This window comes from Anomalospiza imberbis, chromosome Z, assembly GCF_031753505.1.
Source record: "Anomalospiza imberbis isolate Cuckoo-Finch-1a 21T00152 chromosome Z, ASM3175350v1, whole genome shotgun sequence".
Taxonomy (NCBI): Eukaryota; Metazoa; Chordata; class Aves; order Passeriformes; family Viduidae; genus Anomalospiza; species Anomalospiza imberbis.
Genome location: NC_089721.1, coordinates 31,859,611 through 31,973,514, shown reverse-complemented (window position 1 = coordinate 31,973,514; position 113,904 = coordinate 31,859,611). Strand labels below are relative to the sequence as shown.

General features: G+C 38.4%; 1 protein-coding gene across 3 annotated transcripts; it reads right to left on the bottom strand.

Annotated features, from left to right (window-relative positions):
- Nucleotides 1–37,448: 37,448 nt before the first annotated feature.
- Nucleotides 37,449–112,868, bottom strand: TTC39B (tetratricopeptide repeat domain 39B). Of its 3 annotated transcripts, XM_068177523.1 has the most exons (19): nt 112,740–112,868; nt 86,827–86,861; nt 58,809–58,913; nt 57,420–57,551; nt 55,540–55,616; nt 54,335–54,402; nt 52,287–52,351; nt 52,021–52,126; nt 50,607–50,672; nt 48,945–49,053; nt 48,044–48,111; nt 47,897–47,956; nt 47,421–47,582; nt 46,251–46,342; nt 45,835–45,955; nt 43,794–43,905; nt 40,384–40,501; nt 39,172–39,288; nt 37,449–38,205 (listed from the first exon to the last, which is right to left on the bottom strand). In XM_068177523.1, the coding sequence occupies exons 1-19, from the start codon at nt 112,791–112,793 to the stop codon at nt 38,109–38,111; spliced, it is 1,764 nt and encodes a 587-aa protein (XP_068033624.1). In that variant the 5' UTR covers nt 112,794–112,868; the 3' UTR covers nt 37,449–38,108. The 3 variants fall into 3 exon arrangements, with proteins under 3 accessions (XP_068033624.1, XP_068033623.1, XP_068033625.1); XM_068177522.1 differs by lacking the exons at nt 86,827–86,861; nt 112,740–112,868 and adding an exon at nt 79,635–79,773; XM_068177524.1 differs by lacking the exons at nt 86,827–86,861; nt 112,740–112,868 and adding an exon at nt 69,393–69,411.
- Nucleotides 112,869–113,904: the final 1,036 nt, after the last annotated feature.

Sequence of the window (113,904 nt, the reverse complement as noted above, 5' to 3'; positions counted from 1 at the left end):
GATTTGCTTTAATGAATACCAGAAAAAGTTTGCAAGAAACAGAAAGAACATACAAAAAATTTTGAGGACAGTTTTAAAGAAAACAAGTAAGAGCTTTCCATGATTTCTAGGAAACAAGATGAATATTATTACAGCAATTAAAATCTAGCCCAGGGCAATGAAAGAATCATGAGCTATTACATTATGGGGTTGTCATTTCAGAATGTGCACTTAACACACGCACCCCTTGGACTGCTTGCTATTTAATTGTTTTGTTCCATGCACTACAAACAAGAATTACAGGTCACCAAGAAGCTAAGTATTTGGCAAGGTATGTGCTGAGTTAAGGAATGGCAGATAACACTCTGTAAGTAGTTACACCTTGGACCCATGCCAACAGCAGAGATGCATTTTGCCTAAAGTGCAATCCTGAGTTAGTGGAGATTATGACTAGTAAAATTCTCTAACTAGAAAATAAGTAACTTGAAAAATCCCCTTTTAATAACCATTTGAAGAAACAGTGTATAATTATCTGCAGAATTTGTTGGAATATCTCAGCAAAACACAGTAAAAGAAACATATTTTTAAAAGGTAAAATTCCAGATAAATACAGAAATCAGCAGGAAATGTAAAACCTTTGTAAGCACACATGTGTTAGGGGATACATGTAAACTTTTATGCATGCAGATGACTAATAAACCTCTGCCTAGTTTAGATGAATCAGCTGTCTGAATGAACATGAAAATGTAAAATGGCTGACAGATCCCTATTGCAAAATAAGTATATAATTTTAAAACATTAATTTAAAAATAAGTTATCCCAACTGACTGAATTATATCCTTTTTAATGACTTACTAGTATCAAACGTTTTTAGCATATGTTTCAGTGCTTTATATCATATTTCTTCTAGTGTGTCTCATTAATAAGACAACTCTAAGCAAATAAATCTTATTTAGCTCTTCCAAGCTTTCAAAGCCATGAAGTTTTATTATATCTGATAAAAAAAAGCCAGCATAATTGAGAAATTTATGTCAACTTGAATATTAGGATAAAGTAAGCTGTTTGGAATCCAAACTTTCAACTTAACATCTACTAAACCACTGGTAAAACCCAGTGCCTGCTTTCCTCAAAGTTAGAACTGAGCTTTCATCCATCTCGAGCTCAAAAATTACTGTCTGGCTGCTCTGCTGCAACATTCAGCAACAAACTGAACTCTGCAAGCTGTTAAGCACTATTACAACCACAAACACCACAGCATTCAGTGAGTACAACAAACTTGAATAAGATACTTACAGGTAGCAGTGTTTCTGCTGGAGGCTGAACATGAGATCATACTAGAAAAAGAGGAAAAATGCATGTCACTGACCCAGTAATTTCTGTTTTAAAAGGCTGGCAGAGAAAGAAATCCAATGAGTGAGCGACAGAGAGAAAGCAGAGAGGGGGAGGGGAGAGAGATAGATGAAATTCCAGTCTTTCTGGTCAGCTTGGCTGTAGTTTTCTCTGTACTGAAAATCCACAATAAACACTCCTTGCTTGCAAGACTGCTCCTGACTGGAGAGTCACAAATTACAAATACTTTCAGGCTCCGTATGATAAAAGCATTCAGAGATGCCTTGTAGTGTTCGCACTCAGCAATGTTTCTCTGCTAGCCAGCCCCAGATCTTCTTTTCCCCTTCTGCTAGTTAAGTCTGTTGGGATCAAAAACTAAGCTGCTGTTATTAATGTTTGCTCTTTTTTTTTTCCTTTTTTTTTTTGTTTTGTTTTTGTTTTCTTTTTTTTTCTGTCCCCACTTTTCTTAGTTTAATTCCTTTGAAATGCACACAAACACACTACCACAGTTCTATTCAAATTATAATTTTCTTTTTTTCCCATTAAGAACAACAAGAAAGATGAAGACTATACGCAAAATCTTACCAGTTATTAAATACCTCATAGGATTCAAGATATCTCTCCGGCTTTCTGTCATGACATTCACATCAGATTTAACCACCTGATGAGATTCTAAGTAAAATTTGCTACCATACAGTGGCTTATGCACCCTGAGGAGTAAACCTGGCAGCCCTAATTTTCAGAGCACAGAGACTGTATTGCAAAGTCACAATACAGGGACAGACTAAACTACATCCACCTCAGCACAGGGACCTAAAGAGATTTTTAAGTATACAGGACAAAAACGTTTTCAGCCCAGTGATAGGGCATTGTGACAAGACAAGAGGGACACCATGGGGAAGAGCTACTGACTTCCAGGTTGCTTGTGTAAACAGGAGTCAAATCCAGCATAACAGTAGTGTTGTAACATTGTCTCCCCTTGTCCTTCTTTGAATAAGCAAGCTGACTTTGACTCTCATATGGAAACAAAACCACAATATAAAAATGCCAAACTGAAGTCAATATGAAGAAAGAAAAGAGCCAGCAGATGTTCCTGTAGCATGACTTATGTATAGATGAAGAAAACAAATGACTGTTAAAAATTAAAACAAACTCAAAGCTACACAATGTGTAATATGATACAATCTGGCCTATATTTCCCTAGGAAAAAAACACCATGCAAAAAAAATTTCTTTGAGGTACATTGCTCATATTAATGTACGGTCCTGGATTTCAGACCACATATTTTATCAGGTTTCAGAAAAGCTTGCAATAAATATTTGCCTCCTCTGAGTTATGTAGATGGCTGTGGGTTAGCCTGTGTGTTTCTGGTTTTGCTTGCTGAAACATAGCTTCTAATTCACTGTGATGAATGGCCTGTCTGTATTGTACAGTGGTCTGATTAGGAGCATCAGCATAACTGTCCTTACAGGCTGATTAAAATAGTGGTAGCTTATTTTAAAGTCTGTGACAATCAATAATATCATTGCAGAAGCTGTCTTCAAACCGGTTTTATTACTGCAGCAATGAATTTAGCATCTCATTTATTATTGTACTCCTTAACTGCAATTAATTTTTGCAATCTATCAAGGTCATGTTATCTAAAGGATAGAACAAAATTACCCAAGCTTTTCTTGATAAATGCCAGAGCACTGAAGAGAAGACAAGCCTTTTGTACAACACTCAGTCTTTCCATTTCAAGGTTTGTCCACACAGGAAATAGAGTAGTTCTGTTTCCCATAGATGAAACTTATGCACAGTATATATATTTTTATCAATTATTAGTAAAATCATGCAGTCCAGATTATTGGTATGAAGGTTATAAGTTAAAACTTTTCTGCAAGCTTTTGTTAACAAGATACAGTCAAAATCAGCCACTTTCTTTACAGGCTTTTATTTGAAAACTAGGAAAAAAAGACCATACTTGAGGCACGAAGCAGGCAAGAGTATACACACCCACACACACCCACACACACAGCCCCACCCCCCGACACCTTGCACACAGCCCCATCTCGGCTCTTTCATTTTGACTTACATTGATAAGCAAAGGCCTAAACTCACATTGTCTGATATCTGCACATTCAGTCAACACTCCTGTAAGGAGGATGAGGTTCTCAAAGGAGCAAAATAATAGTTCTTGTCCTAATCTGAGGGCTGTACAAGAAGGAGATCTGCTGCATTGTGAGGGAAAAAATACAATTATTTTCCAGGTATTTACTACATGACATAAATTTTATTGTGTGAGCAACTATACCTGGTAGCAGCAGTACATTCTTCATACAACTTTTAAAGAAAATGTTCTAATGCATCAATGTCTTACATGGAGCACAGCTGTCAGAAGAGCAAATGCACTGGGTTATTGCCAGCTGCTTCACTGGCAAATACATGCAGAGAATATATAATGGCAAAGTTCTTGAACAAAGACAAATTATTCAAATTGTTGACTGCAGAAGGGGCATTAGGCATACAGAATGGCATTATGGAAAATACAACAAGGCAGCACAAAAATATTCAATTTGTGTCAAGCAGATCCAAAGATCAGAGTGTTGCCTGAATGCCTGAGACAAATATGAGTGGCATTTCCAGTAAAATGAGTAGCTTCTTTGAGAAATCCATATTTAGTTCTTTTATCTCTAATTTTAAAGACTTTGATATTTTCCCAGAAGACATTGTATCTTGGGCTAGACCCTCAGACATTGCAGAGGACAGTGAAGGGACATCTTCAAAAACTTTGGCATCTTGGCAACCCCTCTAGTCCTTTGCCTGAATGTATCCAGAGCACATCACCACTAGTAAGGTTTATTCACATTATACATCCATAGGGATTAGCATACATACTGTAAATCATAAAAACACCTCTTCATGGCCACGGTGTTCTTTATGGAGAAGTAAGAGGGACTAGGCATAGCTGGATAGAAAGCAGCAAAGTCTTCCCTCCATTCCCTCCAGGCCAGCCTCACTGCAGCATGCATGGCCACTGTGGTTGTGGGACTATGTGATGAGAGAGGCTTGTCCCGCACTGGACCAGGATAGTAGAGACACATAACAATTTTGTAGGAAGAGAAACTCAGCTACCACGATTCTTCAGGACACTTTCTGCAGCATTAAAAGACATGTTTGTGTGTGTAAGCTTCATCACAGAATTTCAATTCTAGAAATAATGAGTATTTGTACTTGTGCTCCCAGCACCTATAAAGGTATTAATTCTTTGTCTTCAAAGCTGCTGCCGTACCCTTCTCATCTGCAGTAAAAAGTTAAACTTTAGGCTTTTCAAACCTTCAGATGACATGGTATGAAATAGGTGGCAGCAGTTAAGATGACCATCAGCATTTCTAACTTTTGAGGGTGGCTGGGGTCTGGTCTGTCACACAAATGTTACACATGAGGTCACAATAAACCCTTTCCTACCTCTTCCTGGTCACAGAGATCCTAGACAGGTTGAGCACCAAGAAAATAATCAATTTGGCACCACTGGAGAGCAGCACTTAGTAAAGACCTTGGAGGAATGGCAATGTCCCTGTGGTAGAGGAAATAACTATATTCCCACTTGCAAAGAGCTTGCCTGTTCTTTAAGGTACCTAACAAGGGATAGAAAAAGCAAATTTTCACACATCAAGAAGCATGGGAGAGAAAGGGTAAACACTATGTGTTCAAAATATAGGCTAAAAAAGGCAAAAAATAATCCCAAAACACAGGAAGGATTGGCTTATGCTGGCAGTCTGCCAATTTCTTGTAACAGACAATTGTTACAATTTCTTGTAACACAACTGGGCTTGAAAATGCATGTTCAAAATGCCCATGTTTTCCCTCTTTTTTTTTTTAAAGTCTGTTGTTACCTGTCCAATCATTCCACCAAAACCCACAGATCTTGTGTCTTCATTAATGCAAAGGGGGAATCGTTTCAATTGCAATTTACTTCAAACTGGAAGATTTTTAGGAATATTACCTTATTGCCATTAAAGTAATTTGTGCTCAGGAAAGGTTCCTTAGTTGTTTTAATTGAGATCAATCAAAGTGAATTTAATGAGACTCTGGAGATTTTTATCCAGTCTTTGAAAATTGAGCCTTTTGTGGGGCAGGCTTTTATTTTGGCTTTAGACCACATATGGATTTGGACTACAGCTGGTACAAATGGATTTTCATCTCAGTTCATGTTTCTAAAGTTTCACTGACTTTCCTTATTTAGGTCACTATGGCACTGACTATGAAAGATCTGCAAAAAAAAATTTCCAAACAATGTCGCAGATTTTATTTTTGTATTCTACAGAAGGGTGTAAGTTATGCAAAGGCAGAATATAACTCAGAAGCATAATATGGTAGGTCTAACACATAGCAGATACTGCTCCTGACCTTAAACAGTAATTCAGAAAACCCATACTTTTTAGAATATTGAAATCATCCTATGCTTATCCTTGTACATCCTATGTAGAGCATGGAGGCTGGAAAACAGGAACGCTGATCCTCATAAAGAACTTTCCTTGCCTCTGAAGTCTACGTTTTTACTTAGAGCAGTGCTTTAAGTGTGATGGCATATTCCCAAAACCACTGCAATCCCTAACTGCTCAGAAGGTATGCAGAAGTCTTTAAGCACAGAATAGTGCTTTAATCTGCTAAAAATATTACTTCTGAAGAATTTTCATATCTTGGCATTCAGCTAAGGTATTATTAAGATAAGAGGTTAATTAAAGAAAATTGACGGAGCCTTCTGAGATAGAAGAAGTAAAGAAACTGCACTAGTTGGCACTTGCTAAGGACAGCTTAGGGAATTCTTGGAAGATGTGTTATTTTAATTCTAACAGCACCAGATATAATTCTTGCTTGTAATGAATGAAACATAGCAATGGGAAAAATGGTGACTTGTCCAGAATATCCCCACTTTATATGTGGTTATTTATGTCATCTTTCTGCTTTAATATCAAAGCCCGGCTGTGGCACAAGCAGTACCCATTGTTATCTGGGCAGATGCAGACCTAAGGAAGGTAAAACAGAATGGGCAACATGAGAGGTTTGAGAGACAGAGCTAAAAAGAAAAGAAGAGGAGGGCAGAACAAAGACTGGCTTGGAAAGGAGAGCCTGAAACCCAGACGCCAGCTATGGCCAACAGCTTCATCTCACACACACCAAGACACCCCTTTGTTTCAACATTCTCACTGAGCAGCATATTAGTGTTAAGATATGACATTATGAGACCAAAGAAATGCTTCCCCAGCCTGACACAGATCTGTATCTTTCTGTGTACAAACAGATACAACTCAGCAAGAATTTTATAAGAAATTATGCAAGTAATGCAATTAAGTTTGGTCACTGGAAGCAAGGAATTATATTTTCCTTTTCAAGAACTTAGGAATACAGTAGATAATACAAAGAGACAGAGAAAAGTTTTAAGTAACAACCTCTAAATGTCTGAGAAAAAATCTTGAATAGGTGTTTTGAGTTATGGTAACTTCATGAGCTTCCATATCTAAAAAGGGAAATGGCAAAAGACATCACAAAACACCTAGACATGCTATGAAAAACAGAGACTTTCTATAAATTCAGCACCTAGTCACTGTAAATTGTAGATTCTTCTTTAATAAAAAAAAAAAGCCAGTTCTACCTTCTCTTCCTCTTTCACTATTTGCACTATTTTTTGCAGTCTTTCTGTTCTAAGTCTTCAAATGACCAAATGTAGCTCCATTTCAGTTTCACCTGGAAGTGCCTTGTTTTTATTCACAGTTATCTGTTTCTTGCTTGAACCATCCTTCTTGCACTGGCAAGGGGATGAGCCCAATAAAAAAACTAAAGGAAGTAAATATGCTTCATTTAAAACCACTTTCCAGAGGAGGTCCTTTACAGAGTAACAGTGAATGTGAGGTGTCTTTTCTCTTGGCAGTTTGTCCAAACAGAATTTTAAATTAGCCAGCCTAGGTCTGGGTGAAAAAGTCTCTTGAGGAGTGTAGGGTGTTGGCCAGAAAAACAGCTGCTTGCAGAAAGAGCTGAGATATTATGAAAGAACAGAAATATATATGAGGAACAAATAAATTTGTCCCATTTTCTGACTTTCCCAAGCCAAAGGTACCCAAGGTTAAATCCCAACTGTGAAAGCACTAAATCACATATATTGAACCAGCTGCGGTATTTCCAGGCCACAAACAAGCCTCACAGAATTATAGAATGACACAGTGTTCTGGTTTGGAAGGGACCTTAAAGATCATCTATCCTAAGCCCCCTGCCATGGACAGAAGTGTCTTTTACAAGATCAGATTGCTCAGTCTCATTAAACCTCATCTCATAGGATGGATTGGGGCATATCTCAAGTGTTGTTAGACTGAAATATACAATAACTTTATTAGTGCAGACAGAAGAGAAAGCCAAAGAGAGCCTGGGCAAAGAGATTAGTAAACTACTCAGCCTTAACAGCATTACAGTGTACATGGCTGTAATTAGGAAAATAAGAGATGCATGCATCTAAATTTGTATTGCAAGTCTCAGTTGCTCACAACTTTGAAAAATGGCATTTTCCAGATTGAATTAAATGTCACGTTGAATGATCTGAAAAAAATAATCTACCTTAAATTCAAAATGCTAAGTTTTTTGAAAACATGTGTGACTGCAAGCCCAAAAGAAATTTTTCCTGTGGGACACCACCATGCTGAGCAAATGCTGCCTGGCTGGTGCGCAAGGGGCTCACTTTACACCCACTGATGTGTAGCCATGTCAACATGGACCTTTGTCCTGGAGGATATAGCAGTACTGAGCTAAGGCACTATACTAACACTCAGGAGAGCTTCAGGGGCATCTGTTTGACCCCAGCTCCAGTAGACTGCAATTATGTTTGTTCAGAGCTCACTGGCCCTGAAGCAGTGTCACCAGAGGAGATGGCCTCAGAGCTCCTCAGCAGCTTCAGCAAAAGAACTGAGATAGCCACCAGACCGTATTCAGCCACCAGCTGAAACAGCTGAGGGTTTAGAACTGGAAACCAACATGAATTAAGCTTTTATTCAAAGCAGGTAACTCTACTTGAATCTACAAAAACGGGGTTTTGATCTGACTCTGATTTAATCTCTAGCCAAAAAAAAAAAAAAACTGGTATTTTGAGTATATACAGAGTTTTTCAGTGGGTGAATCTTGGTTCATTTTCCAGTGAGATAGAACTTCAGAACTGAATTTTTTATAGCTTTTGAGGAGAGATAATCCTTTCCTCTGCAGATTTAAGAACTGACAGGACATACTTCCTAGCAGTTTAGCCCATCACTACCTGCAGCAGCATTACTGGATACTTAAGGAGACTTCAAAACCTGAAAAAGACATTTTTTAAAATACAACTTGGTTAAAAAAAAAGTTTTAATTTCACAAATGTATAGACTGCACTTCAAATTTTCTGGGAACAGACAATTTTATATTGTAAACAGACATATTTAATGTGCAACATAGGGTCACCATTAAAAAATGTACCAAACATTGTACTCCTCTTCACTGATGTTCAAAGTTTCTACCAGGGCAAGCCAAAAGACTCACCAGTGGCACTTACTAAGATATTCAATCTTGCAGCAAATAGCTTTATTATAACAAGCCATTGCACACATCAACAAAAACCCTGTTAAGAACACAGGCATAAACTGTAGCTTGAACTTTTTAAGTCATGTATTCAGGTCACATTTGTAATCACACAGAAGGGAATTATACAGGCAGTATCAAAGACGTCTTATCTGTGGTGATAGGTATGATCCTGACTCATGATCTTTACAATATAAGGAATTTCACTATGTTGAGGCTATTGTATTATGCTAATTGCTCTTTCATCCTAAGAAAAGGTAGAAAGAATGGTTTCAAAAAGAGTTATTGATGTAAAAGAGTTTGAAAGCATAATCCCAGAGAAGTTTGCCCTATTTTTAAAATAAACAAACAAACTTTGATCTCTCTTTCCATGCATGCAACATGAGAAATTTGAGCCTGACTGCTATGTTGAGGAGAGGGGAAGTATGTTCTTAAGTGAGGGGATTCCTCAGTTGAAAGCCACTTGCAGGGCCATAAAGTTTACAGGAAAAGCCATGCAGCCATGCACTGTTAAGGATCCTTCTCTTACTGACTGTTTAGACCACTTGTGTGCGTCTATAGTGTATATCCTCCAACACTGACTTCAGAGGGAAGTAGCACTGTTGGGTCCCACTGTTGGAAGACACTTTGTGCATTGCTTATATCCTGGGAAAGCCCAGAACATGGCTACAAGGGCAATACTTCAAAGAAATCAGACAGAACTACTCTTCCCACATGTGGTGCATTGGCTCCAGAACAAAGTGGGAAATTCACTACCTCTGTGTTCACCAGCTTGGGCACAGAGAGAGCTGGAGGCTCTTGATAAATATGGACATGGTGCCAGCTGGGTAGGACCCGGGGAGCTCAATGTGGAGGAGCAGGATGCTAGCAGATATCCCAGCTATGGCAGACTTAGCTCCTGTGAATGACTGTAAACAGTATCCCTTCCTCAAGCACAGCTTGGGCTTCTCTGTCTCCCCAGTATGACAAGGAAACCATTCTCTTGTGAACTGGCAGGTGTAACTGGGATGAGAGTGGAGTATGAGGAAACAACTAACAGTGCACATTTCTTTCCTTTCACCAGGCCTATTCCCTCCATTCACAATACTGCCACAGCACTTCTACAGAAAATTGAGGTGTCAGCAAAACCTCATCCTACAAACATTTAGCTCAGATGTACAAGCCATGAAATGATATTTTGCATGTGGCCAAAGAAGGCAATGACTTACATATGCTGTTAGCTAGCTTGTGCTATGGTCTGAAAAAAATAGTGCAAGCTAGCGTGGTATTTAGAACCAAATACCAAAACTACTGGATGGAGAGGAGGGTCATTAGTACAACTGAGGGATGCATTGATAAACTGGTAATTACTGTACATTAGCAAATTTTGAGAGTTTACATATTTTTAACAAAAATTTATTCTTTACATCTTTGATCTCTCTCTACTACTGCATCTTCCTAATATAGTCAACTTCTTCCCCAAAAGAGAGACTCGCAGAAGCAGGGAATTGCTTAGGCAAGCTTTTCTAGTCTTCAGGGAAGTGTAGCAAATTACATTTATAAGCAATGTTTAAGGGCAGTTCTTGAAGTTTAAGAGCAAGTCTTTGACCAGACCTCAGTGTTTAATGTAAACTATATGTTGACTTCATAGTCAAGGTAAGTTAGTGCTGGCCAGCAGATACCACTTCCTTCCCTCACATGCCTTTCCCTTTTTCCTGCCTTTTACCTTTTTTCTCCAGCACTGTGCAGGATACCGACCCACAAAACGACCCAGAAAAGAAATCATTTGTCTGAGAGAAAACATTATCTTACCTTTAATACTGTGCCTTTAGTAGCAAAGCTGACCTTATCAGGACTGTTATAAACAGGGATGCAGGAAAGCTACAAAACAACAGAATTCTGATCAGCTTTAAGATGGAAAACCATCTCTGCTAAAATCAGCAAGACCTGACAATTACATGAATTATTTTTTCCTTTAGGACCAGGCTTTACTCCTTAGGATCCATCAATTCTTTTTGAGCATTGAGAAGATAATCATGCAAATAGAAAAAAGACCTTTTAGCCTTAACCAATATTTTTAAAGTCTCTATATAAGTCAACAGTCTCAGCCAAAACACATTTTAGACCTCTATTTTTAAAGTATTTATTTGAGTAGGCCAAACATGTTGTACCAAAACCAGAAAGTCACTGTGTATCAAACCAAAAAGAGAAGGGGAAGGTCTAAGTGAGGTTATAATTAAAAAAAAAAAAAAAATCTTAATCCAAATTGATGACCTGTTTCTTCTGTATTAATGTGTTCAGCCCATGTTTTCTCCTTCCCAATCTTTATTTAAGTCACAGATGAAACCCTTTGGAGCCTCATTCCCCTCAGTCCTGAACCTGTGTCCTGACAATTTTTAACAACTTCCTCTTTGCAGGAGTCTGTCATAGTGAATCCCGCTCAGTTGTGTCAGTACCAGACAGGGCCAGGAAATTCCCATGTATATGGCAATTGGCTGCCCTTTGTTTGGATGTCCTCCTGCAATACACTGATCTGCAGAGGTGCTGAGCATCTAGCATTCCCCCCTTGCTGGTACCAGGTGTTAAGGATTTCAGGTGGCAACAGCACACCATCAGAGGCCTGACAGTAAGATCAGATATAGTATTTTTAACAGTATATTCATTTCAACCACAGTCTATTAATGTGCTTCAAAACCAGGAAACTTCAGTTATCTTGATTTTAAACACTAGTCAAAAAGCTACTTACCCTGGAGGCCAAGTATCCAACCTGTAATCCTGCAATGAATCATCATTGTCTGGGTGGATCTTTATGGTCCCATGGAGCTTCATTGAAATAAATCTTGTTCTCCCTATTCAGAGTTTATCAGGGGATCCAAAATACATCATTTATCAACAATTCAATAGAAGTACTATTAGCAAACAAAGCAGAAATCCTGCCAGCGTCAAAAACCCTGCCAAAAGATTGCATTTAAAAATTGGACACAACCACACAGCACTGTAAAACAGAAATGTCTACTTTCATTTTCACAGAGTGTTGAAGGATTCCCTCTATCCTACCTAGCAGTCAGACAGGTCCCAGCAATGCAACAATGTATTCACTGTTCTCTCATTTTGCTGGGCTGAGCTGAGGCAGGCAAGAAACTGGAAAGGTCATCCCTTTCTGAGTTTGTTTTACAACAGATGGTTACAATCAGCTTTTCCTGGTAAGCACAAATGAAGAATGATGTTTAAATTTTTAGCATCCTCTAGATAACATCTCATGTAAACAGAAGTAAATTGCATATAAGAAATGTCTTTAAATGTATTTAAAGGGACTACTACTATTTCAGCATTCCTCTCTGAAGCCAAGACCATGGCTTCTTGAATATCCACAGTCCAAGGGGCCCCAAGTGTGTTCTACTGTATTAGCCAAACCAGTTCTTGCTAAGAACACTGCCAAATACTGGAGACAACAGGATATGGAGCAAGTATATCACCCTTCATAAACAAAGTAAATGCCAGAGTTACTATTCATACTGGCTTTACACTATATAATTTTATTCTGTAATGAGAGCTCTCTCTCTTCACTACCCATACCAAATATTCTTAAAATCAGGAGGCCTGTGTTCCATATGACTACTTAGCATGCCATTCTCAGCCCTGCTAAAACAGGATACTAGGATAATGAAAAGCATATTTCTGGAAGATGGAAGGTGGGAGGAGCTGAACAGGAATGTTCCCAAAAGTAACAGACTGTTAATAATGGCAAGAGTTAATATAGTTGACACCTGTTACATCATTTAGTTTAACAGCAAAAGGAACTGTTTGTTTAGGAAATTAAACATAATGCTACTCACTGTGAACACATTTCTTTGCTAATGTTGCTTTATAACCTCCTGCTGGCTACATTGCTGAAGCATTTGCTTACTTTGGAAGAAACTTGCTCCTTCCCCGTGAGAAACATGTTTCCTATAATTTTTGCCAGGAGCAGAGGGAGCTCAGGGGTCAGGGGCCCATCCAGAGTATTTTTGTAAGAAAAGCCAAGTAGTATTTTGCCTGCTAACTTACAGTCTTATTTTCCCTGTCTCTTTGTTCTCATCTTTTCACTCAAATTTCCTTTAGGAGAATGTGGGAAAAAAAACAGGAAGTTAAAAAAATTTTGGATATCCTTTAACTAATATTGCAAAGATGCAAGTATACAAGAGAGAGAAGTAAGTCTGTTGCATCAGAAACTCTTTTCTAGTAAGGTCAGAACATTAAATTTTGATCACTTCAAATATAAGATATAGGGGAAACTGGAAAATTTGTTTTCTTGCTGGAGTCAAGAAATGGAAGGAAAAGATATGGTAAAAAGAGCCTATTTCTGATGCTTATCAGGAAAGAAAATAAGCAAGAGACTACTCTTAAAACCAGAGATTTTAAGGTTGAGTAGAAAGGGTCAGCTCATTCTAACAGCCGGGAAAGTCAAAAAAGCAGATTTAAAAGCTCTTTTATGGGTTATATTTTGGTCCACCACAAAATAATATAATAATTGTAGTGTTAAGTCTTTTGTTTCCTGTTCAAAACAATTAAATATTTACTAGTCAGATTTCACTGCATAGACTCATTTTGGTGCATTTTGTGTTTAAACACACAAAAATTCACTTGACTGGAAGATGCTAGTTTTGCAGCAAGAATGTAGGTTGATAAAGTGACATGTTGATAACAAGGCATGATAAAGTAAACATATCTCCTTTGTGTTCCTGAACAGTGGATAGATCTCTTCTGCCATAGAACAGGAGGAGTGGTTGCATTAATTCAACACAAATGTGTAGTGTACCCTCTTGAAAAGAAAAGAAAAAATAAAAAAACAAAAACCCACACCAAAAAACCCACCAAAACACTTGCTCATAAGATATCCAGTTTAAGTGTTGAACCTGCATGGTACATATATTTCTTTTTTCAAAACCATTAGTAGGATGAAGGAGTCTTCATGTTCAATTCATTATTTCTACAGTAGCTCTGGAAGTTTGAGCAAAATAAACATGAAGACAAACCTAAATGTAGGTGGAAAAAACACTTGTATTTCACTTCCAGCAATGCCATTAATTGTTTCATTTTGATTCATTTTCCTGTGACTGGAAATTCCAGGTCCTGCTGAAGAAAAACACTCCTTCCATTTTTTCAAATCATGCCCAGTTTGTGTGATGGATGTAGCTAGTCCTCCACAGGACTATGGTCTGTCTCTCTGGACATTGTACTGGTTGCAATTGCCACATCTAGATAAATATCTTCCTAGAAAGTCTTAGCAAGTTTTAGAAGTCTAAACGTACACCATTACTTACCTTGCCCAAAGATGAAACTGTGGAAAGTCACCCTATGGTACCCCTGCCACTAAAACTTTTCTGTGATTAGCATAGCCAGAGACAGCTGGAGTTGAACAAACTGCACTGAGACCTGCTCTCACAATAGGCAGGCAGTCAAGCATAATTTTCGTATTTCCCAGAAAATTCAATGAAATACAAGTAACAATGAAACATCAAGTATACCTCCCTTTTATCATACATTAATCTACTTTAATTGTTTTAGTCAAAACTGACAGTTTTCTCAGTGTGACTGAACACATATGATTTCCCTCCATTGTTATTAACACACAGCTCATTCACCATTTTCTCCACAGGCAGAAGCAAAGATGTGTGTTTGGTGAGAGTGACAAAGAAACAGTGTTACACTTCTGCGGTAACTCAGCATACTGATTCTGAAGGGAGTGAAAAAAGTTCACATCCTTTGTTTCTTCTGACAGATATTAAAACTCCCAAGATGGTCAGACAACATAACAAAGCTCATTTAAGCATTTTCAGTGCATTGCATTTTATTAATAAACTTTTGTCCCAGGCACGCATTTAAGTGCTGAAAAAAAATTTCCACATTCTCTAAGACTTAACAATATTTGTTCAGAGCTTTGTGCATATATTAAAAAAAAGCTAAAATAAGGCCCAACACGAATTGAAATAAACCACAAACTGTATTCTCATCTAGACATTAATCTGGTATAATTAGTTTGAACCTTAAACCTATATAAATGAAGTACTGAAAGAAAGAAAAAGCCAACAGTGAATAAAATAATTACGAATTAACATTTGGCAAACTTACAGAAGACAATTAGGGACACATGTATGCTAATATAGAAAACACATATCTGTGTAAACAATTATGTATTAAAAGTAATTCACAGGTAACACAGAGATAATGCTGCCACCTTAAAGTTGCCAGAAGCTGCCAATACAAGTACTCTTCAATACATGGTGTGGTCATATCAGTGCTTCGACATGCTCAGCAAGAGGATCCTTAATGATTCTTCATTAGCCTACATGAGCAATTGTCTCTCTTCCCAAACCTCTCTTGTGGTTAAACAAGTATGGCACAATGGTTGGTGGATGTTCTACAAAATCATTGCTGTTTTCTTTCTAAAACATTAGAAATTTTTGTATGTTGGATTATTTTTGTGCTCTTAGGACTTTGCTTCTATGGAAGTGGCAAAGGCTACTGGAAATCACAGGTCCAAGTCATGGAGTTTGGATCTCAGTCTAGTCTTGGAGAAATGCAAAGCTCGTGGAGAAAACGTTCCTGTGGTCTCCAGCAGCCTTTGGCTTACAGGGCCGAACTTCAGACAGGAGGCTGAACAGGGAAGTAGTTGTCTACTCTTCTGTCCTTGGGAGCTTCATATCAGTTCCAGAAGAGACATCTGCTTTCCCTGCCAACAGAGAAATCTAGTCAAGCGCAAAGATTTTCTATTTACCTCCACGCATGATGTTTTTAGTCCATTAAAGCTTTAAAGGGGAGGAAAGAAATACAACACTTACTTATCCTTGGGGAATGTATTTGTAAAATATGGCTACACCAGTACCTAAGCTGTGTTTTTAAGGAGCTGATATGTTCCTGCCCTGAGGAGATCACCACACAGGGGCAAGCACAAGGGCTATATTCTGCCATCAAAAGCTGCTAATCTACTTTGCTCATGTGGAATATCAGCGTCTTCATTAGATCTCCTATTCAAGTGTTTTGTGTAGTACTACATAGATTTCTTACAGAGTTTATGCTTACAGAAATTCAACTTTTCTTTAAAGAAATTAGATGGAATGTTGCCAGTTTTAGTAGTCCAGTTCATTCTGACCCGAAATTATTTTATTCAGCAAAGGATGATAAGAAATACTATCCATTGTAATATTAAAATGCATCACTGCTTTAAAAAAAAAAAAAAAAAAAAAAAAAGTTGACACAGGCTTCTCAGGCTTCTCATTAATAACAAAACTCATTAATAACAAATAATCCTGAGTAAGCACTCTACCACATTCTATGTTAAATGATCCTGAAAGCCACTAAATAAATACTGTGAACTGATGCATTTGCTTATCTTTTGCTCTAACTTATAATTAAAAAAACTGTTAGGAATACCAGAGTGAACAAAACCTAATAGTAGTAAATTGTTTAAGGAAGTTGTCTTTTCATTCCCTTTCACGTGAATCTACATACATACATGAGATATTTCAAGCATGGACTGTACAAAAGCATATCAGGTTGACATCTCTGCCCATAACTTGCCTGGTGCAGTGGTAAAGCAATTTGTTCTGTGTCAGTAACAGCATTTATGGCTGATAAGGGAGCCTAGGATGTAATTTATTCCTAGAGCAGTTGAAGATGAAATTCCAGCTGTGTTACATTCTCTTAGTTAAACCAGCTGTAAATTACAGCCAGATCCCTGCAAAAGGCAGAGACATACTGAAAAGATGAAAAAGGAAAGCATCACCAGAAACACAGTACCTCATAGGCTCCAGGACACTTGGCAAAAGGTTTGGCTTGGTTAATGGTCTTATGTGTGACAAGGAACATATGGCTTTCACACTTAAAAAAAAAGTTTTTGAAAAAGCACCTCAGAGAAGGGAATATTAAACCTCAAGCAGCTACATTTGGTGAAAGGCAAAGTGGGGCAAGTGCAGTATCTTAGCTGGCAAGAGCTAAAACAACACCAAAAATTCTTACTGGATCTGAAAACTGAAAATTACAGATAATGTAAATAAAATATAGGCCATGCATTCCCACCTGGAGAAAAATTCTTCCAAGAGTCATAGATCTGGCAACAAAAAACCTCTAACCCTGTGGTGGGTTTTCACACCTTCCCAACCTGGTGAACCCAGGTATAAAATGATCGTGTGTTTAGCAAAAGTATATGGCCACATTACCCTTAGGAGCTGCTAAATATAAGACAGAATTTGCAGTTGTCAATTGTCCATGGAAAGTTTGGACAGAACAGAGGGCAGGAAGAGGAACAAAAAAGGCTGAAATATATGGCTGTCTCTCTTTTCTACCCTTTTTCCTCAGCACCTGCTTTTGGCACTGTTGGAAGTGCACTGAGGATGAAGCCCTTCACAGATCCAATGCAGATTCATTATTTTTTTACAATCTTTTGGAAAATACACATTTAAGATTAGAATGAGAATAAAAATAGCTCCCAATAATGACATTAATAACAACAGTTCAATTCCTTTTCTATTAGGGTCAGAGTTTGTTCTGTTGTAGAAAGAGGAACTTCAGCCTGTGTCTTTCTGAATAAGTCTTCCAGTTTTTATGGAGATATCTGGAGATGTAGCTTCAAAGTCACATAAACAATCTCCAGTTGCAGTAGTTACCCAATACAGAACTTAGGAATTTTTTACTATCTGAAACAAAATATTTAAAACAAACAAACAATGAAATAAATGAAAGTAATGAAATTAAACACAAACCCAACAAACAAACAAACCCAAACTAAGAATCAAACTATTAAAAAACCCCAAAATAACCCCCAAAAAAAGAACATCACCAAAAAAAAAACCTCACAACTCAAGTAAATTGCAACTGAATTATTTAAAACATTGCTCTTGGCAGTGTTTTACTGATCATGCCTATTTTCAAGATTCTTTTAGAAAAAAAACCCAATTTTTTTCTCAATTTCTTTTTAATCTACTCATCTCTATTCTCCAAGCCCTGTTTAGTTTCAAAAGTTATCTACTGAGGGTAATCAAAAGCAGGAAATCAAACTGACAGAAAATCGCTAAATTGGAACTGCAGAAAGATACACTTTTTCACACCAACCTGAGTATCATTTCTTGTCTCTCAACATTATTTGACCACTATGAGGACATGTACATTTGCCAGAGCTGGCTACATTTGACTAAAACTGCTCCTAAACCTGAATGATGCAGGAATAAATGCAAGAAAAGATTCTTGGAATCTCAACCCCACACCACCATTCTTGTTCTCTGTTTTGTGGACACACCCAGACTCAATGGTAAATAGACTCCAGTACTCATTAAGGTTAATATTTTTACTGTAATAGGTTCAAATAACCCCAATGTATGTAATAAGATTCAACGTTACTGCCTTAAGTACTTCTGAGCTTTTCCAGATGGGTATCATTGGACAGGCTCTGAATAACAGGTACTATGCAAATACCTTGAAAACTCCAATCTCAAGCTTGCTCAGAGACAACTAAGAAATTGCCACTGAAAAATGTTGTTCTGAAATGGCATGAAAACTCAAGTTGTCACTTTATCTTCTGAAGTGAACAGTAAAATAAGTGAACAGTGAAATATCTGCTCTAAAAAAGCAACCATCTGTGACAGACCTTGGAATGAATGTGTTTTACTTGATACCATAAATTTTGGTAGGCCCAATAACAACTTCTGTAAAAGCACCTCACTGGAGGGTTAAGCTCACTATCTAGCACAGATTTCATCAACTGATGAACGAATCCAAACAAAATTATGGTGCAGTTGCAGCACTTCCTAGAGGCATGCAGTGAAAAAAGCACAAACTCCCACAGAGTGGGCAGTGATTCCCACGTTACCCTGGAATTGGGAAAATGTGTGAGAGAATAACACCTCCAGGTTGTAATGAAAGAACAATGCCAACAAGACTTCCTCCTCCTTCACTCTGCAGACCAGAAAGCACTTTATTAGCTAATCAGCAAGACCTCCAGCCAGTGGGAGCTGAAGGAGTAAAAGTTGCAAAATTACATTGCCAGTCTTCCTGGATGACTAAGCTTGACTGCTTAATAGCAAATGGAATTCTGATTAAAAGGAATGAAAGACCTATGCGTAAACAGGTTGAACTCTGGCAAACACAAAGCTTGTTGGCTATAAATTTTGTCTTCATACCAGATCCCAGGAAGTGTTAAGGTATACACAATGGCAGGAGGTCAGAAAACCATAAGGTGTCAAATTTTACAAAGTCATTATCCTGCATTTTACTATGGCAAACTGGGTGCATGTTTTTTCTTCACAGCAAATTTCAAGTAAAATATACTGGTCAAAACCAGAAAGATGAATAACACTGAAACATTTTGTCTCACCAAGGTACACAGGTTAAAAGCTCCAAAAAAGTGCTCATATATTGAGTGGTAATTTATGAAACTATGATTGTGAAGTTATTTCTTGCAGTAATTTCCCAAACTGAAAATGCAGCTAGGCCAATAAAATTAATACCATTGTGCACTGACACTAGTTTTGCATTTTCTCCGTAAAAAGCACCGGTACAAGTCTGCCTTTTGAGTAGTGATCCCTAATATACTTCACCCCTGATACACCTCTAGTTATAAGTGCAATATTGACTCTATTCCCTGGGTCTTTCCGTTCAAACCTGCATATATTTTGAATAATTAGTAATTTGAATAATTACTAGTTATAAAATATTTTTTCAAATTATCTAAATTATCGTAGGGAGGGTCACAAGAATTGATGCAGAGAATTCACACAAAGTTTAACAGCAAAGAGTGCAACAGAGTTGAAAACTGTAGCTTTTTACCAAATGTGTGCTGAACAAAACCATTCCAGAGAAATTATAAACAGTTGCTAGAACACCTCTTCCCAGTGAAGAAATTACTGGTATTCATGGAAAGACATTTCATTATGCTCTTTCTGAATTTATATGTAATTCCTAATTCCTCTACAGATTTTCTGCAAAGTGACTTTTTCTGGTCTTTGTATGAGCAAATGAACTAATGAAATCCCACAGGCAGCTAAAAATGTTGCTTACAAGCTTTCTATCTTATAAATGACCAGCCAGGTGCCTTGTGAATAGTTTCATTACTTGAATGATGCATCTTTATCACTAATGGATGAAAAGCAGTCAGTTGAGCCATGGATAATAACTACAACTCAAAAGAGAAATTATGACCAGACTAGCAATGTTACTTGCATTTGTGCTTTCATGCTTTAAATTCCAACAATGTAGCCAGATCAGATTTCCAACTGGGAGAGGAAACAGGATCATGAAACCCCAAGAATGCCACAGCAAGGGAAAGGAGGCGTGCTTGATATTAACAAGGAAAATTGGCAATCAGTTACTTGCTATTCTGAATTTGCAGAGACTGCACAGCTAATAGATTAACTGAAGGGTGAGGATTAGCTATTAAAAACAAACAAATAACACTAAACACAATAAACCAGACAAAATATATCAGAGCTTCTGAAAGTCATATAAATTAAAAATACTACTTTGAAATATATTTGAACAAACACCACAGATGGTAAAAGGCAGTCACAGGTCATAGGTATATGAACATATTAATTTCCACTGTTTCTCTCATACAGTAACACACAGAGTGGAAAAGAAGACTTAAATACCTGGGATACCACTGAGACATACATGAAAAAACTGTTTGCATCAGAGTCAACATTCATTCACCTGTGTGTGACATTGCACACTGCCAGTCACATAGCCACAATAAGGCAGAAAAAGTCCTCTCTGTGCTGCTAGTTGCATTTTCTGTGTTCAACCCTCATGGAGCCAGGACTAAGCATTCCCTTTCTTCTGCATGGACCCTGTCAGATTGCCCAGGATGTCAGTAAACACCCATCAGCATTTCTCAAACATTCATTCCTTCAGTAAGCACACTGGCTGCACCAGGACAGCATGCAGAGGAAGGAGATCCTGGCCTGTGAGATCAGTGTATACTGCTTCAATTTCTTCCATCAACAGGCACAGGTTGCATGGGCAGGAAGCACACTGTTGACGTCAGCTGTAAAAATCAGCCCAAAGCCTGTGCCAGTAAAGGGAGGCCCAGTCAAGCCAGCCCTTTGTGAAGCTCTGGTCTTGACCAGTAGAGCAGATTATGGTCAGTGTGACAGGAGACATATCTAGACCCTTGAAGCCTGATATGGCCTCTCATACAGCAGGGAACGTGGGACTTCAACTCTGGTGCAGTCTGGGTGGGCTGATGGCTCCTGTAGCCACAGGACTATGCCATGAGGAGCTGGAGCTGCAGACTTGGCACTGTGCACCTCCCCTTGTTCCCATTACTGCCCCACAGCTGGCTTGTGTGCAGCCCAGTGTAGGCACATGTGGTGATGGTGGTAGAGGTTGGGTAAACATCTAATCAGTACAGTCCTCAGCCCAGCCCTCTGAGGGACCTTGGGTTGTGCCTGAAAGGACCAGAGAGGGAAAGAAACCAATTACATTTGGCTGGATATCAATGGGCAGGTGAGTATACTTCAGCTAAATCTTCAGGAAAATGTTCTCTGCCTCCCATGGTCCCCACCATCTCCTTCCACCCTATAAATCATATTGTATTTCCCAAGACACTCACAGCTGGGTTTCCAATGAGACAAGGTGCTCTTCAACATGAGCTCCACAACAGATGTGCCTCCTCAACATCACCTTTCTTAGCATTCAGTTTGACACATGTACCTCAATCTTCTTCCACCCTTCCCTGAAATTTACCCCAAATATCTTTCCAACTTTTTGGCTTTGATGCCCATTTTCCGCATGCCTCTAAGCATCCGCTTTGTCTTGCTTGACAAACTGACTGCATGTGCTAAGTCAGAGACAGATGGCCCTCCTTCTTTCTTTTTCTACTGCTGGCTGCAAGGGATTGCCCTGAAAGGACACAGTCTCCCTTCTGGCTTGGTGTCCCAGAAGCCTGTGGACATGTCAAGCCTTGATATCCAGGCATCATCTCTGCATTCCACTTTTTCCGCAGGTGGTGAGTTATAAAGTTCAAGCTTTCTCATTCTTCTTATAACAACAGTCAGAGGCAGACTTTAAGGACCATGATTGCAGAACCTTTCCCCATTTCTGTGCTTTGAGTCTCTCTTATTGATTAGGAGAGGAACATTTTCCTTGCAGTAGTATCCTGCACTTGTATTTCACATACAATACTGTTTATTCCTTACTGAAATGCATCTTAGTCTTCCATTTCAGCCCCAGCAGAGCTAGTGTGCTAGCACAGATCCCTGTGCCTCCTCTGGAAAGCTATGAGCTCCAATTATTTTGCTTTGCTTTATCAGGGGCCAGTTTTCCCCCAGGACATGTAACTGTCACATCCTAAACTGAGGGCATAGGTGAAAAAATGAGGAGTTAGTTGCATGCAGAAAGAACATTGGGAAAAAGAGAAGGAAACAATAGGGCCAGAATACAGAGAGGAAATCTCACCTTAAACCTTGGGAGATAACATGATTAAGAACACAAATTCGGACAGGATCAAGAGGTTATATGGGGAATATGCAGCATATAGAGAGAGCACAAATGACAAGATAGGAAACAGGGTATTGTATTGTGAATATGCTCACCCCAGGTGATTATGTTAATAGATCTACTGAGCCTGCTGGTTAAAGATTAAGAAATACATGGTGGGGGAGAAGGAGGGGGCAGGCAAGGGCTGCAAAGGAGAGTGAAGACTTGATCCAAGAATGAGAAAATATTAACAGAGTTCTCCCACAGCAAGCCAATATGCTTTCCTCAGTTTAAATGGATGCTGTAAATTTGGGTCCTCCAGTTCAAAAAGTAGATGCTAGGTTTTAAAACAACTCCCATCATTGCTTCAGGATCTCATGGTTGGAAATGCAAATAAACATGCACAGAGTAATGAAATTATCTGCCACTGGATGTATGGCTTGTCAATACTACCACTCAGAAGAGCAAATTCCAGTTCAGACCACATTTCCTTTCCAACCTGACTGTTTTCAGCTTTTCCCCCACAACATACTTGATTCTTGCTAATGAGAAAGAAATCTCTTTTCACAGACCCAGAAACATTCCCACAGAGGACTTGCTTGCAGTGGAATAGAGGGCCTTTGTTCTTTGTCTAAATTCAATGTCATTAAAAACAAGCTGAACAGCTGCAACAACATTTTCAACCAAACAGTCATCCCAGGGACTGAACCTCCCTGTTTCTTTTCAGATCTTCATTAAAATCCCTCTATTGCTTCTGGTTTCTTTTCATAGTTTTCTTCACTACCTCTTCCTAGTGAAGAAACACCAGACAAAAAATATCCACAGAAAAAATATGCACATTACATGCACAATGTCTTATACTGTGGATGTGATCACAAATATTTCCAGGGTGTTTGAAGAGAGCCAGGTCACAGCCCCTTATGCTTTCAGCTCTTTTCTGTGGATATCAGCATCAGATATCCACTTTTTTCCTTCCAAATGCTCCTGAGACATAAGTTCCTCTGGAAAGCCCATGGATGGTTAGCAGAAATGTCACTGGTCCATCCCAAGGCATATCCTGCTCTCTATTTCACCTGCCTACTTACTCTGTGTCACTGCTGGAATTGGATTCTACAGTTCCTGAAACACAGGAGTCATTTTTGTTACGGGCCAGAGGGACCTCTTAAGTTTCTTAAAGATGATCCTTGTTTCTGTAATATGAAGAATTTAATGTACTCCCTCACACGTAATGATACTAAAAAAATGGTAGCAACAGAGGATACTTATTATTAAAAATAAGGGAGTGTTTTTTTCTTATTTTAACTAATGCTTGATCTGTCATATCAACAAACCAACAAACCAGGCCTGTGTTTCATGGATACATAGTTTTTCCTTTAAAATAGCAAAAAGGGGACATTTTCCCAGTTGTTTATTCACTAATCTCAAAGAGCAGTACACACAGAGAGTAAATACTTTATTGCAGCAGCTATATGCTTTTTCACAGATCAGTTCATTAAAGAAAATGTTTGAATTAGAAGCAATAATGGCTCCTTTTTGGCCAGTGAAAGAAGGCAAATATTATTTGGATGAGGTCCAAGCAAAGCTTTCCCAGCACATGTTATTTTATCTGAGGTCAAAGGCCTGCAAAAAAAATCCACCCAGCTACAGCTTGTGAAGTTTGCCACCTACTGAGGAAAGGACAACACAGCAATACCAGAAAAAAATAAGGTGAAAAAAAAAAATTTAATTGTGCTGAAGCCATTAGATGTTATAGACATATTTGCTCTCACAAACTATTCACAAAGGCTTCTCAATACCTCTATGCAGCTTCCAAAGGACGAAATAAACAACATAAATACTTCTCCTCTTTCTCCTCCTTGATACATAAAGCTTTAAAGGCAGTGTTTTACCTTGAATCAGTCCTAGATTTTGCCTTACAAACCTAGAAATTACTGAAAAAATTACTCCCAGCTTCAGCAAGGAACATAATTTCTCAGCGATCTGAGATGTTGAGATGTCCTAAGTCACAAACTGCTAGGTAATAAAACGTCATGCTGTAGCCATTTCTAGAATTCTATTGGTAATTTATATTTATCTCACAGGCCCATTAGAAGTACTGTTAAGAAACTAAAAGTCTGCCTTTACAGCAGGAGCATTGAGAAATACTACCTGTTAACAAGTTCAGAAAGATCTGTTGAGGTTTGGAAAGATTGCTCAGCATGCTTTAGCGTGAAATGCATAGAATATAACATGGCCCTGGAGAAAAGCAGGGGGTGCTCATACAGGATGTTGAGACATCACTGAGCATGACAGGGTTGCTTTCATTTCACATTCACTTAGGTAAAATATGTATAAACACAAAAATGCTATTAATAACCTTAACGGAGCCATGGAAAAGAAAAAAATCAGAACGTAAAAGGTAGAGAAGACTCAGAGTCCATCTTGGTTTTCCTTAGCATGTGGTCATGAGGGTACAAATAAAGCCTCATCAGAATATTACCTCCCTGTTAACAGATGAGTTTGCTGCCTGGCACAGCAGAGAGCAACAGCTCAACAGCAGATTTCATATGCCTCCTGTTGGAGCAAAAATCATCAGCTCTGGCTGCTCACAGGTGGGTGTTGTGGGTGAAGTGGGAGCTTTAGACAAAGGCTGTTAAGGAAGCCCTGTCACTGAGTCACAAGTTTCCAAGAAAGCCCCCTTGCTTTCTTAACTCCACCTCAGATAGGAGTCTTGGGACAGCTAGATCTCAGTGTAGCCTCAGACTATCAAGAGGGTTTTTTTCATAACTATGTCCCAAAGTTTTAAATAAAGCAAATCAGATATATTTATAAAAGATGAGTTATTTATTAAGAGATATTAACAGACAGAAGACCTGTATCAGAATTACTAACAGTACAAAAGCTAAAAAAACCTAGTCATCTATGACATAAAATGGAAAAATGCACTATAATAAAGTGCATTTATTTATTAAATATTTATTATTTATTCATTAAAGCTAGCAAAATAGACTTTTGGTAGAAATTTTGATGTATCTCATCACAGTTGTCTTTGTGGAATACTTCTTCCTCTTTATATCAATCCCTGGGAAGCAACCATGAAGAGGCATCCCAATCCATGGGAGAAACTCCATATATTTCACATGGAAAAAGTGAGTGAAAGTATGCTGGACTTTTATAACATAAAAGTGTTGGCTATGAGACATATGCCTTCAAGTCAGTTTAGCATCTTATCTGTCAAATCTTAGTTCAAAGGGTTTGAAGATAGTAAGCCAAGTAGGGCTTTTAGGATATCCAACACAAAAAATTACTGGCACCTCCAGTAGCTCACTGCAAATAGTTTGCATTGTTTGTATCTTCTGACTGGATTCCAGGCCAAGCAGATAAGCTTTGTCAGGGTGAAGTACTCTGCCCCAAATGGGCACCTGTGTGAATCTAGAAATCAGAGCTACCAGGGTCATCCTGCACCAGAAGCAATCACACCTCATCTATAGCAAATAAGTATCTCTGCCTGAGCATGTGACAGTGACCCCAATACCCTCTGAATGGAGGGAGTAAGCTGGGCTCACCTCCTGCAATAAACCTCTCTGTGCAATTGCCTGTGCTGCAGCTGCAGAGCAAGCATTAACACAGGAGTATTGTTCTCCCAGCATACAGAAATTCATAATGCTAAAGTTGACACTGCTATGTGAAATTATGCTTAAGTGGAATAATTATTAATTTATTTTAAATTCATTTTAAAATAACACACACACACACACACACATATATATATATATATATGCACGCATTTTCATATGTATGTCTGTATCTGCAAGAATGTGTATTATACACAATGGCTACTAATGTCAAACGAATACATTTTAATAGAGATGTACTTGAAATACACGTAAAATACAACAAAGATGCTGAACAAAGTCCCAGGGTCTGGTAAATGGGTAACATCTTTCCAAGTCTTCACCTCTGACAGAAATGATTCTGCAGAATAATATCCACATGCATAAATATGGATATATATTTCATCTTACACAAATAGAAAATCTGTGTTTGGCTGGTACAACCTAAAACTCAGAAATACTTCTTGACAAAAAATGTTACTACTGCAAGGCTCTGGGAATGGCATATGCAACTCTGCCAACTACTGCACACTCAGTGTGCTTTTAGGCTTAATTCACTACACACTGGGCTGGTGTCCACTGCTGTCAACTTCTGTGTCAGCACTTTCAGAGCCCCACAGTCATCAGGGCACTCATTAGGGCTGCACAGAGCCCATGGGGCTCTGACACATACCATGCAAGAGTACTCTGCCTGCCAGAGCACCACCAGAAAAAGGTAATTGCTGGTCTTCCAGCATATAGGTTGAGAAAGTTACTGGTTGAGTGAATGCCTTATTTTTTTGGGAGGCAAGTTGAATCGCCTGCAGAGATGTTCCTAGTCAATTAAATTTTAATGCCAGAACAAAGCTGACATGTTCAGTTCATGCAGTGATGAAGAGAGCAGTGGCTTCTGGAAAACTTGCTCTAAGAAAATCTTATAATATTGGCCCCTAATATGAAAGTAATTAATTTAAAAATTATTGTAGTCAATGCAAGATTATTATATAGATTTGTACACACTACATTTCTTTGGGTTTCTTTCTGGTTTTCTGGTTTTCTAACTGGATAATTAAGTTAGGAGAGAATGTTTTGGTTTTTAAGTGCATTAAAATCTTTAGGTACAATTGGAAGTAATTTGCCACAGAATGTCCTATAAAATCAGCTGTATGGCCATCTGGCTCTGGTGCTTTTTTATCTAATATTTCTTGCAAGTCTTCTTTATTTCTTCCAAGGCACACAGTTTGGTTCTCATAGCAAGAGCAGCAAGGAGTTGTCAGGAGATACCACCTCTCTGGTTACTGCTATGCTGCCCTCCATGCTCACAGCACGCATAGCTTTTTTCTCAGCAGCCCCTGTTTTACATTCCTTTCTAATTTTCAACATCTATCTGCAACCCCCTAGCAGGAAAGTTGCAGATTTGAAGCTTTGCAATGCTTCTTTTCTCTTCTGTGGGTGGAGCAAGACATCCGTGCATCAGGAACCCTAAGCCCAGTGACAGCGCCAGGCTCAGTCTCTATGTGTCCACCACAGTTGTGCTCTTGCTCTTCTCCAAAATGGGAACAGGCCCCAAGTGTGAATTGCATGAGATCCAAACAGGCAATGCACAAGACTCAGAGCAGTCTGACAACAATTAACATCCATCTGTCTCAACCACCCCCTCCAATGTTATTTCAGATACTTTACCCTTCCCACCCTAAATGTCTGAAGAAGGCGGTCCAGCCCCCCATAACAGCTCCATGCTTTGGATCTGTCATGTACTGTACCTATGGGCCTCCATTCCAGAGTGTCCTCTCAGCTGGTATTTTGGCTGTCTGCCCTGTCATGTACTCATGCACCTGCAGGCAATGCAGCCAAAAAGGCAATGACTGGTCTACCAGTTTCTGGAACACCAAAGCCATGACACCAGTTTTTAAAGAGGTTTTACTTTGGTGATACCAATAGCAGTTTTTCAGTCTCCAAATCATGCTTTCTGCCTATACTGCTTTCTGACTACTGTTTCCTTTCTGTATAACCTTCAGATGCCTGTATTCAGTCCTCCAACTGATTCTCCAGCAATTAGATTGTCCTTAGTAACATTGCACACATTTCTCAGCTTCTGCTAATCTTATTACAGCTACAGCTATTTCTTTCACATCCTCCCACAGCATTTTGTATTCCAAATTTCAATTAGCTCCTGTAAAGAGCAAACTCTCTTTTTTTTTTTTTTTTTTTTTTTTTTTGGTGTAATTTCAGAATCCTTTGTTGTTTGTATTGTCAAGGGTGAGGTTAGCTTTTGGCAGCCAATGCCCTCTCTGAGGAATAGAGCCTTTCACTTCCAAGAAGTGCTGATCTGGTCATTTAAGTTATTTTCTTGGAACAATATAGTAGAGGGGAAGAAAAATCAAGAGGTTGCAAGTTCCCATGGCAGGTGTTATTCCAGAATCCCTATCCAGTCACTGCAATTCTGGGGCAGCACAATAAGCCTGCAGTTTCTGCATTGAGCAGCATGTTAAGCAATCTGGAACATCTCAAGCTCAAGGCTCTGTTCTTACACCAATGAATGTGCTTATTACTTTTACCATCGGCTAACATTCTGATTACAACCAGCTCCACCTGCCAATTGTGAGCAGTGATCAGCAAGGATGAACATTTTGTCATTGAGGACTCTGAAACTGGGACATTCCAGGCTCTGCTGCTGCGTCTCACTATCCTGGACACAGAGGTGGAGGACTGTGACTAGGATATTCTCACCAATGTTGGCTTGTCTCACATTCAGCAGAAAAGCTGGTTTTCTCTGCTGACCTATGGTTCTGGCCACCCTGTATCTTGTGCTCTGCAGTTAAGCAAGCTCACAGTGTCATTTTTTGCTACTGCATTCTCACTTTAAATGCTCTGAGTGCAAGAAATGTCTTATGTGATGCACCTCACCTCCATGCACATGCCAAAACAGCAGTTCAGGACTGGAGAGACTGCTAGTCTGGGGTGTTCTGCTCAAAGAAACCACTTAGCCCAGTCCCCAGTGTGCACCTTCTGGCCAGCAGAAGTGAATGTGATCCCCCAGCTGCTAGAAGGCTCACTCCGTACTAAGGTTTGCAGATCAGCCCAAGGCCTTGTGAGTGTCCAGTCTCTTGCATGTGTGTTGCTGCCAAAAACAGGTCTGTGATGGAGAACACAGGGCTGTTGTTTGCTGTTTTTGGTGTGTTTTTTTTTGTTTGTTTGTTTTTTGTTTGTTTTTTTCTTTAACAAGAGCACCTTGCAGGGTTTGGCATATTCATCTTCTCACTTGTCCTTGCTCATGTTGACCATGTACAGCTGCCATTAACCAGGGTCACTTCCACACATAGAGGCAATGTGAGCCAATTGCAGGCAAAGCCAGGTGCCCAGGATATGGGCTGCTCCCCAGGCTCTACATGGTATCCCTGGTGCGTCTATCTTCAATGGACAGCAACATTTCCCTGCTCTGCGAGCGGCTGGACTGTGCCACTCTGTCTGCTCTCCCCATTCACCTGGCAAAGAGGGAGAGCTGGGCAGAAACCAGCTGATGCAAGCTTGAGTTTTCATGGAGTTGGGAGAAGAGAGAGAAAATAAACTAGGTCCTGCTAAGGGTGGGCAAAGACAGTGGAGCAGGGTAGCAGGAAATTTTCTTTGAGCAAGACCACCACCCCTCCCAGTTTCTCTTTTCCAGATCTGAACCCTGGAAGATCCTTAAAAGGCACCAGTCACAAAAGGAGGGTGAAATCTACAAGTGATGAAGGGCCTGTTGTCTGCTACAGAATATGGACAAGATGCCTACAAAATAAGATTGAGTAAAAAAATTTTGTTCTATAACAATTATTTTCCTGCCAAATACTTCTATCCTCTGTGCAATCTGGTTGGATTGAATTGCATAATGCTCAAACTTGTGCCTCAAGTCTCAAAAAGAAGGGACTTTATGTGGCATGTGTTTATGGTCATGTACCACTAAGGTAACTTCACGTTGTAAATAAATAAGAAGCAATGAACACTATTTCCACTGCTGTTTTATCTCACTTTGTTTAGAACATACATGCCTTTCTCGCATCTATGAGAGCCAATTTTAGTGGTTTTGAAGGAATCGAAATGCAAGTCTGAGACTTGAATTTGGTCCTTAAACAGTTCTAATTTGGCCCCTAAAAAGCTCAGACACAGTATCATGATTGTTAATAAACACCTGTTTCCACAAACACTGTTGGAGTTAATCCAATATAAGCAAGCTTTTGCTGATGGTATATTGTTTCCTAGGGCCTGACAACCATCAGGGTCCTAGGGAGGAGAAAAAAATCCTACACCAAGAAACTGCTAAATGGCACAGCAGGGCACACTGGAACTACATAGGATGCCACCACTGCAATGGAAGCTCCTAGTTTCTTCACAAGACATTGCAAGGTACTTCCTCTTCAGTAACCAAAACCACTGTGACACAGTACAGCAGGTCACAGAAGACCAAGTAACAGGATCAGATAGCCAGGTTGCACCAAGCACACTGAAATCCATATGGACACACTGGGTAGATAATGGTGTATTGTTTGGCACATACAGACTAGAGTTACAATGCAGAGTCTTTTCTGTGAGATCCAGCAGGGCTACTGACCCAGCTTTCTACCACACAATTTGGGGAGCAGCTGCCCATATTTAGTTAGGACAGTTTAAGTGTTCCTTAAATGTTCCCTAAGAAATAGCTAGGAGACAGAACCTACAGCTAAATTGATCTATTTTCTGACAAGCAATGCTTTTGATTATAATAGTTAACAATACAATTGCTATATTTTTTTATTTATTGTCAGAGCCATGCTACAAAAACAACATTGTTACTTAAGAATTTCCAGATGGAGGAGCTATTTCTGAAATTGTGTAACACCCCTGCAGGTTCCCCCTGTTGCAAAATGAGCAGTCTGGGGTTTTTTGGTTGGTTGGTTTGGTTTTCTTTTTGGTTTTTGTTTGTGTTTTTTTTTTGATTTTTGTTTGTTTAGGACACCACCACCTCTGGATTACATTGCCTCCATTTAGTTAGCAAGTGAGTACTCTGCACTATAATTTCTCTTTCTAGACACCCTTCTGTCAATCCTTGTGATAGAAGTCTTTATCATTTCATATTATTCTATTTGGTCCCACAGTCTAAGATGACATCAATTGTTCATGTGCCACAGAAACTCCTACCCAGCAAATTCTCACTTATCCTTCACACATTAATTTCTCTTGCATTTTCTCCCTTTCCTCGTGGGTATCCTCTTTCCCATCTGAGTGGGGGCCAACAATGACAAGCCAACAAAGAAAAGCAGGTACCTCAGTTACACATTGTTCCAGGGAAGCATGGAGCTAGACACTTGAGAAAAACAAAATATTTTTATTTGAAGACTCCTACCAATTTCGGACAGTCTAGAAAAGAGGTGAGAATAGGAATCCAACTTTGCTGTCCTAGGAAAGCAGTAAAATATTCAAGGAAAAAAAAATTAAAGGAAAGCTCCTTTTTCAGCTGCAGAATTCTCCAGAAGGAAAACAGATACTGACAAATTCTCACTGGGGTTTCATACAACAGAAACACTGGGCATGTAACAGTTTCCGAAGTCTATCAAGATAACATTTCCAGATGACACATTACAGGATATTCAGATTGGTAAACTTAATCTCATTTAGCTGCATAGGTAAGATTCCTGAAGTAAAGGAAACTTGCATGTTTCAGAAACCAGAATTCCGTTTTTTGTCCTGCCAATGTCAATCAGCAAAATTTGAATTCAATTTTGCAGTGAACCCAGTACCAAAACAGGTATCTTTATTGCAATATGTTCTTTGGGCAACATATCAAATAAACAGAGAAGCTTTAATAAAAATTAACAACAAGGAAAAAAGATAGAAAACAGAACATTCATAATGTAAGACCCACCAATTTACCAAGTAGCACTGAAAACCAGAAGTGTTTAGACAAAAAAATATTTAACTTGATTTTAAATAGATTGCTTGACTCCAAACTCCCAAAGGTATCAATGGAGAGAGAGATCTCCTAGGGAGAAAGACATGAGGGGATGGTTGACGAATAACTTAGCATGAATTGGCAATGTGTACTTGTAGCCCAGAAAGCAAACCAACCATGGGCTACACCAAAAAAAGCCACCTGGCCAGCAGGGCAAGAGAGGGGATTCAGGACCTGTAGAGACAGAACAAGGAAGAATGAGTACAAATGGAAGGAGGGGAAATTTAGGTTAGAGATTAGGAAGAAATTCTTTACTATGACGGTGGCGAGGCACTGGAAAAGGTTACTGAGAGAAGCTGTGGATGCCCATCCCTGGTAGTGCTGAAAGCCTGGCTGGACAAAGCCTTGAGCAACCTGGTTTAAAGTGAGGTGCCCCTGCCCATGGCGGGGGGTGGGTTGGGATCAGATGATCTTTAAGGTCCCTTCCAACATGTAATATTCTATAAGTAACTTTTCACATACAAGCACATATCCAACATCTTAATTTAGCCTATCTGGATCTTTCACAGATTTCCGTAAAAGACTGACTTGTTCAGTAAGAAGAACTGTTACTACTCAACAGCATACAGTATTTTGGGTTGCAGGTTTTATTTTTCAGGCAAGGTTTATTTTTTTTTTCTGCCTAAACTATTAAAATCTTAGGTTGTAGAAAAATAGCCTGCAATTTGATATTCATTAGATGTATTCTCATAGGCGTCCAGAGTACATTGCATTTAAAGTAACATCCTGATGTAACTGTTCATCTTCTATGGCCATTCTGAACTCCCCACAATGCATTTCATTTTCACCTTTTTTCCTTTTTTTTTCAACTCACAAAAATCTGATTTAAAGCAGATTCCACTCCAAAAATTCATTATGAAGCAGACACAATGCTTCATAATGCTTCATAATATTATTGCTTGCAGTAAATGAAATAAGTTGCTTCCACAGCACATGAACAGTCTAATAAAATTAACGTAAACTACAGGAGGAGTACCTTCCATTTGAGTTGTGAAAAGAAACAGATCTTTAATTTTATGCATATTATAGAAAAAAAAAGTCTATACTTTCTTCAAAGTGTAAAACCAATTAATAGTAGGTGAAGGAACATCTGATATTCTTTCATTGTCAACAAGTTTTCAATGCTCCTATGTAAAAACTAATACAGATGGATTTGAAGCAACTTTACTGGTATGACTAGAATTTGGAGATTTGAGCCATGCATCTTTTCCAAGTAAAGCTGGAGCATGCATATTCTACACCATATGAAAATTTTAACTACAGCTAGATTCCTTTGTAGAATACTGCTTACTTAAGTTCATCAATGCATGCAATACAGAACCTCTCTTAAAAGAGAAGCAATCTAATCAAGGTGGGTGGGGTGTTACAAATGAAAGTTTTATATCTGCACCTGAGTATATGTAGGCAATGTGTTTTGCCTGGATGTAACTTCCATGACCTTGAGCAAAACTGTAATGAAAATAAAATCATACTGCCCTCTTTTCTACAATGAAGTCTAATGCTCTGGAACAAGTTATGCCTAACATAAGCTATATAAGTAGCATTAACCTGATTTTACATATCACTCCACCCTGACTGTAAATACTGACATGTCATTTAAGCATGTCAATAAAATTATCCTTATATACTCTTATATCCACTGTACAGTAAGAATATTGAGTTTTGAGGTCCACATTTACTCAAGCAGGTAAGACCATTAACCTCTCCAGCAGGATTTTAGTAAAACCTTAACTTTTCCCAGAGTCACATGACATGAACACGAAGTATTTTCCTTGCTTCAATGAGACAGATATTGAATCTTGACCTCTGTAATTTTTATGGAACAGAAGACCTGACTCAGAAAACAGAAACATCTCCTATTGCTTATGTGTTTGAAGAAGTTCTCTCTTTAGGTAAGTGACTAAATCTATGAAGATGTTCCTACCCAGGCAGGATTACTAGTTGATATGTGGTCCTCTAGAGACTGGAAGTACATGCTTACCCTACTACAAAAAAAAAAGTATTTAATCTTGCAATCACTAAGCATTAAATTTGTTATGCTAATCATGAACTCCTAACTTATTTTCCAGAAGGTACTCTTCTACCGATTGCAAAGTTAAGAGCCACACTGTTTCTTTATGAAGCCGTTCCATAGCATTTATTACCAGATTAAGGAAAAAAAAAAAAAAACAAAACCAAAACCACAATTAAAAAAAAAAATCCCGAATCACGAGTAGCACCACAAATCCTCCCCCAAAAAACCAAGCAACCTCGCAGCTTATTTTATATTTGCTATATACATTCAAAAGATCCTTTATTCACTCAACAGACCTTGACAGCTTTGTACAACCTCTCAGTCTGAACAAATTGTATAAGAGCTCTACACTTAAGGTAGCATTTATAAACAAAAGATCAGGCCTTTTTTGATGATAACGCCTTGGTAAATCTTAGCTGGAGGTTCTTGATGTACAACTAGAATACAGTGCCAAATTCAGCACTCCATAGCACAAGTATATGTGATTTATTCCTCTGAAGTGTAAATCCACTCCAGTCCATCATAATGAACATTTCTACATGCTTTTTAAACCAGAACATACTTCATTCCTCATTTTCTGTTTTTCTGCCCTCATCATGTACTCATCAAGTACCAGATAAGAACATGTGCAAACCTCAGTAGATTAGAAGAGACTGCAGCACCAGGGCAAATATAAACATTCTTTGTTGCACTAGGCAGTGTAAGAATATACAGAAACAAAAGACATGAAACATTAGGATTAGTAATAAAATAACTGCAAAGTCTAAGTTGAATTTGTTATAAGAAATTACTTGATTTACACATTGCTTTGCAAGATGTTTTAGAAATGTAACAAGATCTTATTATTATACATTTCTCTGGCCATAAAGTGCTACATACACTGCTACCCCATGTCTGTGTATTAGAATAGATATATAACAATCTCGCATCAGTTTCCTCTAACATATATTTGCTTTCACTTTCTGTTAAAAACAGAAATTTATTCTTTATTCTGATGAATAAAGACTTACAAACCATAGTACAATGATCTTTCAACAGATTAAACATTTGATTGATATGCACAGACATGAAGTTTTTTGTAATAGTTTCTAAGTAGGCAATTCTTAATCAAAGAGAAGCTTTGTCCTATAACCAGGCTAATTTATTATTGCTTACCTTAAAAAAATACATCTATTATCAGAAAGAACTAAATGACCTTTTGTCATAATGTAACTGTAAGCTCAGCCTTTTTTGCTTAAATTAACAAGTTAAATTTGCTCTTGTATACATTAAAATTCCTACTATTATCAAGAGAGGCTATAGCATCATAGGTAAATTATCAGCTTTGCTTAATTAAGTCTCAGCACAATATTCAAAATTCCTGTTGAGGATGAGCATGTGCGGTGAATACTATAAACAGCAGTTAAGATTAAATCAGAGCTGTATTAAAGGCCCAGTACGGAATACACCAGATTAAAAAAAAAATTTTAAAAAGCCACAGACCCTTTGTCTCAACTCCTAGACAGAAATCACTTAACTCAGGTGTAATGTCCTAAATAATACTGCATCACAGGTGCATTGTGTCAAGGATTAATGCACTTTTCTGCAGCATTTGGAAAACTAAGCATCTCTTGCAGCTCTGTGGAGACCTACCTTAACTGAAGGGTTACAAATCACTCACACATTTGTATGTCCACTGTTAACAACTTGGAAAAAAAATGTTCAGAATAAAGCTTAAAGTAAGAATTCTGATCAATCTTTCTAGCAAAGTCTGGAACAGCAGCAAAAAAAGAAGCAAGCTCTAAATAGCACTTTAATACTGCGTCCTCAAAACACTACAGCAGGTACTGCAAATTTGTGTGGATGAGCATCTTCTCTGCAGGAGTGCAAAAAAGGCTGATCACAAAAGAAATACAGTATAACATGCACAGGGAACTGATATTACCTTTGGAAGGCTGAACTGAAGAAAATATTTCTTTTTACTCTCTCTTCAGTCAGTAACATCACCCACAGAAAAAAAAGTACACTGCTTCTTGAAGCTTTCTACTAAACTTTGAAAAAATCAGTTTCTAAGGAAGATCATTGTTCATTTTTTGTGAATTTTGATTTCTATCTCAAATCACCCCTAAAATATTAGCTGTAAGACACTCCTCACAAAAATAAGAGATCAGACACTACATCATGCTCCGCCCTGAGAATCTGTAGTCCCAGTTATAACTCTTCCTAAACTGAACAAATAATGCCCACAGATGCATTAAAAGTATTTTCTGAAAATATATGAGTTTATGCTCACTACAGTTTACAATCAGATATATATAAATGGGCAAATCTTTAGAGAAGTCATTTGACAGCATATGCTAATCTCTGTTTTGAGGTTTAGCTACAGTCAATTGAATATATTTGAAAATAAACATGCATATTTTATCAGTAATTCAATTTCTTGGGTATTTATACTTCCAACTTACATGTGTATATTTTACACAATAACTTAAATTACACATTTACAATAGGCACAAATTCAAACCAACAAAGAAAGTCTTTGGATCAGGTTTCCATTTTGAAAGACCCATTATGTTTTTTTAGCTAATATTTTTAAACTCTTACTTCTCCTGTAAATATACCACTCTATTACAGATTTATAAGCAATTAAATGACCCCATTATTTATAAGTCATAGAAGAAAGCTGTGTTCTCAGTAACCTGAGAAGAACTGTAATAGCATTTAGATCATATTGACTGTTTAACTTCAGTTACTCATTTACTGAGGACACATTTTCACCTATTTCTTTCATCCTGATTTTGATTTGATGGTAGTATTAAGGGCAGCGAATCACACATATGAGTATAGATACTATGAATTTACTGTGCAGAAGTAAACATACTGGACATGGATAAAATATGGAAATGGCAAGTTTTGCAATAGCTACTGAAAGAAGAGTTACTGGGTGTATACTTAAATAAAAATAACATGTATGGGTTTTTTTTAAGAACAGACAGCTAGGATCTGTGTATCTAAATAAATGGGAAATTCAATTTGATAGTACTGATTGCATAATAAGCATGAAAAAAAATGCACTTATAAGTATCTCAATTTTACTGCACATTTTTGGAAGAAATTAGACTAGAATATGCACATTTTCTTGATGGCAAGTTTAAAACTGGATTCACTTTTTGACACACAATCAACTTCTGTTAATATGAATTCTAACTCATTATTAGCAAAATACATAAATCCACCGATATTTTATTTACTTTGGTTGGGATCCAAGGACAGAGAATACCAACTAGGGTGCTAGTCTACAAATACTAAATGATCACTTAAAAAAGGGAAAGAACAATCCTTTCTCCAAGTCCACGACAGAGAAGACGGGAAACAATCAGATTCAGTTGTATCAAGAACTATTTCTGATAGTTCTGATATTTAGACATCAGGCAAAATTTCCCAGTCTTTTCTCACTGGGAAAGACCATCCTGTGTAACTTCCAAAATGACTGTTCTCAGTGCTTTTTTTTTTACTTTTGTTAAACAGGTGAAATGAATCTGTCAGGATCAACTTAAGACTGCTGATTCTACTTTAGAACAAGGACATAATGTCCTTTGTAGCTCTGCTTTTCTACAAGTGAAAAATATCCCCTGTATGCACTTCTTTTGACTGAAACAGACCTGCAAAGACATTAAAACTGTAGTCCTGCTTAGCTTCATGTGAAGCCCTCCTTAGCTTCATCTGACAGAGTAAAAATATTGCACTTCAGACAGGTTAATTTTGTTCCCAAATGAAATTAAGTCAAAAATGACTAATTCTTTCCTCTGAAACACAAATTTCAGAATATGGTATGCCAAAAAATGTGGGTAAGGTTATATGCAGACATTTTTGTTCCAGAGGGAAAAAAGTCTCAAGTGCACTGCAGAAAATAAAACTTTCAAAAAATGCAGAAATTATCACCAGTTCCACTGCATAACCTGCATCTGTTCTTATATTAAAAAAAATAAAGTATTTTCATTAAACTTTATTGCACCATCACCTTTTTTTTAAAAATATCCCCCATTCAAGTCAAAAATTAAATTACTTTTATCAACAAAATATAAGGTCTTCTTTAAAACATCACGTAGATACAGTATAGGCGCTATACAGAAAAGTCGAAAAGAATGACATACATCAAATCAGAAGTGACAGAAAACAATTATTATGTTCTTCTCTATGATTAAAAAAGATTGAAAAAAGATTGTGTAGGCTATTTATTGTATGCATGAAAAGCATCCGTCCTCATTCAAGGTGTTGAAGCAGGTGACACCTTCAAGCTGTCAAGTGCTGCATGAATTCTGAAGTGCAACCTGGACTCCATAGAGTATTCCTTGTAATTGTTTCTGCAAAATAGACAATTTATATTAAGAAAAAGATGTTTGGAATGAATTGTTATATATGTTTGTAAGTTAACAGTCTTTATTCCTTTAACACGAAGCAGAAACTGACACACGGATGAGTTATGAGACATTTAAAACTACATCCACAAATTGAGCAAAGAAAACTTAAACCAGTGCTAAAATTGAATGTCCTGATAAACTGAACCCGTGTCTTAGCACCTCTTTCATTTATTTATATCCTTCTAACAGCCCTTCCAATTACTGAAATTTGCTGTGAAGAGACAAGCCAAAATACTACAGAAAATACTACAGGTGTTAGTAGAAAATGTATGCTTCAACTCAGAACACAATTCAGCCAGAGTAATAAACATCATATGTACAGAAATCGTATTCTGTAAATCCCATCCCCCAAAACAAACAAACAAAACCCCATGAGGGGACACTATTACAAGACCTGGCTACTTCTCTGTAAAGACAAGGCACATTCTATGTTATACTACAATCTACAGATGATGCAAATATGCTCCTCTACAGTAAATTAAGCACTCATCTGGTCTGCTGCAACACAATGTGAAAGGAAAAAGGAGTGTGGTCAGACTGGCGTACTGGCTTTTGACCTTCTCTTATGAACACCTTTAGTGCAACTGATCTAATTCTCAGAGCTGCCCTCTGGGACAGAATGGTACATATCCCTTCCCTGGACTCTCCAGCTTCATCCCGTGCATGCAGTGGACCCTCAGCATCTCTTAAGTCCATATAAGAAGGAAACATTTTCCCTTCATACTGTGTCTTATTTGAATCTGTCTACTCCACTGTAGGACAGTTTCATGAAACTGCAAAATCAAGAACAGAGATTTATAATTACTTGGATTTTGCAAAGAAGCTGTCAGGAAGAAAAAAACAAGTGTCCTCACTGCTACAAATATACAGTTATTCTTAATTTAATAGGTGATACAAAAATCCACTTACTTTGCGGTTTCTATGTATCTTATTGCTTTTTCTCTCTCATCCCGCTGCTTGTACAGAAGACCCAATTCATACAGTGTGAATGGCACCAAGTAATTGTCATATTTTATTTGCTTCTCACTAGAAAACCACAAAAATACAGAAATTGTTCCTTACAATCCCGTCTTGAGTGACCAGTTAACTTTAAAACCAATCACTGCCTGTAACAGCAAGTAGCCAGAAAAAACATTCTGAAGCCTTTTTTACTGGTTAATTCTGTACATATTGATAAACAGTGTTAAAGCACCAAAGCAGCCCTAAACATGTAGAAAATACAGTTGAACAAAATGTAGGTACTCTGTGCACCAGAAAACTTTTACTCTCACCCATGCAAAACATACACTTTATGAAGAACTGTTATCTTTAGAATTTTTAAAATCTCTCAGCTATAAAAGCGTGCTTGTTGCCAACTACCTTTGGAAAAAGATGTTTCAGAAATAGTGTTCCTTTAACTTGCAATCAGTCAAACCCCTCTGCCTTGTAACTTGCAATGTGCTTGACTAAACTCACATGGGATCTTAGAAATTATAAGAGAAAACAAGATGGCAAGAGAACTAAAACACACATAATTCTCAATAACAAATTCTATTATTAATTATTAATTTTTCTAAATCACTTGTTAGAAACATTGCACATGTAAAAATGCTTCTTCAGCCCAAATACCTACAATCTTATAAGAAGTTTTCAACTACAACCAGTACCTGACTCATGTTTTATATAGAAAAGCTATTGCAGCTGGTATGGAGCTGACACCTGAAAATTCTTAACACAGGAGAAACCAGTCTTCAACTGAAACATATAACAACAACTTCTCATCTATGTGAGGAAGCATTAACTACTGAAGTACTAAATACTGAGTAAAAAAAAAATCAACCAACCAAACAGGATACCTATCTGAATTGTCCTTACTTACAGGTAGCTCTGTAAAAACATTTACAAATGTATTTGGGTATGTTACCTGCCAGTTTGATTTATTTAGCCTCAAATACCACATATAGAAAGCTATAGTAAGTGTTAAATTGCTACAGAAGAATACAAGCAGTTTTCTGGTTTTCTAATTACTTTCAGAAGTATTTTAATTCCAGGTCCTTAACACGATGTTTAATTAGTCAAAATTCTAACATGACAGTATCAAAAATGTCACCAAGATCTGTAAAATCTATTTCTTTGAATTACCTTTGAATTACTTTACTGAAACATAATTCAGCTTGCATGAGTCTTCCCAAGTGTTTCAGACAGAGGCCTTTCAGTAGCTGCAACATGCACACATCATCCACATAGTATTCATTGTGATCTAACAGTAAAAGTGAGATATGTCAAACAAATTGAAGATATCATGAAAAGGAAAATTCGATTTTCAACAGGGAATATATATTCAGATGCAGGATGTTGTTTCTCATGTTCTATATTTCAAAATGTACATAACCTTCAGGCATGACTTAAAATACTTTCTACCAAAGATGTGTCCATGACAGCTATATCTTTCTCTTAAAAGACAGGCAAAGAAGAAATAAGAAGAAATTGAAACATCCAACAAATAGGCATAAACCTCATTAACGGATGATTGAACTGTAATTAAATACATTACATTAACAGTAATTAATTAAAGATTTCTTACTTGCAATAGTTAAAACTACAGTGAAACCATCATATTATCTTAACAGCTTCCCCTGCTACAGAGCACTGGCAGATCTCCAGAAGCATAAGTAGCATAAAAAAACCTGCTAAACCACACCATGACTGTCTTACAGAACACTTCAGAAGCATAATTTTGCAGTACAAATTCAAGAAACCATGTTTCCTAGTGTTTTTATCATCTCTAATGTTTGAGAAACCTCAAACATTAGTGTATAGTGTATAATATAAAAGTAGTGTGTAATGTTTGAAAATATTTGAAAATAAGTAGTAGTGTATAATATTTAAAAACTTTATTGAAAGTTTTATGTTCAGTAGGACTAAAAATACCAGATGAAAGAGGGTATTTGAATCAATTCAAAATTTACTTAACAAGTGAGATCCTTTTTAGTTCCTTTAGTTTGTAGCATTTGCTGGGTACAAGGAAGGAAAAGAAAGGAAAGAAAACACATATGGATAGACAGATGGCACCACATATATGAACAATTCAGGAAGCAAAACACTCTCCCTTTCAGATCATGTTTACAACTAATTACCAGCTCTCTGATGTCACATTAATTTTTTCCTTAATAGTCTGCCAAAGAAATCCAACGTAAATAGTTCTAAAACATGCAAGACTAACGCATTTCAGGATTCAGCAAAGTCCTTTGCCACCATGTTCAGCCTTGTTTCTGTCTGTGTTTAAACCCAGAACGTCTTAATAGATTGCAACTGACAGACTGTGCTTTTAGTGATAGTAGAAGTGCAGCACATGAGTACTTTGCATTCTCTCTGGCCTGTTCTTGCTAGGCTAAGGTATTGGATTTTGTGACTGTCTCCTGAAGGACTCAATCATTTAAATTACTGGAGGCATGCACTGATGTCAGTAAAGGCTTGCCAGTCTTTAACAACTTCAACTAGTACTTTTATTTCCCAAAAGAATAAAGGCTATTATGCCAAAATATTAACATGCACATTAAAGTGCACAAACTACAAATGCACAGGCCAATTTAATACAGATAACTTTGCAATAAATGTGGGACAACCATCTTTGCACCTGCAGTGGTCTACACCAAAGGAAATATCATTACCAGGACAAAAAAAAACAAACAAAAAATTATTTTTTCTTGAAGTTAAGTATTTTTTTTTATATATTGGAAATGAAATAAAAAAAGATTCCCAGAAATCCTGTGGGGAAAAAAATAAAAACCCCATTTCTAATGTCTTCCATTTGTTTCTTCTACCATCTCTTTCAGTTCTTGAGAGATTCCATACTGTGCCTATTCATATGAAGCAAATGAAGTAAAAACAGTTCTATGAAGTCTCAATCCCCAAGTGACCTTTATGTATAATCAACACCCTTTTTTCACAGCACTTTTGTGATCCTTTGACATTACTACCACTAAAAACTGTCACTTAAAATTATATTGTAACCTTCTCATACTCTGCTGGCAGTCTTAATCTCGTTTTTTGTTAGGGATTCAGCAGCAGCTCTTGCAATCAGTCTTTATTTTTACCGATTCTGTATCTTCAAAAGCAGATCAAGATCACACATGTGAAGTCCAGAATTAAATTATATTTGACTGAAGTTATTACTAAAAAAAAAAAACCCACAAAGTATATACACTTCCAGACTATATTCTATTTGTAAACAGTGAATTTCCATAAGAAAAACACAGTGGTTTTATCTCCATTGCTTTAATTTTGGTACATTGTACGTCTTTACTCCGGGATTCAATAGGAAATTTACTTCACTGTTACAACTGATGAGCACTTCTAGTACAAATCTTTGCACAACACAGCACTGAATTTACAACAGCTTCTGCCAGAACCCTTCATGTGGAGCTCATGGGAGTTACTTTATTTGCAAGTATCTTGCATATCGCTACACTTTTGTTTTAATATTACAACAAAAAAAAAGGAAAACACTTGAGATTTAAGAGGCATGCTACTGTTTCTGCAGAAAAGTGAAGGGCAACAAAGAAAATAAAGGAACTCAATTCAAACATGGCCATGCAGGTTACTCTCATTTGGTTTATTATATCATCAAGATTTGACCATTATATATTTCTTGCAAGTCCCTGTATAATTTCTTATGTATCACCTCAATTTACACTGTAAATCATACTTAGATATATATTACATTTCAGAATTGCTGTTTTAACCACTGCTAAATTGTTCGTAAGTGTAACTAGAATCTGGGTTCAATGAAAATTATTTTAGGGAATTATCATTTAAAAAGTTTCACATGCAAAATGGAAATATTTATTCTAGAAAAACTCCAAAGAGAATTCTCCCCAAAAATTCACATGACAGGTGAAAGAACCACCCTGATAAAATCTGATAAAAATCAAGTACTTGTGCAGTAAACCAGTTGTAATAAATGAATTTAAATTATTTTAGGAGTAAATTATGGGCTGATTCTCTAAAAATTACTCCAAGATGTAAAACCATGGTCAAAGTATATTTGTTAAGTATGTTTAATTTTACAACTAGCAAATGTGTTTTATTTTGCCAGAAAGTAAACCAAAAAACCAGACTCATTCATGCCTAACACTTCATCATATCTTTTACACTTTGTCATATTCTATGCAGCATGTGTCCTACGTAATAAAGTATGATATAAATTGGTTTAGAGAAAGTTTTTTTCAGACATTTAAGACATTAGCAGATTATGGTCCAAGAACACTCTCAGAGACAAGAAAAACTAAGCTAGACCAGTCATGTTCTGTAACTAATAACCTCATGTCCCTGAGTTTTCTGTATTCATCTGCAGCATCAATCACACTGCATAAAGAACATATTGAAGAACCACTCCTAACTTTCATAAGGCTCCAAAATATCCACACTTGGACCTAATTAGAACATTGTCAAAGCCAACACTCGCTTCGCAGAATATCAGAAGACAAAAGCACAGAAAAATATCAGCACTTCTTATGAGATTATTCATTCCATCTTAATTGATCACTTACTAGTTTCATTTTGTAGAGCAGTTTCTTCTTTTTCAATTGTTACCAGTAAGTTTTCAGTGAGGTCTGCTCTTTTGCCCACAATTGCAAATCCATTCCAGACATACATCATTTCCTGATTAAAAAAAAAAAAACCAAAACCAACTAACCAAAACTAAAAGGTGAGAAAAACTCATAGAATTGCATAAATATTTAACTAAAGAGTACCTCTGAAAAGACTGTTGTGGAACATTTTTGAGTACATAAAAATAATACCAAAGCTTGTTTTGGTACAACACATCTATGAATAGGAAAGGAAAAATTACACTGAAGGTGTGTTGACAAAGTTAACCTAGGTTTGTAAGATTTGAGTGTTTGGATGCCTTTTTAATGGGTTCTACTATGATGTATTTTCACAGATCTTCAGAAATTAAACTGAACAGATTTTATCAGGACAGTTTACCATCACTGCATAACACATCACCAAAACTGGATACTTTATGTTCAACTTGTGGCCCCTGCTGCCTAAACTAAAGAAGGAGCTAAAAGTAGCATCCTTCTAAAGGATGATAGGTAAATTTGAAGTGCATTTGAGTGTGTACTTGTATATACAGTATACTTATGTAAGTATGCATCCAAAAACATGCTCTTGTGTTTATATATATATATATATATATATATATATATATATATATATGCTCTAATCAATAGACAATTACCAGAGCAAAACTGGAAGTAGATACAACTTTCTGGATAAAAATGTGATTCCAGTAGGCACATCCAACATATGATTTTGCTGTAATTTCTACAAAATTTTGCTGGGAAAAAACCAAGGCAAATCCTGGAAACATACCTTCCCAGATGCCTCAGTACAACAGTAAGCAAAAAGCTTGTTTTGGTACAGTATCACATTGTAAAATTTGAGGAGAATGAGGGTTAATGCTAACCAACAAGGAGCTTTGCAAAGATCTTTACTCAGTCATTACAAACTAGAGTACCATTTGTTCTACTGTAATTGAAATGACACCTCTGAAATATGAAGCCTAATGTCATTCTGAAGCTGATACAAAACATTGGTGAAATAGTTTCACTTGCATTTGTACTGTAAATATGTACGTTTTCAGACAGAGAAAAAAATCTGATTGTATCAAAGTCTGAAACAGTGTTATTAACATCATCAACTACATCATGCTAGATTTGTTTCAATTCTGTAGTTTTGTCTAACTTATACATACTGAAATAAACCATACACTATATTTGGTTATGCTTAGTCCATGATGAAAAAATTCCTAAATTAAAACAGAAGATACTGGATTTGACAGCAAGACTAAATATATATACTCACAACTTACAAGCACTCTGATGTGTAAGCCCAAGACAAATTTTACTTATTCCTCTACATGCAATTTAATATAGGATTAATTTTAGAACTGGTGGATTAATTTTCTTTGGACTCCTCTTTCTACATCAATGAGCTTCAACATAAGAAATTTCTTCTTGAATTAGGTTTTTCACGTTGTTGGTAAATTATGCATGTACAAAGATTTTAGCATACACATATGGAAAGTGCACATAGAAATAGACTGCAATACTAATGACTCTGACGTTAAAATATGGGAAATTAGAACAGCATCCATAAAGTTACTTTAACTTCTGTATGTTTTAATCAGACTCAGTGCAAGGGGAATAAAAAAATCACAACAAAAACCAACCACCACTCTTCATTTTCATCAGAAAAACAAAGTACCAAAGTACTCTTTAACTTCCTAATGAGTCTAAAAGACAAGGACTAAAATCCTGCCAACCTAAAGAATGTAGTTTTCTGTATGCTGAACTTTTCACATGAAAAATATGTTGCTTGTTTCAGACTGCAGCTTAGTTGGTAGTATGATATTTTTCACCCTAATATTTTTCACCAAAATCACATTGCATTAATGCAGTACATCCTTAAGAAATTTAAAATGCAGACATATAATACCTGACAATATTACTCCTTCCCTGTACAATGAGCTATTCTGATTTCTTTTCTCCTTGAAAAGGATGAAAACAAAGCAAGAACAAATACCAAGGCAGGTAAGATCAGCTTCACTGGTTGAGGACATGCATAGCGTCGAGCTTTCCTTACTGCAAACTTCTCAGTTGGGATAGATTTTCCTGCAATTCTCTGTTTTAGACCATCCACTTGTCTACAAGAAGGGAAAATGGAAAAATAAAAGTTGTTTATTGGTATTTTTTTAATTTCATTTCAGTTAGAAAGATTTACTGTTTTCCTCTGAAACAGAACATCTTAAAATTGTTTTACACCATGGAGACCAGAGCTGTAAGGATATATCTTTGCTGATAAAAACAATTCTAATACTAAAGGCAAAGAGAAACAATGGAAAGTTTATGGTTGTAAGCAAGAAGTAAGTCATGCTTATAAACAAGATAAAGACATAGGGGAAGAAAGAGTGCACATTCAGCTGCTTTATAAAAGTTTACCTGAATAAAGACACTATGTCCTCACCAGTCCCCTTCAAATCATCCTCTGGAAGCATACAAAGAATTGCTGCCTTCTGGAATACATATATTGCCTATTTCAAAAAGAAACAGCAATAGATTACCACATCTGATTTTCTGTGTTTAATCAATACATTAAAGACTGAAATCTCTCACCCCAATTGCTGCAGCAAAGTATTTCCATAATTCTCAGGCAGATATAGGTATAAAAGTTTAGTATTCCCTTTGTCACATAGTTTATGCTGTAATTTTATTTTTAATGTATTTATATAAACATTTTATATTAGTCGGAAAGTTAAAGGTATCTCCTGCAAGAACAGGAGAATTGATTATGCAAACCACTGTCAAAGAGATGAGTTTAAATGACTTAACTTTTCTAAAGTACATTACTGTTATCATATGATCTATTACATGTAGAGACACGCTTGAAAAAAACAGAAGGAAATATCTGGGTACTGGTTCAAGGAAAGTTTAATAATTGGGTTTTGCAGGAAAAAAAATCTGTAATTTTATTAAAGACACTTGCACTTCATGTTGAATACACTATTCTCTTCCTCTTTTGCCAAGAATTAGATGTATACCCTTTTCCATTGAGATAATAAAACAGTAATCTATAGAGGAACAGATAATAATACTGCATTGCATAATAATGCAAAAAGTTATTAGCACATTGTGCTTGTTTCATACTCTGAAAAACGTTTTTACAAGGAAAAGGTTATCTGATAGCCCAGCTTTTCTTGTGAGATCCTGTCCCCAGCAGCCTTTCTCATTTTGTGCCACAAAGCATCTGCTGAGTAGGTGTGTGTGTTTATAAACACCAAACACAGTTTCTTCAGCCAAATTTTACTAGTGAATGTTAGAACTTGACTTGAGAGACAAGTTTACAGTTTTCCTGTCCCTCTTCTTTCTCCCAACCCAGGTAAGTACCTCCATTTCTGGAGGGGCCAAAGCATTGCTGCTTATGCTTCTGCTGCTTCAAAACATGAAACAAAAAGTCATTCTTAACCACCCAGTTAAAATATTTTGGTCCCATTGTGTCTTTGTTTATGAGTTTCTCAGGAAGGCAAACATTACACTTACTGTGCTAATGAAAAGTAACTTTAACCACAGAGACCACTGGTATATCACAACAATGTCCACCTGCCTATTTACCTTAGACCACCTGCTCTCTTTGCTGAGCAGGTCTGCATACTGATATGCTTGAAGCCAGTCCTGCTGGAAGGTGTAGCACCACATCAGTTCCCAGTAACAGAGATGATGAATCTGTTTCCACTCTTGCTGGGCTGCTATGCAGTCTTGGAACCTCAATTGTGCCTATGAGAGAATAATTAAGGAAGAATGATGAAAACTGGCTCAATTACAGCTCCATGTGAGAACAGTGTCTAATTACAGGACAAGTTCTTTCCTAGCACCCAGGTGGAAAATACCTGACAAGTAAAGTGAGATGAACTTCCCTTTCAGTCTTGCTTAGAGAGAGGGCTGGAATCAACATTGACAGTGAATGTGAACAGGGATAACAGTGTACTTATCAGTCCAACTGATATATAGATGAATTAATTATTTTTCCTCCTAAATTAGTGTTTAGGCTGAACACTAAACAAAAATCTTAGAAAGAAAACATTATTTACCTTTTCAAAATTTCCTTTCAGTATATCCATTCTGGCAGTATAAAATAGAATAATGGAACCCTTGAAAAGACATGAGAAAAATAACCAGTTAGGACTTTGAGCATAGGGAAATACATTTCTGCTATAAAATTTTTTAGAAATACGCACATTTGGAAATTTCTGGAGGTAGGGTTCTAGGAGACTGTCTGCTTCCTGAAGGTTGGCTTCCCCTGTACCTAGAAAACATAATAAACCAACCTCAATGTACTTAAAAGAATCCAAGTTTCATAGACTAAGATTTTGTTTTCACATCATATTCGATAGATCAATGGATGACTGCTTTATGTGAATGCAGAATTATTTGGTCATAATGCGTTTCTATAAAACTAAATTCTTGTCCCAAATATACTAAGTGATTTAAAAATACTAGATGTCTGTAAGTAGAAACAAATTGGAATTATAGGAATATTTGTTAAACTGTTCCATTACTGATCCTAGTTATATTTTTAAATCCCTTTCATTGCTTTAGCAAGATAGGAAAACATTCCTCAGCTGCCTCTTCTCCTAATTTTGAACTCAGTAATGAAATACAAGTGATACTGGAAGAAATGAAACTCTCCTTAATTTCCTGATGAGCCTGAGGGACAAATACTAAAATACTCCAATATTAAATGTGAAAATATATGGTAAAGAAGCATATAGAATTAATTATGACTTCCAGCTCTAAATGGCAAAAGCAGCAATTAATTCTGGTTGTATAGCTTTTTTATGGAGATAGTTTTCACAACATCTGATGTTAATTTATGGATAATGACTTTTCTGAACTTAATACTGTTTCGCAATATTTTGGTGTTGAGACAGCCCTGCAAATGGAGCAAGATGCTGGTATAATGCTATCTACCCTCACTGTTTCTGCAGACACAATTTGTCACGGATATTAATTGTAAATCATAATTAAGTATACAGCAAACTCCTATTTGGCCACAATTTTGAAATACAGTTATTAAAATAAATCACAATATCTATCATAAGGTGTAGCATGACTGAAAAGCTACACAGTGGGTCTCACCAAGGATTAAGGAGATGTAAGTATGATAAACCAACAGGGTGAAAGTACACAGAATGGCCCTCAAACTGCTGCCAGATGCGCCTTCCCGTAGTTGGCAGAGGCCCAACTCCTAAGAAATATCACAAACACATGCAGAATTAACTATGAGTATACAGAGTTACCATCATTTTTTTCTGACTAACCAAAATTCAGTTTTCCTTTCAGATTTAAGTATTTCATAATTCTGTACTTATCTCAAATCCAACACAACCCTCTACCAAAACGTTTCTGTCACAGCTAACAGCACTCAGGAAGGAGAAGACTAATCTAACTCTTAATAAAATCATGCATTTCAGTGCTCTGGTGAAATGGGAACACCACATGAACCATGCAGACACACAGGTCTACAACCCTTCCCCATTATGTTCTGACTATAAGCCTTTCAGAATAACATCCTTCAACCTATGTTCAGTGGGAAACTCTCCCAACTGTTCCAGTGCTACTTATTGGTGTGAGTCTTCCTTCACAGAAAACCCTGGTTATCCTCAATTCTCTTCCATCAAGTCAGCTACTACTTTGAGGCTCTGACCAATATATTACCTCTGCTGATACATCAATGTCTAAGGACAGATCCAGATTCATGGAGCCTTAAACAGACCTTAATACATGAGACTTTTGATTCTGTTTAGACCCATTACATAACAGCTTGCCTGTTTGAGGGGCATTGGAGCTTACAGCTTCCCTGAACAAAAGCAGTGACTCCCCAGAAACATAATTTTGCCTCAAAACAAGTATTAAAAGATCACTTTTATTGCATAGCAACTTGATGAATTATAGGACAATTCAAGCACCACACAAAAAAAAATGTGATGATATTTCAAAATCGTTCTTATTCTTTCAGCCATTACTGCCTTTTTAGTCAGAGAAAAATGTGTATTCTGGAAGAGCTTCAGCAAGAACCAGGTTTTTCAGAGGAAGAAACTGAATGAACCGGTCTCTACTGAAGTTTAATTTTACAGCAGGAGAGCCATATTGTGGACAATCTAACAGTAATAAGACCATATGGTGACTGTAGCAGTAATAACTTGAAGTTAAATTGTGTACAGTTCTGTGGGTTACTTTATTACAGTTTTTTGCTTGAGTTTTGTTTGGATTTTTCATTTTTTATGGGCATCAAAAAAAGTTTTAAAGAGCTGTAAAATACTTAAAAAACAAGTTACAAATATTTTTCTCATCCATGAGAGAAAGATGTACCTAGATTCCAGGGTGACACATGATAATCAGATTTTTCTTTTTCTAAAGAAATGGGCTCAGATTTTGGGTAGAAAAATGTAGAAATAGGATTCTCCCCTCAGTTACTGGTGAGAAATGTCAATTTCTGACCATGTCAACTAGAAAAGAAAGCTGATATCATCTACTTAAGGATCAGCAAAAGGAAAAGAAATTGCACTGGCAAAATCTCATCTTAAATAAACTGGTAATTTCCCATGGATGATAAGAGTGGGATATCACCATATGTGCTTTTATCCCTGTATCATCTAACCCATTTATCTTTGTAACAACTATAAAATACTAATAAACAGTCGATATTATACTTCTAGTGTGGAATATATGGCATTAAATCTATCCATTTTTTTATCTGAGAAAAAATTAATTTGAAAAAGCAAGTATCAAATCAAATACCCTATTGCCAGAAAATCCAATAAATTCTAAAAGTCGGAGGATCCTTCCTGGTAAAAGTGACAGCATCTGAAATACATTTAAAAATAAAAAGATAATTAAAAACATGGACACTTCAAAAAAAAAAGTTACATTGCTATAAACATGAACCAAAAAGGCCAGCTACTATGTTAAATGCACATAAGTAAACTTATTACACATAAGTAAAAAATTAAAACAAGAAAGAACATGAAAGTAAAACATGCATGATCAGAATTCTGATGACCATCCAGCATGAAAATAGACAGAGTCCAGCTGTGCTTCTTTAGATAATGACAGATGTTTCTATCTTCAGCTGGTCAGAACTGCTTGAAAACTGTGGGTCTTTTGGAATTACAGTCTTATCTATTTTACTATTACTTACAACCTACAACTGCCATCTTCCTATACCATTATTCCATTTTATTGGGAGTCTCACAGAAGCTCTACTTGTTCCTCCTGTGGGAGCACTGAATCAGCAGATCAGTGAGCATAATGGCTGTAGAAATACTAGCTGTTGCTATCGTCCTTTAGCCCTCTATTTATAGGCATTTTTGTTCCCTCTGTAACTGCATCCTCCATATCCTACACAACAGAAAATGTACGAACACCATAACCAACTTTGCAATGAGCATTAAGAAGCAAGCCAACTTGAGGGTCAGTTTTTTATAGAGCTCCATTCACCCTAATATATTTTGCCCATCGGCAAAAAATGTTAAGCCTCCTAATGAGAAGACTCCATGAAGAATAGGAGAGGTAAGAGCACTTATGAGCACAGTTGCTTGAATTTTCAAGTCTGGTACAGATAGACCTGAGTTCTTCTGACAGTATTTAAAATTGGTCATCTCCAATCTAGAATGATACAGAAATTAACCTACTGGCAGAAATCAACTTTCACCATTGCCATGACAGATGTGAAAAGGTAACTGCAGCGAACTGTAAAGAAAAGGCCATTTTCTTTAGCACAAACACAGTAAACTACTGTTCATTCTTCTAACTGCAATTATCCATGTGAATCTAGAGTATGTCACTGAAGCAAAAGAATGGGATACATGGGGGAGTTAGAATTAAACAGTCACTCCAGGCATTCTGTAACCACAGTGTAAGCATCTTTAAAAATCCTGCTACACACAGGTAGATGCAGCTACTTTTTCACTTCAGAAATACATATAATAGTTATTCCCAGAGAATGAAACAGTTCAGAATAAACTAGTAGAAACATCCCAGAAAGCATGCATCCCAGAAGTTGCTGCTGGTTTCATATTGCATAAAACCTCCAAACCCTATATCTCTATTTTACAAATGTGTAAATGTTAAATCAGTTACAGTACCATATATACAAAGAAAGACAGTCCTACAGAACAACCCAATGGCTTTTCTGTAGTGGAAGAAGTCATACCAAGTTGAATGCTCCAATTCCAAGTTTTACTCCTCCTTCAAACTGGTAGTACGTTTCATTTTTGCTTTTGTTCCCCTGAGTTGCCTGTAGCACCTGATGACATTCCCTTGTGAAGGATAAAAAGAGGGAAGGGGAAACACAACATAGAATTTACTATGATTGATGACTCTGATTGATACAAAAATATTCATTTGTATTTTGGGGGCATTAATGCCACTCCAACTGTTTATATTAATGATGAAGTCAAGTGTTTTCTAATAACTTACTTGTATATTTGGTAACTTGTCCTAATTTTCAGGCCACCTTTGATAAAGTTGATCATATTTTCATCCTGGAAGAAAAAGATCTAACTGTTAAGTACTGTGCATTCATATCACACAACACATACATAAAAATCCTCCAGGTACATTTACATTTATTTATGTAAACACATTTATTTATGTTAACACTAAGGAAACACTAAAAAGTTTTTCAGTCACTAGATGTTTCTCTAAGACTGACGTTAACACCTGCTCTAAGTTGCCAGGGAAACATTTCTTTGGTGCACATTACAAATTTTAAAACTGAAGGGAGAGGTGAAAAAGAGAGTCAAAGTGTTATAGCAGAATTTGTGATGTATATAAAATGAACCAAGAAAGCTCTCCACCAGATAGCGCTGCAGGAACTGTTTCAAATATTTGGAAATGGCGATTCTGACATACACACGAAAGCGTACAGAAACTGGCAGAAGATGAACTGAAGAATCCCCTGAACAGATGAAATTCCATTGCTGATCAAAAGTAACTACCTGTATTACTCAATTTATGTGCTTACCAACCTCTAGAAAACCCAAAACAAAGCCACAATTTACTTGCCATCAAAACTAAATTCCTGAAAAGCAAGACATCAGTTCAGCAGGATGAAATTTTTTCTCCTAGAATTCACATAAAAGGGCAGCATGTGCTGGCATTTCAGAAATACAAATTTAAATACTTAGGAATAGTATATACAACGTGGAAATGAAAAAGCAACAAAAAAAGGCCCCAGAATGATCAACCAAAGGAAATTCTTGCTTCCATAAGAAGATTACCATTTCAAAAAACTTCATCTCTCTTGTTTGCAAGTTTGAATACCCAAATGCAAGTGTTTCAGTACAAGAATTCTATTTCCCTCTGAGCATTTACATTTTTGTTATCATCATCATCCTAACTTGAATCACAGTCAGTCAAAGATGAAAAATATGGGGCAGCACAGCAATCAGTAGAGTGGGGTATTACAGTCAAAAGCAATACAGATGTGGTGTTTCAGAGAAAATATACATCTAAGGGATTTTTTATTATTTTATACAGTCCTAACTCACCTCCTTTAACAACTGTTTCAAAATTCTTTTCATGGTTAAAACAGACCCCACACACCCAATAAAAATAAAGAGGGTTGCTTCCACTTGATTAGGAAAGGAGCAAGCCAGCTACAGGAAAGACTAGCATTCCATTAATAGTATTTCCTGACACTTCTGGCCAAGTCAAGTAGTTCACAAGTATTTGCCAAAGGAACTTAATCTGACCTTAGTATCTATGTGCCTCACTTATTTCCCATAATTTATACTGGAAAATATTATCTGAAATATATTAAATAAACTTTATACGTTCACATACCTTAAAAAAACTATGACTAACAACTCCTGTTTTCAGGAATCAAATTTCAAATTGAATTTGAAAACTCCACAGCATGAAGTCCCTGAAGCACAACCTAAATCGCTAGCACCACACAGTATAGAATACCAGATCTTTCTGTGAGCTGAATTGTTACCTCAGCAATGCTAAGCATACCCATTTTATAAGCATTCATTACTGTATTATTCCTGACACCATGTGCATAGAGAGCAAGACTGATCGGAAATTACATGTATGTATCAGCTGAAGTTTTGTTAGTTGGAAAACATTCTACCCATTCATTAAAAAATCACTTGCACTTTCAAACACATTTCCTCATACTTGAAAATATTTTTATACAGGCACTGGACACTGTCCAGTGTGATGCAAATCATTTAAACATACCATTTGGTATAACACAAGAGGTATGTTTAAAAGGTGGTATGTTTATACCTTAGGGTAATACCTTGGTATCTGAATATCATCTTTGGTTATTCATACAAACAAAGAGAGAACTTTGCTAAGCAGCATAAGGTTTACCATACTTTCAATCACTGCCATGAAAATAACATTCACTAGCAAAAGGTTTTGCTTTAAGTATCACATCTATTGTTGGAATGATGTTTTATAAGTACTAATCTCTTTCCATTACACTGTCACACAAAATGAGAAATTGACTTTACCTGTACGAAGGTGAGAGCTGCTTTCTGTAATAAGCATTCAGCATAGCAGATTTCAGCATGCATTTCCTCTATATAAGAAAGAAAAGTTATTTACTATCAGCAAAGTCATTGTCAATACTGTCTTCTTGGGGTCAATGGAACAAACAAAATGCTGCCAAGACAAGAAAGAAAAAGAGAAAGGAAAAAGAAAAAAAAAAAGCAAAATTCTGCTGTTGCCATTTCAATAACTGCTGAGTAATAGCTGTAACACACAAATCCCAACAGAATTCTTCTATCTCCCTTCTTCTCAGACAAAACATTGTCAGAGCTGACCTCAGTCTATGGCAAAAGCTACTTGACAGTCTGGTAGGTGGTCTCCTGTACTCTTCATTGATTCTAACCTTAACAGCCCACAGCAACTTATTCTTTCAGGCCTCCTTCCATATCTTACAAGAAATTTCTGTAAATGAATAGTAACCCTCACAGAGGTTCAGGCCTTTCCTACATCACTGAGACATTAAGAACAGGTTTTCACCAAGTCATGCTTAACAAACTGATAGCCCCAGGCAGACTTTCTGTCTTCATGCAGCACTAAAGTACATTTGATTTAACACACATGACACAAGTTGCTCTGCACCCATGCTGCAAGACCAGCCACATGCACAAGGCTGCTGTATGTACAGTGCATACGTGGTGAGTTTGATGTGTCCAAGTATTAAAGAGGATTCTTGTGCCAGGTTAGAAAAAAATGCATACTTGACTCTGCCTGAATCAGAAATAGGAGATCAGCATTTTCAGAGCCATGAACAATGTATTGATACCATTTCCCAAAACACCTTAAGGCAAAACAGACAAGCACAAAACTTATTAATATATTCAGATTCCAATACAACTAATGACAAGGATGTACTCCTCCTCATCAATGGTTCTTAAACTTTTGGGAGCTCTCTTAAACCAAAAAAAGGAAATTTCCCTTCAATCCTATAATGTGCTGTGAAAGGCATTCCTTTCTTAATTCATGCATGCTCAGAGACAAAAAAAAAATCGGCTGAATTCTCCACTGAAGCTTTGCATTCAAATTAGAAAAGATTATATACATCGTTTGTATGTTTATTACTATAAGACATTAGTCAAGTCACAGAGTTAAGCATATTTGTACACATTAATAGGGGTAGTTTTGAGCTTTTTTCACTTTTTTATTTTAACTGTATTATTTAATTACTTACCTTCACTCAATTGATCCACTGTCTGTTTAGAAACTAGACTGGACAAGGATTCCACCACTGTGCTTCTTTTCCTGAATCTACATAGGTTGTGCATGGAAGAAAAGAAAGCCATATATTTCAACACAAACCTTAATCACTGTAATTCTTAATAGTTTCCAACCAAAATTTTCAGAGATTCTTAGCAAAATTATCATTTTTAACTGTTTCAATTCTTTCAGTAGTCTAAAGGCTTGTATGCCTCTAGGCTAAAGAATCTATCCAACATTAAATGCATGTTTGCAACTTCAGTTCTTCTACGTTAAATGTATGACAGCTTCAACCCCACTGCCACTCACCAGCTGCAGAGGTGTCTCTGATGCTGGGCAGGACACTTCAAAAGGACTTTGAAGATTTATTAATTGCTTTTTTCTGTTTCTTAAACTTGCACTCAGAATCAGAATGAAAAAATGAAAAGGAGTAGTTTTCAACAAAACTACTTCAGTATTTTATGGTGGTTTATGCCAGATAAAATGCCAAAACAATCACACACTTTACTTCCAAGAGATCTCAACTTTACATGTTTTAATTCCAAAAATTATTTTTTGACAAAAAAATTACAAACAACTCAGCTTTATGAAGAAGCTAAAGAAACAATTCTACATTCAGAAAACGAGTGCACTCTGTAAGCCAGGGAGTCACTGGCTTATAAATACTAAGCATTAGCTTATCATTTGTTTACACTACACAGTTGTGGGATTCTGAGAACAAGATTATGACACTACACATTAACATAATGCAAACAAGAAAAGAGTCAATTAAGGTACATGCAACTATGGTAATTCTTCAATTTTGAACATTTAATTGCCTTTCTGTTGCATTTTTATGAGTTTTGCAACAGACTAGTCCAGAGTACTCATGAATTAAGGTTTATATCCTGCTGAGATGAAATGTTGTACTACAGCTGTCTAGAGGGACATCTAATCTTCAGACACACTAAACAACATAGTTCAGATGAAACTGCAAATTGATCACACACCCAAAAAAGATGCAGAAACTGCCGACCCCTTCTCTTCAGATAGCATCTGATAACGTTTTCTCATTTCTTTTCTTTTTTGCCATGGCTAAGAGGATGATGTTAAATGTCTAAACTAATATCTGGCAGTCATTTCTTGGGAGATCACTGTGATAAAATATAGACTAACCAGTATGATGAACCACCCGCAAAGCAGAAATAATTTCTATGTTTGTCAGAGATTTGTTAAAACTTCAGCTTTCACAACCCATTTTCTAAGGACTTTTTTTGCTGTTCAAAGAAAGACCAGAATCAAAATGTTCAGTTCATATAATTTCTGATGTAAGCAACAGAAATTGCTCTTAAAATCTTTAATTTTAAGGTAAGCTAAACACAATTGTAAAAACAATAAAAAAACTTATTTGGCTTTCAGAAGACACCTTAGTAGAAGCTTAATTGTATTAGACTATTGGTTCAACCTCTAGAAACAACTTTTTAAAGAAGACCGTTTTCATGCTGAGAGGGGAAAATTCAAAATATAGGCCTTTAAACTTTTCGAAAAACAAGAAGTCACAGCTGTCAATGGCTCAGAGAGTTCAATCATGTAATGTCAATTTATGTGTAGGTATACACAGTGAAACAACCATTTAACTAACTGCAGTGGCTATTAATACTCACATAGGACAAGTCTGTTGTTGCCACAATACCATGTAGAAAAATATCCTCACCAGTCATAACTGTGTAGTGGGATTTACTCCACCTTTACAAATTTAGACCACTCTCACACAGACAAGAGTCTGCTTTAAAAGCATATAGAGAACTGGGGTGTTCCACAAAGAATGCTTTTTGGATTTAGTATCTCATAACAGTTGGGCTTGCTTGGGCTTACCTTTGGCAAGTTTGCAAAGCATCCTTCATTGTAGAAATTCCCACTTGTATATCCTGCTGTTCAAAGGTCATGGCAGCTTGCATAACTAAAATAGTGCTGTATCCAAGTGCATGGTACATACTATCTTTGGACCTAGGGAAAACATGAATCTTGTGCATTTAAGCAACACTTTACATTGCAATACAAAATTAAATGCATAGGCACTTGTATTAATTTGTGAAAAGACAGAAGAATTAAGCAGGAAAGAACAGATCTGAGAATATAACTTATAACAGTTTGTTGGATAACTGGGACTTAAATAGCCTTGAATAGACACCATTTTAGCTCACTTTCTCAACTTGTTAGAGAGCACTCACATCTTGTGAGTTTGTAATAGATAAGGATAATAAACTTCAGAATGAGACTTCAAAAACAATGTCTCCTGAGTTTTATTTGCCCTGACCTTGGAGCAAGAAAGAGTCTGGTATTCCAACAGTAATATCATCTTCCAATGAGTTTAACTACAACTAATTCTAAGAGAATATCTCTGGCCCACCGCCTTCCTCACTTAAGCTCTCCAGAGCACTAAAAGCAAACACTCGATAGCTGTGGCATCCTTCTGATGTTTCATTTAAAGCTGTCCTTGAACTTGCTCATACAACATCAACCAACACATCACTCTTAATCCATTCTTACTAGCACCAAACTGCAGAACAAGAACATTACTCCACTCCATTAATATGGGCTACATATCCCTCTTGCCAACACATCCCTCAATACCACGTGCTCCTTTCAGACACAGACAAGAGAAGAATGGTGGATGGGATTCAGATCCCAGTCCTAAAGATCAGCCACTCAGACTGCCTCCCCATGAAGGTACAGATAAGACAGGTTTCACCTGTGAACTTCTCCATATTCTTTAAGTCCTTATATCTGCACTGCCATAGTTTTCTTCTCAGTGGAGGAAAGGCAACAGGGGAACAAGGAAAATAGTCAGAACTATAAAGATGAGCTTAAAGATAAACACCATACTCAAACATAATATAAAACATAATGAAAATGCTATTCTGAAGCTTTGTTCCAGCTTTTCCATATTGTCAAAAGCAGTTTCATTATACAAATTATTTGATCAAAGATGCATTGAATAAGGTATTGCTCTCCAGCCTCTCCCCTCTGCGTGAGGAAAGACAGTTTGAGTGATCAACTCTAACACAACAATTCAGTGCTTCATCAACAGTTTTTGAGAATGTTGTAATGAACCAAAAAATAAATTTAAAAAAACAAATATGAAGAAATGCTTCTGGACAAAAGAGAATAAATTAAAACTACAATCTTCAGAGGCTTTAAATTTATCTTCAGGTACTAAATACTGTCTGTTTACAACAACTTCAGGAAATAGCAGAATCTCACCATGGACGAAGTAGTTCCAGCGCTTCAGAGAATTTATTGTTTAGAAATAAGTTCAGTGCCATTGAACATTCTTCCAGAGCACACTTGAGATCCATCTTGGATGCCCTGAAAAACAGATTCTTAGTTTACTCAAATTGTAAATATAAACAAAAAAATTAAAAATGTCTTTTCCTTATGTAACACAGAAGGTCTTTTGCAGTGATTTTGTTTTCAAAATTTAACTTTTCAAAACCAAAGTATATACTTAACACTTTATCTATGTTGCAAAGGTGCACCCTCTGCTTATTTAAGTGATGTTTATAGCTTTGTCCTCCTAATCTTAGCAGAAAAATTCTCAAAATTTATCATTGTATCCAAGCTCTCCATCTTCCCCATCAGTATAAATGCTGTTTCAGACTTTGTGTTCATATCAGAATCTCAAAAGAGGTCACTAGTTAATATTTTCATCAAAAAAAGCAGTAAACAGACAATCATTCAGCAAACAGGTATACTACAAATAGTTCTGTCAGAAACCTGTAGCTATGCCAATAACTTTTGTTTGTCTTAATTCACTTCAAGTAAAAGCACTTGCACTTGCTTAAGCAGAAGCCATCTCAACAAACCCATTCTTTGGCTAGTTTTGCCAGAAATACTCAGGAGCACTCACAAATTATTCTGAGAGCCCAACTGGGGACAAAATGACAATCATGGTAGTGACATACAGCTAGAGGCTACACAGCCATCAATGTGCACAGATGGATCTGGAAAAGATAATCTCTCTACAGCTTTAAAACAACAGGTTTAAACTAGATAATGGGCTTTCTCCAAGTACAGTTAAGCAGTCGTAAGCAACAGATCATGTCAATGAGGAAATATTTAAGTATTGACCAGAAGTGAAGAACTCTAAAGGAAGAATTTAAGAAGAAAACAACTGAGTACAGCTGCTCTAAATCTAACAGTAACATACACACAAAACAAAGAAAGAGTGGGGGGGACATGAAAATATGACAGGACAGGGAGCTTTTTTGCCCTCCAAAGAAGAGTGCTAAAACGGGTTATAAAGACCAACATTTTTCCTCATAAAGACCAACATTTTTTAAACCATTTAATTTTATTAATTAATTCCAGGAATACCATCTGCTAGCAAAAACATTCCAAATAAGTATTTTTTTAGCTAGATTTAAAGGCTGATTTTTTTTCCTAGTACACAAGCAAGGACCCATGTTAGTCCCTTAATAACACATCATCCCTACCCCCTGTGTGTTCTCATGCTTTTGTATCTTCTTTTCACATTTGTGTCTAATTGAAATCTTTCACTTGGTCCATGCCTAGTTAGATTACTCATTCCATTTGTTCTGCCTTTCCTGCTAGGAAGAATGGGTTAGTTGCTTTCAAAAGGTTTTCAAGAAGGTAAAAAAAAAAAAAAAAAAAACAGGTGGGAGGAGAGTGGGGGAGGGAATTTTTCCTTCCTTTAAATACCAAATTGGCACTAGTTGTCTTTAGTGGCAAAATAAAAAATACACCACCACCACATCAGTAACTGAAGTTCATATCTACTAAACACCAAGAATGAGTTTTTATTTTTTCATGCTTACACACTACAATTATTTTGTGACTAGCAGTGGCCTGTTCCAGGTCTCTTCTCAAAAAAATGCCAGGGTCAGTACTAAGGTGTGTGGAATCTTCAAAATTACAGAGGACAAATTGACCTTTTGGTCCTCTCCCCATTGCAGGCATGGTTACTAACTTTGTGATGGGCCAAAAGCTCTGTCAGCTGTGGGAACAGAAAAATCCCATATGAGGCAATTTTCTGCTTCACAGACTATGGAGAATATTAACAGTGATCTGAAGTCAAGAGCTGGAAGAGAGTGGCAAGCAAGACATGTATAACCACACAGTTCATAAAACAATCTGAGGAAAGGCAGACCACTGGTAACAACTGATGACTGCCTGAAACACTTAGTTTCAAAGTATTGGTGTTCAGCCTCAAAAGAGTATTTGCCTCATGAGAGAAGCAACAGCAGAGAAATAGCATTACGGTACTCCACCACTGTAGCACTTCTCTGAAAGCAAGGATCAAGGTGTAAGAGCAATGTTTTCTTTTCAACTGCTTTACTAAGCCTCATCTTAGTGAACAGAAATACATTTTCTGTACTTGAATGCTGTAAATCTGCACACTTCCTACTCCGCAATCAGAAACTGCTGGAACTTCCCCAGGACAGAAAAGCTAATCTTTATTTCATTTAACACACCCATGGACATGACAGCATTTTAGCTGCAGATGTGGAGAGTTTGCCATCAGGCTCCCAAATCGCATCACACCACCAGCTCGAGCATTACCACAGTACATATCAGTACTTGCAAACTGATCCCATAAATCAGAGTCCTTACACAACCTGGCATCATGACAAAACTGTATTTTCACAGTTAAATGGGTAAGCAGCATGTCTTTCCAGCACCTGGCTATCATGTTTTTTCCCTCTATTACAGACTAGTTCCCCTGATGTTGCCTATATGTGACCAAAGTCTGCAGACAATGCAAGCAGTATTCCTTAAGTTAATGTATTTACTGTTTCCTGCATCAAGCATGCTTATGAAGTTAACTCTGCCACTTCAGAAATAAATTTTAGGTAGCTAGTTTTCTCAAATTTATTTCTGGTAAGTGAATCATATTCTCTACCAGAGAATTCCTCATTCCTGTTTCATTACTCTTTGTTGCATCCCAGGTTTGGGTTCACATTATGGGTTTTTTCTTTGTTAGTTTTCCAGTTCTCTGTACCCTCGTGCATCCCCCAGGTTTTTCCCTACTCCTGTTGTTTCCGTGCCCATCTCCCTGTTCTCGCGGTCCCACTCACCCCAAAGTCTCGTGTCCGCCCCTGCCGTGTTCCCATTGTAGTACACATCATCACCGCGATGTCTGTACCCATTGGGCGGGAGGGCTCCCCATCCGCCCTGTCCCTTCCCTATTTCATCCCACTCCTCAGCATGCTCGAGGCCATTTGCGTCTGTGCGAAGCTGGGATCGGCTGCAGCTTTTCCATCGCAGCTCTCGCAGCCAATAAAGCATCCAGCCGCCACGCGGACGGATTTGGACCAATTCCCCGCCTCTTTGTTTCTTCCCTCACGCCGACGGCAAAGCGCGGCCATCAGCCCACCCCGGAGTGCGGCAGCAAAAGCGCCCGGAGACTGCGGCGAGCCCCGGCCCCGACGAAAAGCTGAGACGCCCAAGCCGGGCATTCGGGAGCTGACCGGGGTAGACAAAAGTAAAGAGCAGCCATGACTCTTCATGTATATTTTCTACTGTTTTCCTACATCCTGCAGCAGAACATAACCAGAAAGATTTGTTTCAACTCAGATGCATAACTTGATAGCAGAATAGTCAGAAGAAAGTCACTGACTTAGAAGCAACTTTGTTATCTTTGCTGGCATTTCTATGCAGAGGGTCAGAATGAGCACATTTCCTCTTCTACTCCCAAAACACCACAAACCAATTTCTACAGCAAGTTACCAGTCTGACAAACAGTTCAGTCAGTAATGCTGATTCACATTCTCCTTCCAATTCATGCTTTTTTCCTTCCATCTTATTTTTTCCCTACCTCCACACAGTTTTCCTGGAATGGACAGGAACTTTATAAATTTTAGCACATTAGATGAGCATGTTCTTTACCGCAGAGCAGATTAAGTTAACACTACTTCAGTGATATTATTATGGATTTTACACCTAGTGATATTACTATGGATTTTACACCTGGTGTTACACCTGGTTAAACCCCAGCTGACAATCAAGGCCCATGCAGCAGCTCACTCACTCCCCTAGCAGTGGGTTCACACAGAGAAGTGGAAGGGTAAAAGCTAGAAAACTCATGGGCTGAAATAGTTTAATAGTGAAAGCAAAAGCCACACACACAAGCAAAGCAAAACAAGGAACTAATTTCACTGCTTTCCACAGGCAGGCAGGTGTTCAGCCATCTCCAGGATAGCAGGGGGCCCTATCACAGGTAACAGTGACTTGAGAAGACAAACACCATCACTACAAATGTCCACCCTTCCTCCTTCTTCCCCAACTTTATATACTGAGCATGATGTTATATGGTATAGACATATACCATATGACATCATGGGGCTCAGTTTGGGTCACCAGCCCCTGCTGTGTCTCTTTCCAATCTCCCACATACATGCAGTCTCCTTGCCAGTGTGACTAGAAAAAAGAAAACGAGAGAAGGCCTTGGCTGCGGGTAAGCCTGATCAGCAGTAACAGAAACATCTCCATATTATCAACCCTATGTTCAGCACAAATCCAAAACACAGCCCCATACCAGCCACTGTGAAGAAGGTTAACTTTACCCTAGCCAAAACTCACACTTAACCACCCCTTATTCCATACCCTTCATGTCACACCAAGTGTCATGCTTCCTAATATCCCATCACCTTCCCTACTTATCTGTTTTGATAGTTATAACAGACATCATTTCCCTAGTCTATGGAACACCTTCCTCAAATGTTCATAAAACTTCCACAATAAAATTTTGTTGAATCCATGCAGTCTATGACTTTGTCCTTCACCCTTGGTAATAGCCTTTTGTCTTAGGTTGCAAATGCAAGATGTAGCTGGCGTGTGTATTCTATCACCATCTGTTAAAAGTGGGGCAGTTATCTTCTGTTAATTGGGCCACTTGTTAAAACCAGGTGGGGCAGTTTTCTGTATCTCTTCCACAACCCATCTTCCCTCCAGGAAGATATCTTAGGCCATTGAGTTTCATTGCATGACTGATAAAATTACATAATCCCATTGTGACATGCTCTGCCCAGGGGGAGGAGCCAAGCATTCCCACCTAGATATAATCTGAGACTTGGAACACCACAGGCAGCCTTTTCCCACTGGATTCCCAGAGGAAGACTAGGCCCATCTACACCACCACTGGACCTTCAGAGGAAACCTACACCCTTCTACAGCATCACTGCTTCAACAGAAATACATCTGTCACTCCAGGAGGACTGCAGCCACCATTTAATTGGACTGCTACCAACACCCTGACCAACAGGGTGTTAAGTCATATTCTGACTCTGTCAGTGTTGTTTTATATTACTGCCCTTTTATTTTTGTGGTTTTTTATTTTTCCTAGTAAAGAACTGTTATTCCTACTCCTATATCTTTGCCTGAGAGCCCCTTAATTTCAAAATTATAATAATTCAGAAGGAGGGGGTTTACATTTTCTATTTCAAGAGAGGCACCTGCCTCCCTTAGCAGACCTGTCTTTTCAAATCAAGACACCTTTCCAAGCAGGCAGTGATGTTTTGCCATAACTTCACAGCCCAGATGGATTTACCCCTAGGTTGCCCGTTATTCTGCTTCCATTGTTTCCACCACCCCCACAGGGCCACCACCCACAAATCAGGACAGAGGTTAAAAAAAAAAAAAAGCATTGGCCATTTCTGTCCTTCAGCAATGTCTAAAGCCAATTGGATGGCTTTCATCTCTGCATATTGACTCAATTCATGTTCTCCTCCAGCAATTTCTGTGACTTGTCATAGGGGACTCCATATAGCTGCTTTCCCACAAGACAGAAGGATTCATCAATAAACAAGGCATATTTCTTCTCAGTTTCTGGGAATTTATTATATAGTGGGGCTTATTCAGCACAAGCCTGATGAAATTCCAAAAATCTTTGCCTTCCGGACAGCCCATGATTAATCCTAAGTTTATTGCATTACATGGGTTTCTTATCCAAACTCTTTATGTGATCAATGCAACTCCTTTACTCCATACTGCATCTACTGCATAATGTGTAGAGGAGACTGTCCCCTTGAGCATCCAATGCAATGCAGGTAACTGTGGTGTCAGAAGCTGTGTGTCAGTACCAATCATCTTTGAAAGCTGCCAGGATCTCCTTTTCAGTTAGAATATAGTGGACTTCAGATCTTCTGTATGCTCAGCTCCAAAAACCTAGAGGTCAGCCTCAAAAATCCCCTGGTGCTTTCTGCCAGAGGCTCCAGGTAAGCCCCTTCTCTCTAGCTGCAATAAAAAGCATATTTTTTCCATCTTCCCCTGTTCAGGCTGGCCTGAGGGCTACAGCATTAACTGTTTCCTACTTGATTTGTTCAATGGCTTGTTGCTCCTCAGAGGGCTATTTGAAATCATTCTTCTTCCAGGTCACTTGATAGAGAGGGCTCACAATCAGACTGCAAGTTGGAATGCGCATTCTCCAAAATCCCACAACACCTAAAAAGTCTTGTGTCTTTTTCTTGTCAGTTGGTGGAGGCATCACTGTTATCTTAATAAAAACCACTGGGACCTGACAATGTCCATCTTGACATTTGATTCCTAAAAGCTGGATGTCTGTGTCGGTCCCTTTACCTTATTCTGTTTTTTGGCAAAACCAGCTTATAAAAGGACTGGATTGCTTGCTTCCCTTTCTCAGAAACTTCTTTTGCTGTATTCTCTCACAAAATGGTATGACTAACACACTGCAGGTGTACCAGAGCTTCACCTTGTTCCAGTCTTCATCAGTTTGTGGCAGATGATACAGCTGTGTTTTCTTCTGACTGGCAGTCAATTCCAGGTAGTGTGGACACAGCTCCAAACAAAAGCAAACTGTGGCCTTGTCATGATCTGCTTGTGCAGGGTGTCGTGATGGTTCGTTAACCAATCCCAAAAGTGCAAAAAGGCAAACAGCAGGGGACCATCAGTTTAATCACAACAAAATGCACCTTTATTTAGGTACCAACAGCAAATGCGATAGAGGGGACAGAAAAGGGAAATAAATAATGAGAGAAAAGAGAGGAAGGGGAATATAATTACCACCGTCGAGATGAGAGCCTCAATGGTCCAGCCACATAGATTCACCATCATCTGTGGGGGTGCACCAAAGCCTTCCCCAAAAATTACAGCTTATACAGTCTTTAGCCAAAGCGAGTGTCATCTGGCCAGTAGGTGGGCAAGATGGATAGGCCATTGTGAAGAGCCCGTTGGTCTGTGCAGCAGGTGCTGGCATGCAGGGACAAGCCACCGCTTGTCACAACCTCTTTGAAAGCAATATTCTGTTGAAGCACAGCGAGTGCACCTCCGTGTCCACCTTGGCCAGGCCAGAACTCCTGTCAGGGGTCTTCAGGGTCCTTACGACAGTCGTGAGGCAAATGAAGGAAACTTCAGACTGTCTCTTACAGGCCTGCACTCTACTCCCAAATGGATTGATAAAAACACAATAGCATTATCAATTGAGGCACTACGTGGCTTCCTTTGCCTCCAGCTTGTATGAAGTTCCAATATGTCCAGTACATCAGGACTCAGAGGTGCGACTTCATTCAGCCTCCCCTCTCCACTGGACTTTCATACTGGCCATACAGGGCTGTTAAAGGGTAAGCAGGTCTTGCTGATCACTCCTTGGCTCTCTAGGTGACAAATTAATTTATAAATGGGAATTAGTCTAGAGTCTAGATTGTGAGACACTGCTTCTGGTGCACTTTTGTGGTGGCAACCAGCACCTGTTGTTCTTCAGCCCCAGAACAAAAGGGATGTCTGAAATTTCCTCCATCTACAGGGCAGGTATACCAAAAGCCCATCAACAGCCTTTTGAATACTTGAGATATCCTCTCCTGAGATAGTCTCTGCCAAGGATGAAAGGAGCCTCTGCTCCTGTCAAGATAGGGTACTTCTGCCACTCATGCTAGTCAGGTTAGTCTCAGCTTCCAATATAGTCAGCTGTTTGGATCCCTCTGTCACCCCAGAAATCCAAATGGATTCCATCCCTATGCAGCTTGATGATATTAGGGTACACTGTGCACCAGTGTCTACTGAAGCCTTGTTACTCCTGTGGGGCTCCTGTGCAAGGCCATCAAACCCATGCAGTCCAATAACTTGGTTATTTCTCTCCCCCCGGCTCCCCAGGTGGAGGCAGGCCCCTCCAACACTGGTCACAATGTTCCCCACTAATACCTTGCAGAAATGGACTTCTACTTCTCTCCATAGAGTTAGTAGCATGATTGGACCTTTCAGTCTGCCTGAAAAACTTTTCACTGAAGACTGGAGCAGCAACTTCCTGTTATGGTTGTTTTTCCCTGCGATTCCCGCACCAGTGCATCTACAACTGAGGTACTTCAAACCATCCCACTTCCTTGTATCATCTCCATGGTCCTGCAGGTAAAACCGTAGGTACCCCGCGGTGTGTATTTTCTATATCCTCTCTTTCGAAGGAAGAAGATACCTGCTGTCAGTTACTGAAATACAGGCCCACACAGATGGGGAGTATGACATATTCCCTGTGAATTGCTGGAGCTCCTGAGTCAGTTCATCAGTTAGCTTCTCCACAGATGCTGTGATGGAGGAGGTAATATTGTCTTCATATTACCTGAGTTGCCAAATTGCATCAACTGCTGTTGGTTGTGCATCATCTCTCCAAATTACTGTTGTCAAGGGGTTTCTTGTACCCTTGCTGCACTCTGTAGAAATTTTGCAACATGGGTAATTGACACAAGACGTGGTCTGGATTCGCGGGGACCTGGGCATTGTCCACATCAAAATACTTAATTTCTTGAACAGCTAATTCCCTTAGGAAGTGAGTCACTTTCTCTACTGCAGTCCATCTGCCTAAATTACATGGAATTTCATCTTTATAGGGATACCTTTCCTCCTCACGCTTGATAAGAATCGCCTCCAGAGACTAAAGACTTGTCTTTTTCCCATTGCTTTGTCAGTGTCTGGGTCCTTAGCAAGTGATCTCAGCCTGGCTACTTACCCTCTCATTCCACACTGCTGGCTCAATTGTCCCACCAGCAGACTAGCCAGGCAGCAATACACTCATGGATGACTGCTGAAATCTTTTTCTGTCTCCCATAGCTCACTCAGGGATAGGGATCAAGTCATGTCTATTCTGTCTCCTCTTCTGGTTCCTGTGATGGCCTTGATAATGACTCTGAAAAATAACCCTTCTGATGGTTCTGCTTCATCATCTTCACTCTCCTTGACCTTGACTGTTTTTGCTAAAACATTTTGACTGGGTGATTTTCATGTACATTTCTTCTACTTCTGTGCAGGGTTCACTGACACCAGCCCATGCTGCTTTAGTGATTTCAGTGGCAGTGCCACAGTCAGTGGGAGTGGAGCAGTCACAGTGTCTTCAGGTGGCTGGAGCAGCTGCAGGGCCTGTTGACGTCTCACTGTCATATTTAGAGACCTTTTCCTCCTGCAGGTGCTAAGCAGTGTTGAACATATTGACAGAACAACCTTTTTCAATATTTTACTAGTTTTTCTGGATTCTGCACTTGTTTAGGAGTAAGGTGAAAGCACACTGAAGGTGCTCACTGCCCTAGGTACTGGCCCATACAACCCCAAACACCCTGCCATTCTGAATTATCCAGCTTTTGGGCAGATCTCATGTTATTAGTCTGACCTTAAACAAGACTCGAACCATATGCAACAACATGCTGTCTCCTAGCAAAAAAAAACAGGCTGGTTTCAAGGGCAGTCAAAGGATATTCAAAAATCTTTAAAATCTTGACTACCAGCCTGGAAGACAAGGAAGGAAAAATAAAGAGGAGAAAAAGATATAGGAAGGTGTCTCCCTCCTTAGGCTGTTCCTCTGAGGAACCAAAAAAAACAAAGATGTGATTAATAATTGCTCCCAGTAGGTGACTCCCAAAGCACAATGGTGCCTGCAATCTTGAATATAGACACACCAGACTGGTGACAAGCAACACTATCATGTGATAAGCCCATTCTGTAAAATACACTACACAGAATATGTACTTTGAGTAAGGAATTATTTCTATAATACAGAAAAAATACCACCAGTATGAGAGCAAATAAATCCACATTGTAACCAGCAACTATTAAACCAATATAATGAATGTTTATAACAATTTTAACACACTCTGGTCAGATATCTCCTGATCTCAACCCTTTGTGCACCACATTGGGCACGAAAAGAGATTCTTGTGGTTTAACCCCAGCTAACAGCCAAGCCCCATGCAGCTGTTCACTCACTCTCACACTCATGGGATCAGGGAGGGGATTGGAATGGTAAAAGCTAGAAAATTTGTGGGTTGAGATAAAGGGAATTCAATTGGGAAAACAAAAGCTGTACAAACAAGCAAAGTAAAACAAGGAATCAACTCACTGCTTCCCATGGGCAGGCAGGTGTTCAGTCATCTCCAGGAAAGCAGGGCTCCATCACATATAATGGTGACATGGAAAGACAAATGCTGTCACTCTGAATGTCCTTCCCTTCTTCCTTCTTCCCCCCACTTTATATACTGAGAATGATGTCATATGGTCTGGAATATCCCTTTGGTCAGTTTGCATCACCTGAACCGCAGAATCACATAGAATGAACTAGGTTGAAAAAGGCCTTTGAGATTATCAAGTCCAATCTATGACCAAACACCACGGTGTCAGCTAGGCCATTGCACTAAATGCCACATCCAGTCTTGATTCTTAAATACCTCCAGGGGTGGTGACTCCACCACCTTCCTGGGCAGCCCACTCCAATGCCAAGTCACTCCTTCAATGAAGAAATTCTTCCTAATGTCCACTGGACCTCCCCTGGTGCAGATTAAGACTATGTCCTCTTGTCATGTCAGTGGTGGCCTGCAAAAAGAGACTGATCCCCACCTGGCTACACCCTCCTTTCAGGCAGTTGTAGAGAATGATAAAATCATCCCTGAGCCTCCTCTTTTTCAGGCTAAACAACCCTAGCTCCCTCAGCCATGCCTCATTGCATTTGTGCTCCAGACCTTTCATCAACTCCACTGCCCTTCTCTTAACACACTCCAGCATCTCAACACTCTTCCTAAATTGAGGACACCAGCACAGGACACAGCACTCGAATGGGTCCTCACCAGTGCCGAGTACCGGGAGACAATCCCTGCCCTGGTCCTGCTGGCCACACTATTGCTGGTACAGTCCAGGATGCCATTGGCCTTCTTGGCCACCTGGGCACAGCTGGCTCATGTTCAGCTGCTGTCAGTCACTTCCCTGAGGTCCATTTCTGCCTAGCCACTGTCCAGCCACTCTGCCCCAGCCTGCAGTGCTGCATGGAGCACTGGCTGTTGAGGCCAAAGCGCAGGACCTGGCATTTGACCTTGTTAAACCTCATTTTGTTGCATTCGGCCCACTGATCCAGCCTGTCCAGGTCCCTCTGCAGAGCCCCCCTACCCTCCCTACAGCTCCTACCTACCCACCCTACTTGCACCCAATTTGGTGACATCTGTGAATTTGCTGATAGTAGCCTCAATCTCCCCATCCAGATCATCAATCAAGATATAAAATGGGACTGGGGTCAACACAGATCCCTGGGGGACACCACTAGTGAGCAGCCACCAGCTGGATGCAGCACCATTTACCACTCTCTGGGCCTGGCCATCCAGCTAGTTCTGAACTCTGCAAAGAGTGCTCCTGGCCAAGCTGTGGGATGCCAGCTTTTCCAGGAGTGTGCTGTGGGAGACAGTGTCAAAAGCCTTGCTGAAGTCCAAATAGACAACATCCACAGCCTTTACTGCATCTACCAGTCGGGTCACTAGGTCATAAAAAGGTCCAGGTTGGTCAGGCAGCACCTACACCTCTGAAATTCATGCTGACTGTCCCTCTTGTGTGCCCTCCTAACCTCCTATGCACTGCCAGCCTCCTCACCAATGTGGCATTACGGAAAGCAGAAAAGGCCTTGGCTGTGTGTAAGCCCTGCTCACCAGTTACAAAAGCATCTCTGTATTATTGATCCTGTGTTCAGCACAAACTCAAAACACAGCCCCATACCAGCCATTGTGAAGAAAGTTAACGCTACCCCAGCCAAAACCAGTAAAATCATGTTCACTTCAAAATGAAATAAAAAGGAACAGAAAAATGTGCTATATTGAATGTTACACAAAGATAGCAACATCACATTACAAGGAGAATAAAATACTACTGTGTTACAGTCCTGTTATTTTAGGGCTTTTTTTACCTAACACATAGCATGTTTTAAGTTTTTCTCTCACTACTATTTACAACTTCTTTTAGGAAAAAAGAGGAAGTGTTGTGAATTCCAGCAATAGTTTGTGTACCTTGAGCTTGGTGCTAAACTAATGAAATTATTCCAATTCAGTGGGGATATACTGTTCATAAACAAGTTAATTATTAGCAACGTTAAGTAGGTTCTTCTAACAAACTAGTTGGAACCACAACAGAAACAAAGAATAAGAGTACAACCTGAAAACTCTCAGATATATCGGAATATTCACTTATTAGGATGACAATCCTCAAGATGTACATTGAACAAGATTATTAATTTAAAATGTCAAAACAGTTTACAGCTTAAGTTCCTTTCCTTTTCCCCCTCTCTATACATTAATATAAAAAGGGAGCATAACTACTGGCCTGAAACAAAGGAAAAGTCATTGCATTAGTATTTAAAAATTATGTAAACATGAGTAATGACTTTGGCAATGACATCTATCTCTCTACATCAGGGCTTAGTGTAAGAGTATTCCTGAAAAGCCATTATAATAGCTAAAGTTAAACATTAACTTGGTATATGTGGCTGTCGTTGCATTTGCAGAAGATTTAGCAAGCTTTTAACAATCACCCCAGGTGCAGTGATTTACCAACTCTTCTCTTCGAAGGGGATTCAGAAGCTAGAAATGGGAGAACTGCAGAAAAAAAAAATTACCTGTATTCTACTAATGCTTTCCACCTTTTATATTAAATATTTAGGACTAAGTCCCACATCCCTTTATTAATATCAGCTAGACTCAAATGTTCAAACAACATTTAGCATTAATAGGGATTGAAGAATTTTGTTCTTAAACTTCTAAAACATTTTGTTGGCTCTTTTTACAACACAGCTAAAATAATCAGCCTTATATGAATTGAACTGCAAACAAATTGGTTTTGTTCTTATCAACATCCAATTGTTCTTATCAATGGAAGTCTCACCACAGTTACCAAAAATATTTGTAATTATTAGTTAGAATAAAGCAAAATTTTAAGTAATTAAGACCACAAAAAAGTGAAACTAGCAATAACAGTTTTAAGATAATCATATTAAGATGCAAATCTGACACAAACTAAAGGAGGAGAAATAAGATCTTCTAAAAAATGCAGGGGATATGGAGAAAATGCTATTTTAAGTATCAAGAAAACAAGATGCATTACAATTAAGAGAACATCTTCTCAGAATATAAATACTTTAGCAAACAAGTGACCCTTAACATTTACAGAGGCTTAATCAGAAGGAAAGTATTTTAAAGGCATTTACTTCCATAAACTTAAATACAAATTACCTAGTGTGTGATCTACAGTATTGACAGGTAAGGCAGCAAGAAGCTACCATATGCAGTACTGTTCTTGAACATTTATGCAAGTGTCTGCTGGAGTATTTACTGCCAAACTAGCAATGATAAAACAGCTTTAAAAAAACAGCTCTCAGTTGGTTCTTGTCTTCTGCAGGAAGATTGTTAAGTCAAATAGTTGCAATATGTTGTCAAAATCTGATACTGTCACTATACAGAATGCTTCCTGAAGTAGATGTTTCCCGTTGCAGCAATGAATTGGCTCAAGAAAACTCAGTCTTGAACTGTTTATGTTCTACCATATCAAAAAGAGTAACTATCTTGTTGTCAGTCTTAAGCAGCCACAACATGACTTCTTAATGGGAAGTAACAGTTGATCCTCAGTAGAATCTATCCCATAGTTCCATTTTCTTAGCTGCAAGGCTCTGACTGTATACTGCTCTCCCTCAACTTTACTGATCCCTTGGAATGTCCAAGAACAGTGGTCATTCTGTCACTTTTTACTTTACAGGATCCCTCTTCCCTTCCCTCCACATATCAAGGGGATTATGTGCAGACCACACTATGCTTTTTCCACACATCTGACCCTGTGCTGTGTACTTCCATGCCTACTTGGCATAAAATAAACTCAAATCCAACCCCTCCCACATAGAGGTCCAAGGGCCTGCCACTAGGGCTATAATGCCCCAGCCCTCAAGAGGCCAAAGCAGGCAAGGAGAAACACCCCGCTAATATTAGGGTGAGAAGTGCCTCCCTCCCATAGGCCTTTGCAGGCACGTGCTAACATCTTAAGTTCTACTGGTTTGTACAGTTGTTCCACCCCAGTTCAGCCCTTGTTCACCATATTTATACATTCCCTGGAATGTTCTCCCCTCTCCTGATCCCCATTGGTCCCAGTTTGCCACAGTGATCCACTCCTGTTACCCTATTCGTTCCCCTAGTTGGCTGTCCTGCCTCTGCACCACTTTTACCTGTTCCCATTGGTCCTTGACCTTCAGATCTACCCATTTTCCCCATGTAAAACTCTGTGCCCTCAGCCCAAGTTCATCTTTGTCCCTGGACCCCCTTTGAAGCAATAATCAGCTTTTGGATCTCTAAAGAAAGACCTGTCCTTTGCCTCTTTTGTCAGCCATCATAGCAAGCGTGCTCTGGGCCACGAAAGCACTGGTCGCTCTCAGAACAACCTGTTGAACCCACTTCACTCCAAGTCTCCTTGGAAGACTTTCTCCCACCCAACATCAAAAGCTGTCCTAAAACCACAGTATCAAAGGTCATAGTTTACAGGTCACAGATTAAATAATCACTTCCTGTTCATGTCTTGCATAACTTTACATTGCCAAAATGCACTTGATGTCCTCTTGCCTGATTTTACTATAAAGCAAAGATCCAAAACGTTTGAAAAAACTGTCATCACCATATTACTACTCTTTTTTTAGACTGAAATGACCCAGACACCTTGTATTAGTGCAGCTAAAATGTGTTCCTGGCATAATTTTTTTTTGCTGTGTTTTAATTTTAAACTATGCTTCAGATTAGAAGGATGACACTAGGACAAGAATACTAACATCCTTAATTCTGCAATATTTAAAAATCATATATTAAGAAAAAGGAAATTGTTAAGGAATGGGATCTTTGTTATTGATTTCTGTCAGTCCTCAAACATGAAACATTGGAAGTCCTGTCACAGTGTGCTGTTACTTCAGTCTCAGTGAAGTGGAGTCATCCTTTACTGTGGCAGAGACACATTCTTTCTGCCTAGCTCTGTAAAATACCCCTACAAACCCCAAATCTCTTATTTTCTTCTATTATTTTACCTTCCACCAACATGTGTCAATTCCTCCTTTCCACTGTAAGGTTTCATATTCTTTTAATAAACTTTAAGTAGAAAACGCAAACTGTGTGTCTGTGGGTAATAGGAAACATCTCTACCATGTTTATTTAAGGAAATACCAGTGAAGTTTGGTTCTTAGTACCTATTTAATGTTCATCCAAATAGAGAGCAGTCTCCTATGTCTGCAAAGCTTGCAGGATAGCTTATCTCTTCATGAACTTTTTTTTTTTTTTGATGTTTTGTACTTGAAATACCTGTTTTAAGACTGCATTTGATGTTTTTATATGAACGGCTAGCAACAGCAAAGATTTGAAATGTCCAACAGGAACTACTTTCTTATAAAGACTAGCATAAATCCCTGTGTATTCACTGTACCTGAGCAATCATACAGACAACTCAGATATTACTTCTGCTATCTGGAAATATTTCTTCAAATAACTTTCTTCATGTTTTAAAAGCATTGGACTTCTCACTGCTAAGTTTGTGATTTGAAAAGAAAAATGGCTTTTGCATCTTATCCCTCTTATGCATTACTCGTATACAAGACAACAGTAATACTCCAGTTTTTCTGTCTACTGCTGTGCTAAAATTTAGTTTCAATCCCTTCTTAAGGAACAGTATTATCTGCTATCATTTTTATTAGTCATTTGCACAGACAAAGATGCAACACAAGCCATCAAACAGAAGGTGAGATATTGTAGGAGTACTGCCTACCTACCACAGAGCAGCGGGTTGCACTAGTTTTCATGGCAAATGCCCAACAAGAGCATCATGAAATGAAGCAAAATAGCTTTTTGCAAAATCCTACTGAGATACTCTGTTAGGTCTACATGTTAAGTTCTAGATTGTTTAGTGAAGGATGGCTGAAGGTAATACAATCTACGGACACATTCAGGAAATGCTCAAAAAAGCAAATGGAAATAGCTTTTTAGTTGTGTTGGATTTTCTTATACAAGGGATTACTCTTATATGTCACAAATAAGAGATTTCTGTATGATTTGGTTTTAAACAAATACAAACAGAAATGTACAACCTTTATGAACAATTCCTGTATCAAGCCTGAAACTAAGGAATTCTCATGAACGTGCATTATTCTGAGGGACTACTGTCATATGCAAGAAACTGCACACACACCTCAATCCCACACTATGCTAGAGCTGGCATATATCTTTCCGTATCTTGTTGGACAGGTACAGGACTCAGCCTCTGAAGGGCCATCAGGCTAGCCTCATGAAGCTGAAATTTTATTATTTCGCCTGCAGGCATGCTATACATACCTTTCACCCTGAGAATAATTCAGAAATGCAGAATCATTGAGTAACCTGTCTCACAGTTGAACATTTCTTGCTGCAAAATTATTAAAGCATACATCATCCTTGACATTAAAGGGATCAAAATATTTTTAAGTAGCCAATCACATCCAGTTTATGAATAAAAGGATTCTTAAAACTTTTGTGTTAGTTTAAAATAATTCTGAAGAAATATAAGATCATGTGATCAATATTTTTTTAAATGAAGACAGAAACATTGTTGCAAACTCTTTTACCATTTAATCTAAAACTCAGTGTTCAACACCACTTATAATCACACAACAGAAAAATGGCTAAATGCCATAAGAAAAATGCCTTAAGGCATACAGCTAGGCATTTGAAATTATTTGCAATTTATATAAAGCATTTCCTATCCTAGGCTATTGCCATTAATACAGAAAGTCTGAAAACTTCAGTAAACTGGTCAGTAAACAGTAACTTATTTTACCCATGTATTATATCCACTTGTCATATCACCACAGCAAATTCTGCACTCATGATGTAAACACCCCATTTTATGAAAAGCATGAATTTTAGGTAAATAAAATATTTATGGTAAGCAGTGAAAAAAAATTTCTTGCCAATTCAAGGCAGACTTTATTCCTTTGAAAGCTCACTGTCTTAACTGTTCCAGAACTTTACCAATGCATGCAATATTCTGTATGCTGAACATTCATTTAAAAAAATTCAACTGGCAGCAAAACTATGCAGTACTGTGCTAGCCAAATTTGCAAACGGGCAGAAATTACTTCAAAAGCTCACTAAGTAAAATGTATCCAACATCAGGCAAATTTGAAAAGAAAGAAACAAAACAAAAATAATAAAAAACTCCACCAGAAAACACACAACTGACAAACAAAGCACCCCCTAAATGGTCATTTAGTTTAAATTACATTAGGTTATGTAGCTTGGTATTCAGGCAAAGCCATCAAGCTAACACACTTATTTTCTCTTATTCCTCCCTTAGGACTTCATTGCATTGTATTTGAAATCTTATTCTATAGCAGAAAGAGACAAACAGCATGGTTATTACCCAAGCCCCTCCTTGATACTACTTTCCATTTGAATTTTGGAGACAACTATCCATCCACAGAGCTGGCAATTATGTACATGATATAAACACCATGGTAGAAAACAATTCAGATCAGTGTTGCTGCACCTCTCCCCTCAACACTACCTGACTATGAGATGGCAGCATTAAGCCAGCTAGTTGTATCTGTTATCAGTGAATTTCTGGATCATTGCCGCAATACCAATGGACCTGCCTATACAATCCTTTGAATGATCAAGCCAACTCACCACTAGGGCATTTTCCTTTCCTTTAACAGCACTGGGGGTTTTGTTTCATTGTTTTGGGGTTTTGTTTATTGTTGGGTTAGGATTTTTCAAATTATTTCTTCTCCCTCATCTTACAGCTGTGGCAGACTATATGATTCCGAGCAAAATGAAACAGCAGCTAGCTGACATTACACATTTGTATACATAAAGAAAGCACTGAAAACTCTTTTTCAAAATGAACAGCTGTAGAAAAGGAGTTGGAGCTCTCAGAAAAACAGTGAGAAGGGAAGAAGTAACTGAGGGAGAAAAAAGGAGAGAGCTGCTCCGATTGCAAACCAACTATTATTAAAGTAATATGCACCAAAATGAGCTGAGAATGACTTCAAAGTTTTTATCTCTACCTTAGCATTGTCAAAAAGGTGAGGCTGATAGCTTTCCATAGACTACTGGAACTTCACTAAGAGAGGATTTTAGTTGATCCCTTGCTATACATTAACAGGTATAATCTTACATGTAATGTAACAACAAGGCAAGGGCAAGGATGGCAGATACAGCTCTGTCTTACAGAGAGGAAACCTGCTAGGACTTTAGGAAAAGTGTTTTCCCTCTCTTTCTTTTTAGAACTAGAAGTCTGAGTCTTAGCTCTTCTAAACTAAACAGATTTACCTACAAGTGACAATGTTCTATTTTAGGAGTTAGTACTGCTCACAGCAGCAGTAATGCTGCTGCACTTGTAATGCTGTCTTACAAATGAAATGCAATAAAAGACTACCAAACAAACAAAATCTATACAAACAAAACCTTTCTATTTAAAAAAGTTCCTTCTCAGAAGTCTCATCTGATCTTGGAAATTTAAATTCAGATCACCATATGTCAAGAGACGAATGTTTATTTGCTTTATATTCTACATGTAAGTTTTGTTTGCGATCTCCAACTTAAGAGAGTATGCACTGGATTGCCTTCCAGTCAGAAAGCAGCCCAGTAACCACAGTGCTGCCTCATGGGAATCTAACAATTGATTTCAAGAAAGATCAAGAAGTTTAGCTTCCAAATATTTCAATGACTGAGGGGGCGGGGATGGATGATGAGACAGGGAATTTTCCTGGTCATCTATCTTATTTAAAACATGGATTTTGCTTATCTACATATTTCTACCAATGCAGCATCTGAACAACGCAAGAAAATACTGATCGGTGTATCCTCACATACTACTCTACAGGTACAACAAAGCAATAGAATAAGCACAAAGGAAGAAAATCTAGGCAAAGTTGACCATCTGCTTGAATCTCAGGTGCCACAGGATATAGTGCCAAGATGAAGCTCATCTTGCTGGCTCACCATCAACCCACCATTGCCAAAAGAGTCTACTTCTCTGAAAATAACATAGGCTACATATCTAGCCACTTTATTATCTTATTTGTATTTTTAAAAAGAAACATGAGCAGAGCCAAGTGTTCCAGTTTTTGACTGATCATTATTCAGATTCAGTAAGCTTTAATTACTTAATGGATTAAGAATGAATTTACTTCAAGTCAGGTGTTTTTTAACATCTGAGAAACATCAGCAGCTTTATATGACAACAAGTTCTTAAGTTCAACAGCAGATTGCACTGCACATGGACAGAAAGGGAGACCCAAATTTCCAATAAGGACTCAGCCATATTGTGAAAGCAAGACATCCCAACTCCTCAGGTTGCTATTTACCCACCTGAATAGGCATACATTGTTCATCTGATCACTAAAATGATTACAAAATAATCCTACTTAAGTCTATCAAGCCACTCCAGCATGAATTTGACACTAAATATATGTAAACTTAAAACAAAAACAATCAGATCACAGGCATTTAGAACTGACAACAGAACAATCAGATCACAGGCATTTAAAATTGACTACAGTCTGACTGCAAAGGCAGAAAAATCAAGTAAGTGTCAATACTGGTTTGCAAGTAGAAGAAAAATCCAATTTACACTATTCTGTTCAACACTAATGGGAATACACAGGACTATAAAAGATTATCAGATTTATTTAATGGAACTCAGTGGTTAGACAGTATTTTTAGATGTAAGTTTTAACATGCGATCTTTGCAGGTAAACTGAGAATTTACTATGCTTGCATCCTCCTTATCATTCTAATAGTTTGTATCAAATAATCAATGCATGCAATACAGTGTACAAAAATGATCACCTGAATATGGCAGAGAGCGATACTGCCAAAACTTAATATATTAGCATGCAGATACAGACAAATAGATGTTCACCTTAAAAATTACATAATTTTGATCTGTTCAACATTTCTGCTTGAAAGTAAGTCCAAATAAGGCATGCTGACAAGAAAATAGGTTGAGAAGGAACCTCCTTGAAAAGCTAGCATATATGAATAATAATGACAGTTCACTGGCAGTTTTACATTAAATGAATAAAAATTTCACTATCTTGCTATAGGGAAAAAAAAAATCATGCTGCAAGTAGGACACCAGATGTTTTTGGGACTAACACTGCGTCACACAAATATTGGCCCAGATCCAAAGAGACAATTAGGACACCACGATCCTAGCAAGACACTCTTCCTAAACGTCAAACCAATTTACTTTAATTTATTACATAGGGAATTTACAGCCTATGCTGTAGGTATATTCTGAAATAACTAAAGTCTTTAAAAGCACACTGCATTATACTTAACATTTAATACTTTGAAAGCACTGCACTGCATCCCATGACATAAATTATTTATGTTAAAGTAAAAAATTATATAACCTCAAATGGTTAAACCAGCACAGCTACCAGGAGGAGAAGACCTAATGGAAAAAGTAGTCTAAGTCTGATACTGTCCTTAAATTACCACATTTTAAAGAATGGCATCCCAAAATACACACCTTGCAGTGTTCTACAACCTACAGTATCCGAGCTGATTAAGCACTGACATCAGCAGAGAAGCTTCGGCTCTCTAAACGCATTGTTCACCACTGCAAAGTGCAGAGGAGAAGCAATTATTTCAGAACCCCATTGTGAATATATAGTTTTTCCTTTATCTTCAAGAAAATCTATATAAAAAACCAATGTTGTATTTTGACATACATTCCAAAGCAAATTTTCACAGAAAAAATCCCATAAATCTTACTACCACATTCATGATTTCAAGGATTATTAGGCAGAGATAATATACTTACAGGATTAATTCAGTTAACTTCAGGTATGTAAATACAGTCGTTGTGTAAAAATAAGTGCTGCTTCTTTCACTGTTTTCCACTGTGTGCACACATACACCAAAAAAAAAAAGAAAAAGCAAAAAGACAAAGAAAAGCATAAAGAGAAAAGTGATTCTGTTTTATTTCTCAATATCCATGAGGTTTCATTAATGAGTTATCAAGCAAAAAGAATAAAAGTTTCCATGCCAGCAGCTGGCAACAGAGGCACTCTCCATAGCCGAATTCAAAAGAAATGTCAGTGAAGTGGCAGCAGCTACAGTTAATGCTGGAAGCTGATGCCTCTGCAGGAAGAGGATGCTGGGAGATTCTACCAATCTGTGCTGCAGCCTAATTCTAATCCATCACTCCTAACTGCAATGGGAAAATGGAGACATGGGCAACACAAAGTAATTTATATTTCAAGACAAAAAAGGAGTCACCTTAGTATTGCCTGGAAAAAAAAAATTCCACAATTAAAGTCAGACAGAAAAGGAAAATAAATATGCTAAGGAAACTGCAGTAAAGTATGTTAAAGAACTGCAGGAACACTAGATCAAGTACATGAGAGTTCATAGCAAGGAAGACTGAAGAAAAATAACTAACTCATTTTTGGTTTTCTTTATTTGACAGTACTCAACATCACTTTTTTTTTAAATTAACCATTCAACATTCTTTCCCTCAGAAATCCAAATTTTTAGCTAGAGTTCTATGACCAAAACAAATCACTGACACAGAGAGCTGCTAATAAACAGTTTTGTTCATGAATATCAGCTGCAACAGAAGAAAGCAGGAGTCAAAAGCAAAACAGCTACAACACAGATAGTTTTATCACCTTGGTGTAATCTCTCTAGATGAGTTATGATGAAAGCTCAGCTGCTTACATGGGAGCTAAGCAGCAGAAAATTAAACTATGTCTTCCACTATTACCTTCAAAAGGTATTCTTTAGAATTGTACCAACTGGACTAATAGTACCTAGTTCTAGCTATGTTTACTGTTATGAACTGGCTCAAACAAATCTTTTAAAGCAAAATGCAGGAAACCATGGGTTTGCATTTACTTATTTCAGGTACATGCAAAGTAGCATCAGCAGTAATACTTCAAACCAATTTACTTAAACAATTTACTTTTGTTAAAACTTTCTTATTTGTAATATACTGGGAAACAATTGCACAGTATTTTTTACAACACCTGTGGGAACTAAGGGCTATGATCAGGTGAAAAAGGTTTCATAAATCGTGTAAAACGCTCAAAGAGATGAGATTGACACCTGTAATTTATCGACAACAGTACCTTTAAAATCGGGGCATTCTACCTTTTCCATAAAACTTGACCCAGTAGTGTTAAAGACCAAGGAGTTCAGAGAAATATATCCAAGTTCTCCACCATGTCATTTGAAGCAGTGCTTATGAATATTGTCAGTTAATATACTAACAATATTAGGGGCAGGGAAAGTAGAAGTGCCAGGATTTCTGTGACCTTGCCTACACATGAAGAATAGACACGTTTCAATCAAGGTTGCCCAGCCACAAAGAAGTCAACTCAATTTCCCCACAAAATATACAGTGTTCAGTTTTTAATGCAGTGTAAATTTCAGACAGTCCACATTTCAGACAAGCTGACATTCCAGGTTCAGAAACTACTTTCTAGAAAAAGCTGAGTGAGTCAGGAGAACATTTCCACAAAACTGACAAAAACAAGCTTTCTGTCTGCAAATATCTACACATGCTCAAAAATTTTCCCCTGGACTGACTTAAAGGAAAATGTACTAATACACATATACTAAACCTTCCACACAGATTGATCCCCAAAACACTCTTCGACAGCATTTACTCAGGGAAGGGGAAGGGAAGGAAGAGGTGGACATGCCATAACCAAATCAAACAACCAAAGCAACACTATTAAAAACCAGGACTCTTTTTTTTTTTTGTTCGATAGCATAAAATAAATAAACAGGTAAATCTGGGTTCAATCTGTTTTCCTTAAAAACAATCCTACTTCTCAACAAATTCTGACCCATTTATTCTTTTTCTTCATTGATGAGTTAAAACTCATCTTTCCATTTTCTTATCTAAAGCACTTACATTTTAATAGTTGTACCATAAATCCAAAAGTCTACATCACTTTCCAAGTCTTAGAAGTTATACAGAGAAAGCAATTCCTGAGCTGCAGGGCTACAGATAGTGTTATGCAGTCTTTATTAAAGCATAGAACAAACATTATTTTCCTGAAAGACCTTTAAAGAAAGAAAACACAGATATGATCATGTATTCTAGCATAATATCAAGATTCCAACATCATACTTAAATAAATTCCAGAAGTCTCCAGAAAGTCCCACCCTAAAAATACAATGTGAATTTAAAGCCACAGTGTTAATTGATTTATAATGAAAGAACAAGCCACAGAACAGCAAAGAAATATTTACACTCAATTAAGACAGATTTTTTATCCCAGTGAACATGGGATAAAAGAAAAACATGCTGTGGTATTATTTTTGTGCTCTAGCCTTTCAGCAAAGGCTTGCAAAAAGAATAACAGGTTGGGGAAAACATGCAGACTTTTGGGCTCTTCTATGTACAATGTCTCTGAAACGGTTTGACTTTGGATTTTTGTTTACCTCCTCTCCTCACTTTCTAAGGAGTTACAAAGACAAGTGGAAATGCACATTTCAAAGTGAATAGAAGATACCAGTACAAACAATAGCACAATGTGGCCTGAAGTCTTCTACTGAAATACAAGCACAAAGAAATCTTACAGCACAGGTAAAAGGTGTAGTGGCAATAAACAGGTGTTTACACATGAAAATGTGTAACCGTGAAAATGTGCAAAAAATGGAAATCGCTCCAAGTTTAATCTATCTTAGAACTGTTCGGGGTGGGGAAAGATTAGAGAGGTAAAGTTGATGTAACATTACTGCTGTTTCAAATCATGAAACTCACAATATAAAGTAGCTAGTGTGTCATATTTTTATATTTATGCACCTATGAAAATATTATCTTCTAGACAAAAACTACCTTTACTGGAACTTTTTTCCCCTAACCTTGAGGGTCAAACATAAGAAAATATAATTTTGATCATTTAAATTGTCACAGCTGCTTCTCACCATCTCAAGACTGTCAAAAAAAAGTTATGAAGACAGGAACTGTTCCTAAAAGTTTTTGGCTTCTTGAATTAAAATTTGAATTTAGAGCCATTTCCTTAACTGTTCTATTTCATTCACTGACAAAACACTCACATGTTCAGGTGTAACTGAAATCTTAACTACACATCTAAGATTACAAGGATAACCTGCTCTAACTTCCTTAAACACTTCTGGCCCTTAATCTATCACCCCAGTAATACCACACAGAGCTGCTTTGGCAGGATCAAGGATTAACAGTACGCAGCTTCGGGTAGGGAAAGAAAATGCCAAAGAGAAACAACGATGTCTCTTTTTGCTCACACTGATAAAGACAAAAAAATTCCAGGAGTTCCATTCTTGATCAAAAATCATCTGTCTGCTTTGCTTACAGAACGCAAACTCCCACTTTTCAAATACTTAATGTTTTTATTGTGTTTAAATGAGATCTCACTATCTTTCCACTGATGACATAACACAGGGTCTGGTGTCTGAAATTTCTATTAAAATAGCACAACGTGAAGACTTCCTCTGCATATGACCACTTGCAGCAGTTAGGCAGACTAGCATGTTTCTTCCCAAAACCAACCACAGAGCATCTTCATACAGAGCGTCTACATACCCACACAGCTATCATAATACAGTTGCTCTAATGCTGCTATTCATGTACATAAACCTCTTATATTGGGTTCGTAAATAAAGGCACTATCTTTGCCTTTATCTCAAAGAGAAAGACTGCATGGCAATCTAAGAAGACTGCACAGATAAACAGGACTTGATGGCTACTTATTCCTTTCACATAGAGATGACATTTTAAGGAACATTTTAAGTTAGTAAAATGAGATGGACAGAAATACCAACAGAATTAATATTTCATATACGTTCTAAACAAATAGAGAACTTCAGAAATCAAAATAGCAGTGGCAAGGTCAGTGCATGCTGAGCATAATACAGTGATGGTTAAAAACTGTTGAGAACTCAAACCACTTTCAATCTAGTTGCAATGCCAAAGTCAATATAATTTAGAAAATTACACTCTGGCAACAGAAAACATGAATATCTACATTCTACAAAGAGATTTTCAGTATTATTTGAGTAAAAATTAAGATAGAAGAAATATTTTGAAAAAATCAAAGTAGAGAATTATCTTTCTCAGTAAGACTAAAAGTTGTAGTTTTTCCACAGTAAGATTTAGGTATTGATGAGGCATTTTTAGTGAGCATTAAATAAAAGAATAAACTACACACAAATCTGGTCCATCTATGTATGTTTTTGTACCTGTAGATGCTTGGCAGCCAGTAGGTAACTTAGTCAAACGCATCCACCCAGGCCAAAACTTGGAAGCAGACACTCCAGTGGAAAAATGCTAAAAAAGCATCCTACCACCACAAAACTTCTTGTCAGAGGCTTCAGTTTCCACAACAGAAATCACGGTTTGCCTCTAGATACTCAGTTCCTTTTACAACAGAATATGCCAATTAAAGTAGCTTGAGTTAACACAAACAGGTAATGGTGAATTTACTTTGATAATTATTCCACCTATTATCTTTGGAAGGTTGAAGATGGTCTATCAATTGTTACTGTCAAACCAGTACTTTGAAAACTCAGTTTTGTTGGCAGGGAAGATATTAAATGCTAGTGCTTGCTTTAAGTAAAACAGCAGAGTGACCTACTGTAATAGTCTTTCTTCAGCTTTAGTACCAGTAAACAAAATTTACAGTAAATAACTCTATTTAAAGGTTTCTTCATGTTTTACAAAGCAAGTATTTTGTGATCATTACATGTTTTGGAGTTGCTGTTTATATCTACAGTAATTACCATGAGTAGAAGATAAGAAAAGAGTCTAGGCAGAGAATCTAATACATTTAAACCACTGGAGCAAAGACTGATTTCCTCCTGGGCCTGTCGTCAGACATGAAAGCCAGCACATGAGATTTAAGGAAGGATTTTACCATATTAAGGTAACTCATTGCCCTTTCAACATCTAACCTGCACAATCTGGTATCTATCAGTAAGCAATAATATTTAAAGAATAAAGCCAGTTGAAGTAAAGTTGGATTAGCAAAACCATTCACTAGCATCTCCTGATGTAAAATACAGAGCTGTGTTACTCTATACATATTTTACACTAAGAATTGAAGAGTGGTGTGTGAAATAATTTGAAGAACTGGTCGTTACACATTCTTTCCCAATTCTCTAAACCAACATGATGATCTGACAGAATCTGAACCAAAACTGATCTCAAAAGTAAACATGAGTCTTTGTTGACCCAACTCACTATAAAAAAAAGTCCATTTTAGTTAAATTCAATAGGATATAACTAACTGCAACAAAGCACTCAAACCAATGCCAGGCATATCATCACAGAGCTCTAACAATGCCACCTTTCTATCCAAAATAAGGGAGAATGAAACACTGACAGAGAAAAATTATGAAAGTGAGTATTAACAAAAGCAAAATTAAAAAAACAGACACAGCTTCCCAGAAGCTTAAACCTCTGGCCATTCATTGTTTCAATATAACAATGAAAAAATTACAATTAAAGCTCTGTTCATAGATAAAGAAATATCAGGAACAACCAGTAGGACATTAAATTTACAAAAGGCTTTCCCTTGGGCAAACTACTAGCATAATCTGAAAAGTACAATCAAAGCATTTCAAGAAAGATAAGATGGAAGATTTTCACAAAACATTCCAAGATTTTTTTTTCAGTTCCTCAGGCACATTTTTTAAAGTAGCCATATCTTTGAAAGAATTTGAGAAAGGGGAGTCTAATCCAGTGAAGAGTCCTGCCCAAATACAAAAGAATATACACATTCACTATGTTCAATGTGATATCAAGTAACAACAATTTTTTGTCCCATTAATATTCTCTCTATCATCTTTCATTTACTCTTCTATACAATGCCTATTGCAGATAGAAGCAATACCAGCCAGAATAAAATGACATTCTAACTTCTGTTATAAAAAGTTTATCTATTAGACAGCTATGAACACAGAAGAGACACTCAGAAAGAACAAATCAAAGCTCTGCATGCCAAAAATAAACAACCATGCCCAGTTCAGACGTCAATAGAAAACAAAAAAAAAAAAAAAAAAACCACTTTCTCATAGAACAAATGAATATTGGATAAAAATTCTCATACAGTATTTCAAGTTACTCTCGTCCCTGTCCCAGGGAAAACAGAGGCCGAAGAGACAAGTTACCCAATCATAGACAAACTGCTAGGCAGTCAAGGAAGAATAAGCAATCATTAACAAGAAGAATTCTTAACTTGAACATATCAGGGTCTTGTTTCCTTCTGAGTGTCAAGAAACAATGTTTAATTTTTCTCAGTTCTACACAGATCAGACCTTTCTATTCTAGGAAAGATACAGAGGGTCTGGCAATCTGTAAAATACAACTTGCCAAGACCATGGATGTTTTGGCCATGAAGTTCAGTCCAAACCTACAGCTGGGTCTAGAAGTGTTTTAGCAATCTGAGGATATCATCAGAAGTCCACTCATCATGTGTTTCATGACGTAAAAATGCAATAAAATCCTGGAGAAAAACGAAAACCACTTACAAACAGCATAATGTGTTTTCATCACAGTGTAAGAAAGGTGTTGCTTCAGCATGAGATCTTACACCAGAGAAGTGATTATCTCACTTCATTAGGGGAAAACATCTGTGCAGCAGTATATAATAAAGATATAGCAACTTCCATTTGAAAATCTTGCTTAGATGGTCTTGTATAATGATCCAGAATTTTCCTCATAATGTTAAGCGACTATATTTTCACCATACAAAAATGTCTAGAGCTGTCAGTATGTAACTCAGTTACTAGATTTCCTGGTTTAATTCCTTACAATGTTCACATTTGTTGACAAATATTTCATCACATACACCAACCTAATTATACTTTGTTTCTCAACTCTTGAGGACTTTAACTGTTCTGAAAAATGTGAATGTAGTCAGTGCATATAAAATTATGCTTCCCTGGAATGGTGTGCACACAGTACTCCATTTCTGTATAAGGAGTTTCAACAAACGCACATTTTTAAAAATTCTACTTACACAGGGATGTTTTCATAGGCATCTTCAAAGTTTTCCTGCAGAAGAAAGAAAGAAGTTTCAATCTAATGTGTAAATGTTTCATAAAACAGCAGAAATTTACCATTACCTGATAGCACTTACTTCTGCAATAGACAGTAATCATCAGGATAGTCACAGTCTACTGATTGTTTGCTAAGCTTTCACTGCAAATCATTATACAGAGAGATTTCCTATGGGCCTACTACATCAGACTACAGCTGAATGAAACCAAAGATCTTTTCCTTTTTAGATCCTAAGCTTCTAGCATGTAAATCACAGAAGGCAATACAGGCTTATACCTCAGGAGTTCATGCAGCACATGTGACATATTCAGGATGCACTAGCTGAACAGTATAATCTACACATGAAACAAAAGATGTTCTGTGCATACACCTGATATGCAGGCTGGCCAGAGTATATACAAAGGGTCTGGAATGCATGACAGATAGCAGGCACGTACAGCCAGCTCCCACATTAAAAGCTGTTATGTGAACAGATTAGTCCAGAAATCTAGAAGTTGTTTCTTTCCACCTAGACTCAAAGCTCTTTCAACCTAGGTTCAAATTTCAAAATGAAATAAAGGAAGAAATGCACAAATGTAAAAATGAGCAGAACAGCTTAGCTCAAAGATAATTTATTTATGTATCCAGTTTCCAAAACTGGGCTCTAGAAGCATGTGGCAAGGACGAATGGGCTACAGCACTCCCCCACATATCCCTCCCCAGCTCACACTTTCCAGCCTCTGGCAACTCTGGGTGTTCACAGCCCAAATACAGTCTGACCATCTTGTGATTTTCAGTAGATTTCTCTTCCAAATATCAGTCCAATTTCCTCAGTCCCATGTAGACTTTGTTTTATTCACGAGTTATAACATTAGTAAGGAATTCCATAAGCCTGATACCCATTTTGTGCAAAATAAGAATTTCTACTTGAACCTGGCTCCAGCTACCTTTGTTTAACAATTCCTAGTTTTATTTATTCAAAAACAGTAAAGAATCAATTAGTACTTGCTCTTTCCTTGACACTTAAAATTTTGAAAGCTTTTGTTACATCATCCAATTCACCTCTCTTCTGAGCCAAAGACTGCTTCTTTACTCAGTCACTCTTCAATCAGAAACCATTTCCTACTTGTAACTGTGCTTTCTGCTCTTTCCTTATAAAACTGGAAGCATGAGAACAGATTTTTAACATATCCCAGGAAGATACCTGGAGGAGACTAATCCCCATTTCTGTACAGCCCTTTTCAGTGAGCTGCACAGAGTCCTAAGATCTCTCTGGAGTCTTCTTTTCTCCAGCCTAAACTTCCTTAGCCCCTCCTCACAGGATTTGTGCTCCAGACCCTTCACCAGTTCCATGTCCTTCTTTATACATGCCATAGTACCTCACTGTCTGTCTTGGAATGAGGGGACTAAACCAGAACACAGAATTTCAAGAGTTGCTTCACCAGTGCCAAGTACAGGTGGAACTTAAAAGCACTCAGAAAAAGCCAATTAAAAGAACTCCGAAAAGGCCAGTTAAATGATCCTCCTGACCTGTGGAGAACCAGAGTTTCAAAAAGCTGAATAGAAACTAAGAGGAACACCCTGAACAGAAATTCTGCTGCCCATGTCTCACCTCAGACACTGATACAAGTCACCAGTCTTCTAATAAACTTCTTCACTAAAGACTAGTTGCCTCCTTGAGACACTTCTGGAGACAAGAAAAGAAATTCAGCAGAATAAACAAGAAAAACACACTCATAGCTTTTAGAGCACAATTCCATTTCTCCTAAGTGAACAAACTTGAAAAGCAAAAGTCAATGTACTTTTCACTGTCAAGTACTTAATAAAGAATAGTAATGACCAGAAGTTCACATGAAAAAATATCTGTGATGTGAACCTTTCACAGGGTCTTTCAAACCTTCATACAAGGGCAGCACTTACAGGAAGAAACAGAGAGAGAATTTGCATTCTGTCTAGCTAAATGCCTCCTTTGCCTAGTGGCTTCTGAGTTTTGATTCTGGCCATTCACACTGCTCAAATGGCTGTCCACACATTTAAAAGGATGAAGTACAACCTTAGTGTTTTTCCCCAAACATCAAGGCATAGGGAATAGTCACAGCCTTTCAAGGGACTCCTCAAAGGTGCTAAAAACATCAGTGAAGGGAGCTTGTATGTTAAAAAAAAAAAAAAAACAACAACAAAACAACAAAAAACCAAAAACCCAATCCATAGGTTTTTTCTGAAGTTTCCCATGTCTTCCTATTCCCACTGCATGCAAAATGGGTATTCAAAAGTATTTAAATGATATCTTGGTCCCATTTCCACAGACTTAGACAAATTTGCTGTACAGACTCTCAGAAAAAAAGCTGGGGGCAGTAGAAAAGAAGCCCAGCCATTTTCTACTCCATTCCATGTCCATTACAACAAAAAAGTGACTTCATCTTAAGGTGTAAAGAAAAGGACTGGCACAGAGGTAACCAGAATAGCTCCCCCCTGATCAAGTTATAGGAGTGATCACATTTAAAAAGTACTCAGGACATATTCGCTCTTTTTCCAGTAGTCTGCTAAAATCTACTTGTAAATTAAGCCGGTTCAACAAAAAAATTGAGTGAAGTGCTACATAAAATACACAGCATCTTAAAGGCCTAAGGCTGTATTTACATTCCAGCACTGCAAGTTACAGCTGACACAGGTGAGAAGCCACAACAGTTTCCAGGAGTGCTCATTCATTTCAGTCTACAGCAAAGCAGGCTATTTAATACAAGGGAAGTGTTTCTACTTAGCACAAACAAAGGGCATTGTCAGGCATTGTTCACAGCAAAGACTGAATGTGACCTCCACACTTTAGCACAGAACACCATTTCCATTATTTACATGGCTGAAGAGACTGAGATGGATGCAGTCCTTCATCCATTTCCTTTGCCTGGTTCAGGTTTTTCCTGCAGCAGGTCCCAAAAACTCCTGCTCCAGTATGTCCTTGCTATAATGGTGTCCTGGCCACAGGACATACATACAGCAGAAATCTCCAGGAAATATGAACTGTTAAATCCAAAAAAAGGACAATAAAGTCTTTTTTCAGACATTCTACTCAGAAAAAGAAATACATGAACACAAACTAGTACCAAGAGAAACAGTTTGACAACTATCTTGCTCAATACAATGCTGATTAATGCTGCAATTCACAGATTTTTAGTGCACTTTTTCCAGAGTACACATCCATCCAAGAATTGAAAACACATAAATATATGTAAAACTGCCACTAGATGGCATGACTCAGACTTTTCCACAGATATCCGAAAATCATTAGCACAAGATTTAGCAAAATAAAGCTGTCTCAAAATTATGCAAAATTATGTTTCTTGAATTGCAGTCTTTTGTTTGTTTGATAATTGCATTATTTCTTTAAATCTTTATGATCTATCCTTTTCAAGAAGCAAACAGGCTTAAAAACAACTAAGTTTACATAACTTAGAGATGCTAATATGTTTTGTGAAGCAAAGAAAGTGAAAATCAGACAGAGATATAAATGGACACAGTGTACTAATAAGAAAAATGGAAGAGTTCCTGCACTCTAGCAATGAGATCAGAAACCACACACAGCAGACACTTACCTCTCAAGCTTCACAAAAGCAGCATGTTAAGAGAGGTTCTTCAACTAATATAAGGACATCTATTAGTACCTACACTTTTGTTCTAATGCACTGGAAGAAAGAAGAAACAACTTCTTGCCTTGCCTATTAGAGATCCTAGCATCAAATGTGAACTCTATCTTCTTCCACATTCATCATAAATCAACTCTAAGGAAATTTCAGACTACATCCCATGACTCTTATAATGTTGCTTTAAGTTCACTAAATGTTTTATCAAGCTAAGTGTTTAAACACTGCTCTTCTCCAAGTGAAGCAGGCCAATTTGATCCATCTAAACTATTCCTTTAAAATTCAGATTTATGACAAGATGTGACTACCAAATAAGGTATGAAACATCTAGGTTCTCCCCACTGAAAACAACATTACTTCAAAAAACTAAATCCAATAGTATCTAGATACACCAGGCACAGTTTGGAATCCATACTGATTGGGCAAAGGAAACAAAGCCCAACCAAAAGCATTAACTCAAAAACATAAACATAACATGAATAAGGGTCCTTATTAATTCAACAGATAAATAAGACCACATAAAATAATAATGAATTCCTACCCAGCATTTAATACTATTGCTTTACCACATTATTTGTCCCGGTCACGGCTTTATTTTGTTAGTATTAAATAAACAATAGTTTTAAGGTGACTTGAAAAACCATAAACTTATCTGTAACACCCTCTTTGGGAAACACACATACTAAGATATTGCAAAGCATGGTCTACATGCAAAGCTATGTAGACAAAGATATTGCAAAGCATGGTCTACATGCAAAGCTATGTAGACAGCTGCATATTTAGCAAGCACATGCACTTCAAGATGCTTTTGTCAAAACTTCTGTTCAAGTATGGGTACATCTAACTACTATTTTATCCTTTTGTCTTTTGTAACTCAGTCTCACACCATCCTTCTCAAAAAAGCAAGCAATGCTAGGTGAAAGTAATGCACAGGAAACCCAGTCTCTGGCCTCAGGCATGCTGCCCTGCCTACTCACTGCCTGCAGCTGCCCATGGAAAGCTCAGTTACCAGTTTGGAAGTTGGTGACTGAATTCTACATGAAGAGAAAAAGGCTCCACTGAGGTCTAAATTTTCTCAACTGAAAAGAAAGGTTAACACACCTTTCACTGCATTCATGTTAAAATTATCATTCTGTCTGTGGATTCATCTCACAGGATTTAAGGGATTTTAAATAAAACTTAGCTGACAAGCTCAGAAGCAGTTTTCTAAAATTACAGGAGGCTTCCTATTGACTCTGGCTAAAAAGTTGGCAGACTCAGCTGAAATAGCACTAGCATATACATTGCATGTGGGAGTATGCATTAAACCTCTTTTCCCTTGGTAGTACTGAACACAGGAAAAACATGCAACCACGAGAAGACAATGGGTGAGGTATAAGAAAAAACTGATCGACAATGCTTATAATATGAACAGAGGCTACAGAAGACCTTCCATATGGTCTTCATTTTGTTATAGATGAGTAATGTAATAGTTGGTTCTCAAAATTAAGAGATAGATATTATGTGGATGTTAAAATGTATAGTGATGTTACTGTAATATGTCCTCCCATAGTCCTCTTTCCCCTCCCCCTTGTAACAGTCTTAGTAGTCAGGGCATTTGGAGAAGGCCAGCTTATTACCAGGAGGTGTGGTGTAACAACACCTGACCTCCAATGTAAGATGTAAGAAAGTAATCTCCACCCATGGATGGCAGAGAAGGAGTTGACTAACAGAACTTTGGGAGGGGCCAAGGATATAAAAGGCAGAGCATCCATTTTGTAGAGGAGCATGTGGCTGATAGTCATGGGGAGTCCCAGTGCTGTGATTTTTACTTATTCAGTCCTTTGTTGTGATTTTTTTTTAAGGTTTAATAAACTTTGTAAAATTTTAAAAATGAGGGTCGTTTCTCACAATTTCAACAAGGAAATCAGTTTCCAAACAGCTTCTCTAAGCCAGCAGTCCCCACACACTCTTATTATCAAATGGAACAGAATATAAATAGGTATACTTTTTTTCCCCCTTTTTCTGTTATGAAATTTTGTGATTTTTTTTTCTCCTTTGCCTTAGCCAGGACTACATTAAAAATTATTCAAAAAAACTCATAGCTAAGAATTTTACATTTCAGGCCCACAGAAGCAATAACTTAAAATCACTGTGCATTAAAAAGTTACCAAACATTATAGCAATATGAAAGCTCCTTAGAATATTACTCCAGAATACCAAACAACAGCATGTAATCTCTCCATTTAGCTGACTTGACTGAACTGAGAACTGCTAATAGAAGCTGGAAAATAACAAAGAACAGCAACACAACTGGCAAAACTCCCCAATACACAAGTCAAGAAGATCCTTGCTCAGGTGAAGACCCATCCCTGTGATTATGTAACTTGTATGGAAATCACTAACTAAATAGAGGGGGCTGTACTTGGGAGGTTGCTAACACTGAACTCTGTGTCTAAATAATGGCATGGGAAGCCTGGAAGGGGATGCTTGACTTGTGGAATGCCTCTGAGCACCCAGGCTTGTGCAACTTTAAATAAATAAATAATCAATTGTTGCACATCAGTTAACAAATATGATTTTTGTGGACAACATTCGGAAGCATCAAATATCAGAAATTACTACTTCACAAAAAAGAATGGCGGAGGTGAACAACAGAGCAACTCATCAATCTTAAATTACAAAAGTTTAGTTTGTAAGACTGCTAAGTCCAAAATAAATACATTCATCTATGAAAATTGGGTTTGATTCATCTGCAGTCAAGAGATGTAGAGTAACACAGCTACACACATCTACAAACTGCAGATAGTACCTGCATGAACTGAAAAAAAGAAAAGTAGTTCTGAGAACCTGACTTATGAAATAATCTGTTAATATGCAGGAAAGGTCTCCATAACAATTGGATGGCACTGGACAGAACAACCATTGCTTAAATAGCCAGTTGCATCAGAAAACCCAACTCAGGACTGCATATTTTCCCATATGTTAGGAAACAAAATCCCCAGCATTACAGCAGGACCCAAAAGCTAATTTGTCACATATCTTCAGCTAATTTATAAAGTATTGATATAAAGAATAAGTATTTTGATGAGCAAAACAAAATTTAGGTTTCATCTCAAAAATTTAAGATGCTTTTCACTTCTTAATACTTCTCTAGAACTGACAATACTTTGCATTATAAAGTGCTTTAAAATCCTAACTTTTTAGCTACTGCTTCATTAGACTTCATAGCAATTTCGTACAGAAAAGAGCAGTCTACTCTACAAACCAGCAGAAAATAAAATGGAAGTTAAAATACATCTTAATGTTTACAGGCAAAAAAACCCCAAACACAGGAGAGAAACATCATTTCAATGTTGTCTTGGCAGAGAAACAACGTGGGGGAGCAGAGGAAGGAAAAGATCTCTCCAGCTCTTCATCTCTGTCACCTACACATGCTTTGACACTTCAGCACCAGATCCTGGTATTAACAATTAATAGCCTAGAAACAGAAACAAATGAATAACAGTTCAAAGGGGAAGGAGATGATGAAGCTGTTACAAAACAGGAAAATTATTTCCCCTTACCAGAGACAGAAATAGCCTTGAGGCAGCAAGAATGGTATGAAAATGCACAAGTTCTGGTCTACACGGTACAACCAATTTTCACATGAAAAGTAAAAAATGAAATTAATTTCTCTAAAAGAAAAAATGCACATATTTTTGTGGTTACATATTATTTCAGATTTTTTGGTTTGAACTATAAACATAACTCACATGCTTTTTAAAACCTCTCAAGATTATTTGCCTAAAATAAGAGTGTTTTTCCAGTGAGCTGAGTGGACAGACAATGGTGGTGGTTTTGGAGAAGCTGTGTTTTCCACTGCAGATGAAGAACTTCAGTAATCAGAAGCCAAAGATCAGACTTGTAGTTCAGACTTACTTATTCACTCTCATCTAAATAGAACATGCCACATTCAAGAGGTGATTGGGAGTCATGCTTTAAGAAAAAAAAAAAAAAAAACTAACACAAAAAAAAACCCCAAAAAAACCCCAAAAACAAACAAAAAAAAAAACCCCACACACCAACAACCTAAAACCAAACCACAAAAACAAAACAAGACACCAAATATCACAAAAAACACACTCACACACCAAGAAGAAATGAGGAACTGGTATGGTAAAACTCACTTTTGCTAGAAGTTAGGTTAACTGAAGAGCTGATGAACAATTAGAAATTAAAACAAATTTCAGTGTCACTTAAATTAGGTGTCAAAAATTAGATGTCAGTAACCACAAGAACAAAGGTTTCTCCATTACAGTCTGGAAAGCAGTGGCCTTTTGATGCTGCTGGTCACCCAAAAATTTCCAGACGATACAAGAAAACTGAGTCTTAAAAAAAAAAAAATCTACCCTCCATTTTTTACAGAGAATGGACATTTGCAATGGAAACAACTGTTATAATTAAAAGCAGCTAATCAACATGTTACAGAAAGTGGACAGTTCCTACTCTGCCTTCAGCTGCATGCAGCCAGATGATTCTTAGACAGCCATACTGTATAAACCAGGGCAGGACCAAGAACAAACCTCAGCCAAATGAACTGCAGTCAGACGTGGCTGGCTGCATAACAGAGGCAGCCTCAAGATGGCAGTTTTTCTGAACCTACTTGTAAAGATGGGGCACCAGGCAGTCACATTTTAATAAACTGATACCATTCTCACCTGCTGTGAACAACTGGATGAGCTTCTACTGTTTTAAACAGCAGAAGCTAATGACTGAAAAGTGGAAATTAGCAGATTCAGTTACACGCTCAACACAAGTAAAGCATTATGACTACTTTACTTTGGTTGACATACAACTGGCTGCTGTCAACAGTTATCCATGATCAGATTCATCTCCAACATGCTGCACAAGAAAGCAGAATAGAGTTTCAGTTTAAAGTTGGCTAAACACCAAGACAACTTTACTTACTGTTTACAGTGGCACCTTCTTGCTATTCAACCTGCAGTTGTTTCTACACAGAAAGCACTTGTAAGAGGCAGAAGAATAGGGTAGTACCACAGAACTTCACTGCTGCAATAAAGCTTTGATCTTCCTAGCTGATCACCTTTCCAGTTTGTCTCACACAAACCTCCTTGGTCACCCCCCAAGACCAAAGGAGTGTAATGTAGCTTCTATTTGTTTGAAAGAGTTACCAAAAGAAAAAAAAAAAAGAAAAAAAAACAACAACAAACAAACAAACCACATACTCAATCAGGAGTTCAACATTCAGTACATCTGCACCAAAGTGCACTCCTTGTAGAAAATCTCTGCAAATATTGCATATGATTCTATTCTTGGTCAACTTCATTACACAAAACTGATTGCCAAGCAATCCTAAACTGAAAGGCAACTAAGGAGCCTGAGAAGACAGAAAGAATACACAAGCGTTCTTCTCAAAACAGATACTACACAAGGGAAAACACTAAGTTTGTCCATCTCAGCCATAGGAATGATTATTCAATCACAATAATTCTTCTTGCAGCAGACAAGCCTCTAAGTATTGCAAGAACTTAGTGTCAAGCTCAGTTTTTGTAAAATTTTGTACCATCATTCAATCACTCCACAGACATTGTATAAAACCCCACTGAAATAAAAAATAATTTTAGGATGCTATTTATTATGTTTATAAAGTTAGCAGGAGTTCTACTACATCTTTCTCGTCCTAATAATTCCAACATCATAACCAATAAGTACTAGTCACAACTGTATTTTCCAGGACACTGGACACAAACATGGATGAGATACCACTGCTGAAAGACCAATCTGATAAAGATTTTCTACTTTCAGCCACACGGCTGAACAATAAACTTTTAGTAAACTGCTGGCTTCCAAATAAGACAATTCAGTTGTTATTTTTCATTCGATGAAAGAGGTAAACACAATGTAATTTTGGAGACACAAACAGAGGGTACTTTCAGACACTAACTGAAAGTAGTGTCTGAGCTGAAGGCAGAGCAGCAGAAAACAAAGCGTTTACTCTCTTAACATAGGCAGTCAAGACATGAGCAACTTGAAAGCCACTAGCCACACTGCAACTAAAACCAAAAAGCTTGGTCTTTCCCAGTCTGGCAAGGTTAGTATTTTGCAGCCAGTGACTTATCATCTAGTCTAGTTCAGAACTGGCTCTCTCTCATCAAGTTTAACTTTCCATGACTTGGTAACATTCACAGAAACTTCAGCTCAGTTTAGTCAAAGGATCACTAGACAGTTTGCTGATAACAAAATGCTATCACTTAAAGAGGTACGGTGTCAATAGATAAGAAGCCAAGATACTTTTTGCCGTCATTTGGGTCAGCACAACCTACCAAATAAAATAAAAGTTATGTGGAGAGGAAAGAAAAACATGACTGGAAGATCCATTGAACAAACACCAGAACAAACACCAGAACAAACACCGTAGCTCTTCTTGGAAGTGGAATATCATGCTTCCTGTCTCACAAGGGTAGGTCTATTTAGTGGTCTCGTCTAACCTTCCCACCTTCATTCCTGTACTTCAGCATTTGTGATGTGACCAATGAAGCAGAACCTGACAGTTTTTGCTTACACATAACTCATACATACCAGGATGGATTAAACACACAGACATAATTAAATTTAAGCTGCGATTACAATTAAGAGACAGTCTTGACTCAACGTAAGAAACAGACACAGTGGAGTCTACCTCCCACTGAAGTAGATAGCTAGAGGAAGAGCACATTGTGTTGTCCTAGACTGTAAGCAATTTCATATAAAGATGCTTGATACTTCCCGCTTCCAATAGATATCTAAAGCTACCTGGAAAAATCTTAATTATGGTTCACCATGCACTTAATATAGACTATGCAGACAAAATCAAATTACAGCTTCCCTAGAGGGATATTTTGGCAGTGTTCCAGAATGCTTATCAACTACAATGTAATCAACAATCCTATATTAAGTCTCATTAAAGACACATTACCTTGTCACTGGTAATATTAATACATTCCAGAGATGACCCCAAGCTAGGGAATAGAACAGGTATACCTCATATTAAAAACAATTTCCCTATAACTAATAAAGCCTAGCTTTGCCTATAACTAATAAAAGAGGATGAAAGGGGCATTAAAATTAGTATCTTAGGTTTTAACCTTCTCCTGTCTTCCTCGGGTTAAGTATCTGCTTGACTATACAGCTGATCACTCATTTGTAAAGAATGCAAGTTGTAACAGCAGTTGCTGCATATTTAGCATCACAAGGTTCTATTTTATAGTGAAAAGTAATTTAAGTTATTTTTCTTAACTGGTTCATTTCCTTTAAAATAAGACCTTGCTGCAGTAATGGTAATTCCAACAACCCTATTTTTGATAAAGTTGTTCTTACTTCAGAACTTCAAAGTCTCTATATTTTCTGATCCACTAGCAATACTAATTGCAGTAACAGAAGAGACCTTTAGAAATCAACATTATCTATATTTAAAAGTGGCTGTAATACAAGATGAAAGCAGTGACTTTGTCCAGAGCACAGCTTGTTCTCTCTGTGCAAGATCAGCTTCCATCTCTTCTGAAAACTACTTTATATATTTTCATTAACAGAAAAGCATTGTCTCAAGGTTGTGGCAATTTAACTTCATTACTAGTATAAAATTAACTAATTATTAACTGCTTTATACATGCATTCTAAGGAGTTCATCCTTTCCACCAGAAAAAAAAAAGCCAGACAAACACCTAACACAGAAATACAGTGTCACATTCAGACCAAATGTCACATGAAATTACACTAAGCAGAATCAGATCTTGACTTAACCACCTAGTAAGCTAAAGTGTTACTTCTTCCTGGGCTGCTTACAGGCAAACAGAAAAAGAACACATTCTCATTTGAAGTTACAATAATTCTTACAAAAAAAAAAAAAAAAACAGGAAACCCTAAAGTAAAACAGGAAAACCCTACAAGTAATATAAAAAATTCATTAACATAAAGTACTAGTTAGCCTATTAATGCCCCCCTAAATTTTGGTAATGTGCCAAGTGTCCATGTAAGTCTACAGCTTTCCTTCTTCTGTCATGACTCCCCCAATGTCAATTCTTCATCCAGTCCACCCCCAAGCAGAGCATGGTATTTCTTCAGGTATTGCAGGACAGCTGCAGGATCCAGAACAGAGACCTACCAAATGGACTACACAGGTGCACTGGAAGCAGCACACCTTTCCCAGTCAAAGTTGTAACATTTGACAGACAGTTGTAGTTTCAGCCCCTAGGATGCACACCCCCCATTACAGCTTACTGACACCATGAGGAATTTATAGGTTTTGAAAAGTCTAGCTGGCATGTAATAACAAGGACAGGATTAATGCACAGTTGTTAGCAGATTTGTCACTCCTTCTACCCAAAGGGTCACTTTACCACAAATGTAAGTTTACAGTATGTCAGTGCCTCTAGGCAGCTGTTCATACACACACACTCCCTCCTCCTCCTCCTACTCCTGAGTACTCATGAGCAATCAGAGCACTGGTTCCTCTACAGCAAGCCCACACCACAGCAAGTGTCTCTGGCTCTTGTGACTCATACATTGCCAAAGGAAATCCTGCACGATGGTTCAACTCAAAGCACTCATACTCCCTTTGCACAGTTCTTCCTTCTGCCAGCACCCAGAGACACAGAACAGGAAAAAGCCAAAAATGTTACATGAGGTGTAGAGAACGTCTTTTAAATTATGGAAAGGGAAGTATCAGATAGACAGTTTTTCCAGGCTGCCAGGAAACTACTTATGTCATAGCTGATCTCTACCTGTTGCTAGTATCCTTATCCATTTTCATTTTAGCCCACAGTCATTATATACTAGAAAGTTTTTGTCAATTTGTGAACGCTGTTGCAAAAGTTTTTGAAATTTCACATGGATTTTTAAATTACTTTTTCAGACCACACAAACATTTACCAAAGGGTAAGTATTTTTTCATGTTAGAAAGATACCATTTAGGCCAAATTCTGCAACTATTAAAATCTAAGATCAGTAGCTACCAGACCTCACATACATAAACTGAAGAGACCAAGTGCTATAGTATGATCTACCACAAAACTGATACAGATTTTACCTTCCCAGCATAAAACTGCTTTATCTCATCTACAGCAAAGACCAGACCTAAAACAAAGAAAACATACCAGACACAAAACTTTCAGTCAAGGACAAGAGGAGCATGCTTCAGAGACAACTGCAAAGGCAAGCCCTATGTCCTTCGTTGCCATCCCAAGATGTAACCTCAGCTTCCCCTTCTTGCACTCCACCTGTCCTCCTAACACCAGAGGTCTTCCACAAACATCAAACACAAAGCAACATGTTACGTGGGTTTAAAAAATAAAAAGAAACCAAGCCAAAATATTAACCACACTGGACGTCAGCTCTTTCAATAATGTAAGGTGACTTCCTTTCTCTACTCCAACAGAACAACACACAGACACACAAACACTGACAGGAATTCAAGGCAACTGTACAAATCCCATTGGCCAAGACAAGCTGTTTTTTGTAGAGAAACTAGCTAACACCGGACCACAAACTGTGTTCCATAGTGCAACTCAAACTATTCAGAGAAAGCACATAAGCCACTTCTACTATGCAATCTCTAGTCTTTGTCGCCATGATGTTTTCTTTACAATTCCTTCAGTTGTGCCCATGCACAGCTACCTGTGATGACACACCTGTAAGATGATGAATCCTGGCTGATTCAGCATGAAACCCCCAATGCAGGGCACCATGAACACACAGCTGTATAGTCTATCAAGTAACTTCTTGCCTACTTTTCCCTTACAGACCTGAACAACCTCCTCTTCACTCACACACATTACTATCTAAAGTTACAAGCACTTTTTCAGTTCTCCAGTGTACAAATTCACAACAAGCACTAACTGAAAAAGCAGTTAGGAGGAGTCTTTCACAGTGGAACTCTGAACTGCAGAAGATAATAAATACAGAGCATGATTTCCAGGAAGACCTTCCTACATGGGACCTGATTTGTGACACTGACATGACCCTATATTTCTGTTTCCAGTTCACAAAAAAGAACAAAGCTGGGGAAACCTGCATTTAGTTTGCACTTCCAGTCCAAATAGAACTTAATGAACTCAGCAGCTAAAAATCCCACCATTCAAAAAAGTAAAACGGACTTTTAAACAACCTACTTTTTTTTTAACTTTGATTTTAAGACTTCTTTGATGTTACTTGCTGAGAAATATGTTCACTCTGAAGCTTAACTATACAGTTTTGGCCATCCCTTCATCTCAGCGTGACTTGAAATTACATAGTTCACATGTAGCAGAAGATACAGCAATTTGGCAAAGCATCAAACCAAGTGTGCCATCTTCTAGAAGTGAATGGCCATGAGCTACCCCATATTTTCCAGAGCTATAACCATGTGTGGCACTTTAATCCAAATGACATTAAAAAACAGACACTGAGAGGCTACTGAATGTCTCTTTCCCAAGGTTTTAAGAAAACTTTGCTTAAGCTCAGTAGACCACCCCTTAACAGAGCTAGCTACTTCAGTGGTGTCAAGTAGGACTATACGGGCAGGTATATTTAACTGGATTTCTCAGAGCTGCACATGTTTTTCTGCCTAAGATTCTCCATCTGGACATGGCACAGATTTAAATATTCTTTAGCAATACGCTTACCCCACCAAGTCTTACCTTAAAATTCTTTCTCTGGTCCAAACCACACACTTAAATTTAGGCAGACTGTCTTCAAAGTTTAGTTCCTAAGCTTTTCACACTTCTCTTGAAAAGGAACGTAACAATTAACATCTTCATCATCTATTAATATTAATATAATATTAGACTAAAATGGCTCAAACACCACTCTTCTCCCTCAATGCAGTTAACAGAATTACTTTTCAAAATACTCTTCTTACTGGAAAGAGGTAAAAAGCTGTACTTCATGAAGTATTCAGTTATGCTACAGTTTATCAAAAAAGTCAAAAAATACTTAAGTTTCACATCCCATATTATATATTACTTTTCTCAGCATCATTATTTTAAATTGTTTTTGTAACAAATTACTGATTCCCAAATTAAGTTGGGAGGGTTTGTCAAAAATGAACTTCAGTTTTTGCATGTTTCTTCAGCTCTTTCTAGCCAGCTGGGCTAGAAGAGCTTGAACATCTGTGTAAGATGCCTCACTCTGCTGGTTTTGGCTGGGGTAGAGTTTATTTTCTTCACAGTGGCTCGTATAGGGCTGTGTTTTGGATTTGTGCTGAACACAAGAGTTGATACTATAGACAAGTTTCCATTATTGCTGAGAGGGGCTTACCCACAGGCTTTTTGTTTTCTGCTTTTTGTATTCCAGTTTGGGGTGCATGGGAGGTTGGGAGGGGACACAGCAGGAGCAGATGACCCAAACTGACCAAAGGGATATTCCAGACCATGTGGCATCGTGCTCAGTATGTAAAGGGGAGGAAAAAGAAGAAAGCAGGGGAGTCTGTGGAGTGGTGGCATTTGTTTTCCCAAGTCATTGTCACCTGTGATGGAGCCCTGCTCTCCTGGCGATGGCTGAACACCTGCCTGCCCATGGGAAGCAGTGAATTAACTCCTTGGTTTGCTTTGCTTTTGTTTTCCCTATTAAACTGCCTTTATCTCAACCCATGAGTTCTCTACCTTTTACCCTTCTGATTCTTTCCCCAATCTCACTGGTGGGGTAGTGAGTAAACGGCTGTGTGAGCTGTCAGCTGGGCTTAAACCATAATATCTACCTAAAAAGAGATGGATTTGCCTAATCCACAACTGGTAATTGTACCACTCCACCATATTTTCAGTGGCAAGCTCAGGTTTTGCCACAAGAACCTTACAGTAGCTGTTTAACCATAAATTACTATACATACTAAAGAGAGGAAAAAAGAAAAAAAAGAAAAATATTAAATATTCTCCAGCCCTGGAAACCTAGTAAGTTTGCAGAAAAGGGGAAAAAAACAAAAAACAAAACAAAACAAAAATAACAACAGAAAAATCCCCCAAAACAACAACAAAAATCCCCACCACCAAACCAAAACACAAACACCAAAACCACAAAACAAAACCCAAAATGACACAGCCACAAAGCCATTAAGTTTTACTAACTGCCCCACTGGATTTGATAACAACAGTCCTAAGGGAGAGAATCCAGATAAAACATCTTCATCTTAGTCCATTATTTCTTGGTGAAAATAGAAGTCAGTGCGATACACTCTATCATAACTATAATCCCACTTTGCTCAACTAAAATTAATAGAAACATTTTTTCTTTCCTCTGGCCTACTACTAGTTACAGCCAAGTATTCCTACTCACCTATCCAACACTACACATTTTAGAAGAACCAGTGCTGCCGAGAATTGCCAGACACACAATTATTTTCAGAAACAGGTTTTCCACTAACCTCCTCTCTGTTTGGATGACAGACTGTCCTCATACACCCTCCAATAAGAGGATTTCTGGAGAACAAAAGTGCGTGTGAGGTTGACTTCTGGGGATGACAAGAAATCAAAGGAGTGCTGCACATCCAAACACTGGCTTGCAAGAGTTTATATACCACCCTATTGCAAAGTGAATGCATAAGAGGACTGCAATAAAAGAATGATACATTCACTGCATCACAACAAAAAATACCACTGCTACTAAGATATTAGATTATCTTGATTTAGTATGTGGTAACAGCATCACACTTCCTTACTCCAGAATAAGATGACAAACAAGTCTTTACTTGCTTGATAAGAAACATTAGCACTTGATGTTAGGGCCTAAGTCCACATGTCTGTGATATTTACTTACTGTTGACTTAGCAGAAACATTTCTTTTGAACCTGAGAGGGCTTAGAAAAGCAGAAGGAATTTTCAGGTCTCACAAATTCTCCCATTTCTGACTATTTAAGCAGATACTTGACTAACTGTGGCACACAGGTCTTGGCCATGTCCAGGCTCTAATCAGAACACATACTAACAGCAACATGTATCCAATTCTCAGACTGCTTCTTGAGTCTTTAGCTGCACAGTTTTGCTCCTTTTTTCAAAATGAGAGCAGTGATCTATCATTTCTGTTCCCTTGAATATAATACTGTTTCTATTAATCCAGAAGAAACAGTATTTGTTGAAATTACTGCCCACTAGATGGACATGGTGTGCTGGACAGTGTTCCTGCCAGCCTGTCACCAACAACTGTGATCTTATCTCTACCTCGTGTGCTGGTGTCACACAGGAAAAGAAAGCCATACTAGTTGCAATAGCAAGGAAAGTTCCAAGTATGTCCTTATGGTCAGGCAAGCTATGAGAGATTTACTTAATACAGGAGGCACAAGATCAGACATGTCTATGAACTACTCCTATGTTGAGTCATCCTGGTCCATGCTGTGAAAGTAATGTATGGTCTGCCAAGAAGGAACCAAGTTCCTTTTCTTTCAACATACAACCACTTTGCCAAGAGAGGGGCCCAGCAAGAACCTTTATCCAAGCCAAGGCATCAACTTCTGGCAGTTTCAACAAGCTCATCCAGTCCAGAGGTTTTTCCAAGCATACTGGCACCAATATGTCAGCAAAAGAAGAACAAACATTTGCGGAACCAAACCTGTTTCCACAAAGTCATAACTCTCACATGGATTGACTGGAACTACAAGAAGAAAACCATCCCCCTTTAAGCTTACATATGAAACAGAACTGTCTTTCCATGTAGGTTGTGGAAGAAACAGAACTGTCTTTCTTGAGTTGTGGATGGCTCAACCCTGGCAGCGTTCAAGGCTAGGATGGACAAGGCCTTGAGCAAGCTGGTCTTGTGGGAGGTGTCCCTGCCTTGGGTGGGAGGGTTGGGTCCAGATGATGCTTCATGTCAATTCAATCTCTTAACATTCTGTGATTCTACAGTGGCTGGCAAGTTTTTAGCTACAATTACCAGGCAATTGTACAATTTAGAGCTGTAATGACAGTAACTTCCACTGCTCCAAGAAAAGGCTACATTAAAAGATATTGGATGCTACTTCCCACACCAGAATAGCAGCAGTTCAATATACAAAGTATCCAAAACCTTAAGAAAAAAGCTAACTCTTCCTTTTGGTTATACTGTTTTCCATTCATATACAAGTAAGCATTTAAGTATCACCACCTCACACCCCTCCTCCAAGGAAAAAAAAAAAAACCACCCCAAACAAACAAAAACAACTCAAAAACCAAATCGAACCTCAGAAAAGAAGTAAAAGCAAAATTTACTTCCCTTCTAAAAAGGAAGGTACATAGCTTTCCCAGTTTACATCAGCTCTGCCTCCCTAAGAGGCACATGGTGCTTTCTACAGTGATCCCACCTTTTCCCATATCTTCTGTACTTTTTATCTCTTGCTCTGAGGAGAAACAGCTCACAGGTTAATAACAGTGAATATTAAGTAAGAAAATTTAATTGGAATACTGCATATTCCTTTTTCCCTCCAGTAAATCAGTAAAGACTCTGTTTGTTTTTTTACCTAATCAGCTTTCAAATTTGGCTGCAGTCAACCAAGGAACACAAATGCATGACTCTAGGAAGCAAGTAAGAAATGGAAAAACGCAAAAAATAAAAGTAAGCCATCTCAGAACAACGTCGGTAATATAAAACTGGAGTACATGTCCTTATTTTTGAATAGTAGTCACAAGGAAACACAGACCTCTCAACAGGTACACCTATAAGTAAAGTTAAGTTTTGTTTGAATTTAAGAACTTCAGGATCTTAGAAGGACAGACAGCAACCTAATTTTGTTTAATAAAAAAGAAACTAGTAGTCATGTTTAGTTTTCCCTTTGTGCTCCTGAAATAGAATGGTCCTTATCTTAGATGCAGATGTGCCCTGACACTAAGAAAGACCAAGACAGAACCAGGAAAAACAGATGAGCCATGTGCCAAAGCACAACACTTTGGAAAAAGCAGACAAGAGGAGTACAAATTTTACATTCTTCAGCTGACTAAAGTGTATTTCTCAAGGAAACAAAACCATACAAGTCAGGTGAGAATGTTTAAAAAAATATATATATACTTCAAGAGAGAAAGCACCCCCACTACTGCTTCCCAATTCCATATTTCCAACACATTCTAGTTTTTAAGGTGAAAAAGGCTCCACAATAGCTTGCTTCTAGTTTCTCAAAGTCTCTGTGGAAATGCAGCTCTTACCACCATCTCTTACCACTGAGACTGCTGAAGAATCCTCAGCATAAACAGGAGCAAGAGAATAGCCAGTGCAGCACATTCTATAATTTATTCTAAAGTGCATTATTAAGCTACTGATGTAAAGAAGCATACCACTAGGAGGTTCTTTCATCATAAGTGCAGCAGCTGCTGCAGCAGTGGATGAAATTCTTGAGTACTTAAACCAAGTACTAACCGGCTTTTGAATTAAAGAAGATGCTGGTTTCATTTGAAATTAGCTCTGAAGATAAACTGTCCAGGCTGGTAAAGCCAGCCTATACAGTGTTTATCCCTGCTTGGGCAGTTCAAGAGAGTACAACATGCATCATAAGACCTTCATTACCTAAATTTTCCTTAATAGCTTAGTTTAGAGATGAGGCACAGATTAGCTGAATTGGCCAAGCTGTCCATAATGCAAGCCTGTCATGGCGTGTACCTACAACTAAGTTAGCAACTAAATACCACACAGATGTTCTCTCACCCCATCACACCTCTCATTCCCCACCCCATTCCCCCCAGCAGGGCTGTGTTTCAACCCTGAGGCAGTCAGTTCCAGGTGTACTTGACAGCTCTCCAAGCAAAAGCGAACTGTGGCCTACACTCTGCTGCCAAAGGGATTGAGAAAAATACACTAAAGATATCAGCTGTGGCACCACTTGGCTGCCTTTGACTCCAGCTGTCATTGAAGTCCCAACATGTCCAGTACAGCAGCTCTCAGAGGTGGCATGACTTCAATCAGGCCACAAGAGTCTACTGTCAGATTCCACTCTCCCTTAAACTTGACTGCTTATATGGTGCTATCAGAGGATAAGTGGGTCCTGCTGATCACTCCTTGGCTCTGGAGTCGACTGAACAGCTTCTGGGTGAGAATCATGGTGTCTCTACTGGTGCTAGGCAGAGACACCAAAAGCCCACTGGTACCCTTTAAGCCCTTGAAATGTACTCTCCTGAAGTAGCCTGTGCCAAGGATGCACAGGGCCTCTGGGGCCATCATAGTAAGGTGTTTTTGCCATTCATTCCCAGTCAAGTTCATTTCAGCCTCCAACAGTCAGCTACTGGGATGCCCTTGTCACTCCAAAAGTACAAATGAGTTCTTTATAGCTTGACTCCGCATTGATGTTTGCTAGAGCCTTACACACCCATGGGTCTGACATGCTAGGTCATCAGATACACAGAGTCTAATAACCACGGTTGCCCCTCTCCTCCACTTGGCTGGAGCATGGCCCCTCCACTCCTGGTCACTGGACTGTCCACTTACTTCATATAAAGAAAATGAAATTAGAATTTCTTTCCCAAAAATCAGGAGTAAGATAAGACCTCCCACTCTGGTAAACTGCCCACTGGAGACTGGAGGAACAACTTTCCTGGTAAAAAAACCTTTTGGGATTTTTTCCCTACAACTTATGTACCAATGCCTCTAGGGTTGAAGATAGGTTTTCTGTCCCACTTTCTCACATCTACTCTGTGATCCCTCAGATAAAAACACAGAGCAGCCCACTATGTCTACCCTCTACATCCTCTCTCTTGAGCAGAGGAACACTTACTTTTAACAGCAGAGATACTGGAACACAATACAACAGACTAGGATCTTTTTTGTTGTTGTTTCTGGAACTTCTGGAACAGTTTTTCCCATTTCTCAACCAATTTTTCCACAGCAAAGTCCATAGTGACTCAGTACTGCCAGAGCTGGCAAGCCACTTTGTCTCCCCAGCTACCCAGCTTTATCTCATTACCACCAATAAACTGGCACACAACAGTGGTGCATGGTGCGCTCCGTTCATATTACTACCCCTATCAGTCATGCACACCGGATTTCACTTGGGTCTGTGAGTAGCTGCACATTGTTTTGGTCATAATAAATCATCTCTAGTATGGTTGATTCCCTCAGGTACCGGACATGGTGGTCCACTAGTCAGGGTGGCATATAACATCTCCCTTGAATAACATCTCTCTTTCACACTCAACAGGAATCACCTCCAGAGGCTGATGACTTGTATCCTTTTCCTAATTGCCTTGTTAATACCCGCTTCTGTACAAAAAAAAATCCAGCTGCTTCCCTACTCTAAAATTCCAGGCTACTAGCCCTGTTATTGCAGCACCAAAGCAGGCAGGTAACAATGTGCTCATGTGGAGGATGGGTGAAGTCTCTTCATACACCATTCACTCACATATAAAGTATTGAACTGCTGTCTCTTTTCTGTCTTTTCCTCCTGCTCTTGCGATAGCCCTGCTTCACCCTGCTTTACTATGAGCTGACTTCTGTGTCCGTTTCTTCTTGTTTATACAAGTGGCTGATACCTGTAAGGGCTGGTCCAACTGCAATGCCTGTCAATGGAGTTAGAGCCTGTCACCTTCTTGATATATTTAAAGATCTCTTCCTCTGATGATACTGAGTAGGACTTTCCCTTCATGAAGCCATACTGGCTCTGACTGATACTGGCATTGTCCTTTGGATGTTTTTCAGTAATTCCCAGAATAATCTTCTTGACACTTTTACTGGTCACTGAAGTGAGACTGAGAGGCCTGTAGTTTCCAGGATCACCTTTGTAGTCCCTTCTCTTGGGAAACTGTTAGCCAGAATTGCAATTGACTGGTACCTTTGATATCTGTTAACATATCACTTAATGCAAGGGAGGTAGCATTGAACTCCTTACTCAGCCAACACCCTAATCAGTCTAATTGTTTCAGCGTTACTCCTGTACCAAGTTGTGGCATCAGAAGAGCTGTTGGGATTCTTTTTGAGGGACCCCAAGGTATAAAATTATCATTACAGTCTGGTTTATACTGATGAACATATTCTCCAGATTCCCAAGACCATTCAAAAGTAATTGAAAGAGATCTTGTGATGAATGACATCAGCCAGCTCTTTTGAGTACTTGTGGCTGAGTCCCATCAGGCCCCATAGACTTCTGGGGATCCAGCTAGTTTTTCATTCTCATAGCCATCGTCCTCCAGCTCATGGTGCTGGGACATGCTTAGCCCATTTTCAGTGGTGACATGAGAGGCAAAGAAAGCATTAAACACCTCTGCCTTGTCTATGTCTCTGTTTGTGAAGTGATCATCCTCATCCTGTAATGGGCTAACATTTCTGCACTGCCTTTTGTTACTTATGTATCAAATGACAAAACCTTTTTTTTTTTAATTGTTCTGACAGTCCTGGCCATCTTCAACTCCACCTGAGCTTTGAACACACAGATTTTCTCCTTACAATGGGGAGCACCATCTCTGTATTCCTCCCATGTCACTAATACAACAAATGCTTTAAAATTTTTTTTCTAACATGTTATAGTCAGATTTTTTATTACCTGAACTCATCATATCTTCTATTTGACAAGAGAAAAAGGTTTAACACCAGTCATCAACCAAGTATCACACAGCCACTCATTTGCTCTTCTCTCTTGCCAGTGAGATGGGAATAAGATTGGGTGGAAAAGGTAAAATATATGGGCTGAGATAAAGACAGTTTAATAATTGAAAAAAAAAGTAGAATTAATAACAATAACAACAGTATAGAAAGGGAGAAAGAGAAAGAAAAAAAAAAAAAAAAAAAAAAAAAAAAAAAAAACAAGAGAAAGAAGCAATCCACAATACAATTTCTCCCTGCCTGCTGACTGATACCCAGACTGTCCCCAGGCAGTGACTGGTTCCTCCCAGCCAGCTCCCCCCAGTCTATATATTGGGCATGATGTTCAAGGTCATGGAATATACAGCCACTTGTCCTGGCCATGCTCCCTCACAGCTTCTTGTGCACCTGGTTGCTGGCAGCGCATAAGACATTGAAAGTTCTTGGTTTAGGGTAAGCACTGCTTAGCAACAACTAGAAATCACTGTTGTTCAAAGGATGCTCATACTAAATCCAAAACACAGCATAGCACCAATTAACTCTATCCCAGAAAAAGTCAGGACGAAACCTTAGAGTTTACCACAGCAAGGGCACCAAATCACCTTCAGATCTGTAAATAATCCTTTGTCTAGCTCTCTTCAGCCAAGAAAGGAATTCTTTTAGCATCTAGATGCTTCTTAATCATACATAAATCTTTCTGTCTAGCCACAACTCTCAAATACACAAGGACCTTGATTGGGTTTGTGGGTTAATTTTTTTAAATTGATAGGGAATCCTCAAGTAACCAATTAAGCTGGCTTTAGGACTTTGAAAAACCAGGGCAGCAAAGAGTGAACTTAATGGGAAGCAGATCTGGCCCGCTATTTTAAGTAATCTTCAGACAGTGAGGGGGGATGGGAAAAGGGTGGATGGGGAGAAGAATTAAAGTTTTACTTGAAGACTCTCCAGTGGCTGGGAATGCTACAATGCCCTTAAGTGTATCTGTCCCAGATTTACAATCCATTCCAAAGGAATACCAGTGTGAATTCTTTTAGGTGGTGAATTCAGTGTCATATAGTGGTTTAAGTGTTGATGGTATATCAGGTCTGAGTTCACAACTGGCCACACCACAGGTGAACACTTCCCTCACATAGTAATCAGAAAACTGCTTCCTAGCGGAGAATGACCACAAACATACTTCAACACCACAGAAGTAACACTGCACTCAGGAAAATCCTGAATTTAACAGCCATTTGTTTTCCCAGATGGCATACCCATAAAACTATCTCATTTATACAGCCTCTTAGTCTTAGGTCTCTGGTTCCTCTTGGTGGGTTTCTTTTCCTTTAAATAAAAAAAAAAAAAAAAAAAACCACCAACGGACTGACTAATACACTTATGTTAGTTAAAAAAAAATCCAAGGATTTATTTACACTTCATGCCATTTTCTCGCTGTTCCCACCGGAAAGCCACAGCTGCAGCCAATGAGACATAAATCAGGAAAAAAAAACAGACAAAAATGCCAAAAAAACCCAAACAAACAAAAACCCCATGGTATCTGGCACTTCCTTGAGCTGCAAGAAACATTAGGAGAAGCAGAAATTTTATTCAGGGACAGACTACAGCAGGGGGCAGCTACCTGGTACCTTATGCTTGGACTTTAGAAGGGTTCTTGCTGGTCTATGTCCTGTTAAGTAGGAAATAACTTCAAGGTTTAGCTTAACATATTCCTCTTCAAAGCTTCAGGGGCAAAGAAGCATTCACAAGTCCCTGCAAAGCAAAATTCTATGCTAAAAGCTATGTTCATATAGTACTAAGCATGCACACTTAAATCAGGAAGCAGAGCTCCCATCTGCCATGTTCTATGTAAACAATACTATTTAAATGCATGTAGCTCATAAAGAAAGGGCTTATAGGTGTTCTGCTACCTCTGTATCTCAGCATCACAGCCACTGCAAACACCAAAAGAAAGCTAAGACATGTAAAAACAAAAATACCATGTGCAAAAAATCACAACAAGCTTATAAGTAAAGAGACTACATTGAACCTGTAGGCAAAGAGAGTCTACAGTAGTCTAGACAACTTCTGTTACAAAAGCAGTGACCATCCCCAAGATAACCATATGCCCTCTCCTCCTGAACTCTGGAATCTGACCAGGAAAAATTGAAGTACTTTCTGCATTACCACTACAGGTCTGTTTCAGACTCCAAAGAGTCAAGCACTAAGCAAATCAAGCACATGCAAAGAGCATGAAGTCTTTTGGGTTTATACTAAGAAAATGTTACACTTTTTGCAAGGTATTGCTCAAATAATGCCTCTTTCATGGGCTTTTATGCCTACCTTTTCATTTTATTTTTTTTTTGCATGCCATGTTCTTTTCCTCTAAAAAAGCATTACCATTTAACACCAAACTCAATTTCTTTCCTACTGTTCCTACAGAACAGCTGGGCTACGACAAAGTTGCTGAATACCTGTTTCAACAGCTGTGAATTCCAACTATTTGTTTACTGAGAGAGCTGCAAGAACTAGTTAATAACTTTTTTCTCCCTCCTCTGGAAAAAAATCTCAGCTTCAGAGAGATGACTTTATCATTTTGCCAGTGATTCACTCTGGTATACAATGAAATACAAGGATTTCACATCCTCTTCACTGCTGCCACATATAACTTTAGGAAGTAGAAACTTTCACAGCATGCTCTGAAATACAGGCTAACATATATTGCCATTACCTAATCAAGAACAAGCTAGTTCCACTGAACTACACAGCATAGCAAGTCCTACATAGACATTAGTCACTTGCCACATCGTACAAAATACCGCCACACCTCAAACACAGGGCACTGAAAAAACCCCAACCTATTAAGTACTCATTCATAAAGTGTCTTAGGCAAAATTTGGGCAGATTTGCCTTGCCAATCTTTCTGAAGAAGCTGTTGGATGCACAGACTGTGCAGTCAAAAATCAAGTCTATATTACCACACATGCCTGCCAGGACTACATGTATCTGTGTTTAAAAGCACGCTCCAGTTAAAACTGTCTCAGTTTGGCAGTACCATTCTCAAAAGCTCATCTAGGACAATACTTTCCAATCACCAGTTTCCGAGTGGTGTTGTCAAGGAATCCTGCTACCGTGTTCTCCTACACTGACAGTGTAACAAGGAAAATCTTCAAGTTCAAGCGATCATTTGAAAGGATTTCTGTCTGGGCTGTTTGAAGGACCTTTAATAAAACAACGGTGAAATTAAAAACGCATCTTACATAAACTACAGCTCTGGCCAACTGCATTTCCCAGGCAGAGAAGGTGCCCATGGAAGACCCCACGCACACGGGGCCCTCTCGGACACCCCGACAGCGAGGCCTGGCCAATGTGCACAGCCGGGGGTCGCCGCTGCCCGCACACCTAACTCTCGCGCCCGCCCGCCGGGACGGACGCACACCGGAGCGGCGGCGCGGCACTCTCGCACGGAACAGCGCAGGAGCTAGGGTTAAAGAAAAAATTAAAAACAAAAAAAAAAAAAGAAGAAGACTTGAAAAAGAAAAAAAAGCAAATGAGGGGGATGCGGGAGGGGGCCGCTTGCGGCCCCACTGCCGGGACAACTCTCCCCAACTCCAGGCGACGGACTCGCCTCTAGACCGGCGGTCAGGCCTGCCCCTATCCTGTCCGGCCGCCCGCCCATCAGCCCCCACCGCGGAGCAGGTGGGCGACCGGGACGGCCGGTGCAGAGGAGCCCCTGCCCGCATCTCCCCCGCCGCCGCCGCGCCGGCGGGGACGGCCGCTCGCTCCCGTCACGCCCGGAGCCCCTCGGCAGTCGCCCTCCGTTTACCTCTTCGCCGCCGCCGCCGCTGCTCTCCTCCGTGCCGTTTCCTACGCTCGCCATGTTCCGTCTCCGCTGCCCGGCGCGAGAGATCTCTACGGCCGCCACGCGCCGCCCGCTGCTCACAGCCCAGTGGCAGTGGCGGTGGCGGTGCCGCCCCGCGCCCTTCACGGCTACCCCCGCTCGATCCGGCCCGGTCTGGCCCGGCCCTACTGCTCCCGCCCGGTCTGTCCGGGCCGCGCTCTCCGCCTCCTCCCGCCCCCGGCCGCCCCGCCGCTCCGGCAGCCGCGCCCCCTCGTTTGCATGGCAGCACCCGCCCCCGCCGGTCGCGCCCCGCTGGCCCTCGGCGTCCGCCCCCGCCATACCGCCCGTGCTGCCTCTCGGCCGGGGCGGCATGGGATGTCCCGGGGCCGCCGGACCCGGGAGTGGTCGGAGAGTGCAGGTGGGCGGGTCGGAGCAAGCGGAGCGTCGTCCCAAACTCATGCCGAAGCCCCCATCCTTCCCCCGTCCTGCAGCCCCACCTCCAGCCACGCTGCTGCTTCGCGCCACCGTGAGCGGCTTCACTGACCGAGGTGCCGCAAAGCTTCTCGCAGCCGTTCCCGCGGTGTCCTTTCCAGTGCCCGAGTTACGTGAGCGGCAGCCCGGGCCGGTTCAGCACACCTGAACCAGCGGTGGCGAACTGGCGGTCTGTGCCGGGCACCAGGAGCCTCGGCCGGGATCTGCCGCGCCGCCTGGCCAGCTGCTCCAGGGAAGGGCAGCGTGGGCTGTGCTCGTGTGCGGAGGAGCCTGCGTGCACTCTGCCTCTCCGATGTTGTCAGTGACCGACTGGTATTCAGTATCTGATGTCCGGGAGAAACTTGCACTTCAACTCCCAGTGGCCAGGCTCTGGGGAAGAACGGCTTCATCACCATGCTGGTTATCACTTGCAAATAAAGTCCACAAAATAGCTCTCTGAGAACCCTTAAGAGTCCCCCACCTCGTCTTGTCCTGTCTTTAGTTCACAGTATCATGATGCTCTTTGCTCAAAATCTACCAGTTTCCGTTTTTCTGTATTCTGCCAGCTGAGGTCAATGCCAATTAAAAGGCATGATGCCCACTTCCAACTGGTTAGTTCTCTGACACAGCCCTTGTTAAAAAATACATATAGTTTTGATAGTCTGGCTTCCATATAGAG

Excerpts from the sequence above, each read along its gene's own strand:
- TTC39B (XM_068177522.1), bottom strand. The coding sequence starts at position 79,771 with ATGCTTTTCTTTGTCTTTTTGCTTTTTCTTTTTTTTTTTGGTGTATGT. Across the intron at positions 48,112-48,944 it reads TTACATCTCCTTAATCCTTG|GTACAGGGGAAGCCAACCTT; the intron begins GTGAGACCCACT and ends TATGTTTTCTAG. Across the intron at positions 46,343-47,420 it reads AAGAGAGCAGGTGGTCTAAG|GCAATATATGTATTCCAGAA; the intron begins GTAAATAGGCAG and ends TTTTTGAAATAG.